This window comes from Argiope bruennichi, chromosome 1 (genome assembly GCF_947563725.1).
Source record: "Argiope bruennichi chromosome 1, qqArgBrue1.1, whole genome shotgun sequence".
NCBI lineage: Eukaryota > Metazoa > Arthropoda > Arachnida > Araneae > Araneidae > Argiope > Argiope bruennichi.
The window spans coordinates 72,520,805-72,632,787 of NC_079151.1; the positions used below are offsets into that span (position 1 = coordinate 72,520,805).

Consider the following 111,983-nt stretch of genomic DNA (forward strand, 5'->3'; position numbering starts at 1 on the left):
TGATCAAGTTGTGAAATATCGTTTGTTATCTGCAGACAACATAATTGTTAGACACTTTCTTTTTTTACTTTAAAATATAATATTTTTTAAAAATCATTCATATCTACCATTTATCTAAAATTCTCTGATAAATGCAACGTTGTTTTCCATACTGATTAAAAATGCGTAAATTGTTGTGTTGAAATTCTTGCCTATGTTTCATTATAAAAAAGAGAGATCTTTTTTCCTTTTCTGGATTATCAGAAGGTCAATGATATCATTTAATCAATAATTGATAAGATTTTAATAAATAACACTTTTTGCGACATCAAAGAATTTTGATAAAGCAACCATAAACAAATTATTTAGGGTTTGCGAATAGTTCGTTTTAATCTGTGCATGTGATTGCCACTTCGATTAAAGGAAGGAAGAAAAATTGCAAAACCGATCATAGTAAGTATTAAACCTTCATATGATTTATATTGAAGATGTATTTTCCAAAAATAAAATTTCATAAAAAATTTTCGAAGATATATTTTCCAAATACAAAATTTATATGATTTTTGCGAAGAAATATTTTCCAAAAATAAAATTTCATATGGTTTATTTCGAAAACATATTTTCCAAAACTAAAATTTCATATGATTTATTTAAAACATATATTTTCCAAAAATAAAATTTCATATGATTTATTTCGAACATATATTTTCCAAAAATAAAATTTCATATGATTTATTTTGATGATAAATTTTCCAGATGTATTTTCCAAAAATAAAATTTCATATGATTTATTTCGAACATATATTTTCTAAAAATAGAACTTCATATGATTTATTTCGATGATAAATTTTCCATAAATAAAATTTCAGATGATTTATATCGAAGATATATTTTCCAAAAATAAAACTTCATGTGATTTATTTCGAAGATGTATTTTCCAAAAATAAAAATCCATATGACTTATTTCAAAGATATATTTTCAAAATAACTTTTTGTTAATTTTCTAAAACATTTCTTATTAATATGTCAGTTATGCTCTTTTGCTTCTGTTGATAATCTAGACTTTTTATTTGACGTAATATTTTTCGTAGAAGCGAACGATAATTATTTCTTCTGTTGGGAAAATTTTAATTGTCCAATTGTAGATCTCTCCTTGAACTAAAACTGTTTTGGTTTACTTTAAGCTTTAGAAATAAAGTAGTATTTTTGCAATGGATATTTTTTGGCCAACTCTGATTTCCACATTTTCTTATGCTTCAGTGCTGGTGTTGAGCAAAGGGTTAAAATAGAATTATTGTGAAAAAAATTTTAGAAATGTTGGTAACTATCTGAAAAAAAAATCTGTTGCCTGATATATCGCACAAATCAATAAGGAGTACATTTTATTCAAATTTCTCTTAAATATTCCACAAGCACACAGCCAAGACATAAGTTATGCTTTTCATCGTTATTTATGTCAGTATTTTGTCAGTTATTCTTATCAATATTTTCATTGTTGATGTAGATATTTTGTTTTTTTTTAATCTTGAAAATATCCCTAAAATCTTTTTGTTTAAAATAGGAGATGAGTTAATTACACAAATGAATGTTCTTTTTCCTATTATTGGAAGTATGTATATAGCTAATAATGAAATAAGATCCCGCATTATTTGGTCTGTGAGAATTCGCTCCCAAATTTATTTGAATATTGATGCAACTTAAGAATCACAAACTGTTTTGTTGTTATAGTTTTATAGCAAGAAACTTATTTTGAGGTTTTATATTTGATTCACTTGGATTTTTTTTTCTAAAAGTATTTAAATATCTTTAAAATCTTTTGTAGATTATATAGTTTTCTTTCAATGTTAACGTTTCGCAAAGATATTTTTTTCTTATAGAATACTGCATTTGTATTTTTATAAACTATGCAAATATGGAATGGAATTTTTATGACCGAATTGAAAATAAGTTCTTTTAACTTATAATTTGATAAAATGGGGTTCAAAAGAATTTAATCCCTCTAGAGAAAAAAACTAAAACAATTACTTTCGCGAAGTAAAATTATTATTGCTTATTTTCCACTAGATGGCTTCATTTAAATATATTTATTGAATTAATTCTTAGCTTTCGCGTCGTCATTTTAAATTTAAAAAATGTTTTTTTCCCCAAAATTGTGAAATTGTGTGGCATCCGAAATTATATTCAAAAAGTTTCTCCTAAATTTTCAAAACAGAAAATAAACTAAAATGATTTCTAGATTTCTGAGAAATATATTTCTTAATCAACTGTAAATTGATTTTTTAAACATATAAAGTATGCCACTGCGCCTTATAATAAAACAATTAATAGCCCCAAAACGAGTCTTAAAAACTAAAAACTAATTTTTACTCTTCTTTTGAGTTATTATCATTATTTGTGGATGCACCAATTTTTATCCACCTCATAGTGACCCACAGAAAAGAAATTAAATTCAATTTTTCTAGATGTAGTGATCTCCAAAATGCACATTTGAGATATAGTGATTACTGAGACCCATAAAAGAAGGGCTAAAATTCTGCACTTTTTAAAAATTATTCATTAGACTGCGAGATATAAATAATAGATTGAAAATATAGAACAAAAATAACTTGTCCGCTATTTCAAAATTTAAAAAAAAAGTGGTACTAAGTATTTCTGATTTTTGGAAATTTCAAAAAAATATATATATATCTTTTCTCTAATTTCTAAGAATATATTGCATTTTTGACTGAAATTCAAAACATTTTCATTCTTTTATAACATATTTATTCGTTTGATTTTCTTCCTTTATTTAAGAAATAAGAAAATTTTTATTTAATATCTGGTAGTTTACACGACGAATAAAAAAGCTACCCTACCATTAAAGTTAGAAGAGAAAGGTACCGGACAATTGCGTTTTTGATACGGTATGACGTCATGGGACTAGTCTCTATTATAAATATTAGTATACACAATGAACCAAACATATACATTATATTAAAACAAGACAGTTTTAATGTCTATCACAATTTGACGTTTAAAAATAGTTTGTTGCCGAAGCTTGGATATGTAGTTAATTATAAGAGATTTTATAGAAACAAAACAAAATTAATATCTCCGACTGACCATCTGGTCGCCAAAGGCGGATAGTTAATAATAAAATTAAGAATTTTCTTCGCCTTTTTTCTACATGCTGACTAAGCAGAGAAAGCTAGAAATTATCTTCGTCTGCTTTCAATTTTTGATAATATTAAACCAAACGTGAAATTTCTTACTTGTAAAATTCAGATACAAATAATGATGCAAAAAGGGAAAGATCTATCAATTGCAACACTTTTGGCAAAATCATGAAAATTTATCACATTTACCTTATCGTTTCATTAAAAAGATAAAATGGATAATGATTTATAATCATTGAGCAATTTTAAAGGCACGTGATAAAAAAAATCATAACCATCTGGAAGTTAGGTGTAAGCGAAAAAATTTCTCCTTGGAATAAAAACAACTATCATTACCTTCGCATTTGCTGATAACAGATGTAGAATTTAAATGAAGCATTTCATGATAAAAAGCAATAAACACATTTTCCTCTTCTTTAAAAATATTTTATAGTTCTCATTAGAAACAATATTATAATGTACGGTATTTGTTGTGTTAAGTGTTTTTTTAATTTGTTTGTTTGTTTTGGGAGCAAAATTAAACTTTAAATATATTTTCTATTGCGTTGAGATCTGTTTTATCGTTTTAAAGTTAGGTATCGACTGCTCATGGAAAAATCACTTAATTCTGAGTTATATTTAGATGACATAGATGGAGATTCTGAACAGTTGATGATCATTACGTGAACTTCTAAATCACAAAGATATGAGGTTAGTATTAATATAAAAATAGATTGAAGTAGGGTATATATTAATAGTATTTTGCATTTTTTACATATTTATTTGAAAGTATCTGCTTTTGATGACCAGCTTCTTCGTCGGGAATTTTGACTGTTTTTTTACCTCTAATTTCCATAACATGATCTTAATGCCTTCCTCAACAAAGTAGATTCAAACAATAAACTGCGATAGAAATTAAAGTCATGTTATTTTATAATTTCATTAAATATATAATAGAGCGTGTAACCCAGCTTCAAATAGCACGTTGTCAATCTTGGTTTTTAATAATGAACATAACAACAATCGCAAATAATAAACATAACATTTTTCCTTAGTTTTTAATAATGGTAGAAAACCCCGTAATCAAAAGTTTGATAAACAATAAAAATATTTTCAATACCTTTACAACAATAAAAATTATTAAAAATTGTGCAACAAAATTACGAAAATTTAGGAAATTGTTGCATAATCAAATAAATCTTATAATTTTAAACGAGCAATTCTTGTGTGTGTGTATATATATATATATATATATATATATATATATATATATATATATATATATATATATATATATATATATATATATATATATATATATATATATATATATATATATAAAAATTTATTTCGTGTACCTCGGAAACGTCTCTAAAGTTTTGGATGAAATTTTAAATTTAGATAAGTTTTGCTTTTTAATTTTATTTAAATATGTGTCTTTCCTGAAAAAATGCAATTTTCCACAAAAAAAATTAATAACTATTAGAATAAGTATATTTAACTTCCAATTCGAAGTGCGTGCAGTGCAGTATAGTGGTCAGAACAACATGAAAGACGCGTGTCTTGAGGGTTCCGGTCGAGCTTTTTGCTTTATTTTTTTACTTATGCATTTATATTTAATATTTTTGCTTTTTAACTATATAGATGCCTTGCCTGAATAAACGGGATTTTACTAAAAAAACCAGTTTTATAACTAACTATTAGAGCCTTCTTCTATCTGCTGTCATGCTGACAATGTCATTTAGCGTCATTTCGGACTCGACTTCACCAGGGCAAAAGTGTTATGAGTATAAATTCCAAAATATAAGTAATGATAACGGTAATATGTAAACGGTAAACGGTAAAATGAATACTGCAATATAGGAGGTTGTTTCGAAAAGCATGTTAAACTAAGTACATTCATATTTTTTTTGTATTTAAATGACCTGTTCATGTGCAGTTAAAATTTAAATATATTCATATGCAATCAGTATGTGATTCCTGCATAAATATTTTCTCAAAAAAAAAACCATGGCTCTACCAAAAAAAAATATTTTGTAAAGTTCAGTTTTCCAAATTATTATAATTAAAAATACAGCTATTTAATTTAAAATAAATGAAAAAATTATTTTTGTATAATAATATTTTCAGAAAATGTCAACATCTCGCTTAATTTTTAATTAATTCTAATTCTAAGTAAGATTTTAAAAAAGAACGCTCACCTTCAACATCTAATATATAAAAATCTCGTGTCACGGTGTTTGTGTTCGTACTCCTCCGAAACGGCTCGACCGATTTTTATGAAATTTTTTATGCCTATTTGGTAGGTATGAGGAAAGGTCGTAAAGTATATTTCATAACGCTAGGTAATTAGGTTGACCCTATCCCGTCATTCCACGTTCAACGTACGCTGATCAGATCAACGCTTGCTTGAAATCATTGCCACTGTGGCGTAATGTTGAAAAAATCCAGCTAAAAATAAACATGCGCGTCCAAATGCTACAAGATCCATCTGCTGAGGCATTTTCGGGCCAATTGTTAGATATCGGCTATGGAAAAGTTGCTGTCTAGGAAAATACTGGATGCATAAAATTGCCTACTAATTTATCGTTGATTCACAAAATGCTCTCATTGACCACATATTTCCCGATGTGGCTGGCAGAAAGAGCCATTTTGGCAGCAAAAAATGTGGACTTCGATGATTTAAACTTCAAGATACAGCAGTAGTTTCCAGGTGACTTGGTGTCATGCAAATCGATCGATACAGTTTGCGATGCTAACGAAGTTGTAAATTATCCAACCGAGTTTTTGAACTCACTGGATTTGCCAGGCATGTTACCACACCTTCTACGACTGAAAGTTGGATCTCCGGTTATTTTACTTCAAAATTTGAACCTACCACGGCGGTGCAATGGTACGCGATTGGTCATTAAAAAATGGATGAAAAACGTTATCGAAGACATCATTTTGAATGGCAAATTACGAGCCGAAAATGTTTTGTTGCCACGAATTCCAATGATTCTCACAGACGTGCCAACTGAATTCAAACGCGTTCAATTTCCTATTAGATTGGCTTTCGGAGTGACAATCAATAAGTCGCAAGGCCATACGATGTCTATTTGCTGCTTAGATTTGGGCACGCTATGTTTTTCACACGGACAATTATCTGTGACATGTTCTAGAATTGGCAAACCATCGAGCTTATTTGTGTTGGTTAAATACGGATTGACAAAAAATATCGTACACTCAATTGCTCTTTGAAATGAATATTGATTTTTTTAAATTTCATTTTTATACTTTAGGATAAAAAAATATATATCTTTTTTCACTTTACCTTTAAATTTTAAGAGATCAAACAATGTATATGTTCGTTGCATTAATGAAACACATAGTATTGAGAAAATGAGTGATTGGTGTTTTTTTGTTTTTATCGACAATCATTGTCTACAGCGCTCCATTCCTCTTTCTGTCGTAGATCCCATCCCCACACACTTACAATACATTCATTATTTTTTAATTAACAACAAAAATATTCACTAGAAATAATTTATATGGCAGAACAACGTTTGCAAGGTCAGCTAGTATATTCCTAACATACTTGGTAGCTCCAAATCAAACTATCTGATCTATAGAGCACCACCATATGCGCACATTCAATTTTATTATTAGGAGAGAAGCAGGTACGAATGAGAATCTAAAATCAGTATTGCAAATCCATAGCTTTTGTAAAAAGATTATTCAGGCGACAAGAGATAATTCAATGTCTTTTTTTAGTTTTACGACTGACTTCTGTCTGATTTGCACTTCAAGACGTCTAGACCTATCATTTCATTTCAACTGTATTTAAAATCGACTGAAAGACATTATGAATGAATCCATTTTAATCTTCTTTCGGCCTTGACTTCTTCTAAAACGCAGACCTACAGTATAAAACTTTATCTTAATAAGACGAATCCTTTCTATTTCTCTCAAAAGCAATAAAAAAGAATTGCAAAACTAAGCAAATTAAGGAAAAATGCAGCTAATTTTTAACTTCAATAAATTGTTTTGAGTATTTTTGTTGGCCACAAACTCCTTTCTTTCTTTAAACTCCTTTCTGATTTGTGCTCTTGTTCTTATTTTGAGAATAAAATCCTTCAATGGAAATTTTGCAATTGATCTTGGTCACGTCTTCTCTTCGATCTACGATCTGGGTATTTAAATCGTATAACATGAATATGTTCACATATTTTCCCATTTATAAAAATCTAATTAGCGCCAAAACGTCTAAACGAGTTGATGGTAACTTTCAGGTTTATTTATTTTAAGTATAATTTCAGCGATTAATTGATGAGAATCAGACACGTAATTTTTCATATCAAGAATTTCGACGGTAAAAAAAATGTAATGGTGCTATTTTGATTTAAGTACATTATATTAAACTGGATTCGTTTTGGATCTAATGACGGTATTTTTTAATTTAGATTTGAATAAATGTTTTATTAATATTATTATGTTCAAAAAGTTCTGGAACACATTTTATTACGGAAGAGCGAATACAGAAATAAATAATTTGGTGTTTCTTTCGAAGTAACTATCATCGTACAAAGATCTAATTTCAAATTTCGAGATTCAATGACTCATCCTCTCCTTTCGTCCCTTCACGATGCACTTCATCGGAACTTGTGAATCGTAGCTCCTTAAGAAAATACTTCACGAAAATGTAGAGTAGTATGAAGGGAAGTCATATGACTGACTCTCCGATCCGCCCAAAGACATACGGATAATAAATGCTGAATGACCATACCACTGCAACAGCAACACTGGTGGGGATTGGGGTTGAGTCCAAAGAGCCACCACCGGCCATGGTACAACCCTTCCCTCAGGAAGTACGTCTCGTCATCGATGGAAAGAGCCAGACCCCCACCTTTTCGTGCACCCTCCAGAGTGGCGAAATCCAACTACCATGCCGGAAGCATCTCATTCACATTTCGAGGTGCCACCCGCTGCGGGGTTGTAGTATGAAGGGAAATAAGCTGGTGGTGAAAGAATTGGAGTATAATATTTTGAGAAATCCTTTATTTATCAGTAGGGTAACAGGATTATTTTAATGAAGTACAGTACACTTCCGAGTATCCGGTTCGCTACTATCCGACCTAGTTTTCTTTTATCGTATTTAAATGAGGAAGGCAAGGCGTTGCATTGGCAATAATATGTTTCTTGTATTTAAGTTAAGCTTTACAAAATTTATGTCAATTATCAAAATGTATGTCAAAATGTGAACAGTTTATATCTTTTAACATACTTTTTCCTCTAATAAATTTTTGAAAAGTGGAGTGTAATGTATAAAGATATATAAACTAACAGTGCAGAGCCTTTTATTTTAACCCGACAAGCTGCCTGCAAATGCTTCTATGATTCATCGGGCCGTGGCCGCGTTCACATTCTATGTGTCTTGAGATAAAAGGGGGGCTTAATACTCAATAAGAAGCGAGAAAATAGTATTAGAACTGTGAGCTTTGGTATAAAAACTTTGTCTTCTGGTATTGGTGGGAAAAAAATGAGTTCATAGAACTCCGGCCTATCCGGCTGTTTTGTTATCCATCCAGTCCTTCCGCCACATTTGGCCGGACTCTCGAGAGTGTACTGTATTTCTGCTGGCACAAACTCTTCTCTTTAACCTCCTTATTTTGAAATTTTCATAAAAATTCAATTCCTTCGAAAGAAATTTTGCAATTATTCTATTTAATTTTTAAAATTGCTCCATCTCTTTAATTTAAGATCCGGGTATCTAAATCGTACAACATGAATGTGCTTATTCAGTTCTCGCTTAGAAAAATTTAATTATCGTCAAAATTTCTTAACGAGGTGGTGATAATTTTCAGTCTATTTAGTTTTAGTGTCATTGCATCAATTAACTGTAAGAGAATCAAGTATATAATTTCTCATATCAAGAATCTTTGATGATAAAAAAAAATTGCAGCGGTGCTCTTTCAATTTAAACGTTTTATTCGTTTAAGTAGATTATATTCGTTTTAAGTAGATTATATTATATTGGATCTGTTTTGGGTCTTTTATGACAATACTTTTAATTCGAACTTGAATAAATGTTTTATTAATACTATTAAGTTCAAAAGTTACATAACACATTTTAACGGAAGAGTGAATACAGTGAAAGCCTATTAATTTGGTTTTTCTTTCGAAATAACTATCATCATACAAAAATCCATTAACAGATTTCGAGCCTCAATTTCCCTCGTCCTTTCCTTTCGTCCCTTCATGATGCACTTCTTCGGAACTTGTGAATCGTAGCTCATTAAGAAAATTCTTCACCAGAAGGTAAAGACACCTAAAGGGAGATAAGCTGTTGGTGAAAGAATTGGAGTATAATATTGTCAGCGGTCATTTGTTATCAGGAAGGTAACAAGATTATTTTAATGAAGTACAGGTACACTCCCGAATATCCGGTTCGCTATTATATGACCTAGTTTTCTTTTATCGTATTTAAATGAGGAAGGCAAGGCGTTGCGTTGGCGATAATATGTTTCTTGCATTTAAGTTAAGCTTTACAGAATTTATGTTAAAATGTGAACAATTTATATCCTTTAACTTACTTCGTCTCTAATAAATTCTCAAAACGTGCAGTGTAGTATATTAAATACCAGTTAAGTGCTCTCTGTATTAACTGCACATTTTACCGGCAATTGCTTCTATGCGGCCGCGTTCACATGCTACGTGGCTTGAGATAAATGGAGGGTTTAGTACTCAATAAGAAGTGAAAAATACGTATTACGTAATACGTTTGGCAAAAAAAAAACTTTGTCTTTTGGTTTTGGTAGGCAAAGAAATATGTTCATAGAATTCCGGCCAATTCGGCGTTTTTGTTATCCGGTCTACCCTTCCGCCACATTAGGCCGGATACTAGAGAGTGTACTGTACTCACGATTTTTCCTTCCCAGCTACTATGATATTGATATTTGCATAACTTTAATAAAGTGCTATATGCATCCACTGCAAGTATTTGAAGCTAATGAGGCATGTTCTAGTTCACACAACACTCTTCGTATGTTTTATGGGTATTGGCATGATTTATTTACATTCGCAAAATATTTAAAAAGTTCTGGCACTTTTTGTATGCCTAATATTTCTTTAAATGAGTTTTTTTTTTTAAGTATTCTACATTTTTAAGAATCATATATTATAAATATTTAAAAACCAAATAAGTTAGAGCCATATTTCCTTCTTAAAAGTAAATTTTTCAAAATCTTTTAATTCTATAGAAACTTATGGAGGCCGTGGTGGCCTGGTGGTATGGTCGTAAGGTTTTAGGTTCGAGACCCGATTCCACCGAAGAACCGTCGTGTAAGGAGGTCTATTGCACGTTAAATCCGTCATGCCAAACGTCCTCCCACTGTGTGGTGTGGTGTGGAGAGGGGGGTGCCAGCTCAGGTGTCGTCCTCGTCATCTGACCGCGGTTCAAAATTACGAGGTCCGTCCCAAAGTAGCCCTAGTGTTGCTTTTCAACGGGACGTTAATATAACTAAACTAAATTAATCTATAGAAACTTATGTACGAATTACATCTTCCTTTTTCTTTTAAATTCCAAAGTTTCGATGAAAAGACAACTGTTTTAGAGCTCATTCTCACAGAATTTTTGTATCTCACCTATGGAGGGATGGCATAATTAATTCTGCTTGTTTAATTAATTGATCTGTCCATAACATTAAGTTTTATAAGTTTAAGTTCAAATGAACTTTCACAAAGTAAACACTTCAACTGATAATAATAAACACTTCAACATTAATAATAAACACTTCAACTGATAATAATAAACACTTCAGTAAACACTTCTACTGATAATTCAAGAAATAAATGTAAACACAATTTATATTTTACTGAGAATCTTTTTTCATTCTTTATTTCATTTTTTCCATCTTTAAAGAAAATTCACTTGAAAATGTAAACAAAACAATGATATTACTATTCAGAAAGCGAACACGACCTCCAGATGTTGAATTAATAAGTGAACAGGAATGTTTTTCCTTCTTTTCTGCGTCAGAATCGCGATTTTCCTAATTCTTTTAACAATTCATTAAAACTGACAACAGCTTATACTCATGTTCAATTTAATCCGGTATTTCCTCGGTTTTTAAAGCAAACAATCGTTGAGGAATGACTCATATTATCTGTAACGAGCATATTTGCTTATTGACTAACTGGATGATGAATAGTCACTTAGGTTGTATTGTTTTTACCAGAAAAATATATTTTTTATAATGCATATTTTTTAAATGATTTTTAAAGGAACAGTTTAGTTTTAAGATTTAAAAAAATATCTGCATATATTAGGTGTCTACTCTAATCATGATTCAATAGTTAAAATTAATAGTTTTAAATTCTTAACTAATAGAAATATTTATACTTCCAATTGTAAAAAAAAAAGCCTAAATGCCTTAAATAATATTATGTTATATGAATCAATAAAAGGTCTTTTGAAAAATTACCATCTTAAATGTTATCTAATAATCACTTCTATTAGCTATATTTAGTAAAATATTCTTGGCAAACTAAGATAAGAAACAAAACAAAAAAAAAAAGATCCAGATTTCTTCAACTAAAACTATTCGAGCTATAAAGCTTTAAATGTCATTATGCTAAACCAATTCAATGGCCTCCTTTAGGAAGAATTTTTTTTTAATCATTTAAAGCATGCGACTACATTCGGAATGAATTTTTTGAAAAACATTCGAAAATAGTTATATTTTTTGAATATTTGCATAAAAAAGATTGAAAAAATATCTATAAAACCAAAATATAGGAATTAAGTGGCGAGTCTCTCTTTTTTTTTTTAAACTGGAAAGATAGCACATTTTGGGCTTCAAAAGAGGCATAATGCAAAAACCTTTTAATTTAGAGGTTTATCAAATGATTTACATAAAATTTTGCAGATAGCTTAAGAAATATATTATGTAGTTCCTGAACTAAGTTGTATTTCTATACATTCTTTAAATATTGTGGGTCATGTGATAAATAAGAAGAAATTTTCATTTTTTTTTTCACTTTCTGAAGCACTAAAATAGCTATAAAATATTTTTAAATGAATAGATTACTTATTCTCTCATTCAGGAACGGTAAAACATATTAAGAAATTGTTATACATTTGAAAGAAAAAATATACATTCGATTTTATTTTATGAGATTTTACGTAAGAAATTCTACCAAAGAAAATAGCATCTAAAAATATAAAATAACATTAAATCGTATATAAATGCAAATATAAAAATCTATGAAACTTCCGGAAAAATAGGCATAGAAACAAAAATTGACAATTTTATAAAGCTGTTCAAACATTAAGAATATTAAATTTTTAAAAAAAATTCATAAATTCGCAAAAAAGTCGACTTTTTAACATAATCACCTGTCTTAAAAGAGTTTTCTCGAAACTTTATTCTTTTGAATTAATGAATTTCATCGCTTGATAAGTAGGTTGCTCGCGTGATAAAATACTCGCGTGACAAAACTATTTTGCTTAGTATGATTAATATGTCTAATAGAATGCATAAAAATTATTTTTCAAAATTTTTAGAAGCTCATATATTGCCACGAATAACTTAAAATATAATTCTTTACGTTTTTCTAAATAGAAATATATTATATCTCTACAGGCTTGGAAATTATCTATTGGGTCATTATTAAAGTCGATACTCTGTAAATTATTACTGATTGTTTAACACATCGGTATTATTTCATAGCCTAAACAACTTAAAAGATAGGATTATTAAAAAATATTGAATCATTTAATTTCTAAAATTAAATTCGTCACTTCATTTGATAGTCTGAGAGTTGAACCCGTTCTTTTTTTAAGTCATATTCTTTCTATTTTCATGTTTTAATTTTTTTGAAAGCCATGAAACATTTAAAGTGAAAGGCAGTGGCTTTCTGACACCGTACTGAAAATCATTATTCAGTAAACTGAATTTAACATATTTATTTGCCATTAAATTTTAATAATTATAATATTATAATATTACTGAATATTTTATTACTAAACTGAAAATGAAAACACACACACACACACATTATTAAAAATACGCTAAGACAATGTTATTTTTATTTTTAAATTCATTTTCTTCATGTTGTTTTATTTTAATTTTAATTTCGAAGAATGAATTTGTATATTATCCTTTGAATATCTGCTGCTGTTCTCTACGCATTTCAGAATTTATACTCATGCCTGTTGTGCCAATGTTAAATGCATTCGGCAAAATGTCAAAAATAAAAATGCAGGAAAAAAAATGGTATAAAGTGGAAGTTTATTCCAATAAAAATCAGAACCTATCAGAATTTTTATAGGTAAGTCGTTTAAACTGTCTGATGGATCAGCAAGTTTCAACTTTTGACTAAGAAGAGACAGGTTCGGGAGTAGATGGATGAAAGGCATAAGTATTTGAACTTTCAAATGCTTATATATTTATTTTAGCAGCCATGTCATATTTAGTCATATTCATGTCATATTTAGCAGCCAGCATATATTTATTGTTAGCGGCCATGTCAAAGCAATTTCAGCAAAATGCTGATCAGGCCGTCGTCTTTAAAACCGTGTGTGTGTGTGTGTGTGTGTGTGTGTGTGTGTGTGTGTGTGTGTGTGTGTGTGTGTGTGTGTGTGTGTGCGTGCGTGCGTGCGTGCGTGTGCGCGCGCGTGTAAAATGTTTTCCACTTTCTCACTTTCTTTCCTTTTTTATAACGTTTTATGATTTCTCATTCACAGAAATTCTCTGAAAATGAAGCAAATCTCCTAACCCAGAAAATGTTATAAACAGTGTGTTTTTCAATATTTACAAAAAAGTGATTTTTTTTTAAATGTACTCTTTATGAACAAAAAATTTTACCAGAAGAGCTTTCATTATTTAAGATATGCATTAAAGTCAATGAAGTGGATAAAAAAGTTTCAGAATTCTTCAGGTTTTTTCCCCCATTTTCATAACTTTATTTAGAATTTCCTTAAATACTCGATTGTATTTCATTTCATTTGTTTACACATTTCTTTATATTGCTTTTCTTGTTACATTAGTCAGAGTCTGGAATGACGTATCTGGATTTCACGAAAAGTTTGGTCACTAAATAAACATGAATCCGCTAAACGTATTATTCAGCTGACTGTGCGAAGGCTGAATACAATTACGGATGTTGCTCGTTGTGTGAACAATTTACGAAGCCAGAGCCTTCATTTTTTTTTTTTTTTTTTTTTTTTCATTCCTCCAAAAGCATCTCCTGTGCCTCAGCCGTTATTTATCAAAGGTCATGTGACTTCCAGTATTGTTAAAAAGTTTAGACGGCATCTTAACCAAATGCGTAGTGTTATGAAAGTTGAGAACCTGTTGAATGAAATAAAAGCAACTCCACTGGTGCTGAAAAAGTATAGTAAGTAAAAACATTTTGTAGATGTCTAAAGTAATAACTTAATGATTAACTTTTTTTTCATCAAATATAACGTGAAATTGCAATAATGCGTATTAAGACGGATTTGAATTTTCACAATTTGTATACGCTAAAAGACACTATAGCTGAATGTGACCAATACCAATTATAGTCTTATTCTGATTTCTTCTGAAATGTCAGCCGATTCTTAAGAGATTTTAAATCGTAATTTTTCTTAACTTCGATCACGATCACTACACATAAAATAAACTTTATGTTTCGACCCGTGGCGCTCTCTAGTTATCAGTAACGTAAAACAAATGACGCAAATGTTTTTTTTTCTGTCTCTGATAAAATAAACAATGCTCAGAGGAATTTTCATTCGTTTTTTTATATTTATTATTTTAAAAAGTATGGAAATAGCAGGTGTATTCTTTATTTGTGGAAATATTACTCTTAAAAAGAAATATTTTTTTTTAAATATTGAATTTTAAAATATATATTATTAATTCATTTCTTTGTGCACAATTTATAATGGCGTCGTTTCGATATTTTAACACTTTCTTTCGTTTGTGGATATAAAAATATCTATTTTTCCATTAAACAAGTAAAATGAATTAATTTTGGATTAAAGAATTTCCGAAAGTTTTTTATTTTTTTTGAAAATATATTTAATTTTACATATTTTTTTTTCTGAATAAATACTGAGAAAACTTTTTAGATCAATTACTAACATAACAAATTGCAATTCCAGAACTATTATTTATCATTTTTTACGTGAATAAATAAGATAAAAATTGTAATAATTAAAAACTATGACAGAGCGGTTATAATCTCACCTCCGCACTCATAAATATGATTATTATTTCAGATTAATACAAATAATATGCCAATAGAAAGCGTTGATGGATAGAGATTAAAGATATTAAAGTTAGGAATATTTAAATATGTTTCATATTTTAGTTCTGGAAAACATGTGATATTTTCTATGTGACTTATCCAAGTCAAAATTTTATGTTCCAAAATTGTAGAGTAAAAATTCTTTTTAAAAATTGCATTAGTAAACTGAACTTCCAGAATTTGGACAGGACAAATAATTTGAAATCATAAATCTGGAATAAACAAAAATTTATATAATCTAAAGCTTTTATGTTTAACTTTGTATAAAATGAATATAAATTATTTTCGTTTTATTGAAAATAAGATGCTTGATAGACATTGTTTAGTTATAAAGCGAATTTTTTTGAAGAAATTGTTTAACTAGTCTTTTAGTATTCGTTAAGAATTTTGCTATCCTAGGCGTACATATTATGAGGGTCCTTCTTTTAATTAGTTTCAAATTTCAACTCTTTTTCAATTTAACAACATTTTAAGGATTTGTAATCTAATTAAATTTATTTATAAATTTTTATTTGAATGCACTGATGGAAACGCATATTTTTTATTTTGTCATTTGTTTATTTATTATTTTCTCATTTGTTATTTTATAATTGTTTCTTTATTACGACTCATAACTGGGAGGAACTTACGTTTGTACGAGATGTTATTTAAGCATATATTCTCTGTGCATGTAAGATCTGCAATTTAATTTTTGTGAACTTAGGAAAACAGATGGGAATTGCACAATCGAATTTGAAAAAGTCTGAATAACATTATTATATAATTAATTATTTATAGAATTTGTATTTTTTAGAAATTTAATTGACAACTATATTCTTAATCTATATGACTGCTGTAGCCCTAGGCAACTGCCTAAGCTGCCGAATCGGAAATCTACCACTCTACTTCTGAATAAAAATCTTTTACTTTTTGTTATATTTAATCAAAATAGAAGTATTTAATGATTTTTTTGTTTTGCTTTCAGAAAAATGATGAGTAAAAATAACATAAACGTTTAAATGCAAATACTGCATTTTGCACTTTTTTTTTTTTTTTTTTTGCTTTGCTTTCGTCGTTAAAAGCCTGCAGTTTCAAAAAATACGTTCGTTCGTTTCGTTGTGTTTCATAGAAAAAATACTTTAAAAAATTTATAAAATTTGACTTTTAGAATATTTTAGAGTTCTTTGCCGTCTTGGTTTAAAAAAAAAAAAAAAAAAAAAAAACAGGATTTTATTCGATTTCCAAACCGAAAAATATCTGGAATTTTTAAAAATGTTTAATTAGCACCATTCAGAAGGGAAGAAAAGAATAATCTTCATTTATTAATTGTAGTTTTTATTCATTTTCCCTGAATATTCGAATAGTTTTTTGAGATGCATTAAAAAACAAAAATTAATTTTTATAAACGTTAAAGAGCTTAATTATTTTTATAATTAATTCTTTCAAGAATTCTGTTCAACTGTTGAAGGAAAACACACACAAAAAAAAGCACAAAAGTTCTTTCTAAAACTTCCCGATAAATTATTTGTTTTGAACTCAATTTCTTCAAAATCTGAAATCATCTGAAAATGGCTCAATTAATTTTGGAGCTTAATGTATGTACACTAACGATTATATAAATATTTTTTTTTATTTTCTATAAATTTTTAAACTCAATTTTTGTGAGTTCAAATTAATTTCAAATCTGAACTATCAAATTTTAATGTTTATGATTGTTATTTAAAGAAAATACTATTAAAACGGTATTAAATAAAAAATCCTCATTTTCATTTTTTTTTCATTTATAATAGTTAACCTTATATTTGATATACAACCAACATGTTAAAGTATACTGTAATGAATGACAATTGACGTTAAAAGCATATGTATATCTATGAGTCACTGCATCATAACTGCATGTTAAAATACATCTTTAATACAATTTTGAATAACAGAAAGAAGCTAAAAAAAGTAAACAATTATAATTTTACATGTGATTTCATCGCACATAACCAACTTCTAATTGTTTGTAGATTCACTTTTATTCAAATTTAGAAATTTCTTTTTCAATCTATTATAATTAAATGAAAAACTTTTTTACTGGTAGTTATATATGGTCTAACAATTATAAGCCTCATGAAAGTCAATGTATTTCGCTATGAATCTTTTCAAACAATTTTCAGCAATACATTTCTAATTGCATTTGGAATTCAAACCGGATACCGCCATTTGGTTGCAGTAGAATAAGCAATATAAAAGATGACTTCTTGCTGTGAATTAGATGAGAAAATAAATGAAAAATGTTGTTTTATTGCACAACAGCTTAATGATGTGAAGGTCATACCAAAAAGGAATTGTATCGATTTAACTAAAAGATTTCGAATCAACCACACAAGTGCTCCATGATTCAGTTTTTTATCACATTCTCAGTAGGTTGTACTTTTAGTTTTCAGCTTATAATTTATGAATCTCATTGTCGCAAAATCCTTCTGAAACTAAATATTTCACTTTTATAAGAATTAAAATTTAGATAAATATTTTTTGTATTACCAATAACGGATTTCCAGGTAGGAAGACTAGGCAGCTGCCTAGAACTGCTGAGAGAGGGGCCGCAAGCAGGTAGCTTAAAAAAACTTTATTTTCATAGTTTTCAAATAAATAAGTCTGTAAAAAATATAAATTCTATAAATGATTAAATATAAGGATAGTATTAACATTTTATCTTGTAAAATCGATTACTAGGATCACTCAGTTATTAGGACATTTGAATTACCGGACATAGACTTCAATAATATTATATATGAACGTAGATGCCGGGCAGCTTGAAAATATAATGGATAAATAAAAATAAAATATATATTTGCAAAGTTAATAGATTGAAGCAAAAATATTAACCTTCAATAAATCATACGTATTGAAATGTCAGAAATGTATTGAAATGTAAAAAATGTATTAGAAATATAGGAAATGTATTAGAAGTTATTGAAATGTAAGAAATGTATTATAAATGTATTGAAATGTAAAATTAAAATCACATATATTAAAAAAGGCGTCTAATAAATAAAAAGAAATTTTTTGAATTATTTATTTATTTATTTATTAGCCGCCTATGGCGACAAGCTGGTTCGCCAATCTTAATGCTCGTTAAAATTTTAATAATTAAATATTTTATGTAACTCCTATTTTGATAGTTTCTTCATCGAAATATTTTAAAGATTCAAATTTTGATAGTTATATAGTTAATTCATTAATAATATTATAAAGGCTTTCAGCCGTAACGTAATATTATCTCTCTCATTTTCTGTTAGCACCCGTAGAATTTATGCTTTAAATTAAAGTGGAAATAGTTAAATTGCAATTAATATAAGAACATTTTTTACTGAAACGAAGCATTTTTTTAATATGAATACTGAAAATAGAGTCGCTGAAACCTTATGGGCACTAAAGAATATCTTTCTTAATTTATGTAATATCACAAGACGTTTTCTACAAAATTTTCTTAGATTCATCATGAACAGATCAATTAATTAACAATGTTTAGTTTTAAATGTAACAAACTCTAAGAAAATAGACAGAGTCCTTTGAAATAATCGGTCGGAAGCATATTAAACCTTCAAAACCAAGTCCGTATTGTCAACAATCAGAACACAATGCGCATGCGTGAAATTTCAACGCCAATTATGGTAACGGAAATGCATGAATTTTCTACGCCATTTGGGGTAATGCTGGGCAGATTAGATATTTTTAATTTCCTTTATTCTGTTTTATTTAAATACAAAAGTACTTCAGAATGAATCTGAAAGATCGATTAATTAACAATGTTTAATTTTGAATGCGTCAAACACTAAGAAAATAAACAGAATCGTTTGAAATAATCGGCCGAAAATATGTTAAGCCTATCCTTGTTAGCGTGGGAGAAAAACTGAAGCCTTACTCATTTGATGGTGGGTAAATAAAAAGATTTTTTGGCAGGAAAGTTAGTTTTTAATTAATAAAATTCTAATTAAAAATTCAAAAAAGAGACCCCAGGTGCACATTCCCGACCTCCAAGATATGCATGTGCCAAATTTGGTAGCTGTAGGTCAAACGATCGGGCCTGTAGAGCGCCAACACACACACACACACACATTGAGCTTTATAAGTATAGATATAGCTTTATAAGTATATATTATAAGTATAGATTTATTTATTTATTTATTTTGCTTTTCATTCTATTCACTTATAAACCTTTATTATAAATATTACGTAAGCTTGAGATAATTTTTTTCTCAAATTTAAGGCCAAATGGAACTTTTCATATGCAATCAACATTTAATTAAAATAAGCAATTAAACAATTATTTCGTACGTATCAAAACAATACATTTAACCGAGATTATACATGTGTACAAAATTTCAAAACCCTAACTCATAAAGAAATGAGTGAAAAATTGATTTCAAGATTTCAGCTTTATCAGCATGAAGCAATTAAAGTTAAATGAAAGCTTCTAAAGATTCTTTACTTATGCAATTATTTTTATTTTAATACTTTAAATTACTGAGAATTTTTTTTAACAAAAAAAAAAGACATAACTGAAAAAAAAAAAGAAATTTAATGATGTGATTTTTTTTTACAGAATGTAAACCAATCAAATTTGGATAATTCGGAAACATGGGGGTCACGGATGTCTTGGAAACTTTTGGATATTTATTCTATGTTGTCAGCCCCAATCGAACAGCGTTCGAAAAAGTAAAGGATGTGCCAGATTATAATCTGCAGGTAAATAATCATGATCTATTTTTTTATCATTCACCAATGAAAGCGAGTTATAACCATTGTGTATATATGTATATGTATATGTTTATGTATAATGTATTAAACATATATAAATATATATATGTATAATGTATGTATGTATTTTTCACGTTTGCTGCTGAACAACTGGGTTGTTTTCAATAAAAAAATTTGCGCACTTATTCTTTAGAATATGAGGAAGAATTCTATCAACTTTCCAAAGTGTAAAATTATTTAATAGTCAATAAATTAGAAATTAAATGAATTGTTATCTTTTTTTTCTGCAGTAACTTCGGAGTGTGAATTATGGGCCGCGGTGGCCTGGTGGTAAGGTCTCGGCTTTGGAACCGGAGAGTTTCAGGTTCGTGACCCGTTTCCACCGAAGAACCGTCGTGTAAGGGGGTCTGATGCACGTTAAAACCGTCATGACCAAACGTCCTCCCGCTGGTGTGGTGTGGAGAGAGGGGTGCCAGCTCAGGTGTCGTCCTCGTCATCTGACCGTGGTTCAAAATTACGATGTCCGTCCCAAAATAGCCCTAGTGTTGCTTCAAACGGGACGTTTATATAACTAAACCAAACCAAATCGGAGTGAATTATCTTATGCGAAATATTATACCATCTAAAAGCTCAAAATTTTATATTTTCAATGATATCAAATTCGTTTATGTACATTTTTTTTTCATTCTTTATTAATTATTTTAAAATTAAAGCAGACAATTTTGAAATACGAGACTCTGATCTACTGTACCTTTATTTATTTATTTATTTTTTTAAATTTCTGCTTCATATCTTTCAGACTTTTTCAGTAATGCATAATGTAATAATGTTTTAATGTTGTTATTTAATGGTGCCTAAAAAATTGAAAGGAAGAAAGAAATGATATACTCCTCATCTTCAAACAATTACAAGACAATCAATCAAATGGTGTGGTATAGTAAATGATTTGAGAGTATTATAATAATTTATACAAAATTAGTTTTTGGATTAAAAATATTATGCAAGAAAATATTTTAATTCCAGGTGACACCGGGCGTATCATTTAGTCAGCAATAAATATTAACGTCGGCTATTATATTTTAATATCTACTGTTTAATATTATATATAATTTATTTATATTTTGATATAATGAAAATTTATCGTTTAATTAAAATAAAACTAAATAAAAAATGCCTTTATGATAAATAATTTTTTTAATATTTTTATAAATTATTAAAATTAAATAATTCGAGAACTTACTAATCTGTAGACTTAAAATTTTCAATTTTTTTAATCCAGTTTGGTTATTAGCGTTGATAGCATTTAAATATAATATTAAAATTAATACAGTTATTTCTTGTGTACTATTATTACTTTTTGAATCATGATTCATGTCATTGCATGCAGGTTGTACCATGCTTCTTTGTACTGGTTATGCTGGAAATATTAATCAAGTACATTCAAAAGGATCCCGTGAGGCTTAACGATGGCATAACGTCAATATCTCAAGGAATGCTGTCAGAAACGACAAGGTAACTTTCTCTTTTATCAATGGCAAATCAAGTGACTTAATCAATGTTTCTATTTTGCTTAAAGCCACAGAAAGAGCCATCTTCCCTTCCGTGTGGAACGCACAATTAATTCTAAAGCAGTCCAATTTTCCCCACAGATTTTTTCAGTTATTTGATAAAGTGAAATCACTATTGCTACGTTTAATTTTATCTGCCAACTTTATTTTATAATACTTTCGCTTATTTTCTAAATTAATGTATTTCAAGTCAAAAATTTTCACAATCTTCTTTGTGCATAAGAATTTTAATTAGAACTTCTTAATATATAAAAGAAACTTGACTTGCACATTTAACGAAGTCGGGGAAAATTATGTAATTATTATTGATTTAGTGAAATTCCGAATATAAAATGAATATCGATTTTAGACTTTTTTTTTTTTGAAAAAGAGAATAGGATGAAATTTTAAAGGGTATAAGATATCTTAAGTAAAGATATTTTAATAAATATTGTATAAACAAACATTGAGCGCAACAAAAGCAAGTCTTTAGGCATGTGCTGCAAAAACGAATTACAGTTATTCACATATTGCGATTTGCCCGATTTTCTTTCAAAAGTCGAGCAAATTATCGATATTCCACTGTAAAAGATGAGCCTATATTTTGTTGTGGGCTCCTTCGAGCATATATTCTTTGTATGACCTTCAAAACTGAACTTGGCCCAGTACACACTATCTTCAAAATGAAAATTGCTTGGTTAAATCTGGAGAATTTTTTAGACAACTAAAATTAATCAAGCTATCATTGCCATATTAACCAATCTAGCGTCTCGTGATGAAATAAACCACCTGTTTTCTTTTCCTGCTGAAAACGAAATTGTGACTCTGCTCCATCTTGTAGCTCACGTGAAAAAGTGATGCATGAAAAGCAGTACAAGGACAAAGAAAATACGTATCAAAAAGAAATCAATTATAGTCAACTAGAAATCGAACCAATTTATTGATTAATCTGCTGAACTCTCCATTTTTTTTTTCATTTGCTCTCTCTTGTCAGGTCTTTTCTAAACATCCAGCATTCTTGTCGTTTTACCACTTAATTGGGATATTTTATTGTCATTAATTAATACTAAATAATTGACTTTTAAATTTTCCCAAAGAGCCTGAAAATTGGGGGAAGATGAAGAATAAATCATTCAAGGGGTTCTTTTCTATTTTCAAAGTTTAAATTTTTTTACTGTAAATAAAATCTTCAGTCACAAAATAGCAAATATTGTAAATTTACTTCTTCAAGGTTTAATCATATTTCAAATAATTCCCTATAATTTATACATATTTTTCCTTTTTTTGATTTTGCAGAATATTTCTACAGAGTTGGAAATTGACTTCCTATATTTATATTTATACAAATTGGAGACTTGTCACCCTTCCCTGGGACTCATTATGGACTTGGTGGATTGCTTTTCTTACGACAGACTTCGTTTACTACTGGGCGCACAGAGCGAGTCATGGTAAGCATCATGCAGAAAAAACTGGATTGTTGTATTTATCTGTGAAAAGTCATTCCAGTCATTTTCCGTAATTGTAACTTAGCTTTGTTTCTACAGAAATCAATTTTCTGTGGGCAGCTCACCAAGTGCACCACAGCTCCGAAGATTACAACTTATCAACGGCCCTGAGACAATCTGTACTGCAAAGCTATTTCGTATGGGTAAGAAAGTTTATAATGCAATGCAACTGCAGGAATCTGAGAAACGGAAAAAAAATATTAAAACATCTTTTCGTATCTCTGGTATTGTTTACTTTTTAAAAGATACTCTGTTCCTGAGAAAAGCCAATAGTTAACCAACAGAAGTGCTCACTTTTAGCCTTTCTAGAACACCTCTTGAGCATTTTTCTCTATTTTCGTCCAAAAGGAAGAGAATCTGATATGAATTTTCGAATAGTATTTCTTCTATTTGGCGATTTGATCCAAATTTTGAATGCGATCTAACATTTTGGTGTAAAGATCGAATATTAAAACATTTACACCTTGCTGGTTGCACTTTTGAGTTATCGCTTTCGTATGCAGACAACAATTAATCTGTTGATGGATTTGATTCAACCTTTCATGCACGTCTACAGTACTGATGATAAAATAAAGTGCAAAATTTGGCCTTATTATCTCGTGTGTTATTTGTACTATCGTATTCAAAATATATAAAAAATATAGTGTTATACATATATTGAAAAAATGATTTTAGTAATTTTAATATGGTAATTAACATAATTTTAATATTGTTATTGTGTAAATTGTGACTTGATACAAAACACTGTATGGAACAAATCGTTGGTTTTACACTATTACCGAATCTTACACTATTTAATGTCTTGGATAATAGCTGCGTCCTAAGAAAGGATTTTTTTTTCAATTTTAATTAAAGGCCATTTTTATACCATTTAAAAATTAAAAAATAATAATAACTTTTTGGTGACGTTTACTTTTATACCTTTTTCTTTGGTTTTAATAAATTTCTAGCAAGTATTTTATCTTTGACATTAGTTTTTGTTATTGTAGTTGTGCGCGTGTGAGTGTCTGTATCTGTGTGCATGTGTTAAAAATAAAATAAAGATACATTAGTTCCTCTAAACCTCTTAGTTCCTCTAAAAATTCCTAAATTAGTATGTAATGATAAACTTAAGGTAATATAATGTAAGATACTTTGAAATGAAAGTTTTAATTTCCTTTATTTATTTATTTTCTGTAAAAGATAATATAAAACTTTTTAGTGGCTGTTTGCAACATTTTAAAATTCTTTGACGTATCTGCTTCCTCTATAATTTATAATTCCTCTATGATATATCTGCAACATTCTTAAATTCTGCTTTCTGCTCCCTCTGTATGATCTTTAGCTGACTGAATTTTCTTAAAAACATTAATGTATCCATTTCTGAATCCATTATGTATTTTGTGATAAACAGAGATATTTTAAATGGAACTATGACAAATTGAGCTGAACCGATTTCTTCAGTTTTGTTTGCCAATTAAATTTTTTACTTTACTGGCACAGCTAATAAATGTATACTTGTATAGCTAGCTAATAATTTTATTGTTATGAATATTGTGAAAATATAATTTAAAATAATACTTTTATTTTAATGTGATATATTATAATTTATTAAAGTTGATTGACGTTAGCCAATTGATGCTATCAATAAGTTGAGCAAACAACTGGTCAGCGACGATGGCTAATAAATTTTATGTAACAATATGATTTTTTTGCATAAAAGTTTCTACTTACATTTTAGGCTCTTTACCTACCATTGGCATTGATCGTTCCACCTACGGCAATCCTCGTGCATCTTCAGTTCAATTTACTGTATCAATTTTGGATACATACTGAGGTAGAGAATCTTATCTTTATTGAAAATTGTAACGAAATTTTATAAATATCGATTTAAATTTGTCCTAATTGATATTTTAATTTGTTTTAAATTTTTATTTCCAGTGTTCAATGAATTCTAAATTATTAAAATTTTATTGCTAATCTCATACAATGTATTTCTTCCCATTGTAGAGTGATAAAATTATTTTTAGTCAAGTATTAGTGTAAAAATTTAAGAATTGAATGCCAATTGATACATTAGGTCAGATATAATCTCGCCAAATTTGGCGATTAAAAAAAAATAATTCATTCATAATGTTATAGTGATATCTCAAAACTTAACGTCATTTTTCTAGAAGAATATGTCGGACTCGTGTCTCGTTACAAAACGCCCCTGTGATTTAACACACATAATAGGATATAACAAATTTTAATAATTTTTTTTAAATTTATGAATATATTTTAAAATATTTTTTGAAAGAATAAATTATAAATAATGAGCCACATTATTCATCAATGAATTTTACGAATGATATTATGTATAAATGAAGCACTTATCTGATTTAAATTTAAAATTACAAAGATAAGATAAGATCATCACGAAATTGTAAGACCAGGTTAAAGAATTGAAATGCAAGTTAGTTGCGAAATCAGGATTTAAATCATTTTCTAGTATACTTCATGTGCAAATAAAGTTTAGTGGAAACTGCATCTAATGAAAAAATAAGCAGAAAAATTGTAAGACTTTAGACTTTAAAAAATTTATGACATTTTAAATAGTTGGAAACAAAGTTTACTTCGATTTTCTTTATGTATATCTTCTCCACGGCGTTTAACCATATTCAAATGGAAACAATCCTCTTTAGATTTGTAGACAGATTTCATCTGAAGTTGAGATATCTGAATTTTATAAATATTTACCAGTTAAGTTCAAAAACATTGAAAAATCGGCACATCAAATGATTCTTATGCTTTGATTTATTGATGTAATTATTTCCTTTTATGAAAGGAAATAAAACACCTATAAGATCCAAGATTTAATCATATTTTCCTTCAGTCAACTTTGAAACTAATCGCTGCAAACAAGATATCCCTTGAAGTAGTAAAAGTGCAACCAGAGAAGATATCAACCAGATAAACTGCACCATTTATCTTTGTTCCTTTTTATACTACGTTTTCGAAAGGAAAGCAAAAAATGCGTTCCAATAAAAATTAAATGTAATTTTTTATGTATACGTAAATTTAAATCTTCTTTATTTCGACCCTCTTAACATTTGAGTTTTACACCTGTGTGGTAGAGAATATATCGTTTTTTCAGTACGAGTTAACAAAAAGACTAGCAAAAAAAAATTATTGCTATATAGAATTATTGCTTGTTGTTATTTGAGCATTAAAAAGAACTATGACTGCATTATTGAGAACTGTTTAGTGGCAACATTTTATTAAAATGTCTTCCTTTTTAGGAGAAGCATTCCAAAATTTGTATTGCTTTTTTTTTTTTTTAGTAAGAAGTATTCATAAGACCTGTTTTCTTTTTCTTTCATTAGATTTGTATCTCCATCACTTTAAGTTGGTCTACAACATTGTTTTTTTTTTCAAATAACAATTGTTTCCATTTAATTTACAATTGTTTTGCATAGAATGAAAATAATATAATTTTTGTTATAGTCTGCATATATTTACTTTTACAGGTTATAGGGAAAATAGGACCTCTTGAATACATATTGAATACTGCCAGTCATCACAGAGTGCATCATGGTAACTAAATTCTGCTTTCGATTTACTACTAAGTTAAAAAGTTCTGGCTATCCAAGTATCTTCCAAATGTAAATGAATAATGCTATTTTTTGCAAGACAATCAAAGAATTTCTTGTGAAATTAATCAGAATCAATTTCATCAAATTCCTTTTTGTACATACATGTATGAATTTACTATGTTTACATACAACGCATGAGCGTAATTCTAGTTTACAAGAACTCAAAACTTACCGACGTGGAGGCCAAAGCGAGAATACTACCCCCCCCCCCCCATGAAACTCGATTTACTGATCTCTTTTTATCAAATTACTTATAAAACAATCACATTTCAGTACTTTCACTACCAACTCATTCTCCTAACCCCTCTCAATGTAATTTTTTCCTCGAATGAAGGATCGCCTTAAGAGAAACGATTCGCAAGTTCCAAAGAAGTACATTGACGAAAGCACTGGAGGTCAGTAAAAAAAGGGTCTTGTAATCCACACATTCTTATTTTTATGAACGCTAACAAAACTGTATAATTGCACGGTATAGATTCTTCGAAAGAAACGTCAAATTAAAAGCTGTATCTATGTTCTTTCTTTCTTAATAAAATAAGTAGATAATAATTTTTTTGAAACGTAGTTATGTAACGCAAACGTAATGATTATCTATAGTGCAAACAATATTTAAATTAAGGAGCTCCTAACAACTGATGAAACTTTTTTTTTCTCAGGTCGAAATCGATACTGCATCGACAAGAATTATGCTGCAGTTCTTATTATTTGGGACAGAATGTTTGGAACATTTCAGCCAGAAGATGAAGAAGTGGTTTATGGTTTGACACATCCCATAAATTCCTTTGAACCCATATATGTTCAAGTAAGCAATTAGTTTCTCAACGCTTCATTTATGAAATAGGAATTAAGTATTGAATTTTACTATTTGGTAGATTCTTTATTATTTTTTTAATTAGTTGATGACATGCTGTTAATATATTGTTTGTTTGCTGTTTTAACCCATTAAACATATTCCTGTGTTTAATGGAAACTAAAGTCAACAATATTAATGAGAGCATAAACTAGAATATATATAAACAAGGAAGTATTATATATATATATATATATATATATATATATATATATATATATATATATATATATATATATATATATATATATATATATATATATATATATATATATATATATATATATATATATATATATATATATATATAGAATTTTCAATGCACTAGCAAGTGATACAGATAATGTTTGAAGTCTCAGATTCCAAACATTATTTGAAGAATATTCAAGTATTTTAGAAAATTTTATATGAAATATTATACAATATAGAGTAACAAAATCTTCGCTTGGGTTATTTCAGTTTATTATTATTATTATTATTATTATTAGCAGCATTTTGTACTTTTGTCTTTATAAATATACACTTTTTAGATACAAAAATTTAAATTTAACGTGGTAAAGTTTATTGTCTAGCCTAGTACATCTTTTAAAACTCTATACACAGTAGACCACTGGACATGTTTACATGCGGCACCTACTTATTTCTTAGATTGTATATATTTGCTAAAAGATAATTTTTCAAAATTTTAATTAACTTTTTAATAAAAAATTAATAAAAATTTTTTTAATTCCGCTGTAATTTCAAAGCGTATTATAACACAAATGCCATTTTACAATTCACAAAATGAACTTTTCAATAATGCCAATTTTAATTCTGTACAATCTTATTTTTAACTTAAAGAAAATTCTCTTTTTCTTTATTTAAAAAAAAATTGAGAAACTTAAAGATTAAAATTAAAATTGAAATTGAGAAAAATTTGGAATGAATTATTAAGAAAATTTCTTTAATTTTTAGAAAACCCATTTTTTTTTTTTGTTAGATCTTTTATTTTCCATTGTTTTTGTTACTGGATTTATATATGAGTATTTCAGCGATATTAAATGCATCTTTTGTGTGTATTTTATTGATATATAATGATATATAATATATTGATATTACTGATATATTGATATATTATTGATATTACTGATATATAATAATGATCTAACTTTAAGAATAAAATAAATATGGACGATTATGGCCAAACTATTACTACATTCTTATAGGGAGCATTAAAGGTCCGAATCTCTCTTAATTTTTTTTAAATTTCAAAATAAAAAATTTGATTTTTATGTGTTTTGTATGTCAGAGCATTTTACCGTACAATTAAAAATATTTATTTATTCATTAATTTATCTGTTCTGAATTATTAGATCCATAATAGAGGGATATTAAAACATTTCATTCATTTTTATGTAAGCTTCTCATTTAACTATCAAAAAGCATTTAGAACGTTCCATATAATTTCTCTCTAGTTCTAGCATTATCTTAAATAAAAAGATTCAACATTTTGGTTCCGGTTACAGTGAACCTATTACGAAGGTTCGTAGTTAGCATTTAACAATTGACCATAGCCGCTATTTATTTACCATTCTTAATACAAGTGATTTTACTATATTTATTAAATTTATATTTCTTCTCTAACTTTTTGTCTTTCATCACAGATTTTTCAAGCATTCAAGAGAAACGGGTTTTTTTTTGTTTGTTTATAAGTATTTAAAAAATAGCTGATTTGTTTGAATCACTATTGAAATACCAATCAGCAACATCATTTAGGACATATGATTTTTATATTGTTGTTTTGCAAATTAAAAATCCAAGTTCAAAAGCTAAAAATCTGAACAATAGTTTCATTCAACTTTATATCCTTTATTTTAAAATTTTTGCTTTGAAAAACTTACGAACTGTAAATATTTGTCAAAGAATATGCATTAAAACTGAAAAACTGAATTTATTTACTTCTTTTCTCTTTCCTGTAGAATTTAAAAAAATTTTCTAACTATTTCAGGCTTGCCATTTTATGCACATGTGGAGAATGTTCTGGTCAGCAAAAGGGCTAATGAACAAATTATCAGTCATTTTTAAAGGTCCCGGATGGTCACCTGGGAAACCACGGCTCGGATGTGTTGAGGATATACCCGATGTAATATTTTTAATTACCGATTTCAGCCTCTTTGCTTTATGATGTTTTTTTAAAAAATATATTTTTTAAAAATTACCAAATTAAGATTTATTTCATTATTTTTGGAAATGAATGATCAGCATTCAACTTTATTGAGATAAATTTTTAAATTCCAATACTCGAATGAATTTATTTGCGATTTTTATCTTCTTTTTCTTCAAAAAGAACTTTTTAATACAGTTTTTTATTTTGAATTAGAATTTCTTTCTGTATTTTATTCGTTGCAAATTATTGTATCTATATTTGAAACTGATGAATTGTTTTTAATAATTTTCACCATAGCTCTGAAGACTAATAGTGATTATTGTTTATGAACGGAACATTGGGCATTTATTTTAGTCGCCAACAAACTTAAGTTACTTAACGGCAGAAAAGAAAATTCGAAGGCTGGGATAGCCTGGTTGGTAGAGCGTCGGATTCACGTCTCTTAGGTTGGGTTGTGAGTTCAAACCCTGCCGGCCGAAGATTCCCCGCTTGCTTGGTGGCTGACGTGCGTTAAATCTGTCGTGGTCACGAAGTCCTCCATGTCGAGAGTAATACCACTGGGGGTACTGGATCAGGGGTGATCTAAATTGCGATCTGTGGTTGAGTGAATGAAATGCGTGAATGAAGTCCGCCCCGTAAAAAGGGTTGTGACGTTTGTGTGTAACTAAGTCGTTCTCTTGGCCCTAGATGGCGCTACTATAGAAACAAGAGACGCTCCCCCTCAGGCTTAAATCGGCTGTCTTCGAACAGCGGGCTTGTCCATGGCAAGTGCCTTAAGAAACAACAACAAAAAATTAGAATAAAGCCTGCCTCTGACGAGTTCGTGGGTAAAAGGAACAACTTATAGACGAGTCTATTTTATTAAGTTGGAGACTGGCATGAATCACAGCTAACTGACTTTGGTTGCTTCGTTCCTTCCTACCACGCGATTGGAGATTTATCAACAATGTGATGTTGAAAAAAATTCAGCGAGTCCATCCGTAATTATTACAACTCTATTACGACCTGTTCTTCATTTCGAACTTTTATTCCTTTTTGCAAAAGCATTCGTCTGTCGGAAGTGGAAGATCAGCTGCCTACTCGTCAAAGTCACGTTAAAACATTTTGTTTGTTTTTTGGATAACGGCAAAATTACAACAGGAAATCTTGGTACTGTTTTTTCAATATAATTGATCGAGAATTTGTATCTCAAATGATCAGCAGTATTATAATTTTGTTACTTATTATAAATAATATGTATTTATTTCTATATGTGTATTAAGGTTCCAGGATTGAAATTTTTAATTTTATATACTTTTATTATATTTAAAAAATTATGTCTTCTTTTTTAAATTTAACTTTACCATTTTTGATTACCATACTGTTAATTAGTCATCAAACTCTTGAAATTTAGAAATAAATTTGTAATTTTAATTGTATGAATGGATCGAATTGATGATTAGTAATGATTGAATAATGATATGAATGAACCGAAATGAATTTGGAATGAATTTCTCTTTTATTTGGAAAGACGTTAATTCATTTTTTTGTTTGAAAACTATTCATTATAATAAACTATTCTATATTAACTGCCTTTTTAAGCTAAATGAGTAAGAAAATTTCCTTATCAGTTGTGATCTATTCTATGTATTTCTTCTTATTGTTATGAGAAAAATATTTAAATTTCAATTGTTCGCTCGTAGAAACTTATTTATTTTTTATTCACTATAACCATTCATTATTTTATTCATTATAACCATTATCATCACAAATAAAGGACAAGATTTTTTTTAATTATATATTTTTATTATTTTTTAATGTTCTTAATATTTATAATTCATTTTTATAATTATAAAAGAACCTTGTGTTTAGTTTTTTAAGTCAGTACCAGATGGGCCTACATATTAAATTAAAACAAAATAAAATCGATCGAGAATTAATCATCGATTCATTGATCATTAAATCTTTAAAAACCAAGATGTCGTATTATCCTTTGGAATACGCAGATATACAAAATTTCACAATTCTAGCAATAAGAAGAATAAGTATACGAAGAAATAAATAAAAAAAAAATCTATAAAATTCGTTTCTTACAAACCTGAAAAAAATCAAATTAAATAAAAGCATGTAAAAGTAAAACAGTATAATATCAGTTGATTGTTCGTTCTTTTTAGAAAGATTTCAAATCACCCAAGGCAAAAACATTTAGAACATTTAACAATTTTTTACACCTACAGACCTTTTAAATAAACTTCATTCTTAATTTTCATTTAGTTAAGTAACATCTGATCTTTTATTTAAGCATGAAATAAAATTTTTATGATTTTTTTTCCTTTTAAGGTTAAAGCCCCGGTTGAAAAATACTCTCCTGCTTTACCTACTTGGTGCAAAATATATGCTTTCCTCCACTTATTGCTGCTAGTACCTTTATATACTGAAATGATAAAAGGGCAGCACGTAAGTTAAGCAAAATGTAGTTAAAAATCGAATCGAAATTTTGTGTTAGCATTGAATTTGATAATGATAACTTAATCGTTTCTTTTTATAGGTAATTCCTCCACTGATTCTATATGGTGGGGTTATGTTTGAAGTATTATCACTTTCAATTATAGGCTTATTTCTGGAAGCAAGGTAAGATTAAAACGTCTGAACAAAAATACTATTTTACTTTAAGCTTTAATATAAGCGCCGCTGTTTTTAAAACAATTGCGTTACATCGAATTTTTTATTATATATAATCTTGCAAATGAAAAATAAAAGGAAACAAATTTAGAATCTAATTCAAATGTTAAAATAGAATATGTGTGATGAAATTTAAAAATAAAGCTATAGTGCGGTGAATAGCATATAAGCCAGTTAGCAATTGTTTTGGTATAATGGTTATGTAACTGGACTGCGAACCGCAAGGTCCCAGGTTCTATCCTCGCTCGTCGCATATTGCTACATTGGTGACCTCGGACGTTGAACCTTCAACCTTCGTAACAGCTGTTGTGGCGCCATCTAGCCGCAACCAAAGTCGTCAGACTCACTTGACGCGGCAATGAAAGTCGCCAGACTCACTTGGCGCAGCAGCATCAGCAACCACACACTCGCTACTCACCTGGGTACAGGCCCATTAGACAACAGCTAATAAATACATCAACACTCAACAGCCATATCGTTCGTCTCACCTCCGACTCACTGGAAGGAGAGTCTGTGGTAAATAGCATATAAGCCAGTTAACAGCTCTTCTACCCGAACAATTGTTTTGATATAATGGTTATGTTACTGGACTGCGAACTACAAGGTCCCAGGTTCTATCCTCGCTCATCACATATCGCTACAATAGAATATATAATAAAATTATTGAATATTTAAAAAAAATTTATTTGATACTTTATTTGTAACAATGCTTTTATTGCTATGTTGAAACTCAAAATAATTTCGTTGCTTAGTCAAACTCTTCATCTACGTATTGCCAATGTTAATGTTAAAATAAAAAATTAATATCTTAGGACATCCATTCTGAAATAAGATTTCCATTTCTGCTTTTATTTCGTTTTTATAAACTACTACATTTGCACGCGCAGTACTTTGTAGTAGACTAATTCCATTATATTCATATTTTTTAATCATATAAAATAAATAATATGATGAAATTGTAAATAACTGCACTCCATATAAATAATTTAACAATCAAGAAAGCCAATATTCCGAACAAACTAGATGATTAGCCAAAGATAATTAGTCAAGAATTCCCTTATAAAAAGTTTGATACAAACGGGTTAAAATGGTAAATTGTTAACTTATTTATACCTGTTATGCACTTTAGTTCATAACCAACAGTAAACAATTTTTGAAAACATTGTCAAAAGAAAAAATCTCATGACTTAATTTCAGTTTCGATTTACTAATCATGTAATTATCTAGATGATTATGAAGACAGTTTGTTCGTATAATTGAAGTGACACTAAAGGGTGGGTGTACCAAAATTAATGCAAGATTTGAATTTGCTATTATTCGTGAAGTAAAGTATTGGCAACCCTATTAAAAAAAATCTTTGGCAGCTGATAGTTTAGGATTAATAAAACTAGAGCGTTACACGATAGAAAAAGCGTTTTCATTAATGAACAATATTTCTAAAATAATGAAGGTCTGGCGGCCGCAGTTCGAAAATGTGAGAATTGGGCCCCTAGATCGTGCGATTAACACCACTGGATTTCTTTTTATGGGGTTATTTGAAGTGCACAGGGCAGATCTATGCCCACAAGCATGCATGTATTGAAGGAGGAAATTCAACACTGCATCAACGAAATTTAGCCAAATTTATGCAAAATATTCATGGAAAATTTAGATAAAAGAGTGCGTATGTGCCAGAAAAGCAGTGGAAGCCATTTGCTTCATGTGATATTCCATATGTTATTCTCTTCAAATAATACTCATTTCTTTCTGGTGAACATTTTATTTTCGGGCACATTTTTTGTGCCTCTTCAGGTAGACTGTTACATATTGACGCCACTCACAATTGGATGCCATGTCTAGATCACAGAATCGTTCTTACACACTCTCCGTTCAGATACAAAAAGAATTAACAAAAACTTTGTACTCGACAGATACGCCATCTATCGGCGTGAAGCTGTAACACCATACATAACCCTATCCTGTGTACTTTACTACTCAATGAAAATATAACAATTTAAAGAAAAAAAACTGTGTTTTTTATTTAATTCAAATTTTGTGTTAACACATTGTTTTATCGTGTAACGCTCTATTTTTACTAACCCTAAACTATCAGCTATTAAATGTTTTTAATAGGGTTGCCAAGTCATTACTGCACGAATAGTGGCAAATTCTAATCCTGCGTTAATTCTGAGACATTCTTTATGATAAAAACATATACAACCGAAATTTTGATTATGCTAGAGGAATTCGTTGCATATTTCTACTACATTTTCTTCTTCTTCAGATTGTAGAATTAATTTCAGTTCAAGTTGGTTATATTTATTTATTTTATTAGACCATATGCACCATGGTTGGAGCTTATGCGGTGTGTCATGTATATAGCTGTAGACATCTTCTTTGTTCCTTGGTCGAGACTGTCGCTGCTAGAGCCGTTTTACCAAGTAGCTGTTCTTACTGTGATCCGTGGTATATTCCTGGTATCTGTTATCATCTGGTTGAGACACTTTGTCAAAAGCGTGAAATTTCGGTGGCATTCAACACCGAAGAAAATTGATTAATCTCTTTTATATTCTTTTCTTTACTTTAAATGGTGTCGAGGTTCTAAGTCATATATGTTTATCTTTTTGCTGTCTCGATATCTTTAATGAAAACGTGTGTGCCGTTAATAGCTATGTAAATAAAGAATGCTCCTTTTTGTCAGTGATTTATTCTTCTAATAAAATATATTCATTGTTAGCTGAAATTACAAATTAGATTTACTTACCATGGAAAATTTTAAAACTATAGAATTGAAAGTAAAGTTTAAGATCAAAAATTATTTATTTGTTCATTTCTTATAATTTTTAATTATGTATTTTTATTTTTTTATGGACGATTATCGTAAACTTCATTCAAGAAACGGAACATAAATAAAATGATGAGAGGATAATTTAAATGAATTAGAAGTCTACAACTGTATTTAATATTTTGGTGATTTAGTTACTTATCAGGTTGACTTTAAAAAATGTTTTACTTAAAAATTTACAAGTCCCTAAACTAAGAATTAATTTTATTGGGGAATTTAATTCACCTATTTCTGCATGATCTTTGAAACTCTACATTTTAAAGTACATTTAATTTATATTTTTGCATACAAGATAACCTTTATAATATTTTACTCGTAAATCTAAATAAAACCCAAAAGAATTTCGAAAAAAAAAACACTTAAATATCAGACGATTTTTGGCAAAATTTATAAGATGAAAATTTAAAGTTTCTGATAAAATACTTATTTTTGAAAACAATAAAAAATAAATATTCAGCCTTCAAATCTAAACGAAAATCATATTTTTTTTAATTTTAAATTTAAAAATAGAATATACCTACCAAATTAAAAATATCCAACGAAACAATGGCTTTGAATTTATCTAGCATCTTTTATCCTTTACTGAAAAAGAAATTCAAAAATTTAAAATACTAAAGTTTTGACATTGCTGGCTATTATTTAAAAAGAAGAAAATTAGATTTTTTTTAAAAGCTTTGAAATCACAAACAAATTTTAACGCAATTTTCCAAACAAAGGTAAATTAAATCTTTAAAAATTAGAATTTATTAAGCTCATTTTATATAAGAACATTTTAAAACATGAAATTATTGTATGAAAATAAATAAACAAAAAGTAATAAATTTGAAAAAAACTGTGAAAACGGTTTTTAAAAATATTTATAAAAATCGAGCAAACAATATTTTGAAGTCGCTTTCCAAATGGCAACAAAAAGTAAAATAAGTCATGATTAATAATCACAGCGGTATCATCGAATGTCAAGAACAAAAATTCAGCAAAAACGTGGGAATAAATCATAACAAGATTTTTCAAATAACAGAAGTTCAATGAGTTCTTTAAATATGCTGCTGCCGTTTGTTTATCATTTCCTATTTTTTATTAGAAAAAAAAGGCAGTAATTAATTTCCACTTCTGTCTGTTACATTATTTTTCCTGAATATTACAAACATTTGACAGATATCAGCTGATCTAATTCTAGGATAATGCAAAAAGGAAATAGTATTTATAGAAAAGGCATTTTCTAGAAATTATATGAAGCGTAAGAGGAAGAGAGGTCATATGAAGCGTCAAGAAAATTGACCTTGAAGGCTGGTAGATGCGCTCAAGGTCACTTTTCAAATGTCCCGTTAATAATTATTCAAATAATTAACATTATCTAAGTTTGTGATCTTTAATATATTCTTAGAAGATGCTTTTTTTTTCTTTCAAGGATAATCAGATATCTGAATGTATATTTTTTTATTATGATTATTTTTTTTTTTTTTTTTGAATTTTTGAAAGTAAATGAGAATGGTAGACTTAAGGTGAGTTAATCGTAGAATTCAAACATTGTTGTGATTTTTTCAATGGAATCATCAAATCAGTTAAAACTTCTGCTCTAAAATAAACCGGGATTTGGAGTTTTGGCTTATTTCAAGAAAGCGGAAACTAAACGAGAACACTTATTATCACATTTATTTAAATCTTACTGTAATTCTTTTAAATTATATTAATAAATAATTTTTGAGGATTAAGCTGCAATATGTGCAGATATACATATGTGTTTCCATTTTTATGATTGACGTCGAATTCATTTTCACCTCTTAAATTTTGAGCGTCAATAACTGTAATTGTAATACTAGAGAGAATACCCAAGGATAGTAAATGTGTAATGTACTAATAGATAAAACCGCTTGAGTAATCTTCTAAGGAAAATTCGGAGATAAATTTTCAGCATTCGAAAGCTCTACGAGATAAAGGAAAAAGAATCAAATATGAAATAATCTAAAACTATGCATCCATTTATATTTTCTTACCTTGAATATGTTTTTATAAAATAATCTCAAAATATTTTAAATGATGACAATCAATGAATTAAATGACTTTAAACTTTTCCATGATGATGCAAAATAAATTATTATTCTTCATTTACAAATTTAACTATTTCCAAGAGAGTTAGAAGATCATTTCTTCGTCAATTTCGTGTTTTATAAACAAACATGCTCCACTACTCCACCGTTTGGGAACTGAGCAGCTTAGACTAAAATACTGTGGTTTTTAAACAGTGGAGGCTTTATGCATTTGTGACTACAGTCTGGGCACATTATAAGGCCCTCGTTTTTAATAAATTAGATATTCAGTTTCATATATCAATTTATTTTTAATATTAATGTTTTATTTTAGCTGATTCCTTTTTTTTTAATTTATTAATTTTTGAAAATTTTCTTTGTTTTTGTTTATATGCTATGATTTCAGTTTCTTCGGCTCCTCATTTATACGTAATATTATTCAAGCAGATATTCAGTATTTATAAATAAAATAATGAAACATATAAGAACCTAATTAATTACGCTTTATAAAGATCTTATATTAATATTTTTGGGGTGTAATGTAGCAGCCTTCCACGCTGTGCATCCTGGTTAACACTAAATCTGCTACGGCTTTGCCTCTTTCTTTGTGTCTCTACTGTAAAATTCAGAAATACTGGGAGGCTAGAGACCTAATGACATCATAGCCAATCTTCTCTGCATTTGTAATTAATAAATAAATAAATTTTAATATTTTATAATTTATAGAATTCGTATTTTTACAAACTTAATCAACTAAAAGAATAAAACTCTTCATTTTATCTTTTTGTGGCTCATACTCTGCCTAATCGGAAATCTGCCAATGAGGTTTTTTAACTTCCTATTGCCTAACGAAGGGGTTCTCAACCGTATCACTAATCAAGCCTGATTCTGTCGGGCAAGGCAAAATGTATACACAAAGACTGCCGACGGCAACTCAATGTAAGTTGGGTACGGATCTATCACTGTAGCTTATAGATAACTTGATTATTATTACTGGCGACTATTTGTCGGTTCAGATTCGGCGATAAATTAATAATAGCAGCTATAGTTTATAGCTCTTGCATCAAAATTTTGTTGTTTTCAGTGCTTGTTTCCACAATCCTGAAAAAAGTTAAAACGAAACATATTAGTTCGCGTATTTTTATCCATTATCATTCTAGCAGTCGTTCGAAAATATGGTGGCTATTAAAATTATCTTATCCAGCAAAATAATTGGGCTATAAAGCAAAAACGTCCTTGATTCTTGAGAGCTAAAACTTTATCACACTGATTTTATTTTAATTTTGAATCTAACTAATTTATTTAACTAAAATTTTAAATAAGCTAAAAGTAAAAATTCGATCAGAGCTTTAGCCAGAGAACCATCAATTTTATAATGCTCTATAAACATGCAAATCAGTTAAAAATATATTCATACAAAGAGAAACAATGAGAAATTTCCAAACAATGAGAAATCACACTATACAGCTCTATGTTTATTATATGTGGCATTATAGTGTGCAAAGGATAATGCCACTTCTTTTTCGTTCTGGCTATATTATAAAGTAGGTATTAGCTATTAATAGATATAAAGTAGGTATTAATAGGCGCTGAGATTCCTAATTACGGTTCTGATTTGGCCGCTAATTTAACCAAAGACATTTGCGGTAGAATCTTGTTTTGCCATAGTATATTGCGAGATTAGGAGAAAATTGGGCAAAAACTCAGGTAACTTCTAATTACGTTCACATATCTAAATTCTATTGACAAATAATGTAAGTTCATTGTCGATTCATTAAGAATGCAAATCAAGTTTTATTAGTCGGAAAAAACATTTTTTTTCTTGGCATTCAGGCAATTGTAAAATATTTTATTTTTACATACACTGATTTAGAAAGAGAATGAAGGTGTTATAGAGAAAATGATGAACAGGCGCCAATAGTAATTTATATCATTTTTAGTGATGCAGTTTTTGCACAGTATATAAAAAAATGAGTGTTCAATATGAATATTAAATGAACACTAACCCGCATCAATTTAATTCCAATATTGATTACAGTGAAATAAGCTTATTCTTTGTATTAATCAGTAACACATCAATAATGTATCTTACTGTTTGATTTTATTAATTATGACTTATTATTTCCTTCATTAACATTTTATTATAGCACAAAATTCTAATTTTCGAATATAAATGAATAAATTTAAAATGTATGATTTCTTTCATTATAATTATTTTATTTGATATGGTGATTTTGTTAAAAATGGTTTCATGATATTAAAGACACTTTTTTTTAATTTTTAATTTATGTGGTACAAAATTTTAAAAGTTTGAGAAATGATCTAATAAAAATCTATGAGTGGAAAGAATAGTCGCCTCACTATAATATGCCAAATCAAAATGATTTTTTTTTTCTGAATATGTTAAAAAAAATCGGCCTTTTTTATTATTATTATTATTATTATTGTTATTTTGCTTTTTAAGTCCCCATTATGTAGAGACATTTGTAGAAAAGAACTTAGAAAGTTTTTTTTTATAATTATTATTTATTACATCGACATCACCTAACATAAAAAAATTTAAAATATTTCCTCCAAAATATTAATTAATGATGTGTAATTAAAACTAAAAAACACTCAACATTCTATTGCATTCAATGAGAGCATTATAAGGATGATTTTTGGACATGCATTTACACGCGTAAAAGCTTCGAATAATATATTTTAAGAATTATTCCATTTTTAATTCATTTTCGAAAGAGTCAGAATTATTTATTACTGTAATTTTGCAAAAAAAAAGAGAAAATTTTGCAATCATCTCGTCATTAAAAGTGTAGATGTGTCACAAAATTTGGATCCAATCGTTCAAAAGAAAAATATGTGAAATACACAATTGCTTTTCTACATTATTCTTCAACATCCAATATGTGTATAAATATAGAATACTGTATAATAGTATACTGTATAAATATAGAAAAAGTCGAAAGGAGAACCCTTGAAATGATTATAAAGAAAGTCATATATGCTGTTTCCAAACGCTAATTTTAAATGCAATAAGAATTTAATAAATTTTTTAAGAGATTGAAAATAAGTTTTCATTTTAATGAAATTCACTACATAACTTTCGAGTAATGTCGTTATTACTTAAAAAAATAATAAAATTTTAATTAATATATCAAATATCTACTCATATTTCTAAGCATTATAATTTTTCCCAGAAGCGTAAACAAACATTCTAACATTTTGGAGTTTGTTGCCAATATAGTAACCCAAACAAAAGAGCCAAATATTTGCACTGGTAACCCTTCGCTTGTTGACGTCATTGTTAGGATTTTTGGTTGTTGGGTTTAACATGAGAATATTTTTTTATAGTTATAATCAAATATTTTTTACACAATACCTGTTTACACAAATTTAAACCTGTCTTATTACTAAAATTCCAAAATAAAAAAATATTATTTTAGTATTTTTTTAACAATTTTTTTCCCTTTTTCGCAAATCGCAAATAAACGATTTTTATTAATTTATAATTACAACAAAAACTTTTTGAGCGAATTCTATGGCATCGTTTGTTTTTATTTAATTTATCGCCTTTTCGGATCCGATCATTTTATTAGGTTAGAATTCTCTTCGTCTCTTAGAATGCATTTATATTCTTTTGCGGTTGTTATAATCAAAAGATAAAGAAAAGCGAGTAAGTAATAAGATTTTTCAGTTCCTTGTATTGTGCAACAATTTTTATCTTCTTTCTTTTCATTTTGGTATATCTATGTTCTATTCTAATTTAATTTTTTTAAATAGATAATAATTCAAATAACCCTAAATATAAGAAAATTAAATAATAAGAATAATTATGATGCTTATTATTTAATTTCTTTAGTAATATAGTGATTATGTCTGTATTTTCACTTTTTATAATATTTGTTGTTAATTAAGGTGCTTTCATTTCAGCAGTTTCACATAAGTATTTAAATTCACATAGTAGAATTTAAGTATTCTAATTTGTAAAAAATATGATTGTTGGTTGTTAGTTTCTTTAAAAAAATCAGTTTAGAGCCTTACTATACAATTCATAATTATCATTTTCTACGCAACGTTCAATATAGTATAAAACTCAAAAATGCTTTATTCTATTCTATTCTGATTTCAATATTCTATTAGTATTCTATTCAGATTTCAGTATTCTATTCTGATTTCAGTATTCTATTCAGATTTCAGTATTCTATTCTGATTTCAGTATTCTATTCTGATTTCAGTATTCTATTAGTATTCTATTCTGATTTCAGTATTCTATTCCGATTTCAGTATTCTATTCCGATTTCAGTATTCTATTCCGATTTCAGTATTCTATTCCGATTTCAGTATTCTATTAGTATTCTATTCCGATTTCAGTATTCTATTAGTATTCTATTCCGATTTCAGTATTCTATTAGTATTCTATTCCGATTTCAGTATTCTATTAGCATTCTATTCCGATTTCAGTATTCTATTAGTATTCTATTCCGATTTCAGTATTCTATTAGTATTCTATTCTAATTTCAATAATTCTTACTCTAGAACCAATCTGCTCACTCCGAAGTTCAGATACCTCTTTTGTTCAGGATATATATTAATTTACACTTACAGGAGATGTCAATTTAGAGTAAGTGCATTTCGCATTTTTGAAAAAACATAATCTTTTGTTGATGCTAACAAGCAAAATTTTCGAGAAATATTGGAAAAAGTTAAAGTTCATTTTCCTATATTTATTTATACTAGCGTATTAATGATAACTTGTAAAGACAATCCGGGCCCCATTATTATGAATTTTTAGAATAAACAAATACATATCATGATAGTTCAGAATATCATTGCATTAAGATCCGATAATATTAATATTTGTACATAATAAAATTTAGTTTCACTAATTTTTTTTTTTTTAAATTTTCCGTAAAATGTTTTTGAAGGATGTCATTGAATTTACCAACTGAACTAAACTACAATTAGCTGACAGGCGTAGTGTGTTCAAGGACATTCACTCACGCTGTTTCGAACGTGATTTTGGATCAAATTACAAGGTCAATAACTCTCTTCTGGAAGTAAATAAACTGGATTGTTGTTTCTAATTTCAAAACAAATGTAGTATGTTTACTTTTTATCGTCAGAATAACAATTTTTAAGGAAATCTTTTTTAATATGTTTTTTTTTAATTCAAACTCATGGAAGTCCAAACATTGTAATTTGCATTTTATCGTATGATTTTGAAGAAACTATTCACGAGAATTTACGAACAACATGAACAATTACACACTAAGAAAATAAATAACAAAATAGCGAATGAAAAATTTAAAAAAAAAAGCAAAAACGACAACATTTAGTGAAAAACGAAAACAAATGTTATAGTACATCGCATATCATAATTTTTATCCTTTTTGGATGCTACAACAGCTCCAAATTTATATTTTATTCACGTGCAACCAAACAAATAATGTTTAAACAAATGTGTTTAAAAAATTAGAAATTTTTAAAGATGCAAGCTTTAATAAATGAATAAACAATAGCTCATCATAACAATAACAAAAAACAGGTGCAAAACATAGTGCATTATTATCAATAATGCAAAAAATAAATTAACTTATTCCAGGTCAGAACTTTGAGAAAATTCTAGCCCTTCAAAAAATTTCCTAACAATATGTTTCATGCAAGATATTTTTTATAAAAGTTTTGATGAGCTATAGAATCTGATATGTGTTTATTTTTACTGTCACCTAGGATCATGGCCTTTTCTGTTTTCAAAGCAACTGATAAAATACAGATATAAAAACTTTTACTTACTTGAATCACAGTAAATATTTTAGAAAATATTTTTGTGTATACTTTTCAATTTATTTTATTACTTAAGCTACAGAAACAACAACTATATAAGAACTATTTCAGAATATTTTATTGCGCACAAGTTTTCTTGTTCGTTGAAAAAAACTTTATAATTTTAAGAAGCAAGCATAAATATTGTATATGTAAAATATATGTACATAAGTAATGGTGTTAAACAATACACAAAAATAAGATACAAGTTATAATAATTAAAAAATATACAAAGACATTAATATAATGCAGATGGTAAGATTGGGCATAAGAAATAGAGAAATTCTCTTATAATCTTAATAGTTTCATTTACAACAAACAAGAGTAGTTACGGTCGCGAAAGAAATTGAAAACTATATTGCATTAAAAATCTATATTTTCTGGTATATCTGAATCAAAGTTTTATTAAGTGCAAGATAGAAATCAAAGTAATGCTGACAATTTTCACAAAAATTAAAATATCTGTGCGGAAAAAGAACATGTTTTTGATTAATGACGCTGCGTTTTTGTCCCTGGCTGCTGTTTTTGTGTTCTGAGATCCCGATTTCTGCAACAAAAGTTTTCAAGTTCGGTTCAACAAAAGTTTTCCATATATCTGGATTTAATGCATGACGACATCAAGAAAAGAATGCTTTCCCTGTAATGTGGTGCGGAAGTTTTTCAAGATGAAGTACAGTCTCAGGTGTCATCCTATTGTTCTAATTACGGTTTAAACGAAATCAGACCCAAAATATTTTCGATTCTTTTTCAAAACCAGATGTTAATATAAAAAAATTAATTTAAATCAAGATTAGCATTTATAATGAAGGAACTATAAATTGATGCATCTTTTAACAATATGATTAAATTGAAATTACATTTTCTTTTTCCTCTTAATTATAAAATCTTGCTCATTTTTAATGTAGCATAGCAGTTATACGAACATACATATGCAAATATAGTGTTTCGGACGTTATTATTTATTTAATGGACCTTGCAAAATTATTTTATGCAAATTATCTGTTTGCGGCTTCCATTGTACTCTTAAAGTTTGTAAATATACTTTGCACTTGAAATTGAAATGTTAAAACGTATTCAGTCCTCCTAAAATTGTGCTTGAATCGTAAATTTATGTTATTTCAGTTTGTGATTAAAAAGAATACACTTTTGTAAACGAAATAATCAGATGATTCGAATCATATTTAAAATATGTGAAGTAAAAATTACTTATAATGTCCCTCAAGGATAAAGCTATAATTATAAAAAGAAAACATATAATATTATAACAAAGGGGGAAAATTTTACTCTGTGCTTTTATTTTATGTTTTTAATTAATCATACTCTTTTATTTTCTTAACTAATTTTGAATCTGTTATTGCTTAAGAGCATGAGTAATTTGTTGTTGGAATTAACGATAAATTTACAATATGTACAATAAAAAAAACAGCTATTTAACAATACCATAGTCTTGATATCAATCAACAGAGCTGCTTATGGAATACATCATATGTCTGCTAAAACATAGTAATTTGTTGTGGAATTAACGATAAATTTACAATATGTACAATAAAAAAACAGCTATCATACATTTTAACAGTACCATAGTCTTGATATCAATCAACAGAGTTGCTTATGGAATACATCATGTGTCTGTTAAAAACATGTTTACTTACACAATGTAAATAACAACAGATAAAATTATTTAAAAAGTAATGAAATTGTTATTCATACATAATATAATGAAAAGTTACAGGTGAAAATCTCTCGGAAAATCTTCTACAAATGAATCAGAATTCCTCATTTTTATGATTTTAATTTTTTAGAGTGCCATGCTATCTTAAAACCATTTAATAAAATAGTCATCCAAAACGTTCCTGATATCAAATATATGCCCCGATTTATTAATAAGAGATAAGCTTCAGATGTCGGCACAGTTGGGGAAACCGCAATCCAGGGAGATAAATAATAGTCTACAACGACATACAGAAGACAACGAAAGCTCTCCACCAGGACAGCATATGGCCTGTTAAAAGGATAAATAAAAGAATTTCCAGTTACTATCAATTCGCGTAATGATTTTGGATAATATTGCAAATTAATTTTTAAAATATACAGAACGACTAAAAAAAATCCAAAGTAACACAAAAAAAAAATCAATTATTTTCTAGCTAATAATTTTTTTTAAATGCTATCTGCGCAGTAAGAACGGGAATGGATCGAGATCCCCCCCCCTTCCCGTCTCTTTTTTATCACAAAACCAGAATTTTTTAATTCATAATTTACAGTTTCAACCATTAGTTATTTCGGCCTTTCCTGAAGCTATGTATAGAATGTATTTAGAATGGTTAGTAGAGGTTTACAGATGTTTAATGCGCCATCTTTCAATCGCTCAGCAACCAGACGAAGAGACATCCCTCGTTCGCTATATTATACAATATTATACTTGTTCATATTCTCGTACCATTAGATGTGGTGCTTAATGTAGTGAAAAAGTATGTTTTCATCTTCTGATAATTTAAAGGCGATTTGTTGAACATTTGTGAACCATTATTCCATTTTTGAACCATTATTATATTTATGAAATGCAAGTCTCCAACAACTGCGGAAGCAAATTATTTTATTTATTTTTAAGTTTATTTATTTGCGAAATAGTAAGTTTTAAATTTGCTCCAGATTTTTGAATTACCTTAATATTGCAACGATATTAACTAGACGAAATTTATGACAATTTGGATACCAAATTTAATGCAAAATGCGTTTAGGATGGGCGAAGTTTCGAAACTTTGTTTTCGATATACAAGAACATTTCCAGACGATTCGATCCCTCACTTCGTCAGACTATACAGGATGCTCTAAGGCTTTGTTCATGAGTTAGTTGAGCTACTGAATACGGTAGAATCTCGTGAACATCATAATATCTGATTTATGCTGTTATATAATTATAGTTTGTGTTCTATTGTTTTCAGTTATCTAAGTATACTTCTTTACATATTTATTTTATGACTTTTCTCAACAAAAACCATTTTTTAATTAAATTATTTTTATCCAAGGATCATTATTTTCCCTTCTTTTCACATGTAGAACACATCTCGTTTTGTATTGTTGTATAGTACTTTTACCATTAGCTTATCATAAAATCAGTAGAATGTCATCTGTTTAAGTTGCACTCATAACATTCCCTGGAATAATTTCAAAGTTATTTTTCTTTTTTTCTCATAATCGATGCGCGGACAGTTTGAACTGCATTTGCAAAACATTTTTTTAATATATATTCGAACATGATCACATGCTTCTTATATGATGAATACTTCATAGAACAAATACAGAGGAAACGGTACTGTGAAAGATTTGAGAACTTCGTTTCATTATCATCTGAGAGTTTCCTCTATCCAAAAGAAATTGGAGAGTTGCAAGGCAGAAGGAAATTCATTTGCATTCATTTAATGCATAGAATAATTCACTCAGAGCTTTTACACACTTGCAAACTGTTTCTGGAATGAAAATGTGGCAATTGTTCCAAACATTTTTTATGTGTTTCATAGATGATTCTTGCATTTTTATGAGAAGATAAGATTTTTTCTATATTTTTATGAAAATAATAACTAAGAAGACTGAAGCATCTCAAGCAAATAATTTATTGTCATTGAATATAAATAAATTATCTGACATATTATGTAATTTCTCATTTATTATTGAGTCTCTTCGACGAATTAATTAAATTCCCACCGAAAACTGCTTTTAAGCTTATAATATTCTTTAACCGATCATCCACTGCATTTTTATGTTAAAAATTCAATAATGGATTCGAATACCACTATGATTATCTGAAATTTCAGTTTGAGTGTGAAAATTCGGTAACTGTTCCATTGCACCATTTTATAGATAGAAAATAAAAAGAAGATAATTTTTAAACTATTTATTTTTAAGCTGCCTATTCTGACTGAAATCCCATTCGCGCATATAACAAAATGTCATTGATACAAAGGAAAAAGGAAATTTCTTTTCGATTCATTTCTTTTACCAAGTGTGCCGCTAATTGTATCTTTCCTTCAATCTCTCTCTTTTTCTCCACTCATAAACTATCGAATTTTCTTTAAATTTAAAGTTATTTCTATTTTATAATCAATTAAAGGATTCATTTGTAGTTTTATATTATTCTTTCTTAAATTTTTTGTTACGAATTATTCAAATGAAAGATGAATGATGATTACAATTGAAAGTATATTTGTAATCATCATTAAATTATTTTCATCTTTCACTTAACATGGGAACCCAAGTTCGATAAATTGTGATACAGAAGCATCTTTTAATTGTACATATTTAAACTCTAAGAAAATAAATACCTTTTGAGAAAATGAATAGCCTTTGTATGCAGCATTCTGAATTTTAATAAATGTGATACGATATTTCTAAAATTTCATATGCGACTTTTGAAATTTTTTTATGAATATAAACTTTAGTAAACAAAAAGTAAAACCATGATTAACGTACTTTCCATCAAAAATAATTCCAAGCACCGCAAGAGTGAATACTAAGTAAGAAACAACACCAATTACTACTCCTGGAGGTGTCATCTATAAAATACAAGCATGTAAATAACAGAAAAGAATTCAATTCTTTGGAAACATGTACTAAAATTCGAATCAATTAAGGTTATTGATAGAAAAAGATATTCTTACGGGTTGAATATGGTGTAATACGACGTAAAAGAATATTACTGCTAAATAGTGAAACCCACAATATAGCTGATAGGGTAATGGAAGTTGTGGGTCGTATTTTTGAATAGGAAATTCTACCTGGAAAAAAAAGCATTCATTAGAAAATTCAATAAAGCTTAGTTGAATAATGTCGTATTATTTTTCTCATATCTTTTTGAAGTGTTCCTACAAGTTTAATTTGGGTTTCAGATATAGAATTTGATTAATTTAGATATAAATTTTAATATAGAATTTGTTATTGTGGTAGGTCATGCAGAGCAGGCGTATAAAAGGTGTGAATGGTACAAATACACAAGACGTCACCTTCCCGAAAATTCTTAAGGCATGATCCTCTCAAGTGTTAGAATGATTTAAATGCGTTTTAAAAAAGATTGCATTGGTTAATTTAATGAAGACAAAATTTGTCATTGAGTTTTGCTTTTCAGGATTACAATAATCCAAATATTAACATATCTTTTAAAACATTATTCATTTGAATTGCGTCTAAATTTTGTTACTATGTTGAAAATTACGTCCGTCTTGCCAATTATCATCGCATCTCAAAAAAGATTTTTCTCTTGATTAAAAATAATAAAAATTTGCTTGAGAGCCAGCTAGTCAAGAATGATTTATCTTATATATTTTTATCTATCATACTTGAACCAACCAAAAAAAATGAGGAATTATTATAAAATATGCGTAAGGCCCGATTTAGCCTAACTGGGGCCCGGAGCAAAAACTTCTTTGGGCCCCTTCTGCTAAAGAAAGAAACGTAAAATAAACTTTCTATTCGATTTGGGGGCCTCTCTGATGTGGGTGCCCATGGCAACTGTCCTGTAAGCTCCTGCTTTAGTCAGGCTCTGAATATACGAGGAAGTGAAGCAAAACTCACATACATAATGTACACATAGGCACACTGAAACTTTATTTAAATAATTCGCGTTATAAAATTAATACGCATTCCGTATTATATCTTATGAGCTTATGAAGCAATTATTCTTATTTGATTTGTTAACAATTATTTGTCCAATTTTATGTCTATTCTGCAAAAAAAAAAAAAAAAAAAAAAATGTATTCCTTAAATCTTTATTAACCAATCTGTTCAATGTAATAGATAGCTAAATCTAGTAAATCATTTTGTTGTATAAAATTTGTTCCAAGACCTCAATTTGGTATCAGGCTTCTTTTGTCCGAGCTAGCTTTAAGAGCTTTCTTAAGCTGTGGATTGTGTAGCAATTATAATTATGGGTGGTTCCGCTACCATACAGATTTATAACAGGTGTATATCCTTTAAATTATTTCCAAAAAATTAATAAAAATTAAAAATATAAGATTAATTTAACATATAAAAATCGATTATACTATTTAAACACAGTACAATTTTAGTAATCCGGAAGATTTTTGGTTAGAGGACTCTCAAATAAACAAAAGCGCCAGATTGGCGAAGTTTCATTTAAAAATATTGATTCCAAAATTAATGAATTAAAATATTGTTTCCATTTTGATTCCAAATTTTGTGCTTATTGCATAAGTAATTATTTATTTATTTATCATCCAATCGATTAATTCAACTATAAAATATAGAGAGTTTTATCGGTCAATGCTGAAAAATACCAGTTACACTGCTTACCTATATATATTTCAAAAATATAATATACATAAAAATATATATAATAATCAATTATTGTATATATGATAGTGAAGAATTACATTGATATTACAAACATTAGATTAATACAAGTATTATAATAATAAGATAAAAAATATAGATCTTAAATTATTACAAAATGTGCCAAATTATGCTGAAAATTCTATTTCATATGATAAAAATATATATAATTTAAAATTATATTTTGTGCATCAAGGTTACTGAATGTAGTAAACAGTGACTTATTTTAATCTTAAACGCTCACTCATAGCTCTTTGGAAAACATCGAACTATTAGGGAGGCCGGATTGATACATTGCCGAAATAATTAGATGTTAATAAAATTTCCAGTACTGTCAAAATCGAGAAGTTTCAAGTAGGAAAAAGTAACGAGAGACATTAAATAGTTCAATTTATAAAAGTTCAACAATTGTGAGAGGTATATCTCCTCATGAGCATAAAACTGGTTATAATTTTTAACGAAATTATTAAAGACTATATCTTCTTACAACTATACTTATTTAAAAATAAATATTCTTCTCTAGTCATTTTGAATCTTTTCTGTACATTCCTTCCATTTGCGAAGTAAAATTTAAAATTTCTCAGAAATATTACCTCAGGAATATCTTCTATATTTCCTAGCCTTGGTTTTCCAGGTGACCATCCGGGACCTTTGAAAAGAACAGACAGTTTGTTCCTCCAGCCTTCCATTGACCACGTAGTTTTCAGCATGGACAGAAAATAGCTAAACTAAATAAAAATTAATAAGGCAATTTTCAGTTTTAAAAAAATTGCATTTTTTTTTCATTTTAATTATTATTATTTTCTTTTTTAGATGTAAATTTAAATTCACCTTTATATATATATTATGGTCATATTTATGATTATTATGGTCACATTTAGGGTTATGGTCATTTATTATGGTTTATATACGGTTAATTTTATCTCAAATTCTCTAATAGGTAGAGGAATCTGTAGAATAAATTAAATTAATGGATCAACTGATTATTAAAATAATATATTATCCTCAAGAAAACAATAATGTACAAAATTACAAAAATCTAGCTCATCGAAAAGCGAGCAAAAAATTTTTTTGTAAAATTCCATCTTTACAAACCTGAAAACAATGCGAGTTATATAAAAGTACACAAAATGTAGCAAAATAATAATTTTTTTTTTGTATAGTGGTCATTCAACATTAACAGGTAATAATACTGGTTATTCAGGTTAAGCTAGAATTTGATCAGATAATTAAAAAAATCAATCTTTATTTTGTTTTTATCATTATTTTCCAGAAATGAGGATTATTGCATAGATTCGTGAATTGATTTTTTTGGATAGTAGATACGATCTACTCATCTCCTTACTCACCTTCTCTACTCATTTGCTTATGGTGTTTCAAATTATCTCAATATATTAAAATCCATTTATTTCATTATTTCTACTAACCATCTTCGGCGCTCATTGTTCGTCCACCTTATTAATAGTATTAATGGACTCGTATAAACCAACTTTGATGAGCATCATCTTATGACAACAAATGAAAGTACTATTTCAAATTATACTTTGCAATAACGTAAAGCATTCTTATTGGTTGACAATGTTTTAAAAATGATAAAACTGATTGGTTCATAAAATGGATAAAATCGGGCCAGTTATGAGACTGGTGCTATAATAAAAATTTATTTTGCGTTATCTCTCGAAATGAGTTGCAGTTGATAAACTCGATCGAGCTTTTTTATTTACTTTGAGAAGGTACTGTGTAGAAGAATTTTTGAGATTTCTCTCAAAAATTGGAAGTGATGGGAGTCGGGTGACCATTCAGAAGACATCTATGGATTATAATATTTTACATGAAAATAAAATGACGAAATCAGACCAGTGATTAGAGACTGTTTTTTTTTTTTTTTTTTTTTTTTTTTAGTTTCTCTGATTATTTTAAAATTATTGACAAATAAACTTGAAGAAATTGGTCTGATTGTTGGCACTGGAAGCTCTGTTAAAGTTTTATTTTGCGATTTCACTCGAAAATGGAAGATGATAGCAGTCAAGCGACCCTCAATGGCATTTACAGAAAATTTGATGAAATTTTCGTAGTGGTTATGGTTAAGGGATTCTCTCGAAACTTTTCTTAATTGAAAATGTACAGTGAAATAAGGTTTTTAAGATTTTTTTTTTGAAACTGGATGATGATAGTGGACAGATGACCATTGATGTGCTGTATCTAGGGATCATAAATTTTCATGTGATATTAAAATTGGCAAAATCGGTATATTAGGTTGGTCTGAGGAAATTTATTGTGATTTTTTTGACACAGACAATGTACAGTAAATTATTTTTTTGAGATTTCTCTCAAAAAAGAAGGGCGATGAGGAGCTAGTGACTTTCGATTATCTCTTTAAAGATGTTGAGCTTTCATATAAAGAGACGAATTAGGATCAATGATTGGAGGTGAGGAATTTGTCATTTTCCTCCCTTATTATTTTAAATATATCCATAATACATTAATCTGCACTTTAAGAGCAAACGAATTGCGTCGTAACTTGAAAAAAAATAATCACATAATAATATTTTTATTGCTTTGTGATATTTGGTTGGCCATCTGAATCATTCCACTGTGAATGATTGTGTCGGGCAGATGACTATTGAAGCTGTATTTAGGAGTCATGTTTACATCCGTAATAAAAATGGGCGAAATCGGTACAGTGAGTAGGAACGAGGAAATATGTCGTTATTTCCCCACCACAGAGAATGTACAACAATATGACACTTATAACTATGCTGAATTTAAACTTTGAACTGTTATTTTTGATATCCTATGAATAGCGAGCCTGTATTTTGTTTTATTTTCTTTTAACAGACCTGTAAAATTGGAATAGTCATTTATAAACATCCTGCAAAATGCAAAAACTTACATAAACAAAATGTGTTATGTGGTCTTGTAACCAAAATTATATGTCCGTATCGAATTCTGTACACAATAGGAACTCCAAAATGTATATTCGGGTTTCGTGATTATATTACAAAATATAAATATGTGAAAGTTGGAAAAGAGGATGCTCTCAATTGTACGGTAGATCCAGTTGCAACAAAATTCAGAATAAGCATGGCTAATCTTACTCTAGCTCCACAACATTTTTGGAAAGAGGCGACACCTTTATCAAATGATATAGTCTATGAAATAGAAGTCTAAGAGAGAACACTCCCATTGCTTCATTTACCTGATTCGTCACTGGTTCGAAAGTGTTGACCGGATGAATCAGCCCATAAGCGATCTCATCATCCTTTTCGGCTTCAAAAGTTCCGAACAGTCTATCCCAAATGATGAGAACCCCTGCATAATTCTTATCAATGCAATATCTGTTTCGTCCTAGAACAGGCGAATAAAATATCGCTTTAATGTTTATAAATAAAATTAAATGCGTAAATAGTTAATGAGCTATAGAAATCCAAACTACGGAGTATTTTTTCTTCAAATTATCTCAAAAATACTTTGAAGCATAAGAAATGTTTCAATGAAATGTGGATAATTTATTTATTTATTTTGGTTGAATGCTAGAGAATTCGAATGTTAGATATTTAAAAGCATTTCATTTATTTGCATCCGAGTTACAACACCCAATATTTATTTCTGTTTTTGTAATTATAATTTAGAAATCATTATTAGCTTAATCATTATAAATTAGCTTTTGGAGGTTTTAAAAAATTCCTTAGCCAGTATTTATTAAGCTACGAGAATAATAAATCAATCGACGGGAAGATGATATTCTAGTTTTTAGTTAAAAATGAAGAAGTTAAGGAAAATTAAAAATGCAGACGATAAGATCTTTATGGAATAATTATTTTTGTAAAAACAGTTCTGAATGTTTTGTAAGTAAGCACTTTTTTTGCATAAAGTATTTTTTGTTTCTGCAAAGATTCGTTTATTTGCGGACGCGATGATGTTCTGTAGAATGCTATTATATATATTTAAAAAATAAAGTAATTTTATTTTTTACATATTAAAACTCGTAACCGATAATAACCTATTTGATTTAATAACTAACTTTTGTTTTATTATAAAAATTCAAATCTTGCTCAGAAGTAATGAAATTTATCGATGGTTTTAAAGGAAATATTTTGAAAGTTGATTTAAAAAGTCATGAAAATATTTTCAACTCGAACAGTATCTTGCATATTAGCCAATTTGAAATATTCTTCAATACCCTGGATATTATTCAAAACAGAGTTTTCTGATCACTCACCATGATGTACTCTGTGATGACTAGCTGTATTTAGAATATATTCCAGAGGTCCAATAGATTTAATTACCTATTAGGGGACAAATATAAGTTTATAAAAAGTATTGCAAATCTGCTTTTCATTGTGAATGTAAAATTGTTTCATTTCTATTACCTCTGTATGAATCCAAAATTGATAAAGAAAATTTAGTTGATAATGGACTAGCATCGCAGCTGGGGGAACTATCATTGCAGCAGGAAGATAAAGTACCTGAAATAATTCCAGGAAATTTATTGATTTATTCTAAATTTAGTCAATGCGTGGATCATGGCGACAATCATGACTGCGCATGTCATCCAATTACATAATGGACTAGCATCGCAGCTAGGAGAACTATCAATATAGCAAAGAGATAAAGTATCTGAAATAAATCTAGCAAATTTATCGATTTATTTTGAATTTAGTTTGATGCGCCAGCGGCTCAGCAGTCGAACTTCACGTATCTAATTGCAGATTGTGATGCACAATCTTGTTTTTATATTTTGTATATATTTTCAAAACGAAAAATGCATTATTTTTATTTTTATTTTAACTGCTTTAATGAGGGAAAAAATCAAGTTAGATTCGATGTGAATCTTAAAAGCATGACAATATTACTTGCTTTGTTCTGTGTTTCTTTATATTTTTAAATATACTAAATTTATTTTTATAGCACCAATAAGGTGCACACAAAAAAAACTTATTATTAAATACTATCGCAACGCGCGATTATATAACCCAGTTATCATAATAAAAGGCTTTATCAATAAAATATCCTTTATATCTTTTAAATTATTAAAAGTTTTGTATGGAAATAAAACTGGTATCGTGAAAAGCTAAGTTTTTAAACTTTTAATCGGCATTAAATGGATTTTTATGCAACAGCATACTACGAAGTTATTAAGAAGAAACCTTAATCTTTTTATTATTATTTTTATAATTTTCATAAGGAAAACTTCTTTCTTTTCGAACACCGACTTATTATCCAGCCAAATTTGGTGGCTTATTCTACGGCTGCTCTGTAAATGTTTGGAATGGTGTTAGTATAATGCAAGTCGCATGCTGCAATTTACAGATGATAAACATTATACAAATTTAAAGGAAAACGCCTATCACTCGTAAATTTCTGTCAAGTTTTCCATTTAACGATTCTATGGTATTAAAAGCATGAATTTTGAAAATTCAAGCAATAAGTTTAGAGTTTACATCGTACTGAGTATTGCGATATTTTAAACTAAAAGTTTTGAATAATATACTAATACATATATTTATTAATTAACTTAAAGGAATAAAGTAATATCTTATATTATAAGACGAATTTACAATCTGATAAATAATGTCTAATAATTGAACACTTCAATTATTGGCATTTAACAATATTTCATTACGTTAGTCATTAGATTCAATTCATATATGACTAAAACATATCGAATCCCGCTAAATTAGTTTTGGAGTCCTTGATACATTTGCTTGAAAAAAACTCATGCAAAAAAACAGCCTAAAATAATGTGCATTAAGACGATCATCTGAATTTACATCATGTGAATTGATTCCAATTGCACGCATTTTATATAACGAAACTAAAAAAAAATATCTTATTTAATCTCTTATTTATTTCTCTTTATATAACTTGCGTTATATTCTTAGGAAAATTATTTTTTTACTATTGAACCTTTAATCAGTAGTAGTCTGTATTAGTAATTAGTAGTAGCCTGTATTAAAAAACTAAATTTATGACCATACAATCTAATGTTTATTTAATGAATGGAAAAAAAAAGCTTGCATACCCACACAAAATGTGTTACCAAAATAGATTGTCTCAGAGCTGTTGTAAAGTTATAATCTTCGGAACTGTGATGAAGTTGGTGACCTGCCCACAGTATATTGATTTCTATACGAAAATGAAATAGAAATAAAAATTATTACAATTACGCATAAACGTTTGTCATCCTCTGAATTTTTATTTCGCTACATTTTTTTATTGGACATTTTCATTAATACAGTGACGATGGCATAGAAAGGGTGTAAAGAGGGTATAGAATTATTTGTCGCCTCTCTTTGGAATATTTGTATGACTTCTGGTCTGCCGATCACTACGCCACTGGGATTCACATAAATGTATGAGATTTCTTTAACAGGATTTAATAAAATTATTAGAAAAGAATATCAGCGTTTGCTTGGAAAAATTATACCATTCGAATTGAAATGCAGTCTGCTGATTTAATCATGATTTCACATAGTCACTAAAGAAATATATGAAAAAAATTAATTACGATTCGAATCTTTAATTCGAAACATTGTTGAAAAGTAATAAATGCGAAAATGTAACTTTTACTCCAATTCTATAATAACAATAAAAGCACACAGAAAAAAATTTATGCAATATAATCGCAACGCGCCTCAGTCTAAATCCATTAAATAAGATCATTGAAAGTATTGTCGGAAATTAAAAATATTTTTTCATTTATTAAAAGTAGAGAAAAAATTTAAGGAAATAAAATTAGTATCTATGAAAAGCTTATTTTTGAAAACTTTTTTGAAGTGGTATAAAAATGTTATGCAGTGTTTTATTATGTTAATGTGCAGTAACATATTTCAAAGTTACTAAAGCAAAACTTTAACAATTGATTAATCTTAAATTAAAATTGTAATTAAAATTTTGACAAATATTTTCTTAGTGATCATGTATTCTCTAAGGAGAAATTATACGTCTTGCTAGCTTTAGATCAAGTGTTCTGCACTGTGGAACAATACTTCATGACTTCATGGAATTTACAGATAGAATACCAGCCTATGAACATTCTCATGTTAACAAATGTAAGAGTATAGGAGGGAAAATAAAATTTTTAGCATATATGTTATATTTCTCTCTAAATATTTTATCTTGCTTGCTGTGTTTGTTTGTTTGTTTTTTCGTTATCAGTTACAAACTATTATATTCGCTCTGCCAGTGACAATAACATGGATTTTTTTATGGTAAATTCAATCATCGAAATTGGAGATGAAAATTCAACATTCTTTCTTGGTAACGTTAAATCTAGTATAATGTCAGATATCTATTAGTTGGTGCAGAAGATTTGAAATTTGATATCTGTATGAAGTAAGATCATTGCCATTTGGCCACAGTTTAAATTTAATTGATTCGTCGCAAGAAAGCATTAGTGTTGGTTCAAAATGAGACGTTAATCCAACAAATAAAACAAAATTTAACTAGATAAAAGAAGTTCAGAAAATGTTTCTGATTTTGAATGATTGCATTGATAACCAATATATGCATAGATAACCAAGTATTAAAAGATTTCCGATTTGTGGGAGGGTGAGCAGAGTTCTTGTACTCAAGGTTCTTAATCTCCAGACATTGCAATTAATTAGAAAAATGATTTGGAAATACTATTGCTTAGTAAGTGGTTGTGCTTAATAGTGGCTATGCTTTAGCTTTAAATATATTTATTGCTTTTTACATTTTAGCCTTAAATATATTTCATAATTCATAATTATAAATATTATAGAATCTTGAAAACGATTTTTCTCAAATTTACTGCCAAATGATGCCATGAATCTGAAATCAAAATTTAACTAAAATTAATCTGTTAATTGATAATTAAATTCAGAAATTATTAAAATACTTTGTTGTTATTGGGACCTCAACAGTACAAAATGTCAAAAGTCAATAAAAACAAGAAGAGAATAAAAAACTGCCTTTCCCAAATTACAAAATAACAGCATAATGTTTATGTATTTATCTTCTATTCTTTCGTGTTTGTATTTTATTTGTTTCACATTTTGCATACAATGTATCTTAAACTTCCCGCATGAGTATATGCATACAGCAGGTAACATTTCAGCATTGTCTTTGTGGTAAAGTCAAATTTATTTCCAAAAGATATGCCATGACAAAAAAATCTCATAATTTTATCTCAAATATCAGATTAAGAAACTGCGTTCTTAATATATGTATCTTATGAAGAATGTCACTGTGGGGCAAGCAATATAAAATTAAAAAACTGCGTTTTTCGTACTTTTCATATTTAATTTTTTAAATTTGCTAGTTAAAATAATTTTATTGCTCAGAACTGAAATAAAAGATCAAGCATTAAAACTGAATTTGAAATGAAATTCAGGTCTTTAGAGAAAATATTTCGGAAAGTTCTTTATCGATTCCCGATTTTTTTTCCATGAATTCAAGATCAAAATCAAGATCGATATTTACTTACATATAAATTGAGATAAGGATTGTGATTTGAAGAAAAAAAGCGATTTAATTTATTGAATTTTTGAAATATTAAACCATGAGAATTGAACATACCATAAACTTACTTCCAGGACAAGAAAAATTTAAGAGTAAAACAGTTATTTCTGCTAATATTATAAAAGAAAAGATTCCCATTGCTAGTATTATTCTAGATTGACAATTATTACAAACAAAATTTGATCGCACCGAAAACTACACTAGTACTTGAATTAGTTAAATATCTAGAAAAACAAATTAAGTCTGTGAATTTCAAGATATAGCCTTCCAGTTTCGTTTATTTATTGGCTTGTTTTAATGACTATACATATAACAACAACATTTTGTTATATATCTCATTGTTTATCTTAACACTTCCATTAATTTTAAGCGTATTTTAATGTTTCACCGAATATAAAGGACGTAACTCTAAATTATTTTTAATGTAGAATCGAACATTGTTTAATGAAACATCCTTCTTTGTCACAAATATTTTGATCGATTATAGGAACGGCCTATCTTACCATGACTCGCTCTGTGAGTCCAGTAATAAAGAAAGTCAGCGACCAAGAATGCGATGATCCATGTCCACGAAGAATCCCACGGAAGGGTAACAATTCTCCAATGAGTGTATATATAAGCATAAACTGCAAACCTCCAACCTTCGAGTACAAGCCTAAATATTTAAAGAATTACTTTAATGGCATTACTGACATATATCTCAAAATTGTATTAAAAAGTATTGTTAGGCGAGAGTAATCAGGGCGTATGAGTATGTTTAATGCGCAATTACAGGGAGTTATGCAAATAGGAATCGGTTTTATTTTGTGGATACAGATTCAATATTTTAAATTGCACCCTAAATGCGTGTTATTTGTAAGGTAAACCACTACTGACTTCATAATTGGTTCAATAGATTATTTATAATGCATTAATCAAATCTTAAACTATGCAATATTTAAATTTTTAAGTTTCTTTTTAAAAAATTCGGAATTTAAAATTTTATTTATCGAAACAGACTCCAAATTTCATAACCGTATTCAATTAATAGTAAGTTTTATTAGAAAAACAAAAGTTTTGTACAAAGTATTAATTGATTTTAATTCGGGAACTCTTATTAAATAAATGATTATATATAATCTCTATATTTTATCAAGAAAACAAATGCTATTTAAGAAAGGAATTTAAGCCTTTTTAAGCATTCTGAATCTATTGTATTCAAATATGGCAAGGAATGAATCACACACTATATATATATACTTTTACTACTTGAAAGTGCAGTGTTTAAAAGGGTGTTTCATGAAGATCTGAAAAAAAAAATGGTAATTAATTATTATTTAATGTTAAAATTAAATATACTTTAGATATACGTAGAACAAAGACCAATTTCCTAGCAATAAAAATAAAAGAGCCAATGTACGCGTCGTTTCTTTTGAAATAATAATAATTTTTGTACGTATTATTCATTTAAAAATATTTCTCACGCAGGCTATAATCGATTTTCATTGTTAAAATTATATTAAAAATGAAGGGGCAAATGTGTTTCTCATCTCTTTTCTGTGAGTGCATGATGGCCGCGGTGGCCTGGTGGTAAGGTCTCGACTTCGTAACCGGAGGGTTTCAGGTTCGAGATCCGATTCCACCGAAGAACCGTCGTGTAAGGGGTTCTGTTGCACGTTAAATATGTCCTGACCAAACGTCCTCCCGCTGGTGTGGTGTGGAGAGGAGAGTGCCAGCTCAGGTGTCGTCCTCGTCATCTGACCGCGGTTCAAAATTACGAGGTCCGTCCCAAAATAGCCCAAGTGTTGCTTCAAACGGGACGTTAATATAACTAAACTAAACCGAACTATGAGTGCATGCCTATTTCAGGTGCTCAAAACAATTTTCATTCTTAACGCACAAGCTATTAAATACCAGTTTCTTTTGAAACTGCCACAGGTATTCTTTGGTTCCTGACAGAATTCCGTTTCGATTGGCATGCCATAAATCGAATTGGTCATAAATAGTTTATACAATTTCAAAAGCATTTTAATTCAAGATGAATTATAAAAATTATACATGAAATCAAACAATATATGATTAATTTATAATTATTATGCCTAATGTGAACGATGTGTATTATATATTCTTATCAGGCATTATAAAAAAATGCAAATTGAAATGACGTTTTATTTTGCAATTTATTTTTGTGAATATTTGTGTAAAGTCACGAAGAATATGTGGATCAGTTATATTTTTATAAACTAATGATGAAAATTCTTAACCAATAAAAAAAATCGCAGTTACTTGGGTCAAGAAATCACTTGAGACAGTAAAAACATCAAGTCAAAGAAATTGAAATTATCTCCAATCTCGGTCATATTAAAATATTCTTTTATAATTACTTTATTACAATTTTTCGCTATGAAACATTTCTTACTAAAAAAATATTTAAAATTGTAAGATTTTTTGACATCTGGTGAAAAAAAACTATTGTTGTGATCGAGTGGCAGGATACGACCGACATTTTGATGATAATGGCATTCCATTATAATGGTGATTTCCCTTAAATTGTTTCTTTTGGATTAATTTGTAGCTTTTTATTCTATGTGTCTGTAAATCTTATCCGTGTTTAATATCTGTATCTGTACAGAATTTTAAAAAAAATGATTGATTAAAGTTCGTGAAAACTCCGTTGTGATCTTGTGTTCAAGACAATATATTCTATATATCACGTTTAATAATTCTCTGAATTTAAAACAAAATTAATTGGAGACAATATCTTCAGTACCAATATTGTATATATTTTTATGAATTAGTCTGTATGATTTGAAAATTTTACTTCGTGATTTGATCCATCAGACCCAGCGACGCAGATCCATACATGTCATTGAGTCTCACATCTTTAACATTCCCGATTTTCTTCTCTTTCCACAGATACAATCGTTCGACAAATACAAATACTAACATCCATGGAATCGCCTGAAAAAAAAAGTTTATTTTGAATGTTATAATAAAAATGGTACGTCGAACAAAATGCAATATGATTTTGCAATACGTAGTGGAAATTTTAAGGCAGGTAGGGGAGGGCAAAACAAGCAGATTGAAGGAAACTTTCATAAATGCTAACACATAAGGAATGCAAAAACAATAGGTTAAGTCAAAGAAAGAGAAATAGGCAAATAATTCTTTTTTCAGTTGGTTTTCAAAATTATAACTGCCCGCAGTAGCAAAAATTTCACAATGGCAACGCATTGATGTTGTCCACGAATAAAGATATCTGAAAAACTCTCACATAATCAGCTAAAACTTAAAGTCTGACAACTAAATTTTCGTCAGATTAATGTGTCAGCAAAAGAGCAGAAGGCGGTGGTTTTATGATAAAGGCTCACCTACTAGACCAAAATGTCTAGTAGCCCATTTCCACCAAGGTCTGTTAGGTATATGGCATGTATGCGTTAATTATGTCATCGAGGATCGAATATTTACCTGCTGGTATGGAATGAAAAATTCGAGAGGATATGCTTGTTCAAGTAACATCCTTATCCTATGACCATGTTTCAAAATAATAAGTCTTTTTTGTTGTTGTTGTTGTCTCTTTCAAAACCCAGAATAAAGTGTTTTAAATGTAGTGATTGAGACAGTAAAAGACAGTACAACTCAGCAATCATTCTCAGTACATCCTTACAACTTCTCCGTTTCTAGGCAAAAGACCGCATGTGAAAATTATGTCAGCACATTTTGTGTTAATGATCCATACTGCTCGGAAACCGTACTAAACATAACGATTTACCTTTTGTCCAATGAGACGTTTCTAGCGCACAAACTTGGCAAAATGTGGTGTGTGTATGTTTTTCGGTACTATCTTTCTTTATAATTGTGTCAACCATTTAACCCTAGTGATTTTGCTTTTTTTTAAATTTATTATCTAATTAGATGGCACTTCCCATTTCGAAATCGGCTCTTATGAGAATCCACAAGATACTTAGTACTTGTGGATTATGTTTTCTTTTTGTATCTCGAATTAGAGAGTCTTGGAATGATGTAATTTCAGCTTATTTGATAAATGATAGCTCGATGCCCGTATGATGCAGGAACATGACGGTTAATGGGTTAAGAATAACCATGTAAATTTTCTAAACAGCAGATATAGTAAACCAGCTGTAAAGAAGCCTCTCTATAAAGTAAAAAGAAACCACTTCGCTATTCACGTTTGTGTACTGCAACAATTTTGACAATTGATAGTGAATTTATGGTATTGGAATTAATATCAATAAAAACTATTTTGCGGATTGTTTTTCAGTGAACAATTATATTAATATTAACATATTCTTATTGATATTTTTAATTATATTATAAACTAAATGAAAATAATAATTTATGCATTGAAATAAAAGATAATAATTTTCGTTGATAGTTCTTTTTTTATATAATCTGTGATGAGACCGGGAATATGTTTACTGTTAGAACTTTTCAAAATTCATTATTACGACACTTGACATAACTTTCAGAATTAATAATAATAAAAAATATAAAAAAGAAAATTTATGAAATGTTTCTCTTGTTTAATACTGGCCACATTAATATAACAACACATAATCATGTAAAGAAAATCTGAGATTTTTTATCAGTTCAATATAGAATTGGCATCGCATTCAAACAATTTTGTTTTCAGTAAAATTATTGAAATAGGACTCCATCATGAGAAGTAGCATTCAAAATAAAAAAAATGATACTATATATTTGATTAGATCAGGAAAACTCCTTGTTTTTTTCTTTTCTTTAAGTCTTTTCTAGTGAAAAGAAGTTAAAGTATGGGCCATTGCGTCATGATTTAAAAAATCTCTTTTCTACTTCAATTCGAAGTGTTCGATTTTTATTTATTAGAAATTTTATTCATCTGATCCATAATTTTTGCTCATTTTTTTTCTTTTTTTTTTAACTTGACTTATTTCATACTTGCATTAATGGAATTTTGCAATCCATTTCTATTTCCTTGTGTACTAGACATGATCATCGTAACCGACGGAGAATTTGAGGGGGGGGGGGTCAGTTTCCAAACACACTTATAATAATTAATTATAAATTGAAGATAAAAAAAAGGAAAATAGTTAAAGAAAAATTCTGTTTTTTAATTACTTATGAAAGATTATTTTTAATTTTTTAAGCTTTTGCGATTTTGAAAGGTTGTATTAATCAATAGTCTAAAATATTTTCTGATTGATGGATGGATTTATCATCTTCGAAAATAGCTCTCCAGAAACATCAGTAAAAGATAGAAAATATTTATCTTCAACTTTAAGCATTAATCATATTTAAAATGATTAGTTGGAACAACTCCAAATTTTGACTGTTTGTCTCGAATTTAAGAAAAATTATCCAACTTTGTTTCATATTTGATTTAAATATTTCAGATTATACAGGTATTTAAACAAATCTTATCTAAGCAGCATGGAAGTAACTGAATTTTCAACCATTATAATTTTTCTGATGGAAATTATTAATTGTCTGTTTTTTTTCACTATTCTTTTAATTTTCTTCCAGAATTTATTAATTTCTTCTGGTAATTGTATCTTCATCTGTATTCTTATTTATAAAAATTTTTTATAAAATGTATGCAAGTTAAATTTACGGTTCATGAAATAAATTTAAGAGGTGGTATAGCTTATTAAAACATTATATATATATTTGTATAAGAATGAGTTGTCTTGAGTAGAGTTAAGGCCGGAATACAAAAAACTGAAACATGAAAATAAAAGCATTGTTTATTTATAAGATCACCACAAAGTTTTTCGTTGCAGCAATGTTTGCAATAAAAGCTCAAAATGGCGACAATTAACAGTAATACATGCTTAAAAGCATCGATGGAATGATTGCATTCCAATATAGTTCTCTTATATTTGAATTGTTCCTAATAGTTCTCTTATATTTTATCACAAGATTGCATTCCAAATTTCATTTTTCTATGTCGATGCTTTTGCTGAATTATTGCACTCATACACACTTGGATATACAGATATTGAATTTGGTCCAAAATTCAATGCTACTACAATTTTGTTGATAAAACAATTTTTCTTTCATTCGTATATTTTTAGATTTTTTTGTTTACACATTCTTGTACAGATAGATAGACAGACAGACTTTCCGTGAATGGATGTTGCTCAAACTTTAATAGAAATCTACATATTTGGCCTCAAGGTTTCAAATTATATTTCATAACTTATTTCTGTTTTGAGTTACAGTGCTCATAGATAGATGCATTTAAAAAAAAATTTGACTTTAATACTTGTAGATTAATTTAAATCTCGCATTAATTTTACCCATCGAAATGTCTGATGATTAAATATTAAATCATGTATACTACATATGAGAGAAAGTAAAAATAGCTATTGTTTCTTTTACAGTTTCTGTTAACAGATATGTGCTAATACCATCGTTTTGCCTTGAATATTACTAAATAATTATGTAGATTTTTTTATAAACTAAAAGAGAAAAAAATGAAACCCAGCCAAAAATGATTTGATATTTTTAGCTAATCTATGACCGAATTTCTTGACAAGAAATCTAGAATTTCAAATTAGATTGGATGTGAAATGAATTGAAAAAAAAAACTGAAAGGGCGAAGTTTTTCAAATATTTGTGCTACATTTTAACAGAAAAAAAATTTTCAAATCAATTTAATAAAAATAATTAGAAAATGAACAGTACTACGATTACGATTTGAATAATTACTCAGCATTAGTCAATTGAATCTCGCTAGGAATAACTCCCGTTAGATTAAAAGTAACTCCTGTTGGTTTTCTAATGATAAAGGGAATATTTCAACCATCTGAAAAAGTATTTTAAAAAAAGGACTGAATAACTCTTTATAAAAAAAATCTTGAAAGAGGTCTTGAATATGAACAAAAACTGTCCTGCTACATAACGGACTATTTTAAATATTAAGATTTTATATTCTCTAGAAGCCTGCGTATAAGCGAGCCGTGTTTCCATCAATTGACGTTAATCGTCAAGGCAAGTGTCGTGGCTGGTTCGTGAGTGCTTTGAATAAATAGGCAAATAGAAAACTTAACAACAAATTTATTGCAGATTCGTTCCAGTTACTCTGCTCAGTAACTCCTTCTCCAAGAGCCAACATTCGAATGACATCACTCTTTTAATTACACTCGCGCTAGTTGTCTAGCGCCATCTATGTACGTTTATTTCCTAACGCTTCAAAATCCAATCGCTTCAGCAAGTTTTCATTTTTCCGCGTTTTTGCACAAGTTATACGAAATATAATAACCTTATAATAAAAAATTTAAAGTCAAAAACATTTTATCTGAAATTTAAAAAAAAAAATGTGCTTTTCTTTTTTCATTCGTATCATAATTGATGTAATTATAAGCTTATTTCAGATTAAATTTACGCTCAATATTTATCGATAAAAATAAGTCTTATCAGTTATTTTTTAAATGTCATTCATCATTTCTTAATTATATTAGTCCATTTTATTATCAATAGATAATACTTTAACATGCTTCGAAATACTGAATATTTTTAGCACTATATATTTTTTGCCTGGCATTTTTTTCTGTAAATAGATTGTTATGCGCAATACAAAGGCTTATATAATCAAACTGGACGAATCAAACCCGAAATATTTATAATGCTCTGATGTTCGGATCGATATCTTTTCATGTACGAGGATTGGAAATGATTAGTGTCAACTGTATAATAACTGCAACATAGATACTAGTTTGAAGCCTTTATAGTCTTTCTTCCAATGTAGTCATCACCGCTGTATTCAAATGTTTTCATTAATATGGAAAATCGTAAAATATATGAAATTGCACCAATTATGCTGATGATTCGGATGGGGAGAGATTCGCTTTAAGAATTTCCTGAATAGTTCGATAGCAATCTGTGTCTGAACCAGAATGAATGCATTGTCCTTTATTTTACCGGTTGGATTATAATTTGATTCTACGAATCCTTCTCAAATAATATTGGAAGGAATTATCTATGGAATATTTGTTTCGTGAAATATTCCATAGATTCTAAAAATGACAGACCGCTCCATTTTACGGATTTGTATGGCTTAAGATATTATAAACCTTCCACATAGCTGAAGACAATTTATACAGTCAACATTGGCTTCTATATCAAAAAGTTATAAACACCGATATTATATCTACTATAGTACTGCTATGGTTGTCATTATTATATTTTCAAATTTTGTGAATAATTGATGAGTTAAGATTGCTCTTCTTAGTCATAAAATTGCTTTGCTGCATGTCTGATTTCAATACCTTTTCGAAATGCTGACATGGGGGACACCAACTGTCAGTTACGCCACCGGTTACCATGAATACTTTCAAAATTTCGTTCACGGCAAAATACTGGAAATTCGGATAGATTTTTTAAGACAAATCATTTAAAACATAGCACTGTTCAAAATGTTTTGGATGTAAATTGAAAATTTCCTCAATAAATATAATTATATGCTCATTCATGAAATGCTTACTAAAAAATAGCTCAATTCAGGACAAAAAAAGAGTAAATACAAGCAGAATTTTATGAATTAACGATCCTGTTAACTATAGTGTACTTAACTAGTGAGGATATTTTCTTTAGTTTCCGTGAAAGTAAAAACAGCCATATGTTAAAAAGAAAAAGTTTTAAAATTATTAGATTGAGTCTTGTTGCTATTTTTCATGCTGTTTTTTAATATATTTTGGATGCTAATCATTTTCCAGATTATTCATTTTATTATTATACTTTCTATAAGATTTTACCTTTTTTATGAAACTTTTAAAAACATTTAAAACTATAGAATGTTACCAATCTTCCATTTCTTTAAAAACTTTAGTCAATATGAAATAAAGAAACTCAATGAATAACAGATGGGACCATTTGGCGTATATAAGCTAAACAAAGTTTTATAACGGTTTTTTTTTTCATTTTTTACCCTCATTTAAAATGAAAAATAAGGAAATCTATCAGGAAATGTTTTTATTATAGTAAACGATATCAAAACACAACTGTTAAAAAAAATTCGAGTTAAAAATTGAAAAATAAATGAAATATTTTCTTACTGAATTTTAAAAGTTTATTTCTCTTTTTTTGTAGATGGTGTCGAAAAACTGTTGGAGCTTTTTAATTCTTATTGTTATACAACCTACACAAATGTAACCGTCGGATTTAACTTCTTGCAAATCTATGCAGTTATGATTACTTATTTCCAAAATAGCTTAAATTGTAAAAGAAAGAAATCATTTAATAAGGTGTACGTTAAATATTTAATTAACCAGCGTCACCGTGACAAAAAGAATTGACATTGATATTATTTTTTTTACTCTACTATGTGATTTTTTTTTAATTGAGCTTTAATCTTTCTAACTCAATCTGCCAAATTTTTAGAATTGAATAATTTTGTTTTGAAAATACGATAGAATAAAAATAAAATAAGAAAACAATTCCAATCCAAATTATAAGGATTTCAAATGAGTAATTGATTACTTCAAAGTAATGGAAAAGATAGGAAAATAAATCTAATATACCTTGAATATTAAATAAAAGGTTTAGATACAAGGTTTATCAAGCTAGTTTTTATATATAAAGTAATCCGTTTCAAATTATTTAACATTCTAAACAAATTAAATGAATGAATAAGACATTCATTAAACATCTACTATTTATCATAATGTTTTAACACTATCAATAAAGAATTAAGAACTGGTTCGCACAAATGGCATAAGAAGGTTTTTAAAAAAGTACATACTTCAACATAATAATTTGGAACATCTTCCACGTTTTCGAATGTCGTCTTGTTCGGGCTGACAACATAGAACATGCTGCCAAGAGACTCTGCCGACAAAACCATCTTGTGTGGTTAAATATTCATAACTGTAAAAGAAAAATAATGTAAGAAAAGCTCATGAGAAATAATTAGAATATACATTTATTATTACCAATATTAATGATAAAATTCAACTTATAAATGCTCACATGAACACACGAAATCAGTTTAGTAAACATTTAAAAGTCTTTAAAAAAAACATCAATGCAAGAATAAATCAGAATTTTTTTAAAAAAATAAAATCTATTAGTTTTAAATATCGAATTAATATAAAAATTCGGTATATAATACCAAAACCTCTTAATTTACGTAGAAAAAAAATATTTTTCTTCAATTCCATCAGTAACCATCTATTATCATTAAATACCAAAATTTCAGCATAAATACAAGATCTTATTAGAAAAGTATGCTTATATGATTTTATTTTAATTTTAATATTATTTAGACAAAGTAAATACAGTTTAGAAATTTCTCTAATTCCATCCTTATAAATGACCTTTGATATAATAGATTATTTTATCCTAAGCCTCATTTTTCTGTTTAAAATACAGTAAACTTCAATAACATATCTGTGAATAATGCCAACTGGATACGGAGTCAAAAATACAGTGTACTGCTAGTTCAATTCTCCTTGCACCACTTGTTTATAATTGATTTAATTTCAAGGATGTATTTTTAAATGACTTAGAAAAAAATCATGCATTATCTAGATATATATTTTTGCCTCCATAACAATCCAATTTTCAAACAACAATACTCTAACTGCATTCCAAATCTTTTGCACGATATCAAAAACTTAATACAGACGGATAGCATATATCTAATTAAATATTTTCTAACATACACTAACGAATGAAAATATATAGAGATATATTACTTCAAAGTTTCTTTCACGGTCAACTTATTAGCAAAGAGAAAAGAAAATTATTCTGATGATCAACTTACAACTAACTTTGCAACAAGAACTCTGTTTAATCCAAAACAAAGAAATTTGAAGTTTATTTTTATTCTGAAAGAATAGGCAATTTCCATTTTTAAATGCGAAAACTTTCACAATTTGATATTATCTTCCTGTAGCCAATAGAAAAAAAGTGATACCATTTTACAAAATTCGTGACGGACACTAAAATTTTCTAGCAGATAATTTTCTTACTCATGTGACAAGGAAGCCCCAAAAAGTGGAATTCACAACATTGTTAAAAGGAAATTTCTTCATCACTTAGCCATTTAAAGATGCTTTTCAAAGATACATAAAAATGGTGAAACAGTTATTTCCAAAGACAAAGAGAGAAAACTTTTGAATAAATAAGTTTACATACATTTTTTATTTATTCCATTGTTTAAAGATTGCACAAATTTATGGGAGTTCATCCTGTTGGAAATTAATTTTCAATATTTTAAATATTAACTATCATAGATTTATAGATTATCATATTTTGATCTAACTTTTTGGGTTATATAATTCATCTATTTTCAATAATATTTGTATGCATATATTAATATATAATTTCTCATTTTTTTTCTAGTTTAACAACGTTAATATCTGAAATTAGAATAATAATAGTTTATAAAATCCATTTAGTTTTGTCAATTTTTTACATTACATTACTCTAAATTTTAATATTTTTATCTGTTGCTTACATAAAGTTGTAAATTTTTACATATTTTTATGGATTGTTATTAACAGAGTTATAAATTTTGAATATATTATTAAGCACTTTAATTTATTTATTTTTCTATTTTCAGTGTCTGTGTAAGCTATTTCCTGATATTGACGAGAAGCATCCAAATCGCCCTCTATCAAAAAAATAGTTACCAAGATGTAATGCCGCCATTTTAGAAATCTATACTTAAAGAGAAGTTAAAATTTTATGGTTTTATAGCATGATTTTTATTTTGATTGTTTATATTGATTATTTTTTCCTCGTTACTTTGGAATATATTTGATAAGGGATTTTATACAGACTGCATTTCAAAAGAGTATTTGGACCGCGGTGGCCTGGTGGTAAGTTCTCGGCTTCGGAACCGGAGGGTTTCAGGTTCGTGACCCGATTCCACCGAAGAACCGTCGTGTAAGGGGGTTTGTTGCACGTTAAATCTATCCTGACCAAACGTCCTCCCGCTGGTGTGTAGTGGTGTGGAGAGGGGGGTGCCAGCTCAGGTGTCGTCCTCGTCATCTGACAGCGGTTCAAAATTACGAGGTCCGTCCCAAAATAGCCCTAGCGTTGCTTCAAAACGGGACGTTAATATAACCAAACCAAACCAATCAAAAGAATATTTTATTAATGCAAATGAATGTTTGGCACCTTAATTATTTTCTTGTGCCTTAGGTCTGCACTAGGATTATGGATAATGCGGATATAAAGCGGCAATATAGAGAAATAAATATATTTTAATGGTTTCGAATTTCATACTATAGTTTCATTCTAAGTAATTTTTTAGATAAATTCAGCTTTAAAATATAGCAAAGCTTTCAAATTTTTTGAAGTTGATTCTTACAGAAAGTATAGTATAATATAAATAGACATTATTGCATTAAAATTTTTAATATGTGTATAGAAAATTGTTAAACGATAAGGAAATAAGTTAAAACCAGTGAATAGTGACCACTATTTGTTTTATCTAATATTAGAAAAATTAAAGAAAAAAATGAATTCCTAATATTAAATTTAGAAAATAAAGAAAAGTTAAAAATGCAGTATTGTCAGTGAAGGATATTTATTTACAAAAGAAGTTATTTATACTAATTGTTTGTAGCGGAGAAATAGTGCTAAACTTATTCTACGAGTTGAACATATAGGCTCTAATTAATATTCTCATATGTAATGTTGATTTTTTTGATGAATCAAATGAAATAATTTGAGGATAATATATTTATAAAAAAAGTAAAGAGTGAATGCAATTATGGTTGGAGAATTTACAGATGAAAATCGACATTTCTTTTTATCCGTAAGAAAAATCTGGAACTTAAATACTATGCTATAAATACTATGAACTTATATACATATTAACTATACTACTACTCATATATTAAGTAGTATAAACTTTAATACTACTTAATATATGACTTAATAAAGAACTAAGATAAGCCGTTGAGATTTAATTTGAACAATAAAACATCTTATTAAAATTTGAGTAAAATAAGATCTTACATTTATGGAAAGATAACGTATTTTGATTTTAGAAAAGCGAGTGATAATCTATTTCAATATAGTCTCAAATATATAAAAGAATATTTTTCATAAATGTGTTATGAAAGAAACCTCTTTACTGTTGATTTATAAATTAATTCCTCGCCGTTGGTGAAAAGTTGGTTCATCCAATGTATTAAATATTCATTTATAAATGTCAACAAACTTTAATTTAGTTATTAAATATATTTAATAACAATTTAATTCATGAGTAAGATTAAGAAATGAATTGGATAATACAAAAGAAAATTAAATTTTGACTTTTTAACTCTGAGATATGTATGAACAGAATGAGTGCATATTAACATTTTTGAAATAATTGCAACGATATACCAGTTTTTCGTTGTAGTAAATTTGGCCGTTATATTTAACTGCTATAAAAATTGTAAGCAGAGGGATTCTAAATTGTGAGATTCAATGAGGATCATAATTTTTTTGCCATGCTTTATTTTATTATTGCCATGCTTTTTGTTATATTAAGCTAAAAGGTACATGTATAATCTTTAAATATACAGAACATTTTTTAGCATTATATTTTGATATATGTATTTTCGATATATTGTAAAGAAATTCATGAAGTTTTTAATAAAACCACTTACCTTAGTAAATTTCAACGTGCGCGTTTTCGGTAGTTCGAAGAATAGCAAAGAATTATTGCAATTATCGCTATGTATTGTATAACATTTCGGCTATCACACTAAATACAGCATCGGTAATCCTATTTGAGTGCATCAATATCTACAATTGGTAGTGAAAACACTTCGTCCTATATGTAATTTCCAAATTGGCACTAATTAGTTATGATTGATTTGAATTCATAGAACTAAAGAACACATTGAACTTCTTCCTTCTTTGAAATTTTGAATATTTTTGAATATTTTGAATATATTCTTTGAATATTTTGAAAGGAATCAAATGTTAATCGCTTTTTTTACATCCGTTGGATTAAAAAAAATTATAAACACGACTATTCCATGGTGTAAACTTTACAGTATTATATTCAATGGCTTATTATTATTTTATTTTTTTTTTTGTAATGAGGGAAAGATTTTATGACCACTTATTATAGGTGAAAATAGGGAGACTTAACCTTAAATGATTTTTCTCAATTTCTGAGACAACGGATAATTTTGTAATACTGTCTTATTGGACACTAGTTATATAGTGAATTGGAAAGGTATTTTTATTTTGTCTGAAAAATCATTACAAAGGCGTATAGATTAATTTATTTTGAGGATCCCAAGGCAAAATTTATATTTTTCATTCCACTGTGATATAAATTTTATTTTTGAAGGTATAATTACTTAAAATATTTCTAAATTTTAATCATGCTTCCAATATAATGTTAGTGTGTAATATCTTTTTTTTATGTTCGTATCCATGTATTAGACTATTTCGAAAAAATCATGTTATGTGTACGAACCTATTAAAAAATCGCACAAAACAAGAGTTGTTGCTTATGCAGTTTCGATGTTCATAGTCGACAGAAATATAATTTGTGAATAGAATAACATTCTGGTGCAGTGGAGTTTATCTCTAAAATGGCAATCTCGACAATCAAAAAAAAAAAAAATTTTTTTTGAAAGAAATTGCAAAATTTTTTCATCTACATCTTTTTTTTATTGACTTTGCTTGATCAAAATGATCAGAACTAGAAAATCTACTTTTTTTATTCCTTATTTTTTACATAACGTTTTTAATTTTTTTTTCGTTTTGGTGCTATTTTATTTTATTTTAATTTTTCAAAATCAACAATTCTTCAGTCCGCTGATGAATTTATTTGATCCCTAATCAAATGACGCTTATTTTTATTATTTAATTATTTTATTGTTATTTTAATCACTTATTTAACTTTTCAATGAAGTTATGCGTTTGCCAATGACAATTAAATGACACATTCGATGCTATGATAACATTATCTTATTGTTAAAATCATAGGAAAAGAAAGAGAACTCATTATTCGTAATCTATAATACTGTTTATTGCAGCTTACGAGTATTTAATATTCATGATTGTTATATCTTAACTGTAATAGTTTGATTGAAAAAGCGAGATAAAATTATCTTTCTTAGATATAATAAATCGAGGTTATAATTATCTGATGATACGTTGAAATAGATTTGATGTTCATTACAAAAAGGAAAAGTATACATACAGATGCGAATTATATTTAAAATATATTTTAAAAAATTTAAGTAAAGCAAATAATACATATTCAAATTTTTATCACTGATGAAAATGTTCGATTTTTTAAAATTTTAAACTATGTAAAAATTCACTTTTATGTGGTAATATTATCAGAATTGGAAATGTGGCTCAACTTGTAATGAATGTTTAGGAGAAAAACGCTCTGAGTTACTTATCCGTACTCTTTGAAATATATTTCTGTAAAATTAGTAATTCTAGGTCAAGCAATGTCTCTTATGGAGAGGCAATAAATAGAGACACATAGAGACAGATATTTATTTCTGTAGTAGAAAATGTTATTAAATCCGCGAATATAAATGCTAAGGTGACTAAGACAGTAAAAAATAAATAAAAAAACAAACATAGAATTTGATTTGTGTGGATTTGTTGGATGAACATCTTTTTTTCAAACTATTGTATAATGAGGTTGATCGATCCTTTAAGTTTGAGCTGAAAGGATATTTAAAGAAAAAAAAACTTTTACTTCAATTAATTAATAGGAAATATCTTTTCTTCAATATACACTATCCCTAGATTCTATTGTATTTGGGATAGATCGCTTAGTTATGAAATATTACCGCCTTATTCGACCCCATTTCTGTTCTCTCGATTAATTAACACAACAATAGGAAATTGAAATTTTAAGGATTCAAAATATAAAAGTAAAAGATGTAAGTATAAGTTATTTGTGTCTTAATAAAAAATAAGAAATTTTTGCAACGACTGAAACAATCAAGTAAATTTATATGTAAATATTTTCTGATCATTTTTTTTTTTACTACCATGCTCTATTTTTGCTAAATATGTCCACAGAATACCTTATTATTTATTCATCTAGGATTATAATTTTGGTTCTTTATTCAGTGCCAGATTTAGAATGGATGAGGCCCTAAATTATTTCAAACATGTACCCTTTATAAATCTATTTAACTAAGCAATAATAGGTAGGTAAGTATGTATTAAGTAATAATTTATGTGACATTTGCTCATGCGTGCAAATACGCCACTGCCTTTACATTAATTCAACATAATGTTATTCTTAGATTCTGATGTTTCATTAAATATAACCTAATTTCAAATTTCATTTTAAACATTACTAAATTTAAACTATACAAATTTTTCCATTGATTGAATGAATAATAGCAATATTCTTCAAAAAAATCCTTACCTTCTAACAATTTATGAGAAGATTATATTCACCAATATCCTAGAAGACGTCTAGTTTCCGTATTTGAAGTTTTTCTTAACACTGTAATTGAAGTAATTCTCAAAAATTTAATTCAGACTGTTCCAGTGAGTTGAGATTTTTTCGAATAAAACCATTTTCATATGAAATTTATATATACAGTCTTTATGTGTTTTTAGTATTTGCTGATATTATTTACATTTTGATAAATATCAAAACACTTTCTCTAAAATGTTGGTTACCTGATGGGCGATAAGCGCCTTATCTAACCTTGGAACCCGTTCAATTTTCATTATTGTATAAGTTTGAACGACTTTTTGTGAGATAATTTCTGTTTCATTTGAAGTGATAAGTAAAAAAAAAATGAAGGTTACATCCCGAATGGCATTCTTAAAAGTGTTCTCAGAAAATACTTTTTACCAATTTCTATGAAAATAATATTTTTTAAAGAAAAAATATCATTTCCAGCTATTATTTGTGTACATTCTGCGGATTCATTCAGTGAAGTGCTGCTATTAAAGTAAAATCAAATAAGAAATCGAAAAATGTATTTACTGCATTTTATATATTATAACACATTTTTTTCGATTATTCGAATAACGGAAATAATATTGCATGATTCGGACAATAAAAAAAATGAAAACTTCGTTTAGAACGAAATTTTGATGGATCCTTCTTTTTCAGTTTTAATTGTGGCCAATAAAACCTTTCAGTGTTTTCGAAACTGATTGACACTGTTGCATTGCAAAGAATTTCCGTATAATTATTTGTCAATAGGTGGAATTTGAACTTTATATTCTTAGTGACTGAAGTTTTAAAACTATTGATGTACAGTTTCAAAACTCCGGTCAGCAAGGTGAACATGATTTTTTAAAATTAAAATCGCAGTAAAACTTTTAAGAAAAGTTTCGCAAATTCGTAATCAAATTGAATTTTCAGCTTAGGTATTTAATGAAATCGCTTTTTAGAATAAAAGTAATTTCTAGAATTCTTAAGACTTTAAGAAAAGTTCAGATCTTTACGCTAAAGATTAAGTGCAATCATCGGTAAACGAATTCTTTTTACGAAAATTATGTTCTTGAATAATTAACTATTTTATTGAACAGAAAAATGCAAATGCATTTGGTTTCATTTTATACTGGATGTTTATAACGCCCTTTAATTTGTCTCAGTTATATAAATGAATAACATCATTTTTTATATGAAGCTATTCTAAGTAAATGAACATCATCTTTTTTGTAACCTGCATTAAAAACAGACATTTTCAAAAACATTAACAATTTTCTTTAGCAATAAAATTTATTCTAGTCTTTACGTGATCTACGTTTTTTAAAACTTTTTTATTGACTTTCAACAAATTCTTTTAAACTGTTTAGCGATCGCACAAAGAAAGCAAGGGACTCTTGATAGGTAAAGAACTTTTATAATATTAAATTGCCTCGCCTTCTAAAAGTTAAGCATTTTTTTATTAAGATGTGTATCGTGATCCAAAAAATGTATAAGAAAAATTTCAAAATATTTCAGATTCCTTAACATTTGTGAGAAAATACGTTCTTATAGAAAACATTATAACTCAAAGCATTTCATTTAAAATTGCTAAATAATTCTTTTAAATGATTCTACCTTTTATTTGCCATTAATTAATACTTCATTCTCATAATTATTTTCTAGTTTTTAAAATTCAACAAAACGTGTTAAGGGCATATTTTTTTTATATTATAAAATTGATCCTTAAAGAAAAATGCTTAAAACACCCTAGTCTATAAGAATAAAATAAGTTAGGTTTATTCTAAATAAACAATGAACTTTAATCCTCCATCTAATGGTAGAAAACGACAAGAACAGAGATCGTAGGATTTAGCAAAAAGGTAAATGCTAATTTCCTTAAAATTTTTAGATGTTAATTTCTTTTAAATATAATTCCATTTCTGCAGCAGCTTAGTTAAGAACTGCAAAACTTACAATGTTGTATTGTTCAAGACAAACTTAAATATCATGTATTTTAGACGAAAATCTTTTTAACACCAGTCATAGATTTACAATTCATTTTTCTTAAAGATGGGTTTTCTAAAAATAACAAGCCGAAAACTGAATGATTTGGCAAAGCAATGAAGGTCTTTTCCTTCATAGGTCCATAATTCAATAGAAAATCTACAATCATCTTATAGAATACGGATTGATTATAGAAAATCGCATTTGAAAATGTATGTCTTCCAAAATGGAATTACCTACCATCTGTAATTAAGCAAATTATTAATAATTCAACAATTCTTTGCTTTTTATTTGATTTCAGAGTACAGTGAAGCAAAGCGATTATACATTTTGGCATTTTAATTTTGATTACAAAAACTGTTTGACATAAAGTTTAGTCGAAAAAGATGTGGCTAATTTTGCCGTTAAAGAAGTCTGCTCAGATTGTCTCATATTAGAGAGATTTAAGTCAAAAGGACCATTTAGTTTTCCCCTATAGGTAAACATGTTTCTCTTTATTTTGAAAAAATAATGTATGACAATCGATAATTGAGTTATGGTTTGAGTTGGGTTGAGATATGATTTTACTGTATCAGGTACAAGAACTGATACTCGATTGTAATTGATACAGCCGGTAACCGATTCTTTTCCCTTCGGAATGAAGTCGCGAACTCGGTGGATATCGGTTCTCGCACTTCTGTCATGACTGATCCCCGAGATTGATACGAATGTGATACTAAAGTGGGAATTCGCTCCTTCGGAAGAATTATTGAATGCAATGTGCCGGCGGCTTTGATTTTGACTGTAATTGATAGGTGGGTGACGAAAGGGAAAGAGAAGCTTTGTTCAAATAATTATTGGAGAAAGTGAGGATTTTTCAGTGATATGTATATCGTTGCATGGGCTAAAGGGTAGAAATGTATATAGTTAAAATACATCCTGCATGCTCATAGTATCGTTGAGGCGAAACGACAAACAGGGATACATTGGCATGATACTTTGTATCCGATTGATACAGTATCACCCGATCGAAAACGGATGAAATTGAGGAGATTGGCATCAATTGAGTCCAAAAATTGATGCCGAGAACATGACACCCTTAGCCTGTATCTTTTGGATTCTTGAAGCAAAATATCATATTTATACTGTATCATCTAACCTTATGTATGATCACTTTTGATTTGATTTGAAAAAGTACCTAGGCAGCTTCGGAAATGTAATCCTTCATTTTATCAGTTTTCAAAACAGTATGCATGGCATTATTTCTGAAGTATCAAAGCGATTTTGTCATAATATAGAGAACTGTATTCTGTGGAATTTGAGTTTCCTTTTTGCATGTTTTTACTGGAAGTCTCCAGATGTAGGTATATATGTGAAATTAAGATGAAATCCTTGCTTGTATAGAAGGACTCCGTTTCTCAAAAGAAAGGAGGGGTGTCTATCAGCGAGGACAATGATAAATTTGGGGTGATAACAGTTTTTCAGCATTGTAAATGACATGTTTATTGAAGGTGAGCTTGCTTTTAAAAAGACCCAGATGTTATTTATAATATATATTTCCAGATAATTTTTATTAAATATCCGATATTTGTTTAATGATTCGTTCCTTCATAACGACAATCTTCCGTGAGAAATATCATGATAGAAAAAAATTAGTTCCTTGTCTGATATGTTGGAATGTCTTTCCCGGAATAGTGTGGTATACGTTTTCTCTGTGTTAATGACAGAAAATCATAGAGTACACCACTATTTGTTCTTGGTGAAGCAATTCTACAACATTCTGACGATCCAAATTATAATTGTTGCAATTACAGCTGCACCATGCATATATAGAAGAACATCGCAGTGTTTCTGTTCTGATAGTACCAATTTCAGAGAGAAAGCGTTATTTTAAATGTTCCATGTCTGAAGAATTTAATTTTTATGATAAAAGATATTGGGAACATGCAATTAATTAATTTGAATATGAGGACATTATGCCAGATTCTATCCAAAACTTTTGTGACATTTAAAAGGATTCTCTGATGAGCTGAATAATTATGGTTGCTATTTTTTATGAAAAATATAAAGTAAAATTAACCGCCTAAGGCAATGTGCAACGTGTATGCTTCTTATATGAGAAAGTAAAAAAAAAAATGTTATACAAATGAATATTTTGGTTTTCAAAAAATCTTTAACAATTGTTTCCTGTTTATAATTTTTGATATATCAAAATATAACTGCCTTTCTTAGGAAGTTATGGTGAAAAAACGCATTAGCGCTTTAAACAGTTCGTATGAAATGAACAATTTCAAAACTAAAAATGTAAAATTATCACAAATTCAAAATTTTAAGCAAATCGCTTTTCCGGGATGCTGATTGATGACAAAAGTAGGTGGTGATGGAAGTATGAAATCTTTATTTTTAAATACCTATCAGAGTTTGTTTCTTCCATTCTGAAATGTCTTTTATATAATTTATTATTCCTATGTTTATGTAGTATAATCCATTGTTAATATTATTTAAAAATCACATTTATCATATATATCATGAGGAAAATCATATTTATTAAATAAAACAATATGTAATCAACATGCACTTGTGTATTCAAACACTTATTTTTAATACTGTAATATGCTATCATACGATTCAATAATAGAAAGCATGTGACCAATTATAAGCATTAAATATTTTATCGTCTGTTAAAAGCATGTGATACTTTCGGAAAGTAATTAACAAAAAAAGATGAACCAGAACGATTTTCTTGATTTAAAAAAAATCACTTCATGTAAATAACTGGCAACTGAAATAACGGAATAAAAAATTCTTAGGGAAAGGACAAGAAATTGAAATAAGGAACAATCATTTTTCTCAAGGTTGAATACGAGTTTGTATTTCGGTTACGTAATTGAGTGATAAGACATAAATACGGCTTTTCTTTCAAAATTGTGATTACATAACCTTTGTCGGCTCACCTAAATCGTATTACGTGTATTTGTTGTATAATCTGATTGAAACAATAAACAATAACAATTACAGAAAAAAGTATCATTTTGGGATACAATGTTTCAGAGACACTAATCATTTAATTTTTAATATTCGTTTTGTTTTGCTAGTTTGTAGAATAAACATGCTCTGTGGAGACAAGATGGAATAGGGTGGTGTGATATACGACTCTGCTTCATTTAAAGCAGCGTTTCTTAACCTTTCAGTATTCGTGGCCCAGTTTTCAATTATAATTTTCATCGCGCCCCCGGCTTACAATAAAATGTATACAACAATAATATATATTGAGTATTTTGGATTCTGTTGTTAAATTCTTTTTAACTAACTGCCAAAACAAGAGTAAAAGCGCGCCAACGTTGGCGAAAAGCCACATCTGGCATTTTGTCAAGCGGGCGGTAAACAGATGAAGCGAATGAAAGCTGGAAAAATTTAAATATTGTATTTGAAATGAAAGCCAAACAGGGAGATAACTTTAAAAGAATATGAAAGTAGAAAAATTCGTTGATGAAACTTAACCTAGATGAGGTGAGCTAAATTTAGAAATTGGGAATACATTTTTTCGAATAATAAAATAAATAAAACAGAAGCATGACTAAACAAAAGAGAAAAAAATAAGTAATGTTTGTGGAATGGAATCCACACAACCGATGCTGTCTCCCGCATGCGCAGAGCAAATGTTTACTCATAGGAAGAATGAAAATGTTCGATAACGCAAGTTTCAATTCCAGCCAGTCTCATTCGAGTCGATCCTTATATCACTATCGATTCTATCGTGAATGTGTATGTGTTATATATGTTTTCGTGTTAATTGCAATTCACTATATTAAATATTCACGGCTGCAGATTTATGCAGACTCATGGATAAATTTTTAAGCGAAGGTAAGCGAGCTATAGACGATAGTCAAGCATCAACAAGTAAACAGACGAGAGTGGTTCCGAAAATAAAATCAAGAAAATATTCTCAAGAATACATAAATTTTTGTTTTACCAGTACTGAAGTAAATGAAGTAGAAAGGCCCCTGTGTATAATTTGCTCAAAAATGTTGGACGCAGACAGCATGAAACCTAATAAACTTAAACGACATTTGGAAACGCTTCATAGGGAGTACGTCAACAAACCCAGAGAATTCTTCGAATTAAAATTAAAATCATTTGAAAATCAAAAATCATTTTTTAAAGAAACTTTGTCTGTGAATAAAAAAGCTTTAATTGTATCTTACAAAGTTTCATATAAAATAGCTAGGTGTAAAAAACCCTCACACCATTGGAGAAGAAGCTTATTTTGCCAGCAGCAATTAGATTGTAGAAGTTAAGTTTGGAGATAATTTTTCAAAACAATTGCAGTCCATACCTCTTTCAAATGATACTGTTGCTCGTCAATTGGTGATATAGCTGAAGATGTACAGTGTCAGCTTTTCGCGAAGTTGCGTTGCAAATTGTTTTCAATACAGCTTGATGAAGCAACTGATATAATAAAGATGCTCATTTAATTGCCTACGTTCGATTCTGTGATAATAGTCAGTAGTAGAAGAATACTTTTCTGCAAACCAACAGAACTTAAAACAACAGCGCTTAATTATTTGCTGTTTTAAATGATTTTATGAACGAGCTAACAGAGAATGGAAAAATTGCGTCGTAATAGGTACCGATGGTGCTCGTCCGAAAGATTCCAAGGTATACAAGCACTTGTAAAAAAAACTAACCCCAGCGTGTTTGGACACATTGCATGATCCACAGAGAAGCTTTGGCTTCGAAAGAAATGAACCCTAGTCTGAATACTGTGTTAACTGCGGTTGTAACCGTAGTAAATTATATAAAAATGAGACCCCTGAAATCGAGAATCTTTTCTGCACTTTGTAAAGACATGGGTTCAATACATTCAGCGTTACTATTTTATTGCGAGGCAAGATAGATATCACGTGGGAAATGTTTGCAACGTGTTTATGAATTAAGAGAAGAAATCTTCATTTTTCTAGAAGAAGAAAACAGACCGGATGCCGAAAATTTTTGCGATATTTTATTTGTGATGAAATTGAGCTACTTGGTCGACATATTCAAGAAATTAAATAACTTGAATCTTCAACTCCAAGGAGCAAATACACTTATGTTGGATACGAATGATAAAAGTAATGCTTTTTGTAGAAAATAGGAATTGCAGGAATTGTGGAGCAGGAATTTAGAAATTTAAAGCAAAAAAACCTAACAATGTTTGCAAATGAGGATGATTGTATTAAAACTTACAAGGCTGATGAAGAACATGTAAAAATTGTTTTTGTAACCATTGAAAATCATTCAGCCATGTTGGCAAAGAATTTTAAAAAGTATTTTCTTGCTGACGACAAACTGATAGCAAGTTACGAGTGGATTAGGGATACATTTCATGAGACTCCCGAAGGACTCTCAATTGATAAGGAAGAAAAATTCATAGACTTCACGACAAGTGGCGAAACTAAAAGACAATTTAGTAATAAATCCCTATTTGAATTTTGAGCAGGAGTAGAAGATGATTTTTCTGCACTAAAAACAATTGCATTTCGCATTCTATTACCATTTTCAACATCCTACCTTTGTGAAACTGGATTTTCTGGTGTGGCTTCTTGGAAGACAAAATACAGATCTCGGCTAAATATAGAAAAAGAGCTGAGAGTGACTATTTCTAACATTAAGTCTTCCTTCGAAAAACTTTGTTCTGCAAGACAGGCCCGAGGAAGTGATTAATAGTTATTAAATTTGTTTTTAATTTAGTATATTTTGATTAAGTCAGTTTTGATTTAATAAATTGTTTTACTTTAATGAGTTATTAAATATGTCGAAATGTATTTTGTTTTTTATGTGTATGTGTGCTTTCCTTTCAGTGAGTTAATCAATTTTTCTAAATAATATTTTTTCTTGAATATTCTCGCGCCCCCGTAGGGGGGGCGCGCCCCACCGGTTGAGAATCGCTGATTTAAAGGATTGACAAACAAAATTATCATTTTTATTTCTGCAATAAATTTAAAATCCATCCCAGATGGATAGCTCTTTTAACATTGAACCAAAAAAAATTGCAATATATGCAAAAAATAAAAAAAGAAATATATGCAAATAAAAAATGGTATTCGAATTTATTTTATGAGTAAAGTTTAAATAATTTTCATTACATATATAATTGACCAGTGCTCTTTGTATCACTGGGCAAAATTTCAATGCATAAGATGCGAAATCCCGACTTCTGTTTTGGCATCTAGCAACGCAGATAGACTCGTTTTTATGTGTACGAATAAAGCTATATATGATAAAAATGGAATCATCATAGAATGGTAAATGTCGTTTTATTTGCGTTTTTAATACTGGATTGTAGATCAATGTTCAAGGAGCTGAGATCTTCAATTTTTATTGTTTTATAAAAATAATATAAATTTATTATTTTATTTCATTATATTTTCATTCACCAGATAGTTTGGAAGTGGTTTCTATTATTTTCCGTCAATGTCTTTTATTTTGTATTTGATTATGTATTTTTCTGATAGGTATCACTATTTGTTTCGATCTGATTTTAATGATTTAATTTGAGTTACCGTGAACAGTATGTACAGGAAACATAACTGTAAGGAAAGAAAGGTTAGCGCGAGAGAGAATATTTTTTCATGCTGGATTGTAGCAGAAGTGAATGAATTGAAATCTGCTGATTCATAATATTCTCAGTTGGAGGTTACTGTTAATATTTTTTTAGTGTTATTTTTATTTTGTATTAGGTTTTGCATTTTGTTTTCTGTAAATGAATTCAGAAAAGTGACTATTTGATTCAAACCGATTTTAGTGCTTAGTTTTTATTAGAGTATTCGTGTGCCTTTTGAGCAAAGATCTCACAGCAAGAAAACAAAACTTTTAATAATACTATATATTAACCCCTTGCCTGCAGCGGTCGTATATATACGTCCCCCTAAGTCAATGTATTAACTGCCCCTGGCGTATATATACGTCTCGCAACTATATACGTATATATACGTGGCACTGGGGACCGAATCTCGCAAGTTATCCTCGGCAGGTAAGGGGTTAACTTCTAAAGTTTATGATAGTATTTTTTTTTTAATTTCTTACATTTTCTGCCACGCATGAAATCTTCCTTACAACTTTCGGTAATTAGTTTGCGATAATCATATTCTAATAGGATAACAACCCACCGAGGGGATTCATCTTTTTGATCACTATTAGTGTTAGATCATTAACTCATTTATACTTACATCAGTTTGGAGTATTGCATCAGTATTTGCGTCATAAGTGGATAAAGATAACGGCAATTGCTTATGAAGGCTTATTAAAAATTCAGTTTGTGGATGAATAGCCGTATTTATTCAAACTTCTTTCCTTCGCAATTTTCACTGTCTAAACCATCCTCCGTCTATTTCAGGGTCACTTTAAATTTGAAAATGAGAAATTGCAGCAAAAATAAATGGGTACTCTTTACCTGACTTTACAATAATCGTGGTAGTGATCTTTGATTAAAGATACCTCTGTATGAGCGGTTCAGAATATGTGCACCTTGTAATGGGGACAATTGAGATGTGAATAATCATAGTCTGACTACTCCGACCCGCTGGAAGGCACACGTAAACACTTTAACGACTAGACTGTAGCGGCAGCAACACTGGTGGGAACTGTGGTTGAGTCCTAACGATCATCACCGGCCACGGTACAAACCTTCCCTAAGTCCCATTATCGATGGGAGGATTTAGTTTAGTTGAGTTATATTAACGTCCCGTTTGAAGCAACAGTAGAGCTATTTTGGTGCGGACCTCGTAATTTTGAACCGTGGTCAGATGACGAGGACGACACCTGAGCTGGCACCCCCCTCTCCACACCACATCAGCGGGAGGGCGTTTGGTCATGACGGATTTAACGTGCAACAGACCCCCTTACACAATGGTTCTTCGGTGGAATCGGGTCTCGAACCTGGAACCCTCCGGTTCCGAAGCCGAGACCTTGCCACCGCGGCCCATCGATGGGAGGAGCCATACCCCCACCTTTTCGTGTATCCATCCACAGAATAAACCACCACGCAGGAAGCTTCTCATCCTTAATTACGAGATGTCCCCCCCCTTGGGACTGAGATATGAATAAAAATAATATTAACATTCCAGGTGACTCAGTCATTCAGTTCACTCCAGACGATATATCAGATGGGGCGTAATCCTTTATGAATAGTCCCAATCTATCTGCTTCATAGATTAATCTATCATTAGCTAAGAAATGGAACTGTTAATGCACGTCGTTGTCAGATTGATAATCTAAAAATTGTTAGCAGATGCGAGAACGTTGACAAATGTTGCATATTTATTCTTTAAAAGGCATTGGTTGCCACATAAAAGAGAAAATATATGATTCTTCCAGTAATAAGTATCTCATATTACTTTGTCGTAAATAGTACTTTATTGTGTGTGTGTGTGTGTGTGTGTGTGTGTGTGTGTGTGTGTGTGTGTGTGTGTGTGTGTGTGTGTGTGTGTGTGTGTGTGTGTGTGACAATTGTGACAGATACGTTGCCGAAAGAAAGGCACGTTTTTAATTAACTTCAATTTATTTTTCCATGCAAAGAATAATTAGTACACGGTGAAGAACGATGAAACGACGTGAATCGTGAGGAAAGAATAAAGGGGCTGAAATTTTTCCCCTTTAATGATTTTACGAAGAAATTCTTTTAGGGATTTCTTTGCCACGTGTCGATTTAAGAAAGGGAAACGTATGTATTTTTGAAAGGAATGCGTAGGTGTTAAGGATTTCAAGGCATAAAAAAAACAAAAGCGTACGCACTTTTTTTTTAGAACACGTTGTCACAAAACAGTAAATCTTCAAACTTATCCCACATAAGACCAAGAACCTTTTTGTTTCATTTCTTCTATTCATGGTTCAGGCTGTAAACTGGTCACTGGTCCACAAATCTTTAATTGTTCCAAAAGGTTTAAAATTCTAAAATAATTGTCATATAGGCAGGCTACTAAGAGACACTTCATAACGCCTGTGGGTTTCTCACTTTGTTGTGGCTCCTCCAAAAAGAGCATGAATCAAGTTTTTGTTCCATTTGAATGGCACCCAATACCTTCAGCCGTTCCTTTTAATATGTTCATTATGAGTGGCCTTACCGTTCTCTGCCTTTTATTAAATTCGATATTCACTAATAAAGTTTGAAGATACGCTTCATCTGAATAATTAAAACTGGCACTAAAGATACCTTTTGTGCATCCTCCTCCTTAATTTTACCATCATCTTTCTTTTTACATGTTTGTAAGTCTGGACACATTACAGTCCAAAGTCTTCTTAAGCATATCAAGCGTCGAACAGTTGACCTACATTTCTTGGCCCTATGTCCAATTTTTAGGCAGATGAAACATCCCTTCCTCTTCTTAATTTCATCATTCTTTTGAGTTAAAGTCATTTTTTGAGCCGCAAAACAGTTTTGACTTTCATGTTGTTTATCATAAAAAAAATGTAAGAGTTCTTTTCCCCAAGGTTAAATGTTTTCTTAGGGCCTGAGAATAATTCATTCGCAGTAGGTACAGGATCTTCATTTTGGAACGTTTTATCCCTTCTACCTTCGTTTCGTGCACCAAAATTAAATTTAAACCCAGCTTTTGCCAGAGAAATTCTCTGCTCTCCCTCAACTTCATCTCTCAAAAATAACAGTAATTTTTTTCAATTTTTCAGAATAAGTTCTTCTGTAATTATTGGTGCATGATTTCTCAACCAAACTCTTAGTAACTCTTCGGGAATACACGATTCAACGAATGGAAATAGCATGGTAGCGTATTTGGCGCTTGTCATTCCAACTGATTCCAACGAAGGCAGATAGGATTCTTATTTGTCGTACAGCTCGGACACACCGCCCTTTTTTCTTTGCTCAGTTACGTTTTTAATAATTATACTTAACAACTCTCGGATATAAAATTCCACTAAAAGCTCTTCCCGTCCGAATCTTTTTCTCAGGCTCTCTATTACTTTGTGATAATTTTCCGCAGTTGCCGGGAAGCTATTTACAATATCACGTACCAGGTTTGGTAGCTTGCATCAAGTAATGAAATTTATCTTCGTTCTGAATTTCTTTATCATTATGAATTCGTTGGAATTGTCCCCAAAATAGCAACCAATCCTTAATGTCCCCACCGAATTGTTTTAATACTATTTCAGGCAGCTTGAGTTTTCGTTTAAGTTTGGAGACACAATGGCGACGAATTGCGCAGTTTGGCACAATCCGTCGTTGCTAGAAATAATTAAATAAAATTGATGTGTTGTTAGAAATATTTAAATAAAAAAAAGTGAGATTTGGATCAGGAAATAAGAGAAAGTATTAAAACAAAGTAATATGGACTGGTAAAAAACAGGAATTTAGCTTAAATTAAAAAATATCATTACACACATACACATATATGTATATTATTAATTATTACATCATTTCTGAAAATTTTTCTACATATGAAATATATCAATGGATAACACAAATAAAAAAAAGTTAGATATCAAAAAATATAATTCATCTGAATATGTTGAAAATGAGGTATTCCTTCCCTCACACATTCGCAAGCCATACATTTCCACACATACTTCGTGATAAAGTTACACATACGTTCTGTTTTTTGACGCAACGCGTGCTCTATATAAGGATGGATCTCCTGATCAGATTACTTGGAGGACACTTGAGTTAATACCCCATATCAAAACTTCGGCCCCACACTAATGAGAGGACATGGACACACGTCAAAAAGTTACTATCAGTAGATTGTATATTCATAATTTACAATGCTTCTCTAGTCAACGCTTTACATTTAAAATGTATTACGTTTCCAAAAACTATAAAAATTTTGTAAAAAATTTGTAATAAAATTGAATTCTAAAAAGTTCTCAATATTAGGATAAATGGGTAATCAAAATTGTCGAATATGAATATCTTTTTCTTGCAATTATGCATTTAATAGTCCAGAATATTCTAAAAATCTCTAACTAATCCAAATAATTGATATGGAGTGCATAAATTTGAAGACAAAACTGAATCTCAGAAAATATAACATTTAGAATGCATTATTGGCATTTAGATATAGATTTGATTAAAATTGTTATTAATATCATAAGCATTATCAGCTGATATTCTTACCAGGAAAAAATGAAAGCAGGAATGCTCGATCATCTGAGATATAATTGAAACTTGAGGAGAACATGAGGAAACTCATTCAGAATTCTGATGAATCCCGTGGATTTACAAGGCCATACGTGACTGAAATTCTTGGAGGTCAAACACTACGCAAAAAATTAACGTCAATCCATTCATTCTGTCTCATTTATTTGCCATTCCTCTTCCCATATTATTAACAACCGGTATTTGGTGATTTTTCCTTTTTTTCAAATCGGTTTGTTTACATAATGCAACAAAAAGTCATACAAAATATTTACATTATTAGTGAAAGTTTCGAGAATAGAAAAAAAAGGTCGTTAAAGGTGTTAATGTGCTTTCCTTGTGTTCTGTCAAAATAGTTTCTTGGAGTATTTCCGAGATACAGTTCGTGCCAGTAAAAAAGTTGTATTCATGTCTTTTAATTAAAAAAGTTATTCATTAATTAATTCTGACCAAAAATTTACTAATTAATTAATTCTGATCAAAAATTAACTACTTAATTAACAGCTTTTGAAGGCAAGATTTCAAGTACTTTACACTGGAAAGGCTAACGTTATCACATATCAAATTAGTTTTTTAAAGCTGCGTAACACACGTAAATTATTATAATTATGCATTTAAATTACATACATAAATGTATTTATATGTATGCATATGATATGCATGCTTTAGTACTTTTATTCTAATTTATAATTTTTCAGGCTTGAAGGTATCAGTTTGTTTTGAGTTTTGTCAATGAACCGATTTAGTTTTAATTATAATTCTATATGGGACAATATTGTAAGTTGAAATAACAGATTTTTTTTTTTTTTTTTTTTTTTGCTATAGTCATTAACCTTATGTTGTAAGAATAGTTTTTTAATTTATGTTTTTCGGTCTGATACATAAAGTATATAATTTCACTTCCCGCGGTGCTGATGAATCAGGGCTCCAATCACCCAGTAGATAGTTTTATATTCTTATCCACTTATATCACTACATATGAGGTATGTAGAAATATTGCTTATGAGTAAGAATGAATAAATGATGCTTTGGTCCAAAAAGACCAAAAATTTTACCTTTCATTTACCTGAAGGAAAAGTTTATAGGAATTTTTCCATTTAAATGTCCAATCATTAAAAAATATTGTTTAATTTTTTTCCTCGATATTGTTCTTCGATACTGTTTAAGTTTAAACTAAATAATTATCATCCAAAGAAAAATAAAATATTCTTATTTCGATTTCCCTAACTGATATAAAATGCAAGATTTAATTTTTATTATTGACTTTAATTATCACAGAATCATTGCAATATTCTGGAAAATTCAGAAATTCTCAAAATAAATAAATTTAAAATATTAAGGCAAATCTCTTAGTTTCAATGATTTAAAATTTACGTTTTAAATCAAAGGCATGGACGATTTTGAGGCAGTTAAAACGAATAAAAATAATAGTATTATAAGTTTTAATCCGAATGTATTTAAACAAATTTATATGCATTTATGAAATAAATATTTACTCTAATAAAGGAAAAATATTTTTTGAGTGAGAAAGTATTACCATTTATGAAATATTTATATTTTAGACTAGTTATTTTACATGCATACGTAAATTAGAAGCTTACCCCTACTTTTGTTCCTGATATTTGTACATACATAATTAATAAATAATGTTGAAATTATTAGTAATGCAAGATTAGGGTAATTAAGAATCCGTTGATTGCTATATCGCACCTATCCTTCCTATCTATAAATCTAATTAGTATATCTATAAATTATTTATAAATTATTTATTTTATCTATAAATTATTATCTAATAAATTATTTTATCACGTGAAGATATAAAAACTGATTGAATAAAATAGCGCAATTAGTACAATGATTTATAGAAGAAACTTTTAAAATATGTCAAATTAAATATTTTTTTTAATATTAACAGGAACAGCAGTGTGATATTGAAAAATATGCTTTCACTTTTAAACAGGAAGGACGTTTAATAAATCTTGAAAACAATGAAGCAAAGTGGAGCATTCATTTCTGAATTATTATTCTTAATATATAAGTTTTAAAACGTTTGAAATAAAGGCCTATTTCATCCAGAATGTATTGATATTTATAATGATAAGAGAATAATTTTCTGACCTTGAAAGTTAAGAAATAGATATATTCTCTTAAAAACTTTTTCCAGTATAGAATCGATTGCAGAACGAATTTTCTATTAATTTAAAAAAGTATTACTAGGGTTTAAGTTGTTTTCATTAACACGGTGATGGACAATATAACCTTGGTGGCAGTGCCTGCTGAGACACTACTAAATTTCATACATTGCCTATAGGTGTAGCGTCACAACGCATAATTATAAAATTATGCGATATGACAGAATGGATTAAGCCATTTACGTCGTAAGGCGTTCTGTCGTATCATTTTCCTGAGCTTGACGCCTGAGAGCGTACTGTCCTTCAACGTGTTAATAAGTTTAATTTTATGCTTGTTCAAAAGAAGAGATAAAAGATTTAACTTTCAAATTGATAAGAAAATTCGTGTAAAATATGAATACACGTAAAACTTCATATTTATGCATTAACCGGCAGACAGCTGGCAGCCTAATTTCACCGTTAAGGCATCAAATATTCAAGATCTTATACCACCAAATATTCTTTGTATTGAATAATAGTAGTAGATTAATATATAAGTAGATTTGCGCTTTAAACTTGCTCTTTTGTGTTAAACATCCAGAATCTTCTGTAATGCGGAATTTTGAAAAAACCTTAAGAGTCATGATCCTCTTTGAAACGTGATCTTGTCATTAATAGTGCTTTCTTAAAGTATCAGGGGAGTGACTGCGGTGGGTAGACAAGGCATGTGTCGTAGGCGCCAATGCCAAAGGATGCAAAATTAAAGAATCTTGAAAGAAAGGTATACAGTATTGTTTAAACTTAGGAAACTAATGAACCCAAATCATTTTTTTTAAAACAAAATTGATTATTCTTGTGGGCCGTGGTGGCCTGGTGGTAAGGTCTCGGTTTCGGAATCGGAGGGTTTCATGTTCGATACCCGATTTTATCGAAGATCCGTCGTGTATGCGGGTCTGGTACACGTTAAACCGTGCGGGTCAAATGTCCTGCCGCTGGTGCGGTGAGGTATGGAGAGGGGGGTGTCAGCTCAGGTGTCGTCTCCGTCATCTGACCGAACTTCAAAATCACGAGGTCCATCCCAAAATAGCCCTAGTTAGTGTTGCTTTAAAAAAGGACGTTAATATGACTAAACTAAACCATTACTTTTGTGTTACAGAGCTCAAATGATTAAAAGTCTCGTTTGTGAATCCGGAATATCGTTCACTACATTATTGTTGGGTGTATGCTTAATGATCATCTGATCTTTACAGATAATATATCGATTATCTCACAAATCCGTATTAAATTCGAGACAAATAATAAGGGGAAAAAGTGATATTTTCAATTAATAGAGAATAAATGACAGAAAGAAATAAAATAATTTCCCTATTATTCACGGAATTGGAAAGCCTGGCAAAAGTGGATGATGGATTCCACAGATAATCCGCAAAATGTTTCTTTTTTTTAGATTGCAAATCAGTATAAAAATTCTTTTGCGCAAATTTTCTTTTTCTTTCTTTTATAGTGATAGTTGTTTGACATCACTACATCACTGATTTAATATGATATATTTTTTAATGTAAAGCAATATTTTTTTTAATTGAGAAACATTTTTCCCAATAAAAAAAAAGTTTATAGAGTTGAACATGGCTAATTTGTTAACGGGATCACAACAAAAAAAAGACTCGGTTTATATCAGAATTCGAGATTTAAGAAAAACTGAATGAATGAAATAAATGAATAAAAATAAATTTCTAAATGAATGAAATAAGAGAAAATAACAATGTTTAGGTTAAGAAATGACAATAAAAAAATTAATTTTTAACATTTATCAATTTTGAAAATTGAAATATCTCTACTAGTAACGGCTAGTTTACGGCAGATATTTGAAAATAAAGCTGCTCAATTTGGCACAAATATACTTTGGATAGGGGAAGAAAATATGCATTTAGTAGGGATTTTTTGAAATTTTAATCAAGTAAAAGATGTTAAGCCGAATTTTGAACTTTTTACTAAATTTCGTAGCATAGATTTCTAAAACCATTGCGGAGACCATCTGGAATTAAAAATATTATATTTTTAATGATACAAATTATGTTTCTTATACAGCACAATTTTTTTTCTCTAACTTTAACATATTCTAAAAGTATTTTTAAACTTTGCAACAGTACTTTTCATTACTGTAAGTAAATTCAGATTCTTTTCAGTGTCACGTAAATATTTCATCTTGGGTTTTTTCCTTCCTTTGCTGGTAACCAAAATTAAAAGATTCAGTATATTTATTTCATATGGTGTTCCTTTCTTTTATTTACATCACGATGTGAATAACATTTTTTTTTAATTTGTGATAATTAGGGTAAAGTTTAACTGTTATGTGATGTTCGTCCATTTTTAAATATGTTGCACTTTCTGCATTATAATTTGATATATAACTAATAAAACCGTTCCAATAAAAATTGAAATTGAAATTTTTTAAAACATAATTTTCGTAAACCAGATGGTAAATATATGTAATGGGAAAATAATTGAAATAAAAACATCCAATAATTTCAAATAATAATTTAACTCTTTATAGGGCCGTGGGAAGTATGCTTCCCACTAAATTTATCAATGTTTGTATGCAATTATGTAGGTTGCCATAAATTCTGATAAATTTTTTTAGAAAAACAGAAACTTAGATGCTTTAATTCTTTATCTCACACAAAATAATGTGTCTTGATTTGTTACTTAATTATTAATTAACCAAATTAATTAATTAATCAAATTAAATTTACCTAATATGCTAAATGAATCCCTTTTCTTATTCTAATTTCAAGCCTAAAAATATTTTGACATAATATGACTAGAAAAAAAAAGGCCCTTTAATGGGTTAAATTATTAAGTAATTTTTATAAGCAAACAGTTTACAACATTTTGAAATAAAAATACAGTAAATTTTAAAATAAATGATTTAATTCACAAGTAACATGTTAAAAGAGGAAGAAATATTTCATTGATTTTTTTATAGAATCTATTGAATAACTGTAAAGTTCTCAATAGAATTAAAAGTCCTAAAATGTTGAGTCACTAATAATCACTGAGGACACAAGATGCCTGCGCATTTTAACGAAAAGGAACAAAAGAGAAAAAGAAAACAATTTTACAATCAAACAATTAGTTTTGATCTCGGAGTAACCACAGGCTAATAGATAATATTCTAAAACAATGTCAATAGAAGATTGAAAAAGACAAAAAAATTCAAATTGGAAACATTGGAATTAATTAAGTTCTACTGTACTACAAATTTTCATAAACGTCTTGTACAATCTATTTATAAATGTTGTCAGAAATTTATCTTACCTCCTTCAAAGGAAATATGACTCTGCATATATTAAATTCTGACAACTTCAATTTATTATACTGAAATAGACTATCATAAATTCACACTGATACCATCCAACAAATTTTGTCTACACAGCAAATGACAATAATTAACACAAGAAGTATCAGAAATCCAAAACTGCTGCCAGTCTTAAAGAACAAATACTATCGAGTGACAATGAAATTTACAGAGCAGTATTACTGATAACTAAAACCACTGGAAGACAAAACCTTGAAAATGAATAATAAACATATAAGAGATCTGGAGATGAATGGAGGAAGGACAAAAACAAGCACGTTCTTCTCGAGGATTATGATAATTTCAAATTGAATATCTGACTGTTTACACACCTGCGGAATGATATACATAGAAAGGATTTTTTTTTCTTTATTGAAGTCGGACACGAATTACAAGAATTATTCTCGATTTATGAAAGAATAAAATATCTGTGAAATATTGGTTATCCATAAATATCTAAAGAGACAATATATGAAAAAATATAACTAATAATTTCAAACACTAGGAATTGTGATGTTTTTCAAGTAAATAAAGGGATAAAAAATGTTTCTTACTGGAAAATCATGTTTAAAAAACATGTTTCACGTTAAAGAATTACGAGAACAAATGATAAAAGTTTTGCTCGATTTTCTCCAATGAATTCTCCAATTAACTGTGATAGAATTTTGAATTGTGAGCCGGAAATCAATCCAAATAATGGAAGTTCGTTTGTAATTTTGTAATTGCATCCATCTCTAGACACTTCTTTTTACAAAAAATATTACATTTGTAAGTCATTTTGCATCTATTTCATTCATTCAGTTTTCATCAGTTTTTAACGCATAAATTTTAAATGATGTTCGTTGATAACATCATAGTTTCAAAATTTCAAAATCTATGTACTTGCTTTTTTCTATGAAAATTTGTTATCAACAAAGTAAGCCATATCAAATTCTCAAGGTCTACAAAGAGAATTCCTTTAATTTAAGAGATCCTCATTAAAATCAAATTCATGAGGAAATCCTTGATTTATCTTAAAAAAAGAACATTGAAGAGGGATATTAGTATATGTTGTCTGGTGAATTGATTAATTAATCAATCTGATGCAAGAGATGAGGAGCATTTCGTCAGTTGACTACCAGCATGTGGAAATGGTATGATTGTTTTCTCAGAAGTGAGAAAGCAATCATCATACCATTTCCACCTTTAAAGATAGTTAAGGCTTTCAAATGAAAGGACGCGGTTGCTGGTTAAATGCTGACACAATTTTCAAGAGTTTTATTAACATTAGCAGAATTCTGAGAATATTTCCTTCCAACAATTCACGCTGATGAAATTTTGGGATTATTCCAGAATTGTCCTAATAATAATTTGTAACTGTACCGATTCTCAATCTAAGGAACAATGTGACAGGTTATTCTATCGAGATTGAAATTCAAACTGGATACAAGGTGCAAACTTCACTTTCTTTAAAAAGTAAATGTCAAATGATCCATCCTAGATTTTTTTGTGCAAAGTTGCCGTCATAACCCAAATATAAGAGCTGGTGATTTAATATTAATTTAGATGCCAAACTGAAATTAAATATTTACTTTAAACATTATCTACAAGTATTTGAAAATAATTGGAATTCATATCTGATATGTATTAGCTGTCGTAAAATGGGTTAAAGCATACGGTGGAATTAAAAAGCTGCCCAGTTTGCCAAAATAGCAACGTAACATGTTTCTTCGTGTTTTTAGTGTTTGTTTCTGCATTTGTATAATTTTCTTTTCAAATCTGGTGTGTGTGTGTGTGTGTGTGTGTGTGTGTGTGTGTGTGTGTGTGTGTGTGTGTGTGTGTGTGTGTGTGTGTGTGTGTGTGTGTGTGTGTGTGTGTGTGTGTGTGTGTGTGTGTGTGTGTGTGTGTGTGTGTGTGTGTGTGTGTGTGTGTGTGTGTGTGTGATCCTTAATACCTTAATAGATGGGACGTTTTCTTACCATTCCATCTTTCAATAACCGAAACGGTTGCAGTTAAAGGGATATGGGACAGTGTTCTAAGGGGAAAGCATCTTTAACATGAAAGGCGACTATCTGGATAAGTTATAGAAGGAGATGGGATTTTCTGATCATCGAGTCGATGAGGTCTTGGAAAATGATTCTAAGCATAGTTAGGATTTGAAGAGGAGAATTCAGCTTAGTAGTAGGTTCTTTTAAAGAATTCCAAATATGATTAATAGGATTCCGATGTTAAAATCGAGCTGGTTATCTTTTAAATCAAGCTTTGAATTATATACGTATGAAAGAACAAGAAAAGTTTTATTAGATGTTTCTAGGCAGTTACATAGTTAATATTTTATTAATAAAAAGCAAAAAATAGTATTTTCATTATAATTAACATCGGATATCATTTAGTAAGTACATATAAAAAAGTATATATTGAAGTTAACCTAAACTTATTTTAATTTGAATATATATATTATTTTAAGTGAAGCAGAATGCAGTTTAGAAGTCAGTGAAAAGACTTTTTACATTTTTAAATTAATTTTAATATCCATTCTGGGAAAGCATAATTATTTACAAGCAGAGACGCGGACAAGGAACGCCCGCCACAACGCGACACAAAAGCAGAAGTGGGGAAGAAGCGAATAAATTATCCCTCGTCTTATATAACATGAGATAAGGATAGGGAAAATATTTTTTTACAGTGCTAATATATTATTAAGATTCTGATAGGGATTTCTGATGCATGTCAATCACAAGTAAGGGAAACACAGGGATCTTTAAAAAAGAATGTGCTTATTGGGTATTTTTTTAGCCCTTCACGTGGAGCGTGAAAATGTGTCGGCGTTTAGCCCATTCAGCAATTTTACAAAGCTTCCCTTGAATTAATTAAGTAGAGAAGTGGAATTGGATCAAGAAATAAGAGAAGGAACTTACTATGGGCTAAATTAAGATAAAACCTTGGAAATTAATTAAATTAAAATTAGCGTTTAAAATATCATTACAATTTTCCCCTCATCGCAAGACGTGGAAGTGTGTCGGGCCCTTTGACACGCAACCATACCTCACAGTGGTGTCTGAGTAAGAGGTTAATATTTAAAAGTATATTGAAAGTGACACCCAAGATTCCCTTACCTTCACATTATATAAACATTCATACAGAAATCCTATTCATCATTTTATATTAGAAATTTAAAAAAGACCAAGAATTATAATTGTGAAAATACTATATAAAAACCTTAATAATCAACAGTAATAACAAAATATTAAAATTTTAAATGATTTAATTCACAACTGTATTCTTGTTATTATTCTGTAGTTTACTTAATTTGGTGAAAATAATCTGACAGGCGTGCTTATATTATTCTTAAATTCTAGAAAGTCTGACTCAACGAAATTGTTAAGTTAGAAGTAAATTATTAAATATATTATCAATATTGTTATGATTTTACCCAAATGAAATATCAGTATAGTTATGATTTTAAATAAAGTATTTTAGCTGTAAATAAAACCACAAGATTCAAAGCTTCAGGTAAAAAAACTTGAATATGAAAATAATACTTGCAAAATTGAAATATTTCATATTAAACACTTGGAACTGAAACCATAAATATAAGATTCAAAAATTTGTAATGAAATTCCTGGAAATGAAAATAATACTTGTAAAATTCAATGGTTTCATATAAAATTTTTGGAAATGTAAATAAATGTAAGATTCATGTATTTCAAATAAATCATTTGGAAATGATATTAATTGCAAAATTTAAAAATATGAAGTGAAAACGTGGAACTAAAAATAATAAATGCAAAACTCAAAGATTTCAAACAAAACACTTGTGAATGAATGTAACAAACACAAGATTCAAAATACTCTTATGATTAAAAGTTTGGGAAATATATAAAAAATATTTGGTAATAAAAGAAAAAAAACATTTTTGTTTTGTAAAAAAAAACAAGTATTTGGACACAGGGATAATAGAGGGCAACTTAATAGCTGTCAGTGGTGTAAAAATTTCCTCTGAGGTACATACTACCTTAGTCTAATTATCACGTGCCATTAATTATTAAGTATATAAGAATCTTGGTATGTTACTTTTTTCGTTTACAAGGTCTGTATGCATAATTTTTAAATAATAGATTTGAAAAAATTTTAAAAACTCAATATTTTAAACTAAAACTCATGGTATTTTGAATAATAATATAAAAAGATTATTTGCAATTATATCATAATAGAAAAATGCAATTTAAAATCAAATCAAAAGTACAGAATATAAATTTTGAATTTCACTCGTTGAGTCAGCTGATGGATCATTTTTTTCAAAACACTGATCACTTTTTGAAGAATAATCACTTTTTTAATTAATCTCAAAATGCAATTTTGAGCACCGGAACTGGAGACTACGACAGGTGACGGAAAGCTATTTTTATATTGAAATGATAATATAACAAGAAAATGACGTCGAGATCGGGATTTTCAGCACAGGTAAGGAGCCAGAAAATTTTTTATGATGACAAGGAGCCCCAACTCCTTGAAGATATAAAAAGCACGCACATGACGATATGGAGCACAAACACAAGGATATCTATTGACCAACAAAACCGGAATATCGAATGAGGTCACAAATTACGGAAGGCACGGTACATCAGGGGATATTGTATCGGCTGCGTGGAACGACGTGGCCGTAGGAGAACACCATCGGTGTGGGAGAACTTCAGTGTAGCAAGAGAGAGAGCGCCCGAGCCAGCACGGAATCATCTTCGGAGTACAAACACAAGGGTATCTCATCGACTGGCGTGGAACGACACGGCGAAGCTATGCCACGGGAGACTGTAGACGGCTGGCCATGACGAACCATGGCCACGGAGACACAGGAGACAGCTAGCCGCAACGAAGAGCGTCGGCGAAGAGCTATTGCATGATTCATTTTCCTTTCCCGTGGATTTAATTTTAATTCTTTTAGTACATTTGACAATTTTTCACTCTTTAACATGTAAGCATTATTTTATGTGAAGCAGAATGCAGTTTCGAAGACAGTGGAAAGACTTTTTACATTTTAAAATTAATTTTAATATCCATTCCAGGAAATCATAATTATTTTCAAGCACAGACGCGGATAAGGCACGTTCGCCACAATGCGACACAAAAGCAGAAGTGGGGAAGAAACGCGAAATAAATTATCCCTCGTCTTATATAAAATGAAATATGGATAGGGAAAATATTTTTTTACAATGCTAATATATTATTAAGATTCTGCTAGGGATTTCTAACGCATGTCAATCACAAGTAAGGGAAACACAGGGATCTTTAAAAAAGAATGTGCTTATTGGACATTTTTCTTCCCCTTCACGCGGAGCGTGAGAATGTGTCAGCTTTCAGCCGATTCAGCAATTTTACAAAGCTTCTCTTGAATTAATTAAGTAGAGAAAGTGTAATTGAATGAAGAAATAAGAGAATGAACTTACTATGGGCTAAATTAAGATAAAGCATTGGAAATTAATTAAATTGAAGTTAGCGTATAAAATATCATTATATGTGTAAATATATATATATAGTGTGTTGCCGAATTCGACCGACAAATTCAGAGGGTGATAGTAGACATCAAGAGAATAAAGAATCACCATTCAACATGGGGTCCCAAACTTCGCTTAGTAGGTGAAAATCGCAAAAAAATATAGAGAGTCGGAGAACTGTTAGAAATTGTAAAAAATTAATAAAAAAATAACAAATGGTGTTTCAACTATGAATTTTTTAAAAATGAAAGCACATTCTTATAAGTTTTTTTCATGCTGGTAACATGCGGATTTGATGATCTGATCTAGGGGATCGTAAATTATTGAAAATGAAAAAATAGTTTAGAATCCATATTTGCAAAACTTTTAAAACTTTAAGAAAAATAAAAGCTTGAAAATCTAAGGAATTTTATATTCTATAATTTGTTTAAGCGTGTAATATGAGAACCGGGGAGTTTTAAAGATATTCAAGAAAAACTAAAATGGGAACCAGAAAACATAGCTGCAACATCAGTATCGATGTTCGCAGACAGAGTTGTCAGATTCGAAAGACAAATTCAGAGCAAGGATAATAGGCATTAAGTAGATGAAAAATTACCAGAAAACATAGAGTCGTAGGTACTGTTTGTTAATTTTTTGTAGTTTCCAACAGTTCTCCGACTCTCTATATTTTTGCAATTTTCACCTACTAAAAGTCATTTGGGACCCCATGTTGTATGGTAATTCTCCTGGTGCCTATTATCACCCCTCTGAATTAGTCGGTAGAATTCGGTATGTATGTATGTGTATATATATATATATATATATATATATATATATAGCACCCGCTTTATATCCGCACAAAAAGATATAAAGCGGGTGCAAAAGGGATAATTTCATAATTTTTATAATTGAAGCTGTAATAAGTTTTTTGGCTTTTGCACAGCATACTATTGTACTAAGAATATTTTTAATAAAATTGTCAACAATATTCTTGAATATTTTACAGAATATTTTTTATCCAAATAATAACATTTCAAAACTACAAAAGTGCATTGTAAGCAATCCTATATATAAAAGAATTGAAATCAACAGTAAAATGTCATATCGTCACATAATGTATAAATTATTAACAAATAAATAATTAATTGCTTAAAAAATACAAAATAAGAGAGTTTAAAGTGGAAAAATCAAAAATGCAATAATTGTCAGTGCATCATTAAAAAAATTAAGTTTTTTCATACAGATATTCTATCTCAAAAATAGACTTCAATTTTTTCATGACAGTGTTTTTTTAATATATTCTAATTCGATGATATTCTCTTTTTTTATCATAAGAAGCAAATATTTATGAAAAATTAAAATATATTAGAAAAGTGCTGGATTGGAAATTCAACTTATTTAGAGTTCTTCTATCAAAAGTTAACCTCAAATTTTCCAGAAAAAACATACTTAAAAGAAAAAATTAAGAATCTAATAGTAACAAAAGAAATAAAATGCTTTTGCTTTTATAAGAATACTATTTATCTAAACGAGAATATTAAATATATTGATTTTTAATAAATTAGAATATTTATTTTTAGAATTCTGGAATATTAAAAGGTAATTTTCTTCTCGATTAAATTTTATATGACTGTTTAAAATGTGGATGTAAACTTACAGAAAGCCAGCCAATTTCGTAAAATGATTTGCGCATAAGATTTCGTCCCAATTTGATCGGATTGAATCCAGAAAAAGATTGGATGTTTCCTTATATGAGAAAAGAACTATTTCTGCCGTCAGCTGACTATATAAAGGAAACTTGGCACCACACCTTTGGTGATTACGTGGAATATTAAATTAGGATTACTTCTTGCCTTCCTTATGTCTCTAAGTTGATTTATTTTATCTATGCTTTCTTAAACCGATACTTAATAACAAACCATAGTTTTGCTTTCTACATTTTACAGATTAATTGTTTTCGAATTTTACAGAAGCCTTGGGTATTTTTTATGTGCATAAATATCCTATTTCTATCGTCAACTTGCTTTAAAAGAGAAACATACCACATTTTTGTGGTTGGGTATTGTGTAACATTAAGATTTCATCTTACTTCTTGTTTCATCTTACATCTATTCATCTATTTCATCTTACTTTATTTGTGTTTTCCTGTATAAATAGAAGTTGATTCAAAAAAAAAAAAAAACATAGTTTGGATCTATATGTTTACCAAGGTGATCGAGTTTAAATCCTGAACAAGATTTAGGTATTTTTTTAATTTATTAATAAACATTTCTACTTAACTTTTCATATTTCATGCTTATAAGGATGAAATATTGCTATTAACTTTTCGCTCACTACCTAAAGTACAAGAGGATTGAAATTTTGCACAATTATTAATTTCTAACGAAATAAAATATTTTAATAATTTTAGACTCGTAATTATTAATTAATATATTGATTTAGCAATAAAAAAGAATTCTAGAAATTAATTTGCTAAATATTACTTTTTAGATTGCATTATTTGTAGCATGAATTATGAAATATATTTAAATATAAATAGTAGAAAATAACAAAAATAAAGCATTTTGACAGAATTTTATTGGATAGTAAAAAGAGGAAATAATATTACCTTATCAAAAAAAATCAAGCAATGTTATAAAGATATTACATCACAATGCAAATTCTTCTTCTGAAAAAATCTGAGAAATTCTTGAATGCTCATTGAATATCTTATTAAAGCGATTAAAATTAGTTTAATTAGCTTAAAATTTGTTTAATTCGAGCAAAACTTGGAATTCTTATCAGAATCTCAAGTTTTTACTGTCCATGTTTTGATTTAAAAAATTATTTGAAACAAGAAAATAAAAATATTATAAAAAGATAAAAATTATTGTTTTTTCATAAAATAAGAATACTATTAATGCGAACTAGAATATTTTCTAGTCTAATAGAATATTAATTACACAAATCATGTACAAAGTAGAAAATTTTAGAAATGTAGAACTATTAATAAAAGACGATTTTTTTATGATGAAATTTTATCGATTATTTAAAATATAAATTTACAGAAAAAGAGCCTAAATGGTATCGTGATTAGTATAAAGCCTTGCAATGCCAGATAACCATGTTCGTTTACACTTTTTTTATGCCATAATGTCTATCATTAGAAATAAAGATTAAAAACTAGAAAATAACTATAAACTATTAAAAAAAACTTTTTAAAAAAAGCGCTTTTATAAGTGTATTAAAAAGGAAAATAATTTTTTTTTATCAAGTACTTGAAGATCAAAACTAAAATCGTAAATGTTGAGTCGCAGAAAGCTACAGAAATGCTATACAATCACAATGAATTCATAAGAAACAGAAAATAATCTCATACATTTATTATACTGAAATACATTATAAATGTAATTACAGAATCAAGAAAAAATGGAATTAAAATTTTAAGACTACTGAATGAATGTATTGGTTTGTGTACAAATATTTTTCTACATCGGATTTGGAAGAATTTCGCTCAATGAATCTACTCTAATATCGCATCGAAGCAATTTTTTATTTGAAGAAGCATTTGGAGATTTTGACTCAGGTAGCCAAGGTTGATACTCAGGTAGCCAAGATTCATTGGTAGCAAAATTACTGAACTGCAATATGTCCTGAAACGAATCTTTAACAAAGTAACATTTTTGTCCAACTTGGCTATTGCATTTCAATGGCAGAGAGAAAATGTTCAATTTAAACGAATAAGTAATTTCTGATGTTGCATTCTGTGACTTTCAGATTTGATAGTTTTTTTAAGGAATCAATTTCGACTGATATAGCAAGTCTAGGAAATTTGAGCTATTTTTCTCATTCTTCATCTGGCGAGCTCAAATGAAGAGCATTGCAAGTGAGGTAAAGCAGCATTTAATTGCAAAAATTAAGGAAGTCATGTACTTTTCAATTAACGTTAATTCAACATCTGATGTGACAAGCTGATCAATTGACATTTATTTTAAGATTTGTCGTCAAGAAAGGAAATATTTAGGAATTCCTTCTGATTCAAGCATAAGTTACATGTGCTAAGCACTCTTTATATTTAATTGTAAATTATGCAGCAGAAGTTTGGGTAAAATCTTAGATGGGCCCACCTCTTGGCGACTTATTTGAAATCTCGCCAAGTTGACTACTAATTGAATATTTGTAATTATTATTTTTCAATTAAAAAACGATGCTTGAAGGCCAGAAATAATAATAAATAAAATAAATATAATAAATAATAGTAATAAAATAATAAATAAATAATACTAAAAATAAAATAAATAAATAAATAAAATGAAATAAATATAAAAAAATAAAAATAATAAAAATAATTTAAAAAAAAAAAAAAACATTTTTTTAGGTTGCCACATTTGCGAAGTTATCGCCACTCGTTTAGCGAGAATTCAAAAAGACGCCAAGAGGTGGGCTGTGCTAGGATCCAACCGAAGTTTGCACATCTATATAAGTTATTTAAATTTTATTCAAAGCATTTAATTGCATTTTTTCATCTGTGCAACTCTGAAATTAGATGCAATAAAAAAAATCTTAAGAATGGCGATTTAAAAAATGGTAAAAGGGTAGGCGAATATTGGATGGTTTGCCAAACCCCATGCAGTTGCAGTTATGACGATGGATGACAAAGAAATTCAAAAACTCTCAAACGAAATAAGTAACAATGTAAATGAAAAACCAACTTATAAATTAGAAATTAAAACATTCTTTAAAAAAATTTTGATGAACATGAAACTGAATTAATGGAAGTAATTTGGGATTATTTTTTACAAAGAATAAATTACGTTTGCAGATATTAGCAAAATATTCAAGAAAGCTTACGTAAAGGCTCATCTATTCTTAAATCTTTATCTGAATTCATATTAAAAGTTAGGAAAATGTTTCAAGACATGAAAACAGAAACCAATCTAATTAATAATCTAAACAGAAATATAAGAAAAATAGAAAAAGAAAATACCACTTTGATTAAAAAAAAAAAAAAAGATAGGGGGAGAAACTTGCTTGAATGAAAAATAATTATTCATAATGAACATTCTCAGTGTGATGCAAGATCGAAATCCCGCCAGAATCAAACGGAAAAAGATGAACAACCTCGCAGCAACCCATTTGATAAGAAAGAGTATAAGAAATTTCTTAATTTTTATATCTATTGGAATGTATTCACTGAATACTTGTACAGCTTCGTTTAAAGAAAGAAGTTTCGTATAAGAAATAAGTTTCTCTCCTTAGAGGGCTCTATATTACTTTCTAATAATCCAAATAACATAAAATTTGAACAACAGATAATTCAAATAATGAGCTTGACACTTTTTAAATAAAAAAATTAGTACAAAAATCTACCGATAGATGGTGCTGTAATACAAATAAAACATTTATTATAGTTTATAAATGTGAAATAATGAAAAAATAACATTAAAATTGTTCAGAATAACCCCCTTCATGCTCAACAATACTCTATTTGCAAAACCATATTTTTCACAATTGGCAGGAGAAAATCTGTCGGAATATCAAGAACATGGCATCGAATGCTATCCTTCAGATCTGATACAAATGTTGCCCTTTGATGCTAAATATTGCCCCACAACCAAAAGTCACAAAGGCTGATATTCGGAGAACGAGGATGCCATGATATTGGAAATGAAGGCTGATCGCCCGTGCATCTCTGAATGCTTAGAAATTGCTTTGCATGATGACGATCGATGTGCGGAGGTACGCCATCCTTCATGAAATTATTTTCTGATGGCATACACGCTTTTAAAGTTGTGGATTATAAAATTCCCCAACATATCACATTACCGTTGTCCTGTCTCGGAACAGATTTACATTCTATTTGCAGGTATCTCTTCAAAACAGATACAGCTCAATGGAAAAGGTGGCCATAAAACCACATTGTAAATTTTTCAAAATGCAATGCTGTTCCTGCATAGTGTAAAGGTTTTTCACTGACAAATGTGGGTATTTGCTTGCTCATTCCGACAAATATGGGCTTCGTCATGCCACAAAATGTTCCATGCCCAAATGAGATCAAGCACCATTCTAATAAAGAACTTATGTGCAAAAATTTTACAAGTCTAAAAATTCCCATCTTGCAGTAGGTGAACATGCTTGATTTTTTAGGAATAAAAGTGCAAATTCCACCGTACGGAATACGGCATATTCAATACATCGAAAACAATTGGCACATTCACAATACCATGCGGTGACTGAGTGCTGGCTACAACGAGTGCGGTAGCCCCCTTTTCAACGTTATAAGACGGAATTTGCTTACGACCTCTACCTGAAAGAATGCCAAGTTGGTCAGTTTTTTTTTTTTTTTTTTTTTTTCAAATTTCTGCATTATCTTGCGTAGGGCAAATGGAGACATTGGATCTATTCATTTTCACTTGATACAACGGAATTCTTTTACATCTGAAACAGAGTTCTAGAGTTCTGACAGAACAGTTTTACCAATAATGCGCATTCTTGCAACGTAGGCATGACGTGCAGAAAAGTTACTAATGCTCGTGCAGATTCCGCCTTCCTTTTATCCATAATCCTTCCTTTAAATGCGATGCAATGTAAATGATGTTTCACATTTTCAATATATATATAATATAACATTTGTGTTATAACTCCCTCTGTTGGTGAATTCTGCCACTATAATTTTTATGTAATAAATCCTAAGCGCCTAACTCAATTATCTGTGATTTAAATTTTAAATCTATATAACAATTCTCTATAACAACAACTCTCTATATTTTTAAGTATTTTTTTCAATATGCAATAAATTTTTATTCATAAATTAGCATTTCTCAAATATTTTACTTTTAATTGATTCTATTTCTCATCAATCACTCTTTTTTTTTTTCTTTTTTTTTTTTACTTATATGAAGTATAGCGAAAGTATTGCAATCATCAAAACATTCGAACTTGAGATTTTGACGAATCTCCACATTTTAAATTCCAAAGGGCCCGAAAAACACCTTTTCGAAAAATTTCTTTCTGCAACAAAGATCATTTCAAAACGCTTTGAGCAAGGCGGATGAAATTTAGTATATGATATTTTCACCAAATGTAGATTTTTGTCGAACTTGGAGCAAAATCTATTCAGTGGAAGTCTGTCTATCCGGCTGTTCGAATGTAAGCTGACGCTATAACTGACGCTATAAGACGAAGAGATCTAAATCGATAATATTCGGTACACACATTTAACATCTACATTGTAAACGCCTATCAAATTTTGAACCAATTCCAACATAGAGATGACCGTCTGTCGATCTGTACTTTCAGAAGTATGTAAACGCTATATTTCAAAAACATATCAAATTATGTGATATACAAATATATGACTTACATATATCAAATTTGGCATGTGATTTTGTGCAATTGTAGTTCTATGTCAAATTAAAACACAAATTTATCTTTATTAGAGAGTATTCCAGAAAGTTTCGGTGAGACCGCTCCCGCTGGCTTTTATTTGTTATTCCCAGATAGCACATCCTGTTGCACAATATTGAACAACATTATACAATATTGCATTATATAATTTAATATTTAACAATATTATACAATAGTGAGAATATTGTTTAATATTATACAATATTGTACAATTTATGTATGCTACTAGGGTTCTTGGGCACCGGTGCTGAAAAACATTGCAATAAATTCATTTTAGGGAAATATTGTACGAATATTTCTTAATTCAATGCAGATATATGAAACAATAATAACAATATTTAAATGAAAATTCACATGTCCCTATTAGCACAAGGTTATTGTATGATATCTCCACGATGTTTTACGATATTCTGAATGCCGGCCAATATCGTAAAGATGTCGATCAATGTTGTCGGGCATTTTGTGTTAACAGGAAAAGCAATTTCCTTTTTTTTTTTTTTTTTTTTTTAGAGAGAGAGAGAGAGAGAGAAATGCTTTTGATATCAGCACATCTCGATTTTCCTTTTCTATTGGCTCAAGGATTTACATTTTTACAATTTTGCACATCATTCTCAATGATGTAGAGTAAGGTTGGATTAAAAATCTTTTAGGGACTCTTAAGCAATCTATTATTTTTTTTTTTTATTCTCGATAGTTTCTTACATCAGATACTTTTTTTTTACAGATTTTAATTATTTACATAAACAGTTTTACAGAGCCCATTCTAATAAAAAAAATGGCAAAACGTATATTACAAAAACATTGTTTTCAATATTTTGCAATAAATAATAAAGATTGAAACCTAAAACCAATTTGAAACAAAATAGTGAGAAAAAAAATTTTGAATTCGATCTAAATACTTTTTAATTATGAAGACAATTTTTTAAATATATATATATGTGATGATATTTTAAACTCTGATTTCGATTCGTATTAATTTACGAAGTTCTGTCTTAATTTTGCCCACAGTAAGTTCATTCTCTTATTTCTTGATCCAATTCCACTTTCTCTACTTAATTAATTCAAGCGACGCTTTATAGAATTGCTGAATCGACTAAACGCCGACACATTCTCACGCTCCGCGTGAAGGGCTAAAAAAAATGTCCAATAAGCACATTCTTTTTTAAAGATCCCTGTGTTTCATTTTCTTGTGATTGACATGCGTTAGAAATCCCTATCAGAATCTTAATAATATATTAACACTGTGAAAAAATATTTTCCCTATCCATATCTCATGTTATATAAGACGAGGGATAATTTATTTCGCTCTTCTTCCCGACTTCTGCTTTTGTGCCGCACTGTGGCGGACGTGCCTTGTCCGCGCCTTCTTGTAAATAATCATGCCTGCCTCCCGAGAAAGAATAAAGCGAACTTAAAAATTCAAAGTCACTTCACTGCTTGTCACACCTGCATTCTGCTTCACATAAAATAATGCTTACATATTATTTAGTTGACAGGTATGGTTTCCTGTGCAAAATTGTCAAATTAACTAAAATTAAATCCGCGGGGCAAGCTTCGACGTTCATAAGCCTCCGCAGCTCGCCGTGCTCCGAAGATGATTCCGTGCTGGCACGGGCGCTCTGCCTGTCGCTACGCTGAAGTTCTTCGACACCGATGGTTTTCTCCTCAGACCACGTCGTTCCATGCAAACCTTAGTCCAAGGTCCGGTCCAGTTCCCGTTGAATTCCCTGCTGCTTATCGCTACTCCTTCCTTAACCTGAGACCTCATCCGACGTTCCAGCTCTCCGATGTGTTTGCGCTCCATTTCCTCTTGTGTTTATGTCCTTTATTTTCAAAAAGTTCCAACTCCTAATGTGCCATGATTCATCCAAACTTGTGTTTTATATTATCACCACAATATAATAATCGCCTACTTTACTCACCAGTGGTCTCCAGTGCAAAATTGAATCGACCAGATTTCCAAAATATCACTTGTGTTTTACATTATCACCAAAATATACTGAACACCTTCCGTTTACTCTCCAGTAGTCTATATTGCCAATCCAGTGCTCAAAATTGTCTTTTGTGATTAATTAGAAAGTGATTATTCTTCAAAAAGTGATTTGTGTTAAAAAAAAAGACTGACTCAACGGATGAAATTCAAGATTTATATTTTGAACTTTTGATTATAATTTTAATTGATTTTTTCAATTACAATACAATTGCAAATGATACTTTCATATTATTATTTAAAATATTATAATGTTTTTAATTTTTTTTCATATCTATTATTTAAAATTTATTCATAATATTATAATTTGTTGAATTTGAAATTTATGTAAATGCTATTAAAAATCAAGAAAAATGATTTCCCCAAATAAATTTAATTTAACTAAATTAATCTAACTCCAACGTTTTTAAATTAAATAATAAATAAAAGACATGACACATTATATCAGAAAAAATAGTTAATACTTCAAAAGAAAATTTGTAACACCTCTGATTGTAACTAAACTATACTCTGGTATTTATTGTGTCTGATTGCTTTTTGTTTTAATATGCATACAGACCTTGTGAATGAAAAAAAAAAAGCTACATACCAAGATTCTTATATGCTTAGTAATTAATGGCACGTGATAATTAGACTAAGGTAGTATATGCCTCAAGGGAAATTTTTACATCTCTGACAGTTATTAAACTACCCTCTATTATCACTGTGTCCAAATACTTGTTCCAAACACAATTATACATTTTTTTCCATTACTCAACTATTTCTTATATTACATATTTTTTTTATTTCAAATCTTATAAGAGTATTTGGGATCTTGTGTTTGTTACATTCCTTCACAAGTGTATTGTTTGAAATCTTTGAATTTTGCATTTATTACTTTTAGTTCCAAGTTTTTGATTTGATATTTTTGAGTTTTGCAATTATTATTATCATTTCCAACCGATTTATTTGAAATACATGAATCTTACATTTCTTCACATTTCCAAAAGTTTTATATGAAACCATTCAATTTTACAAGTATTATTTTCATATCCAAGTTTTTCATTAGATATTTTCAATCTTATATTTATGGTTTCAGTTCCAAGTGTTTAATATGAAATATTTCAATTCTGCAAGTATTTTCAAATCTGAATTTTTACCTGAAGTTTTGAATCTTGTGTTTTTATTTACAGCTAAAGTACTTTATTTAAAATCATAATTATACTGATATTTCATTTGGGTAAAATCATAAAAATATTGATATTATATTTAATAATTTACTTCTAATTTAACAATTTCGTTGAGTCAAACTTTCTAGAATTTAAGAATAATATAAGCACGCCTGTCAGATTATTTTCACCAAATTAAGTGAACTATATAATAACAAAAATACATTTGTGCATTAAATCATTTAAAATTTTAATATTTTGCTATTACTGTTGATCACTACCGGATTAACGCTAATGTAGCTAAATACTTGAGGGAAAACATCAAAGGTATTCTACAATACTCATGCTGCCATCTACACGTGAATTTTTTGCTAATTTAACTCTATGGAATAAATTCAATTTTGTTCTAAAGAACGCATGAAATGGAAACTAAAGCACGAAATGCACAAAAATAAATATTTGCTGTTACATAATTATGCAGCTAAAATTTACAATTTAAGCATATACCTGATATTTCAATTTTTTTTAATGTATGTACTTAATAAATTAGTTAAATGTGGGTATGTACTAAAGGAATGAAATTATTTAAATAAATTTATTTTATACTTAAAAGTACTTATTGTTATTATTGTAAAGTCCCTTTGGCAGGACCGGCCATCTGGGAAGTGCGACGGGTGCTATTCAGCGGAGCCCCACCATGATTAAGAATTAAAATAGTGTTCTGAACAATAATAGCATTACACATATTGAAAGTATACAAGTTTGTTTCCACGTAGCTAGCTGAGCCACCTGGTACTGACGCCATTATTAGGCAAAGATTGTAATGATACCTATAAAAAAAGGGGGGAATCCCCTTCAGACATGTTAAGACAGAGTGGCGCGACTTCTGGGCACAAGCGAGGCCCAGGAAATCGAGACTGAGGCTGGGTTCAAATGGACTTGTAAATCTCCAATTATTTACTTTTTTCTATATCTAATGTAATATTTTTATGCGTGCATCTGTGTATGTTTGTTTATATTAAGTTGATCAAATAGAAAGTAAAACGAAGAAAAATTAAACGATCAACTTCTAGCATTGCACATTGCATTACTGCTTCTCCGGATACGACCGGAATGAAAAGAATTAAGGAAGTTTAAATGAAGCAGTCGACGGATTTGGAAATACACGAAGTTTACATTATATATTATAGTCTTGTGTAAGTGTGCAAAATATTGTTAATATAAGGTAAGTAGATTTACAGTCATTTACCTCACCTACTAGGTAATAGCGTATAGTATAGCATATAATAATTTGATAATTCTTGCAGTAAACTGCTACAGTACTGTTAGATATAATCATGTCCATGCCAAGGAAATATCCCACTGGGTGTCAAAAAAAATTATCAGAAAGGAAAAAAGAAGAAAATATAAACTTAAAAAAGTCACACGTAGATCTGTTTTCTTAACTACGAAGTAATCCTGGCAAAGAAATTGCTTCGACTTCAGAAGCTACAATTCATACTTCAACTGGGGATGAAAGTTCCGTGCAAAGTACACAGTCTTGCAATGGAAATGTTGAAACGGTGAAATTTGTTGAAAAACCGTGTGTTTATACAAATATGACAGAATCAAAAAATAATGACGAAAATGACAATAACAAATATGATCAAAAGATTATAAATGGTCCTGGTTTATGGTCAAGTATTATAACGGATAAATTTAGAATGTTTTGTGTTAAAATCGGACCTGTACAAAACAAAGTATTAAAGTATAAAGTTTTTGCTAAAAATGCTGGAGGTAGATAATTTTTCACTACATACTGCTTTAAAAAAAATGCCAAATGGTGAAACCTAACTTCGCAATTGGTTAATTTATTCAAAAACTCAGAACTCCGTATTTTATTTTCGTTGTATACTGTTTTCCAAAAGAAAAGGAAAGGACCAAACTACACTATTTAAAGGTGGCTATAATAACTGGAGAAAGCTGTCGACTATAATCCAAAATCATGAGCGTTCTAGTCGACATTCTAATTCGTTTATTGCTTGGAAATAATTACTAAAACGACTAAATTTATGTTCGACTATTGATAAAAGAAATCAAGTTAATATAAGCAAGGAAACGAAACGCCTCAAATTATTATTTCAAAGAATTATAGATGTGCTTCTATTTTTAGCGTGTAATAATCTTCCACTTCGAGGAACCCACGAAATAATAAGTACGCCTAATAATGGAAATTTTTTAAGTGTAATCGAATTATTAAGTAAAAACGACCCTGTGTTGATGGATCATATAAACAAAATAATAAATTCTAAAAATAGAATTGTGCATCATTTAGCACATAGATCACAAGAACAAATTATTTCTGCGTTAGAAAATGAAGCCCTTAACAAAATTAAACACGATATAAAAGCGACCATATACTATAGTATCCAAATGGATTGTACTCTTCAAATTTCCAATAAGAAACAAACTTCAATCATTATTAAGTATGTAAATTTTGAAGAGGAAGGGTCAACTATAAATGAGCCATTTATAGGATTTATTGAAGTCACTGATGTGACTAGAGAAGGAATAGCAAAAACTCTTTTGGAAAGATTAAGTGAGCTTGATTTAGATATTATGAATTGTAGAGAGCAAGCATACGACAACGGTAGCAACATGAAAGGGAAATATAAAGATGCACAGTTTAGAATGCTTTCTCTAAACCCGCATGCAATTTATGTGCCTAGCCTATCACACTCCTTTAATTTATTAATTTGTGATGCCGCGTAAAACAGTATATATTTTTAAAAAATTTTTGGGGATATTGCAACGCTTATATTGCTTATTTTCTGTATCTACGAAAAGATGGGAAATTCTACAAAACCATTTAAATATTTCTCTTAAAACAGTATATGACATTCTTGGGGAAGCCAAAATATATTCGGTTAAAGCAGTGTATACACAGTTTGAACAAATTGTAATACCCTAGAAGAATTTATTGATGTAAGTAACGATAATACAGCGGAATCCGAAGCTAAAAGTTTATTAGATACAAAACAAGAAATGCCATTTATTTTATGTTTAATACCATAATTTGCAATATTGTTCAAAATTAACACTTTCAATAAACTATTTCAAGGAAAAACAATTGTTCTTGACTTGGCTTTCTAT

At 28.9% G+C, this 111,983-nt stretch overlaps 2 protein-coding genes across 7 annotated transcripts; one reads left to right on the plus strand and one right to left on the minus strand.

Moving 5' to 3' along the window:
- The first annotated feature begins 296 nt into the window (after positions 1-296).
- On the plus strand, positions 297-35,114 carry LOC129968494 (alkylglycerol monooxygenase-like). Of its 2 annotated transcripts, none has more exons than XM_056082444.1 (12): positions 297-432; positions 19,963-20,105; positions 21,505-21,629; positions 22,961-23,112; positions 23,209-23,312; positions 24,890-24,985; positions 26,658-26,724; positions 27,440-27,585; positions 29,621-29,755; positions 32,099-32,215; positions 32,307-32,389; positions 34,755-35,114. In XM_056082444.1, the coding sequence occupies exons 2-12, from the start codon at positions 19,998-20,000 to the stop codon at positions 34,975-34,977; spliced, it is 1,356 nt and encodes a 451-aa protein (XP_055938419.1). In that variant the 5' UTR covers positions 297-432; positions 19,963-19,997; the 3' UTR covers positions 34,978-35,114. The 2 variants fall into 2 exon arrangements, with proteins under 2 accessions (XP_055938419.1, XP_055938411.1); XM_056082436.1 differs by lacking the exon at positions 297-432 and adding an exon at positions 14,337-14,492.
- Positions 35,115-42,877: 7,763 nt separating this feature from the next.
- Positions 42,878-100,065, minus strand: LOC129981556 (alkylglycerol monooxygenase-like). Of its 5 annotated transcripts, none has more exons than XM_056092449.1 (12): positions 99,985-100,065; positions 67,668-67,792; positions 60,747-60,886; positions 58,450-58,601; positions 55,485-55,588; positions 53,833-53,928; positions 53,682-53,748; positions 52,659-52,807; positions 50,053-50,187; positions 47,773-47,889; positions 47,585-47,667; positions 42,878-45,116 (listed from the first exon to the last, which is right to left on the minus strand). In XM_056092449.1, the coding sequence occupies exons 2-12, from the start codon at positions 67,767-67,769 to the stop codon at positions 44,897-44,899; spliced, it is 1,365 nt and encodes a 454-aa protein (XP_055948424.1). In that variant the 5' UTR covers positions 67,770-67,792; positions 99,985-100,065; the 3' UTR covers positions 42,878-44,896. The 5 variants fall into 5 exon arrangements, with proteins under 5 accessions (XP_055948424.1, XP_055948450.1, XP_055948415.1 ...); XM_056092475.1 differs by lacking the exon at positions 99,985-100,065 and adding an exon at positions 92,835-92,939; XM_056092440.1 differs by lacking the exon at positions 99,985-100,065 and adding an exon at positions 74,292-74,488.
- Between the last annotated feature and the right edge of the window lie 11,918 nt (positions 100,066-111,983).

Bases quoted from the DNA above. Each gene is read 5' to 3' on its own strand.
- LOC129968494 (XM_056082444.1), top strand. From the start codon at position 19,998: ATGGGGGTCACGGATGTCTTGGAAACTTTTGGATATTTATTCTATGTT. The intron at 20,106-21,504 runs GTAAATAATCAT...CATTGCATGCAG, and splicing joins TGCCAGATTATAATCTGCAG to GTTGTACCATGCTTCTTTGT. The intron at 32,216-32,306 runs GTAAGTTAAGCA...TTCTTTTTATAG, and splicing joins AAATGATAAAAGGGCAGCAC to GTAATTCCTCCACTGATTCT.
- LOC129981556 (XM_056092449.1), bottom strand. From the start codon at position 67,769: ATGGTTTTGTCGGCAGAGTCTCTTGGCAGCATGTTCTATGTTGTCAGC. The intron at 53,749-53,832 runs GTAATAGAAATG...GTCCCCTAATAG, and splicing joins AATTTTGGATTCATACAGAG to GTAATTAAATCTATTGGACC. The intron at 45,117-47,584 runs GTACGTTAATCA...TCCTTTTAACAG, and splicing joins GGAATTATTTTTGATGGAAA to GCCATATGCTGTCCTGGTGG.